The 138,964-nt window shown below is 39.1% G+C and overlaps 4 protein-coding genes across 5 annotated transcripts in view; 3 read left to right on the forward strand and 1 right to left on the reverse strand.

Annotated features, from left to right (window-relative positions):
* The first annotated feature begins 14,009 nt into the window (after positions 1–14,009).
* Positions 14,010–38,745, forward strand: LOC121039013 (olfactory receptor 1440-like). Its single transcript, XM_040489028.1, has 3 exons — positions 14,010–14,935; positions 37,948–38,168; positions 38,306–38,745. Exons 1-3 carry the CDS (start codon positions 14,010–14,012, stop codon positions 38,743–38,745), a joined length of 1,587 nt encoding a protein of 528 aa, XP_040344962.1.
* On the forward strand, positions 38,252–53,961 carry ZNF641 (zinc finger protein 641). The gene is made up of 6 exons (XM_040488302.1): positions 38,252–38,391; positions 41,133–41,341; positions 41,983–42,074; positions 43,229–43,358; positions 44,244–44,357; positions 45,186–53,961. Exons 2-6 carry the CDS (start codon positions 41,158–41,160, stop codon positions 45,938–45,940), a joined length of 1,275 nt encoding a protein of 424 aa, XP_040344236.1. The 5' UTR covers positions 38,252–38,391; positions 41,133–41,157; the 3' UTR covers positions 45,941–53,961.
* Positions 53,962–56,708: 2,747 nt separating this feature from the next.
* H1-7 (H1.7 linker histone) lies at positions 56,709–65,423 on the reverse strand. Its single transcript, XM_040489029.1, has 2 exons — positions 65,362–65,423; positions 56,709–57,510 (listed from the first exon to the last, which is right to left on the reverse strand). The coding sequence occupies exons 1-2, from the start codon at positions 65,421–65,423 to the stop codon at positions 56,709–56,711; spliced, it is 864 nt and encodes a 287-aa protein (XP_040344963.1).
* Positions 65,424–134,297: 68,874 nt separating this feature from the next.
* The window catches only part of LOC121038656 (olfactory receptor 10AD1-like), a 44,731-nt gene continuing 40,064 nt past the window's right edge, over positions 134,298–138,964 (forward strand). The window contains exon 1 of one of the 2 annotated variants that reach the window (XR_005794433.1): positions 134,298–134,652. The gene's annotated coding sequence lies outside the window, so the exon portion shown is untranslated. The remainder of the gene's footprint in view (positions 134,653–138,964) is intronic. The other variant, XM_040488315.1, reaches the window with a different exon arrangement.

Below are 138,964 nucleotides of genomic sequence, written 5' to 3' on the forward strand. Positions count from 1 at the left end.
TTTTGTTAGTTAACATACAGTACAGTATTGATTTCAGAAGTAGAATTCAGTGATTCACACTTACATACAACACCCAGTGCTCATTACAACAAGTGCCCTTTAAAAAAAATTTTTTTTTAAATGTGTATTTATTTTTGAGAGAGACAGAGTGTGAGCAGGGGAGGGGCAAACAGAGACGGGGACACAGGATCTGAAGCAGAGTCCAGGCTCTAGGCTGGCAGCACAGAACCAAGTGCAGGGCTGGAACCCATGGACTGTGAGATCATAACCCGAGCTAAAGTCAGACGCTCAACCTGCTGAATCACCCAGGTGCCCACAAGTGCCCTTTTTAATACCCATCACCCATCTAGCCCATCTCCCACCCACTGCTCTCCATCAACCCTTAGTTTGTTCTCTATAGTTCAAAGTCTTTGTGGTTTGTTTCCTTCTATTCTCTTTATTTCCCCCCTTCTCATATGTTCATCTGTTTTGTTTCTTAAATTCCACATGAGTGAAATCATATGGTATTAGTCTTCCTCTGATTGACTTATTTCAGTTAGCATAATACATTCTAGCTCTATCCACGCCGTTGTAATGGCAAGATTTCATTCTTTTTTGATGGCTTAGTACTATCCCTTTGTGTGTGTGTGTGTGTACACACCATATCTTCTTTATCCAGTCATCAGATGATGGACATTTGGGCTCTCTCAGTAGTTTGGCTATTGTTAATAATGCTGCTATAAACATTTGGGTGCATATAACCCTTCAAATCTGTGTTTTTGTAACTTTTGGGTAAATACCGACTAGTGCAATTCCTGGATCATCAGGTACTTCTATTTCTAGTTTTTTTGTTTTTTTTTTTAATGTTTTTATTTTATTTTTGAGAGAGACAGAAAGCAAATGGGAGAGGGGCAAGGAGACAGGCAGGCACAGAATCTAAAGCAGGCTCCAGGCTCTGAGTTGTCGGCGTAGAGCCTGACGTGGGGCTTGAACTCATGGACTGTGAGATCATGACCTGAGTTGAAGTCAGACATTTAACCAACTGAGCCACCCAGGCACCCTGTATTTCTAGTTTTTTGAAGAACCTCCGTACTCTTCTCCAGAGTGGCTGCTCCAGTTTGCATTCCCACCAACAGTGCAAGAGGGTTCCCCTTTCCTCACCTCCTCCCGACACTGTTGTTTCTTGTGTTGTTAATCTTAGCCATTCTGACAGGTGTGAGGTGGTATCTCATCATGGTTTTGATTTGTATTTCTCTGATGTTGAGTGATACTGAGCATCTTTTCATGTGTCTGTTAGCTATCTGGATGTCTTGTTTGGAAAAGTGTCTATTCATGTCTTCTTCCCATTTCTTCATTGGAGTATTTGTTTTATGGGTGTTGAGTTTGATAAGTTCTTTATAGATTTTGGATACTAATCCTTTATCAGATATGTCATTTGCAAATATCTTCTATTCCATAGGCTGCATTTTAGTTTTGTTGATTGTTTCTTTCACTGTGCAGAACCTTTTTATCTTCATGAAGTTCCAACAGTTCCTGTTTGCTTTTGTTTCCCTTGTGTTTGGTGACATGCCTAGTAAGAAGTTGCTCCAGCCGAGGTCAAAGAGGTTGCTGCCTATGCCCTCCTCTAGGATTTTGATGGTTTCATGTCTTACATTTAGGTCTTTCATCCATTTTGAATTTATTTTTGTGTATGGTGTAAGAAAGTGGTTCAGTTTCATGCTTCTGTATGTCGCTGTCCAGTTTTCCCAGCACCATTTATTGAAGAGACTGTCTTTTTTCCGTTGGATAGTCTTTCCTGCTTGATCAAAGATTATTTGACCATACAGTTGTGGGCCCATTTCTGGGTTTTCTATTCTGTTCCATCGATCTATGTGTCTGTTTTTGTGCCAGTACCATATTGTCTTGATGACTACAACTTTGTAATATAGCTCTTTGGGTGAAAATATACAACTAAAAATTGTCATAAAGAAATACAGACATGTCCACTACACCAGAGAAGAATGCCAGATGTAGGAACTACTGAGGAATACTCCATTTGAAATGGTGATTAAACAAGGTAATCAAACTCTCTTAGCTTGAGAAGACTAAAGATAAGAGAACAGTCAGAGGCTCAAAATTAGAGGGATAATGTCCATGTGAAAAGTGGATGAAGATTGCCTCCAATCTGGAAGTACTCCAATTCCAATCCAACAAGCCCTCTTTTTCTTTCTTAAGCTGATCTGAGCTTCTCCTTGCTCCTAAATAATCCTAATATGATATAAATCCTATTTTTGTCAAAATGGAAGCTGAGTATCCTTCTTTCTCATTCTTGAAACTTTCATTTATTACTCATATCTTTTAACATAAACCAATAATTTCATCATACAAAAGAGTATAGTTTGAGGGGCGCCTGGGTGGCTCAGTTGGTTAAGCATCTGACTTTGGCTCAGGTCATAATCTCATGGTTTGTGAGTTCCAGCCACACATCAGCCTTGCTGCGGTCAGTGTGGAGCCTACTTCGGATCTTCTGTCCCCACTCGCTCTCTGCCCCTCCCCCACCCATGCTCACTCTCTCTCTGTCTCAAAAAATAAATATTTTTTAAAAAGTAATAGTTTTCGCAATCATTCTTGTTTTGTTCCTAATTTTAATAAAAATGAATCTGGCAATTCACTGTTATGACATTACATATCAGTTTATATATACTCCATATTTTTTTCACATTATAGCTATCTGTTTTAGTTTTAAAGAGATACTATCAAAATAGGTATCAAATTTTATAAAGTAGATTTTCAGAATTTATGGAGATTATCATATACATCTTCTTATTGGAACAATTATAAATTTTCCTAATATTAAACGATCATTACATTCATGAGAAAACCCACTCAAGGATACATCTTTTCAAATAACATTAAATTAAATTAACTTGTATTTGGGAAGTGTTCATATGTATTTTATAATTAATAGTGATTGATATTTAGCTTTCAGTATTTAGATTGTGTTATCTTATTGATTATATATTCAAATCTTGTACAATATTGTTGATTGATTCCCCCCATTTCATCTGTCAAAGACTAAAAATAGCTAGCTAGATAGCTAGATAGTTAGATATCAGTTTGCCACCATAATTGTGCTTCTGGCTATATTTCCTTATATTTCCATGTTTTTGCTTTTTGAAATTTTTTCAAAATGTTTTCAAAATTCATTGTGAAATTGTACTATGTAGCATAAAAGATCCAGATAGCTTTGTCTTTATTGTGGATTATACATATTATAAAATGGAATTCTTTTTTGGCTTAATGTTTCTATTTGAATTCACTTTCTGTGATGTTAGTATTTCCACTTGTTCTTTCTGTTTAATTTTTTTTTATTTGGCTATAGTTGACACACAATGTTACATTTGCTTCAGGTGTAGAGCATAATGATTCAACAAGTTTATACATTATGCTATGTTCATTCCAAGTATAGCCATCTGTCCCAATACATAGTTACTGCAATATCATTGACTATATTACTTATGCTGTGCTTTTTATCCCTGTGACTTATGCATTCCATAACTGGAAGCCTGTATCTCCCACTCCCTTTCACCCATTTTGCCTTTCCCCTCACACCCCTCCCCTCTGGCAACCATCTGTTTGTTCTCTGATTCTGCTTTTTCTTTTATTCATTTGTGTTTTTTTTTAAGATTCCGCATATGGTATTTATCTTTCTCAGTCTGACTTATTTCACTTAGCAAATAACAGAAAGCTTGCTAGGGCACGCCCCACCCCACCCCATGCAGAGCACTCAGGAACCTCTCCGCTGACTGCTTCAGATCCAGCCAGCCTGCCAGGGTGCCCCCTGCATGGAGCACCCTGGGAACCCCAGGTCCATGCTTGCATCAGTTTCAGCCACCTTGCAAGGGCACCCCCTGTGCAGAGTACCCTGGAACACTCCCGCTTGTACCACCCTCAGCTCCAGTCAACCTAGCCAAGGCATCCCCTGTGCTGAACACCTTGGGGCACCCTGGCTTGCACCCAATTCAGCTTCAGCTGTCCCTCAAGGTCACCCTTAGTGTGGAGAGCTTCAAGACAAGCTGGCTTGCAAACAGTTGTTTTAAAAACACTAATAGTGTCTTTGTCCATCATTTTAGTTTAAACAGTTCTGTATTATATTGTTACATGTACTTTATCTTTAGGCAGCATATCATTAGATTTTGTTTCTTAAATCTGTACCTTTTTATGAGGATACTTAAAACTTTGTATTAAATATTACTGTGGTTTTTACACTTATGGTCATAAATTATGGCTTACTTTATTTCTAATGTCTTATGAAATAATTTTTGTTGTAAGCTTCCTGTCTCTACTTTAATTTTTGCCATAAAAACAGACATAAGAGCTACCATTTATCAAGCTATTGGCCGGCACTGTTCTTGTATACTTTAAAGCAATCTTATGTATTCATTATAGCAATCTTGTAAGGTAAAAGTTCCCTTTTTATAAATGAAAAAACTGGGGGTTGCCGAGGCCATGGACTTACTTGAGTTTACTTAGCCAGTGAGTGGTGGAGTCAGGATTGACACCCAGGAATTCTGCACTACAGAGTCCAAATTCATGACCATTCTGTTTCTCTCCTTCCCTCTTCCCCCTCCCTCTCTCCCTCTCTCCCTCTCTCCCTCTCTCCCCCTCTCCCCCTCTCCCCCTCTCCTTCCCTCCCTCCCTCCCTCCCACTATTATCTGCACTGAATTGAAAAATAAAAGCTTTGAATTTCTGATGTATGTATGTATCTATGTATGTATGTGTGTTTTAAGTAGGCTGCATGCCCAGTGTGGGGCTTGAACTCATGACACTGGGATCAAAAGTCAGATACTCTACCAACTCAGGCAGCCAGGAACCCCTTGAGGTTTTGATTTTAAAAGGGTATACTGGGCACATGATGCAGCATTTCTTCCAAGAAACAAACTCTGGGAAAAAAAATAAAAGGGATTATTTGTAGTCTCTTTCTACCCCACTTAGAAGGAGTACTCAGAAGTTTCATTATAGAAATACTAATGTACTTGACTATGGGATACAACAGAGGTGTTATATACTATGGAGTATATTCCATATATATCTTTTCTGAAGGGTTGAGGCAATCTTAGAAATGGATTAAAATGTAGATGGGTGAGTAAAATTTTCACTAACTTGTACTTTCCTTGTGTCTCCATTGGAAAGGTATCTAAATCTTAGTGTTTTTACATGTAGAAGCCTTTAAAAGCAATTGACTTGATTACTCATGGAAGGGCTCTAAACTCCATTATATTTTAAGGATATAAAATATATATATATATTTTATATATATATATGGATATAAAATACACACACACATATATAGTTTATTTATAAATAAACAATATATACTCATATATATACACATATATATACATATATATTTATATATATGTGAGTATATATATGTGTATATATATATGAAATTTATTTATTTATTTGTTTATTTATTTTGAGAGAGAGAGAGCACAAGCAGGTAAGGGTCAGAGAGAAGGAGAGACAGAATCCCAAGCAGGCTCTGCACCATCCACACAGAGCCCTATGTGGATCTCAAATTCACAAGCTGTGAGATCACAACCTGAGCTGAGATCAAGAGTGAGTTGCTTAACCAACTAAGCCACCCAGGCGCCCCTTTAAGGCTTCTTATAGAAGAGAGGGTTACTAATTGTTCCTGTTCTATTTTAAATAAATAAACCTAAGCAGTTTCTTTGTATATACTGAGTGGAAAGGCTCCATGGAAGGGAGAGACAATACAAGAGAAAGAGCATGGTTGATTCATGGAGATGTTCAAAGAGAAGGGTCAGGCTAGGATCCACGGCAGAGAGAGGCACTGACCATAGATGAAAGAGGGCCTTCCCCTAAGGCTGAAGGGGAGAAAAGAAGAACTCCATGTGTGGAGATTAGGAAGTTAGAGGTCACCTGTAGCAAGAACAGAACATTTCCTCTGGAAATTATCAGCTGAGAGTTAGGAGTATAGGGTTAAAGGCATACATAGTTTCAGGAGAGTAATGAAACTATTGAACTAGTCACACTGGGAAAGGAAAGTATGTGTGCTTGGGTAGAGAGAGAGAGAGAGAAAGATGGGGTGTTCTCAGAATCCAGGACGAAACAAGTCCTCAGTAGAGTCTCATACACTAGAGTTCATCAGGTCCCCTGTTCCCCTCTTAGCAAAGCAGTTTGTAACCAGGAGCCTTCTGCACTCCTGTGTCTTCCTGAAGCCACAATAGTGGTAGCTTGTCCATCTCCTGTCTCTCCTATGAGCAGTGAACAATTCCTGGCTCCCAGCAGTGCCTACTCAACATCCCTCTTCAGGGCCCACCTGGCACAAGATTAACAACAAAGTGTTGAAGAGAAACATATATAAGTCACATGAACTGGGCATGAGCTCTCCTCAACACCAAGGGAGACAAAAGAAAAGTAAAATAATAGATGGGTACCAGATTCTCTTAGGTGAGACCAAAAGACTCAAAAAAGCATCAACTGGATGTCTGAACACTTTAGCCTTTCCCTAGAAGTGATCTTGAAGTGAGCTGTTTTGAGTTTGAACTTGACTCCAGACCTAGCATTGATCAGGAACTAAGCCTGCTTTGTGATGAATCTATTTGGAACCCTCTGCAGAAGACCCCTACTGCTAAGGTTTCTTTGACATGTTAAAGCCCTACTTTGGAGGCAGTAGACAGCCTGGCTCAAAGTGCAGGGTACATTTTGGACCCAGGACAGGCCTGCTCAATGAGTAGGTTAGTGAATGAGAAATACATCTAGCTAGAAGGATCTGAATGGACACTAGTTCTAAATTTTTATTAGAACTAGAAATTGAACCCAAGATGAGGAAGATTATTCCTCAAGTCACAAAATGAAGTAGTAACTATTCTGCAAGTTTCAGCTCTTTACCTACTTGGCTATTTGGAGTTTTCTGTTCTGTTTCTTCGTGTCTGGAAGATAGATAGATAGATAGATAGATAGATAGATAGATAGATAGATAAAAGCATTTTTAAGAAGGAGGATGGCTAGAGTCATGAATATGGAAACCAAAGAGGAAGTCTTTCTCCTACTTCTGTTCAAAGATTCCCTAATATATATCTCAGATAAATGAAGAGCCCTAGTGATTATAGAACATGTAGGTGGGGATGGGGGAAGGCCCACACACTGAGTAGCCTCTCAGTACCTGTAGTGGCTCCTGTGGCCCTGAGGAAGCTCCATGGAGCCCAAAAAAGACTCCAGAAAACTTGCACTATAGTCTAGAATCTTAGGAATTTCTGAGTTTCACTGAGGCCAGTATCTGGCTCCAGATGGGATCAAAACATAGCAAAAGTAACTTTTGCAAGAGTATAATGAAGAGCATGGAAGTTTTTTGTTTTTTGGGTTTTTTGGGGGGTTCTTTTGGCTGCTATTTTTAGGAAAGAGGATCAGATAATTCCTCTTTGCATGAATAAATCCTAATCTTTCATGTCTACCGTCACTTTTTAATTCCTCGCCACCAGGACTTCTTCAGATGCTTCAGGTAGGGAAACAGGAGAGGGAAAACTAGAAGGGTCATCTCTCATATGCTAATTCCTCCACCTCTGTAGAGTTCTGCTTTCAGCCATTAATTGCTCATAGTGCTCAATTCAGCTTTTCCTTTAGTTTTCTCTTCTTGGAATTTTCCCTGGCCCAAAAGTCCCCATTTCTGTTCCAAGAAATCATATCCCTGATACCTATATCTCTGTGAGCATTCAGACATCCTGGGTAAGGAGAAGTTCCAGACAGAGCCAGTGGCCCCAAATCCCAGGACCACCTAATTCCTGTCTGGGTTCCCAAGTTCCCCCAGGAGAAAGCATAGTTTCCAAACCAGGAAAGACTTACTCATAAGCAAACTTCTGTAGTGCTGCAAAGTAGGGAAAACATGGTAATGGGACTCAGAGAGCCTTGGGAGTGAGTCCCAATTCTACTACTTTGTAAGGTCTATGACTGAGTATGTCACTTAATCTTTCTGACCAACAGAAATGGGGTCAGTAATACCTATGTTACAAGATTTTATAAGGATTAAATGAGATCAAAAGCATATACAGACCTTGTTATGGTGCCTGGCGTAAATTATGCATTAAATAAATAATATTATCTTATAAGTAAAGTTTAAGTAAGGGAGGTTGGGATGGAGAATGTGTAAAATGAGATTTTGGGTAAGGAGGGAAAAAAGGAAGGGAATTAAGATTTTTCTCCATGGGGTACAATATAAAATACAAGTTGTAAGTTAGTGTATCCCAGCAGGAGAGGGAGAACATCTGGGGAGAACAAAAGATGAAAAAGTCTTAGAAATAGGTTGGGAGGGACTGGGAGCCAGGGTGCATGTATCCCTTTGAATTAGTGTTGTATTTTTGGGCAAACAGCTAGTAGTGCAATTACTGGATCACCTTGTACTTCTATTTTTAACTTTTTGAGAAACCTCCATACCATTTTCCACAGTGGCTGCACCAGTTTGTATTCCCACTAACAGTGCAAGAGTGTTCCCCTTTCTCCACCTCCTTGCCAACACCTCTTGTTTCCTATGTTGTTAATGTTAGCCATTCTGACAGGTGTGAGGTGGTATCTCATTGTGGTTTTGATTTGTATTTCCCTGAGGGGGATCTGTGATGTTACACATCTTTTCATGTGTCTGTTGGCCATCTGTATGTCTTCTTTGGAGAAACATCTATTCATGTCTTCTGCCCAATTTTTAATTGGATTACTTGGATTTTGGGTGTTGAGTTGTATAAGTTCTTTATAGATTTATCAGATATGTCATTTGCAATTATCCTCTCCCATTCCATAGATTGCCTTTTTATTTTGTTGTTTCCTTCACTGAGTAGATGCTTTTTATTTTGAAGAAGTCCCAATAGTTTATTTTTGCTTTTTGTTTCCCTCACCTCAGGAGACATATCTAGAAAGAAGTTGCTACAGTCAGTGTTAAAGAGGTTACTGCCTGTGTTCTCCTCTAGCATGTTGATGGTTTCAGGTCTCACTTTTAGGTATTTCATCCATTTTGAATTTATTTTTGTGTGTGGTATAAGAGAGTGGTCCAGTTTCATTCTTTTGCATGTAGCTGTCCAGTTTTCCCAACACCATTTATTGAAAAGACGGTCTTTTTCCCATTGGATAGTCTTTCCTGCTTTGTCAAAGACCAATTGAGCAGATAGTTGTGGGTTCATTTCTGGGTTTTTTATTCTGTTCTATTGGTCTATGTGTCTATTTTTGTGTCAGTACCAAACTATTTTGATCACCACAGCTTTGTAATATAACTTGAAGTCTGGAATTGTGATGCCTTCGGCTTTGCTTTTCTTTTTCAAGGTTGCTTTGGCTATTCAGGGTCTTTTGTGGTTGCACACAAATTTTAGGATTGTTTGTTCTAGCTCTGTGAAAAATGCTGGGGGTGTTTTGATAGGGATTACATTAAATGTGTAAATTGCTTTGTGCAGCGTAGTTATAATGAGTACCAGGTGTTGTATGGAAGTGTTGAATCTCTATATTGTGCACCTGAAACTATTATTATGTTGACTAACTGGAATTTATTTTATTTTTTTTTCAACGTTTATTTATTTTTGGGACAGAGAGAGACAGAGCATGAACGGGGGAGGGGCAGAGAGAGAGGGAGACACAGAATCGGAAACAGGCTCCAGGCTCTGAGCCATCAGCCCAGAGCCCGATGCGGGGCTCGAACTCACGGACCGCGAGATTGTGACCTGGCTGAAGTCGGACGCTTAACCGACTGCGCCACCCAGGCGCCCGACTAACTGGAATTTAAATAAAAACTTTTAAAAAAAGAAAGTGTGACTTAGGTAGTCTTATAAAGATACTGAAACTTAATTCCTCAAGATTTTATCGTTTCTCAGTTGCATTCATTTACTTCTTAAACATTCCATAAATCATATTAAATACAACCACAAAATCCAAAAAATAAAAAATAAAAATAAAGGCTGCTCTATAAGTCTGGGTCTTGAAGTAAAGACTATGTAGTAAAAGAGCCACAGCTATCTTAACAGACATGTAACATGATAAGTGAATTGTTATTGTTGGTAACCACTGAAATTTTGGGTCACTTATTATCACCGCATAATTGACCTAAGCTGACTGATACGTTAAACTTCCCCTTCTGTAGGTCCATTAGCCTCTCTTCATCTCTGAGCTGCCTTCACTCCTCCTTCATCCAGTATAGATCTTACTGTCAACAGTTAATATTTGTGAGATCATTTCCATTTCTGGGCTTATAAACTATCTCTAAGCCTCTTTTCCTAGTCCAGAAACATCCCAGGTATCCAGTCTTCTGGGGGCCAAGGCAAAGCCTTCACCTGAGTCCACAAATGCCTTAACGCCTCTCATGTACATCTGAATATAGTAGGTAAATTGTCCCTGGGGGCAATAGAGGAAACAGAAAGAGAGAGATTACAGTGGACCAAGAAGTGAATGAGGAAGAGACTACAGTATAGAGTATACTCCTTCCCCCTCAAAAAAAATGTGGCTATAAAGAGAAGGAAAGACAAGGAAGTGGTTGGGAAATCCAGCAGCCTGGAGTCTGATATGCTTTCTTATATCCTCCAGTTAGTTAGCTTCTCTCTAGTCCCCTGTTACAGAGGAGTAACTTCTAGTTTGTAGAGGTAGACCAAAGTTTTGGTTTCACTTTTTCTTGTGTCTATACTCACCACATGTTTCCTTTTCAGAATAGGTCCTTTCCTGCCACAGTACTGACCCTAGGAAAACCAGCTCCCTTGGAGGAGGAAGGGCTATTGATTCTGCCCCTACACTTTTAAATGGGAAAAACTTGAGCAACAATCAGTGCTGAGGACCAATAGAGAGCCATACAACAAAATTAGAAAAAGGAACATTTTCTCTGTGAAATAGGAGGCAAGAGCCTGAGCTGAAAGCTAGAGAAGCAAGGGTTGAGAAAGGAGTGTCTTCATAGGAGTAATGACCTCTTAAATTGTGTGGACCTGGCTGTGTGCGTGTGTGTGTGTGCATGTGCATATTCACATTAAAAATCGAAGCGCTACCAGAGACAAGACAGAAACTTTACAGAACCTCCTGAACCCCTTCTTCCTAATTAGTAAAGCAATTTGTGGCCAGGAGCTTTCTGCACTTGTATGCCCTCAGCCAGACCTCTTTTGGCAATAGCCATGTCAGTAGCCACTTTGTCCTAGGACCAGTGGCCCCTTTGGTTCGGGTTAATGCTGCCTCTCCCATGGGCAGTGAACAATTCTTGACTCTCTGGAGCCTCTCCTCCCCATTCCTCCCCAGGGCCCACCTGGCATAAGATCCGAGCGATTTAATGAAAGAAGAAATACAAGTCATACTAACTGGCCAGGAGCTCTCTTCAAGGATTAGGGAGTAAAAGGGGGAAAAAAAGGAGAGAAAAATCCAAGTCATAAGAGAGCCACCTCCAGAAAGACCTTCACCAGAACACTTTGGCTCTTAACTACTGCCTGTCTGTATCTGTCTCTACTCATATAATTGGCTGGAAAACAAAGTCCGCTTTTCATGGGACCTGGCTCTCATTTCCAGCTGTTGGAGCCGCGTCTCCTTCCTGCAGCAGTGTCCTGTGGCAGGCAGCCTGGCTAGAAAACCAGAAGACACATCGGACCAAAAGCAGTCCTGCTCAGTATGGTTGGTGAGAGCCTTAGAGGCACATTGATATATGTAACTGGGAAAGATTTGTAGAGACCTCTGACCCAAGCCCCTCTAGTTTACACTGGACCCAGATTAGAGAAGTAACTTTCTCAAAGTCAGACATTGCTACTTCCAGTCAGATAATAGTCGAGCTGGAAGATTAAGTCTTCTGCCGTTTGTCCATGTGGGGTCTTCCTATTGTTTCTTTTCTTTTTTTAAAAAAATATTTTCTTTAACGTTTATTTATTTTTTGAGAGACAGAGAGAGACAGAGCATGAACAAGGGAGGGACAGAGAGAGAGGGCAAGTCACAGAATCTGAAGCAGGCTCCAGGCTCCAAGCTGTCAGCACAGAACCCGATGCAGGGCTTGAACCCATGATCTGTGAGATCAGACCCGAGCTGGAGTCAGACACTTAACCGACTGAGCCACCCGGGTGCCCCCTTCCTATTGTTTCTTTATGTATCTGGTTCTGGACACACACACAAAAAAGTGAGGCTTTTATTTTAAATGGGAATGTGTTATTGGCCACAAAGCCAGATGAAGCGTAGGAAGGAGATTTCCTGGGGCATTGAAAACGAAAAAGACGAAGTACAGAGAGAGATTCGTAGTCCTTTTGGCAATGGAATCCCTAGTTCACTGGGTTTTAGAAAGTTTTTATTAATGAAACCCTTTGCTTCAATGAAATTCTACCACCAAATCAAGTATGACAAATAGATGTAAGAAGAGCTGAGGCAATTGAGATGGATGTGAGGGCCCAAAGACTCCTCTGACTCCTCACTCCCTCACCATTTAGAGTGGTCCCTAAAGCACTACAGCAGAATATATAAGGTTGCATTCAACACACTTTGAAAACACAGCCCTGGTAGTGTTCTGGAATCCTAGGTATGAGGGATTTCAAAAGGGCACCAGTCTTATGCACCCACATAGAACCAAATTACTGAGATGCCCAATGGTGTTGGGGAAGAGACCACAAAAGAATATTCTTTTTAGGAGTTCAGCTTCCTTTGCCCTGGGGCTTTTCTCTCACTTCAATCCAATTTTCCCTTTGCCTTTCTCTCTGGAGAAAACAAAGCTAGACTGAGAGTTTCCTGAAAGTCTCCAAGTCATTTCTTTATAAAAAAAAAAGGGGGGGGGGGAAGTAATCAATGGAAAAATAATTTTACAACATTAGAGAAATTTTGTTTACAAGAAAAAAATGCCCATAAACCTACTGCCCAATAGAGAAATTATTTCTATTTTCAATATTCTATGTCAATCTTCATACATACAAAAATTTGATTTTTGCACAGCATGTTATGAGCCCTCTGGTTTATAAAAGTATTTGTTTAATTTACCCAATTTTACAGATTAATAAGGTAAGGCTTAAGGAAACTGAGTAACTTTTACCAAATGATACCATTAGAATGTTTGAGCTAAGACTCAAGGTTACTACTGTACTCTAAGACTAGTTCTCTTTCCACTTCAATAGCAGCTGACACAGAACTGTAGATACCACTGGCTAAGTATCAGAGCCAAGGAATATTAAAATACAATTTAAGTGAACTCCCTACTAGCAAAGTTCCTTGTGATGCCAAAACCACACAAAATTCAGCTTCTAATAATCAATTCAAAACCACAAGTGTGGTGCACTAGCATATCAGATGAGTTGGAACATCTGGTTTAGTCCCAACCTCAACATCACTTTGATATGAGAACTTAGGCAATGCGTTATCCTCATTTGTTTTTTTTTTAATTTTTTTTTAATGTTTATTTATTATTGAGAGACAGAGAGAGACAGAGCATGAGCATGGTAGGGGTAGAGAGGAGGAGACACAGAATCCGAAGCAGGCTCCAGGCTCCAAGCTGTCAGGGAGCCCAACACGGGGCTGGAACTCACAAACCACGAGATCATGACCTGAGCCGAAGTCAGATGCCCAACCCACTGAGCCACCCAGGCGCCCCTATCCTTATTTGTAAAATGAAGGGTTTAAAGTCCACTATGACACCACCTTAGTTACTGTGAGTCTATGACCTTACTATTCTGAGAAGGAATCACTTGTGCATGGGCTTCCTAGCCCTTAACCATAAAAGGTTTTCTAGGCTTAGCCACTGGGGCTCTTTTCCCTTCTTTTGATTCCAGGATGTACCTGACTTGCATGTGCATGGTATTTTTATTTAAAAAAAGTCATGCAGGGTGAAGGTATAGAGATCATGACAAGATAGTGCTAGTAGTTAGAAAAGAAGGGCAAGTGAAGAGATTGTATCTGAGAAGACACTTCCTTATCCTGAGTTTCCTGTTTTGGTCTATAGGTAAGGAGATATATTGTCTGCGAGTAGAAAACTCCTGTTCGCTGAGAAAGACTCAGATCAATGTCTTATCAAGTGGAAAAATCATTCATTCCTTTTGAGGGACAGAATCTCTAAGCAACCATGAAAAATGTCAGTATGATTACTGAGTTTGTCCTCCTGGGATTATCCAGTGACCCCCAGATCCAGACCATGCTCTTCGTGCTCTTCCTGGGGATTTACCTCCTGACCCTGGTGGGGAATCTGGTGATGATCCTGGTGATCAGGGTTGATCCCCGCCTCCACACACCCATGTACTTCTTCCTTGGACACCTATCCTTCCTGGATCTCAGTTTCTCCTCAGTCACTGTGCCCAAGATGCTACAGAACTTCTTATCTCAGAATAAAAGCATCTCAATGTGGGGATGCATCACTCAGACCTTCTTTTTCACTCTCTCTGGGGGAACAGAAGCTTGTCTGCTCTCTGCCATGGCCTATGACCGCTATGCTGCTATCTGCCACCCTCTGGTCTACACCATGGTCATAAACAGACCTCTCTGTATTGTGATTGTGAGCATAGCATGGGCAGTGGGATTTCTGATTTCCTTGCTGAATAGTCTCTTCATCCACAAGTTGTATTTCTGCGGGTCCAACATCATCCTCCACTTCAGCTGTGAGCTACCTCCTCTCTTTCCTCTGTCCTGTACCGATCCCATTGTCAATGAGATTCTTCTTGCGGTGTCCTGTGCATTTCTAGGGCTGCTGACGCTTCCCCTGATCCTCTTCTCTTACTCCAGAATAATTTCTGCCATTCTGAACATCCGCTCCTCTGAGCGCCAAGCCAAAGCCTTCTCCACCTGCTCCTCCCACCTCACCGTGGTGCTCTTGTTCTATGGGACGGCTCTATTCAGGTACATCAGCCCTGCCTCAGGCTCAGTGTTGGAGCGCGTGGTCTCCATTCAGTACAGTGTGATCACATCCTTGCTGAACCCCCTCATCTACAGCCTCAAGAACCAGGAGGTGAAGGCTGCTCTGCAGAGGATGCTGAAGCAACAAAAGTATGCCTCATGGTACAATAAAAGCTGCGTGATTCTGCTCAGGAAATAGAAAAAAATTATCTCTAAAGAAGAAAGATTTTTATGGGCATAGAGCACTTGGGGAAATTTCATTTCAATTAAATTCAAGTATTTGGGGGTACCAAGGTGGCTCGGTTGGTTGAGGGTCTGACTCTTGATTTCAGCTCAGGTCGTGATCTCATGGTTCATGAGATGTATCCCCACATCAGGCTCCATACTGACAACGCAGAGCCTGCTTGGGAGTCTCTCTGCCCATCCCCCATTTGTACTCCCTCTCAAAATAAATAAAAACTTTAAAAAAAATTAGAAAATGATAAATGTGAGCTCACCCTGTGTCTTTAAAAAAATTCAAGTATTTGTCTGGACTTCAAAGCAAATAAGCTATCACAAAAATGGAGGGTGGGGAAAAGAGTTTGATATATAGGCTCCTATCTAGCAGCCCTTTGCAAAAATAATCTGAGAGGGATCTTGGCTATATTGAGAAGATAGCAGGCTGACACAGATAAAGCGTATTTGGAGCAGAGCAGGGTGTCTGGCCAAATTGATTATTTCTGGATGTGTCTTTGAGGATGTTTCCAGATGAATTTGAATCAATGAACTGAGTAAAGATTACCCTCACCAAGGTGGGGCATTGTTGAAGGCCCAACCTTCAACAATCGGTTGAGGGCCCAAATAGAACAAAACTGCAGTGGTAGGGAAAATTTGCATTCTCTGAGCTGGAACATCCATCTTCTCCTGACCTCAGACACTAGGGCTCCTTGTTCTTGGGCCTTCAGACTCAGATGGGAATTTACACTACTGTCTCCCCTGGTTCTTAGGCTTTTGAGTTTGGATGGAATTACACCACAGGCTTTTCTGGGACTCCAGCTTGCAGACAGCAATCATGGGATTTCTCAGCCTCCATAATCATGCCAGTCAATCCCTCATAACAGATCTCTTTTCCTACAATTGTCTTAGCCAAAAGGCCAAGAAGCAATGTATATCTCTTTTTCTATTCCATTCTCTTCTGTTCTTTCTATTTTTCTGGAAAAGTGTGACCAATACAGCAGGGAAAAGTAAAAATAATAATCAATTGTCAGATTGAAAATCAGTATATTGTACCTATTTTATTTTTCTTAAACTCTCTCATTTGAGGTCTCACATTTAAAAATACAGAATGGGCATTTGATCTAAATATATATTGTATACCAGTATATGGAGTGGAGAATATAACAGCAGCCTACTGAGAAGAATTAAAGAGGACCTAAATAAATGGAGAGTAATATACCATGCTTATGAATTGGTAGCCTGGTTATTGTAAAGATGCCAGTTGTTCCCAAGTTGATTTATATATTCAGAGTAATGTCAGTCAAAAATCCAGAATACTTTTTTTTTTAATATAAAAAGTTGATTCTAAAATTTATATTGGGATGAGCACTGGGTGTTGTATGGAAACCAATTTGACAATAAATTTTATATTAAAAATAGATAGATGCTGGTTCAACATTCGCAAATCAATCAATGTGATACATCACATTAATAAAAGAAAAGATAAGAACCATATGATCCTGTCAATCGATGCAGAAAAGGCCTTTGACAAAATTCAGCAACCTTTCTTAATAAAAACCCTCGAGAAAGTCAGGATAGAAGGAACATACTTAAACATCATAAAAGCCATTTATGAAAAGCCCACAGCTAACATCATCCTCAATGGGGAAAAACTGAGAGCTTTTTCCCTGAGATTAGGAACACGACAGGGATGTCCACTCGCACCGCTGTTGTTTAACATAGTGTTGGAAGTTCTAGCATCAGCAATCAGACAACAAAAGGAAATCAAAGGCATCAACATTGGCAAAGATGAAGTCAAGCTTTCACTTTTTGCAGATGACATGATATTATACATGGAAAATCCGATAGACTCCACCAGAAGTCTGCTAGAACTGGTACATGAATTTAGCAAAGTTGCAGGATACAAAATCAATGTACAGAAATCAGTTGCATTCTTATACACTAATAATGAAGCAACAGAAAGACAAATAAAGAAACTGATCCCATTCACAATTGCACCAAGAAGCGTAAGATACCTAGGAATAAATCTAACCAAAGATGTACAAGATCTGTATGCTGAAATCTATAGAAAGCTTATGAAGGAAATTGAAGAAGATATAAAGAAATGGAAAAACATTCCGTGCTCAAGGGTTGGAAGAATAAATATTGTCAAAATGTCAATACTACCCAAAGCTATCTACACATTCAATGCAATCCCAATCAAAATTGCACCAGCATTCTTCTTGAAACTAGAACAAGCAATCCTAAAATTCATATGGAACCACAAAAGGCCCCGAATAGCCAAAGTAATTTTGAAGAAGAAGACCAAAGCAGGAGGCATCACAATCCCAGACTTTAGCCTCTACTACAAAGCTGTCATCATCAAGACAGCATGGTATTGGCACAAAAACAGACACATAGACCAATGGAATAGAATAGAAACCCCAGAACTAGACTCACAAACGTATGGCCAACTAATCTTTGACAAAGCAGGAAAGAACATCCAATGGAAAAAAGACAGTCTCTTTAACAAATGGTGCTGGGAGAACTGGACAGCAACATGCAGAAGATTGAAACTAGACCACTTTCTCACACCATTCACAAAAATAAACTCAAAATGGATAAAGGACCTGAATTGGATGTGAGACAGGAAACCATCAAAACCCTAGAGGAGAAAGCAGGAAAAGACCTCTGACCTCAGCCGTAGCAATTTCTTACTTGGCACATCCCCAAAGGCAAGGGAATTAAAAGCAAAAGTGAATTACTGGGACCTTATGAAAATAAAAAGCTTCTGCACAGCAAAGGAAACAATCAACAAAACTAAAAGGCAACCAATGGAATGGGAAAAGATATTTGCAAATGACATCGGACAAAGGGCTACTATCCAAAATCTATAAAGAGCTCACCAAACTCCACACCCGAAAAGCAAATAACCCAGTGAAGAAATGGGCAGAAAACATGAATACACACTTCTCTAAAGAAGACATCCGGATGGCCAACAGGCACATGAAAAGATGTTCAATGTCGCTCCTCATCAGGGAAATACAAATCAAAAACACACTCAGATATCACCTCACGCCAGTCAGAGTGGCCAAAATGAACAAATCAGGAGACTATAGATGCTGGAGAGGGTGTGGAGAAACGGGAACCCTCTTGCACTGTTGGTGGGAATGCAAATTGGTGCAGCCACTCTGGAAAGCAGTGTGGAGGTTCCTCAGAAACTTAAAAATAGACCTACCCTATGACCCAGCAGTAGCACTGCTAGGAATTTACCCAAGGGATACAGGAGTACTGATGCATAGGGGCACCAATGTTTATAGCAGCACTCTCAACAATAGCCAAATTATGGAAAGAGTCTAAATGTCCATCAACTGATGAATGGATAAAAAAATTGTGGTTTATATACACAATGGAGTACTACGTGGCAATGAGAAAGAATGAAATATGGCCCTTTGTAGCAACATGGACGGAACTGGAGAGTGTGATGCTAAGTGAAATAAGCCATACAGAGAAAGACAGATACCATATGTTTTCACTCTTATGTGGATCCTGAGAAACTTAACAGAAACCCATGGGGGAGGGGAAGAAAAAAAAAAAGAGAGTGGAAGAGAGCCAAAGCATAAGAGACTCTTAAAAACAGAACAAACTGAGGGTTGATGGGGGCTGGGAGGGAGGGGAGGGTGGGTGATGGGTATTGAGGAGGGCACCTTTTGGGATGAGCACTGGGTGTTGTATGGAAACCAATTTGACAATAAATTTCATATATTGAAAAAAAAAATAAAATGTATGAGAAAAAAATAAAAAAGAAAAAAAAGGAAAAAATAAATAAAAACTAAAAAAAGATAAAAAATAAAGTAAAATTTATGTAGAAGCAAAATGGTCCAAAAAATGCCAAGCTACCCTTGAAGCTAAAAATAACAAGGTAGGGCCACTTGTGTGGTTGAGTCGGTTAAGCGTCTGACTTTGGCTCAGGTCATGATCTCGCGGTTTGTGGGTTGGAGCCCCACGTCTGGCCTTGTGCTGACAGCTGGACCCTGGAACCTGCTAAGGATTCTGTGTCTCCCTCTCTCTCTGCCCCTTCCCCTGCTCTCTCTCTCTCTCTCTCAAAGTAAATACACATTAAAAAAAGAACAAGGTAAATGATCTTGTTTCACCAGACATCAAGATTTATTATAAAACGGTAACTAAGATTTTCTATTACTAACACAGAGACAAACAAATACACCAATGGACAAGGAAAGAGAACTCAGAAATGGGCCTGAAATACAGAAATGGATACTGAGATCAGAAGACATATCAATTCATTCAGGATAGACTTTTCAGTCAGTAGGGCTGGGATGATTAATTATCCATGTAGAAAATTAATGAAATTTTATCCTCACCCACCATATGTAAAAATCAATTCCCATTAGACTAAACTACTAAATGTGAAAGGCAAAACTATAAATCTTTTATAAAATAGTACAGGACAATGTATTGATCATAGAGAAGGATTTTTAAAAACAAGATATGAAAAGCACTAAGTATAAAAAGTTGATAAATACAATTATATTAAAATTATGAACTTTATCAAAACTCTCTTAGGAATGAAAAGACAAGCCACAAAGTGGGAAAAATATTTGCCACACATATGGATACCAAAAATCCCAATATCCTACATTATAAAAAGAAAAAAAATCATTCTGATAGAAAAATGAGCAAAAAGAACAGGAACTTGATAGAAGAGGAAGTCTAAATCTTTAAGTTTCTCAGCCTTAATAGTAGTCATGCAAATTAAAGCCACAATGAAAAGGACCATTAAACAGGTATCAGAAGGGGAAAAATTAAGGAGTCCAATAAAATGAAGTATTGGCAATAATGTGGAACAATGAGGACTCTCATTTTAGGAAAAGTTTCAGTGACCCATTATATGGTAAAGTTAATTCAGCCCAGAATTCCACTAGGTATTTATCCTAGAGAAACTCATACTCATTGCTCCAAAATAAATGTACAAGAATGTTCATAGTAGCACTGTTTGTAATAACCAAAATCAGAAAATAACTCAAATGGCCATGTATAATAGAAATAGATAAATTTTGATATATCCATACTGTGAAGTGAATATAATCAATGAAAATTAACAAACTATAGTCATATAGAATAGCATGAATGAATCTTGAATATAATATTGAACGAAATTATATGTAATACATTATTCTATTCATATAAAATTCAAGTAAAGGCAGGGGCGCCTGGGTGGCTCAGTTGGTTAAGCGTCTGACTTCAGCTCAGGTCATGATTTCGCGGTCTGTGAGTTCAAGCCCCGTGTCGGGCTCTGGGCTGATGGCTCAGAGCCTGGAGCCTGCTTCCGATTCTGTGTCTCCCTCTCTCTCTGCCCCTCCCCCATTCATGCTCTGTCTCTGTCTTAAAAATAAATAAAATGTTAAAAAAAAATTCAAGTAAAGGCAAACAGGACTATTTTATTTAGAGATGCATTATAAATGGTAATACCATAAAGTAAGCAAGGAAATCAGTAAGAATGTTAGGGCAGCTTGGGTTATCATAAGAGGGGAAGGAACAAGGTTCATATAATGGAGTGGTATACTTTCCCAGTGCTGATAATCTTTAAAAAAATGTTAATTTTTTTCTTATAGTGTTCACCTAGATCTTTGCTTTATAATTATTTGTTAAACTATACAGATATGTTACATGTACTTAAATCTTAAAAAATCTTATATAGTGTTTACATAGATCTTTACTTTGTAATTATTTGCTAAACTATACATATATGTTACATGTACTATTCAGGATGTATGGCATATTTCAAAATTCCTTAAAAACTGTAAACATCAAAATAAATGGTGAAATACTGAAGTAATTACTATTAAAATCAGAAATTGGGCAGAGATGCCTGTCTTCTCCACTATTTCCTAATATTGTTTTGAAGATTATAACTAAGGTAATAAGACATGATGATGAAATACTTAGAATGATCGTAGAAAACCAGTTACTTATTCTTATATGCAGATAATGTGATTATATTCATAGATAATTCAATAGGGTGGGGTGAAAAGTATGAGAAGTAATAAGAGAAACTAAGTTGGCAACACACAAAATAAATACAAAAAAAAATAGCCTTTTACTATCCTGTCAGTAACCAATTTGAACTGGAAATGGAAAAAAAAAATCATTCATTCACATTAGCAACAAAATCACAAAATAACTTATAATAAACTTAACCAAAAAAAAAGTACAAGGGCACCTGGGTGGCTCAGTCGGTTAAGTGGCCAACTTTGGCTCAGGTCATTATCTCGCAGTTCGTGAGTTCAAGCCCTGCATCGGGCTCTGTCTGACAGCTCAGAGCCTGGAGCCCACTTCTGATTTCTGTGTCCTCCTCTCTCTGCCCCTCCCCTGCTTGTGCTCTGTCTCTCTCACTCTCTAAAATAAATAATAAAATGTTAAAAAAAAAAAAAGGTACAGAATTTGTATGAATAAAACTATACTGAGTGACATGAAACAAGCTCTGAATAAATGGAAAGACATACCACATGGCTGTCCTCAGCAAAATATTAATAATAATTAATAATAATAATAATAATAATAGAATATATTTGAAGGAAATTGAGCATCTCAAGAAATCAAAGAGAAAGCTGAAGATCCAAACTTCGGGTAGGTCAGGAGTTAGAGTACCTGTGGAGATCTAAGTCATGGAAATTAATGAATAATCTCTTCAGATTGTCCCCCTATTGGACAACCATAACCTTTGATAATGAAAATGCCTGAGTGAAAGGGTCCAACTGGCCTAGATTAAGTCACCTTGTGCTTGAGAAAGGACATATAATGCCATTTTCCTATCTAACCCAACTTTTTAACCTGCCCTTTAAAAGGATCTACAACTCAGCAGTCACAAAAAAGACAACAGCACTCCTGTTTTAGTGAGCATGTGGTTGGCTCAATATATAAACTTGGTTTGGCACCTGAGTCACAAGGTCAGACAGATATGTCCATAAATTATTAAAGCACAGTCCTATGGTCTATAAGTACTTTTCCTTAGCTTTAAGGCGCATTTCTACATCATTGCTTTGATTCTTATTGGCAATATATATTGACCTATTTTTCTCAGCCTGCCTGGGTAGTCACTTTTCTTGAAGTGATCCTGATGGAAGCCTCCTTGAGTGGCCAGGACAGGCCACCTTCACCTTTCACTGTATCCTGACTTTGAGCTCTGAACCATTCTGAAGGTTCTCTTGGCCTTTCCCCTACTCTCCAGGATTAGGCTTCCTTAGCAGGCCATCCTCCTCACTTCCTACTGGTGCATTTGTTGTGTTAGTGAAGGTCCTACTACTTGCATGGGCTCAGCAATCTTTGAACTCTCGGCACAAAGGCAGTCAATGAGCCAAACTCTGCAGCCTTCTTCTTGACCAAATTCAAGATCACTTCTCTGTCTTGAGACTCATGTGCCTCTAAATGGTATGGTCTGATGACAGAGTTAGCCTTCCCAGCCCAGGTATGACCAAATGTGATGCACCCTATTGCAGCCCAAACTGTGATTTTTTTTGCTTCACCTCTGATCTTTTTCTTTTCTCTAATACCCTGCATCCCTAAGCCATGTGTTCAAATTTGGATTCTTATATCTCCTTTTACCTGATACAGGCTTAAAAGTTCTTTTGTATTTTTCTAGAAATGAAAATACCATTTGCTGGTGAAGCAAACATGAAAAATCAAGCTTGGGTGATTGATTGTGACTGTGATTGTGGTCTACTCTTCCACAAACTATTGCCTTGTATCCAAAGTTTTTGCTAAACAGAGATGAGGTCTGGAAAATTAAGACCTTAACCCATGGACCTTTGGAGCCCTATGAGGGTTAGAAGGCATTAATAGATGAAGAACTTGAACTGAACTGGGCAGCTAGACAGGCTATGCAGGTTGAGTCAGCCCTGGCTACCAATTTTGCTATATAATCACCATACACCATTGAAAAGTGAAGTTAAAAGGTTTCATATAGTATGGGTCAGTTCTAATAGAATTTGGGCCTTGGAATTGGTGAGTTAACTAGATGGTGACTTTGTGAAAGTTATTGAACCCATGTGATCCTATATTCTTATATGTAAAATTAACTTAATAAAGGATAATTTTATTTTTGCTTTCATTCTCTCAACAGTTTTATGTTAAACATCTGCCATTTACAGATGGGAAAACTGAGGCTCAGCGGGGTTATTTAATAGCTTATTCCTACAGAGCAGAACTAGGACTAGGTATTTTGATCTCAATACCTGTGTTTATCCTGACTTCACCACACTTTCATTTCCAAGGCCCTGATCATCCCAAAGCACCTATTGCTTAGATAGAATTCTGGATAATCTTTTTATTTAAAAAATACATCTTCCTATTGTTATTTTGGTGATATTGTTATAAATAAAATTTGGGGGTAGTTGAAAACAAGAAAGGGAAGGAAGGAAGGGAGGAAGGAAGGAATGAAGGGAGGAAGAAAAAGGAAAAACGGAAGGGAGGAAGTAAGGAAGAAGGTGTGGGTGTGGGGAAGGAGGGAGGGAAGGAGGAAGGAAGGAAAGAACTGCCCCTAGAAGAGTAGGTATTATATTTCCCATATTTAAAGAAAATAAATGTTATAAAATAGTATTAATTAACAATATGATAAAATATATTTGAAATTCATATTTTATATTTGTTTTTCATCCCAATTATCAGTACTTATTTTATTAAAAAAACATTTAATGTCTAATGTTTTGGACCAAGAACAGGGAATAAGGAGCAAGATGATTGACATATACCTTAGGGAGATTTCCACTTTCAAGGATCTTCATTCAACATTCAGTGGGCCTGATGTATTAAGTATTCAATACTCGGTGCTTGGTTTCTGGGATAAAGGTTGGGTTGGTTAATATAGTTACTCCCATAAATATTTTACCATCTGCCTTAGTTTTCTAGGGCTACCATTAACAAAGTACCACAAGTTGTGTGGCTTAAAACAACAAAAAGCTATTGTCTCACGATTCTGGAAGTTGTTAATTTTGTCACTCCAAAGTTGGTTCCTTCTGAGTGCTCTAAGAGAGAATTGTTCTAGGCCTCCTCCCATCTTCAGTAGCCTTGGACATTCCTTAGACCCTGTCTTCCCATTGCATCCCTCTAATTCTCTGTCCTCACATGGCATTCTCCCTGTGTCTTCATATTATAATCTTCCTTCTATCCATGTCTGGCTCTGTGTCCAAATTGCCCCTTTTCCTAAGGATACCAGTCATATTAGGTTAGGGACCACCCTAATTATTAACTTGATTGCCTCTGTAAAGACCTTATTTCCAAATAAGATTGTATTCTGAAGTGCAGGATATTAAGACTTCAACATATCTTTTTTTGAGAGACACAATTGCAGTTCCACCCATAACACCTTCTATCTTTCCTTTTTTTCCTGTAAAGTTTGACAAATTAGTTGCAAACCAAATGACTGTGCTCCAGTTTATTCTGATCAATATGATTTTTCATATTGCCATTATGCTATAATGAAAACTCATTTTTTTCTTTTATTATACATTTAAGAAATGCCTAGAAAAGTAAATTCAAGTAGAGGTTATACAAGGATGAAGAAAAATAGAGTATTCCTAGAAATAAAAGTATCAGCTTTGTAAAATATGAAAAAATGAAGACAAGATATTACAAAGAGTTAAGTTGTATCTGCTCTAAGGAAAGTCCTCCAGATGGTGAGATTCCAAAACCATCATCCATGGGCTGCTGGATTGCCATATTGACTGTCATCGTATTCTACTCAGTTTTGCTTCTTTTTTGGGGGGTGGGAGGGGGCAGAGCACAAGCAAGGGAAAGGCAGAGAGAGAGGGAAAGGGACAGAGGATCCAGAGCAAGCTCTGTACTGACAGCATAGAGCCCAATGTGGGTCTCAAACTCATGAACCATGAGATCACAGCCTGAGCCAAAGTTGGACACTCAACTGACTGAGCCACTCAGGTGTCCCTACACAGTCTTGCTTCTGACCAGAGAGTTCATTTACTAGAAAAAAATTATGAGCAATGTGCTCATGCCAATGGAGTTTATTGGTTTTACCATATTCTCCATCACCCTGACGCTGCCATTATAAAATGGAAGAATGGCCTTTTGAAATCTCATTTATCATGGCAGCTGAGTGACAACACTTTGTGGGACTGAAGCAGTGTCCTACTGTAGCAGTTCTCAAATTATTTGGTATCAGAATCCCTGTTACACCATACACAAAAATAAACTCAAAATGGATGAAAGACCTAAATGTGAGACAGGAAAACATCAAAACCCTACAGGAGAAAGCAGGCAACAGCCTCTTTGACCTCAGCTGCAGCAGTTTCTTGCTGACACATCCCCAAGGGCAAGGGAATTGAAAGCAAAATGAACTATTGGGACCTCATCAAGATAAAAAGCTTCTGCACTGCAATGGAAACAATCAACAAAACTTAAAGGCAACTGATGGAATGAGAAAAGATAGTTGCAAATGACATATCAGATAAAGGGTTAATATCCAAAATCTATAAAGAACTTCCCAAACTCAACCCCCAAAAAACAAAAAATCCAGTGAAGAAATGGGCAGAAGACATGAATACACACTTTTCCAATGAAGACATCCAGATGGCCAACAGACACATGAAAAGATGCTCAACGTCACTCATCATCAGGGAAATATAAATCAAAGCCACACTGAGATACCACCTCACACTGGTCTGAGTGGCTAAAATGAACAAGTCAAGCAACAACAGATGCTGGTGAGGATGTGGAGAAATGGGAACCCTCTTGCCCTGTTGGTGGGAATGCAAACTGGTGCAGCCGCTCTGGAAAACAGAGTGGAGGTTCGTCAAAAATAGAACTACCCTATGACCCAGCAATAGCATTACTAGGAATTTATCCAAAGGATACAGGAGTACTGATTCATAGGGGTACATTTACCCCAATGTTTATAGCAGTGCTTTCAACATAGCCGAATTATGGAAAGAGTCTAAATGTCCACCAACTGATGAATGGATAAAGAAGATGTGGTTTGAATATACAATGGAATACTACTTGGCAATGAGAAAGAATGAAATCATGCCATTTGCAGCAATGTGAATGGAACTGGAAGGAATTATGCTGAGTGAAATAAATCAGAGAAAGATACCATATGTTTTCACTCATATGTGGATCTTGAGAAATTGAACAGAAGACCATAGAGGAAGGGAAGGGGAAAAAATAGTTACAGAGAGGGAGGGAGGCAAACCATAAGAGATTCTTAAATACAGAGAACAAACTGAGGGCTAATGGGGGGAGGGGGAGAGAGGAAAATGGGTGATGGGCATTGAGGAGGGCACTTGTTGGGATGAGTACTAGGTGTTGTATGTAAGCGATGAACCACGGGGATCTACCCCAAAAACCAAGAGCACACTTTACACACTATGTTAGCCAATTTGACAATAAATTATATTTTTAAAAAAAGAATCCCTGTTATATTCTTAAAACTTATTGAAGACTCCAAAGGTATCTTTTTAACGTGGGTTATACCTATTGATATTTACTGTTTTATAAATTAAAATGGAGAGGGGCACCTGGATGGCTCAGTAAGTTCAGGGTCCAACTCTTGATTTTGGTTCAGGTCATGATCTCACCATAATGAGATGGAGCCCTGAGTTGGGCTCCATGTTGGGCGTAGAGCCTGCTTAAGATTCTCTCTCTCTCCCTCTGCCCCTCCCCCACTCACACTCTCAAAAAATTTTAATTAAAACTGAGAATTTAAAAAATGTTTTTCAATTCACCTAAAAATAACAATAATAAATCCATTCTGTGTTAACATAAGTAGCATTTGTTAATGTTTTATTTTTATTTATTTTGAGAGAGAGAGAGAGAGAGAGCAAGCACAAGCAGAGGAGGGGCAGAGAGAGAGAAGGAGAGAGAATCCCAAGCAGGCTGCATGCTGTCAGTGCAGAGGCTGACTCGGAGCCTGATCTCATCAACCATGAGATCATGACCTGAACCAAAATCGAGAGTCGGAGGCTTAACCAACTGAGCCACCGAGGTGCCCAACATAAGTATCATTGTCACTAAAATAATTATATTTTCTGAAACAAAAAAATGAGAAGAGTAGCATTGTTATACATTTTTATAAATCTTTTTAATGTCTGACTTAATGAAGATAGCTGAACCTGTTTTTTCTGAAGTATATGAAGAATATCCTGCCTCAGACAGATACATTATTGAAAAAGGAGGAGCATTTTCAGATCTGAAACTATATCAATGATTGTTTCATACTCTGTTAAAATACATTGGTCTATATTGCATTTTGAGTAGAACTTTCATCCAGGCATGATTTTTAAAATACCATGCATTGGTCATATGAGAAATACTGGTTCCCTGATGTTCCAAATATGTATTATACAGATGTTCCAAATATTAACTTAGTTACTTAGATAATATAAAAAATCACATCCAAAAATATCATCACCAATCTCAGAATGTTACCACTAGCAACAAATAATGTCAGTTTTATTTTTCTCTGTCATGCTTATTTATGTTGATTTTAAGAAAAAGTCTGGCAAATATTTTTTTTAATTTAAATTTTAGTTAACATACAGTGCAATATTGGTTTCAGGAGTAGAATTCAGTGATTCATCACTTACATACAACATCCAGTGCTCATCACAACAAGTGTGCCCTTCTTAATAACCATCACCCATCTAGCCAATCCCCCATCCACTTTCCTCCATCAACCTTCAGTTTACTCTTGTGGTTTGTTTCCCTCTCTCATTTTCCCCCCAATTCCCATATGTTCATCTGTTTTGTTTCTTAGATTCTACATATGAGTTAAATCATATGGTATTTGTCTTTCTCTGATTGACTTATTTCACTAGCGTAATACATTCTAGCTCCATCCATGTTATTGCAAATGGTAAGATTGCATTCTTTTTGATGGCTGAGTAACATTTCATTGTATATATGTGCCACATTTTCTTTATCCATTCATCAGTCAGTGGACTTTTGGGCTCTCTCCATAGTTTGACTATTGTTTATAATGCTACCATAAATGTCAGGGTGCATGTACCCCTTTGAATCTGTATTTTTGTATCTTTTGGGTAAATACCAAGTAGTGCAATTGCTAGATCATAGGGTAGTTCTATTTTTACCTTTCTGAGGAACCTCCATGATGTTCTCCAGAGTGGGTGCACCAGTTTGCATTACCACCAACAGTGCAAAAGGGTTCCCCTTTCTCCTCATCCTTGCCAACACCTGTTGTTTCTTGTGTTGTTAATTTTAGCCATTTCTGACAGGTGTGAGGTGGTATCTCATTGTGGCTTTGATTTGTATTTCCTGATGATGAATGATGTTGAGCATTTTTTCATATGTCTGTTAGCCATCTGGATGTCTTCTTTGTAACAGTGTCTGTTCATCTCTTCTGACCTTTTTTAAACTGGTTTATTTGTTTTTTGAGTGTGGAGCTTGATAATTTCTTTAAAGATTTTGAATACTAACCCTTTATCAGATATGCAAATATCTTCTCCCATTCCGTACACTGCCTTTTAGTTTTGTTGATTGTTTCCTTTGCTGTGCAGAAGCTTTCTATCTTGATGAAGTCCCAATAGTTCATTTTTGCTTTTGTTTCTCTTGCCTTCTGCAATGTGTTTAGTAGGAAGTTGCTGCAACTGAGGTCAAAGAGGTTGCTGCCTGTGTTCTCCTCTAAGATTTTAATAGTTTCCTATCTCAATTTAGGTCTTTCATCCATTTTGAATACATTCTCTCAAGCAAAAGTGCTATTCTGTTTTTTTCAAAAAGTAATTACTTCAGTTCACAACTGAAATAAATGTACAGATGCTTTATCTTAAGACAACCATCCTGCTTTGTTTTTCAGTACAAGAGATTTATGCATACTTCCCATTTTGTTACACAGAAAAGTAAAAAGATGTATACTCAAGTGTCAAGATTTAATAAAATTAACATTTTTTATTGTTTCACAAAAATGTTCTCAGTGTTGCAAAGCTATTCTCCTATGTTTTCTTCTAAAGACACTAAGGAACAATTTGGAGATAACATATCTTAATAATAGTGAATCTTTCAATCCATGAACATGGTGTATCTCTCCATGTATTTAAACTTCTTCAACTTCTCTCTGCGGTGTTTTCTGGTTTTCAGTGTACAAATCTTACACATCTTTTGTTAAACTTATCTCTGAGTATATCATATTTTAAATATCATAAATTGAATTGCTTTACTTTTATTTTCCCACTGTTGCTTATTTATAAAAATATAATTGATTTCTGTATTTACCTTGTATCATGTGACCTTCTTGAATTCACTTATAGTCTAGTAACTTCTTTGTAGATTCCTCTAAATTTTCTATGTACATGACAAGGTTACTTTTCTTTTCTAAACTATGTGGATTTAATTTTTTATTTTTGCCCTTTTTTGCACTTATTAGGGCCTCCAGTACAATGTTGAAAAGAAACAGTGAGAGCAGACACCCTTGTCTTGTTTCCAATATTAAAAATTTTTTTTTTAGTATTAGGATAATTATAGCCTCCTTAAATGAGTGAGGAATTGTCCCCTTCTCTCTTTTCTTTGTAGGTATTTTTCTTTGTAGGATTAGTATACTTTTGTTTAAGTTTGATCAGATTCACCAGTAAAACTATGTGGACCTTGAAATTCCTTCTGATTTATGATTACAAATCTAATTTCTTTAGTTGATATATTTAGATTTTTATATTTTCTTATAATTTGATAATTCTTTCAAAGAACTTGTCCAGTTCATCTAATTGTCAAAGTCATTGGCATAAAATTGTTCATAACAGACTTTTATTAGCTTTTATTAACTTTTGAGTCTATGAAGAATCTGTAGTGATGCACTTTTTTTATTCCTGATATTGGTAACTCATTTTTTCTTTTTTCTAGTGGAGGTTTATTAACTTTATTTATTTTTTTAAAAAGTCTTTGCGGCAACTTTTGCAATTTGGCATTATCTAATAAAGATGAATATTCACATGTTCAGCAATTCTAATCCTAGGGAAACTGTTGAACAAGTACACCAGAAGTAATTTACAAGGTGCTCACAGTAGCTTTGTTCAAGGAGGCAAAAAAAAAAAAAAGTAAATAATTCATTTCCATGTACAAGGAAAAAAAATAAATGTAGTGCCTATGCATGCACAATCATAAAAATGAAAAGTGGGATACATAGTGTATTCATTCTCTATTGTTGCATAAAAAATTACCGCAAATTTAGTAGCCAAAAACAACACAAATTTATTATCTCACAGTTTCTGTGGGTCAGAAGTCCAGGCATGGATCACTTTGGTACTCTGCTCAGGGTCTCATCAGGCTAAAATCAAACTGCGAGCCATGCTATGAACTCACCTGAGACTCAGTGGTCTACTTCCAAGATCACATGGTTGTTAGAATCCAATTTCTTGTAGCTGTAGGGCTGAGGTCCCCACTTGCTTGCTAACTGACAGCCAGGGAATACTCTTAGCTCCTATGGGCTGCCTTCAGTTCCTAGCCACATGGCCCCCTCACAGTATGGCAGCTTTCTAACTTTAGGAAGTGCCCACTCCTATGGGCTCACCCCCTTAGATCAGGGATACTCAAGATGATCTCCATTTTGATTAATTCAAAGCCAAATGATCAGTAGATAATCATGGAAATGAAATTCTGTTGCCATGCACAGAACAAGAAGTTCTCAGACACCAGACTGAGTGGACATGCAGGACTGCCTCTGCGAAAGAGCAGTAAAAGCAGGAGACTGCACATAGCCTTTATTTCATATTTTATCAGATATAAGTATCCAAGAGTATCAAAGTATGGAAAGAGAACACAAAGGATTTTCAGACATACATCTGGTGACAACGTGAAGGCATGCAGGGAGTATGTGCAGTTCCAAGGAGTGTCAGGAAATTGCAGTGGGTTCTGTTTCTTAACTGTCCTTGGGGGGGATCATGGGGCTTTGTATCTCATAATGCTAGCACGTTCAACAGCCTGAGACCAGAACATTGCTGACGTTTCAGCTATTGCCCCATTCACCCTCCGGGGCTTACAATACATTCTCTAGAAATAACTCCATAAAAATTCTACCATATTCACAAGTCCCATCCATATTCAAGAGGAATGGACTACAGAGGACATATATGAGGGGGTTAGAATGTTAGGAGACATCTTAAAATTACTTTAGCACAGCCATATGATAGGCAAATAACTCTAATCTGATGGAAAACAACTTTGAGCCTGTATTATACCAGCCATTATATGCTATAGGCATTTGTAATCTCAGAAGAACTTTTAAAGTCTAACTCTTTCTGCCATGGGGTATTAGATGATGCCAGGTATTTCTCTAAAATGATTCAGAAATCTGGCCTACTTAAAATATAAATTAAGAGGTAGAGATAATAGAATTAAAGATTAGGTTTTCAGTAACTTATAAATAAAATGTGTTGTAAATAAACAGCTAAATTAAGAAACTATACTATACCAATGAGAAGTCTGCTTTGAGTAAGCTTTTGTACTATTAAAAAAAAAAAATGACAGTTTGAGATTACACCACTCCAAAGCTGTCCCAGTGTAATATGATATTTCAGAAGTGCCATGTTGACCCAGTCTTGATGTCATGGCTAAAACTCTCAATTCTCCTTCACTGGCAATTTATCAACCCCCACCCCAAACTACTTCCCTTATCAGGCTCTAACACTCCTGGGTTACAATATACACATACCCAACTGCCAGGGCCCCCAGATACCTACACTCAGGAACAGCTACTTCTTTCTTAGGCCCATTGAATTATTTAAAATATCTGATCCCCAGGAAGCCTGCCTGGGAAACCTACCTAACTCTATCCTGTTTGCCATACATAAGCACCTTCCTACAGTTTCAGCTTACTGTTACCCTGTCCTCAGGTGTAACCTGCTATGCATCCCTGCACAACCGACTTCTCTCTTTGGAGCTGTAATTAACAAAGAGTTCTGCCTTTTTATCTATCTGAGTTGTGTCCCACCATCAAAAACCTCTTTAAATCTTATAAAACATCTAGTCTTACCCTAATTGTAACACCAGCTGTCACTAACTGACAGCTGCCTGCACTTGGTCCACTATTTGCACTGACTACAAATTATTTCTGCCAAGTAATACTCATTGCCAACATCTTGCTTTTGAATAGTGCTTTATAAATGTTACACCATATGCCTATATTTTTACTTAATTTATTCCTCACAACAGCTTTTAAGGAAAAGAAGAACAACATTATACTAATTTGATAGATGAGGTTAAGGCTCTGATCTGTCACCCAGAGGCACAGCCAGAATTAAAAAACAAATCTTTTGGTTCTTAATTTAGCACTATTTCTAGGATACCCTTGTGCCCACTATTTAATTTAGCACTGTCTTTTTAATTAACATGTTTCTACTTCAAGAGTACGTGAAACTATTAGCTTCTATTAAGGCCACTCCTTCCCTCCCTCTCAATATCAAGGACAGTAGGATTTGAGTGTAAGCCACAAAACTTCTTAGGCTTTGATACGACTACCACTCATTGCCAAGCGGGGTTTAGAGGATCCTCACAGGCCTGGAACTTCTGGAAAGACAGTCCCTCTAGCCTTAACTCTGTCCAAAACAGAACTGAAAGAGAGTCCACAGAGCCCAGCACACTCCTTGGTGAGACCTCACACACTTCAAGATGAGGCACACACACCTCATCTTACTCAACCCCAACCAATCTTTATACCTCACCCCTCTACTGACAAACTGACTAAGGGACCAGTCCCAAGAAGGAGGCTATAATTAGAACTGATTATCCACCCCTCCTCCCCACCCCCCCCACCCCCCCCCACCCCCGCCCCCCCGCCTGAGAGAACTAATCCCATCATGCCCTATATCTCTGCTTACAACAGTCACCTTAAGTATCCTCAGCCTCCAGATCATCTCTCGAAATAGAGGTTCTCACCCTATTACGGTCCTCTACATTGCCTAATTTGAATCAGACTCCAACTCCCAAAACAACCTCTAAATCCTTCCATTGTGACCTTTGGTATTCAGGGTCTTTCATAAACAAAACCCCCTTTCTATAGACTGAATGTTTGTATCTCCCCAAAGTTCATGTGTTGAAATCTAATCTCCAATGTTATGGTATTTAGACGTGGGGCCTTTGGGAGGTGATTAGGTCATGAGGACAGATGGCTCATGAATGGGGTTAGTGGCCTTATAAAAGAGGCCTCAGAAGAGGGCTCCCTTACCTCTTCCACAGTGAGAAGACATCAGAAAGCAAGTTCTCACTAGACACTGATCTTAGACTCCTCAGCCTCCAGGACTATGAGAAATAAATGTTCAGTGTTTATAAGCTACCCAGTCTACAGTATTTTGTTACAGCAGCCCAAATGGACCAAGACACCCCTATATCCTTCAACGTCTTTGATAGACGTTTCTTTATTTTCTTTATCTAGTCAAAACCTGGCTGTCCCTTAACAAAGCACGCTTCCTATGCAGTCCTCTGGAGAGGTGGCTATTTTTGTGCCTACCACTTACATACCAATACATTTCAAATGATAAACTGCAATCCATTAGTGAGTTGTGAAACTAAGTTAGTGGGTAGTAAATGGAAAACTTTTTAAAATAAAGTAATAGAATAGAAACCAATAGCATACATTGCATGTGGTTAGAGTGAGTATTGTTTCATGAAAGTTTTGTTTCAGCTATATGAATGATGGCTTTACACTATCTACGGCCAGAAGTAAAATGTTCTCTTTGCTTTTCATGCTGCCTCAAGTACCATTTCCCTCCTTCCTTCATAAATAACGTCCTGTATCTTTGAAGCACTTGCCATCAAACCATCTTACACAGCACGCTTCCTTGTTATTATGACCTAACATATCCTGGTCATTCTCCTTTTCTCCTCAAAGCCTCCCTCACCTGGCTTGCTGTCCCATGCTCCATAACACCATCATCATTCCTGGCGACCCCGATATCCATGTGGACAATTCCATCTTATGCCCTGGGTTAGATTGTACAAGTGTGGTTATTAAAATACTGAAATATTTTCATAGTCGCTGGTGCCTCCAGGACCAACACTATAGGCTACATCCATTTTGATGGATCCATGTCCATGCTAGTATTGGTAGTTAAATACTTTGGATACTATCCCTGCTGACACCCTAGCCTCTCAGCTCCTTGGCTTTCTCTTACCTGAAATGACTTTGTCCACCACTTTGGCCATTCACTTTCACAGTCATATCCTATACCTAGTTACTACCAATGACTGCAACCCCTCCCTATCTCCAATTCAAGCTCCCCACTCTACCACCTGCACCTTCAGCTCATTACATTCTAACCAATTTGTCTACTTCACTAAGAATCTGGAATAAAACTGATCTTTCATCTTATGTTTTCCCTGTCCATCACCCTACTAAAGTCCTCTTTTCAATCATTATGCAGCTTCAATTCTTAGGTCTTACCATTTATTGCATTCTTACTATGCATTCAATTGTTTATCTACATCATTTCATCCTTCACAGCAACCCCACCAAGTAGGGGTTCATTTTGGCATTCATAATGGCATTCATTTTATTGATTAGTAAACAGCTTTATATACATAAATCTGCCCAAGATGATAGAAAGTGGAGGTTCTACAGTTTAAATGTCTGAACCACTATTTCCTTAACCATAGACTAGGAATAACTTATCCCTCTGAGTTGTGAAGATCACATATACAAAAAGTACTTTGTAAAATGTAAAGTGTGCTACAAATGTTAGTTGTAATTATTAATTACTGGTTAGGAGACCCTTAACCTTTCTCTACATAGGAGCCCTAATCTGAAACTTCCCTCAACCCTTCTCTCTTGTTTATAGTCATGGACATAGAGGAAGTAAACATCCCCACTGACCTGTTGGTAGAAAATTCATCTCTGACACCAGTCTTCAAAACTTTGAATGGAAGAAAAGCAGTGTCATAAGTGGTGGTTAGGTTCTAGTTAGCAACAGAAGGTAGGGCTTCATAATGGCCGAACAGGTTTTTATAAGCCAAGCTGATAATCCATTACAATCAACTGACTGATAAAAGAACTCTTATAACACAATCTTGAACTGGTAAATACCTGCATTGTACTTTCTTATTCAAACCACAGCAGAACAGGATTTCAGAAGTGAAGAAGCCAAGACTGATAGGCAAGAGACTGAGTCTTTTAAGGTCTTTCAAAGTCTATAGAGAACTTGAAACCGTAAGTGCCTGGGAACTCTCCCTGAGGCTCAGAAAGAACACTGCTGTGTCCTAAGGAACTCTATATTCCACACACTAGAATCTGGCTATGGGCCCACTTCATCCCATTCTGAGGTTCTGAACTCTATCAATAGGGCAGCCACAGGCCGCCACATTTCCTTAGAATGACATGATTAGACCCATCAGGTATATTGCTTTCTTGTAATACTAAATATAATGACTCTTTATTATTTGACATGGCAAATAAAAAACCCCACATTCTCATCTTTCTATCAATTTCCTCATTTCAATTCTCCTTTACTCTAGATAGACACCCCCACATCTGTATTCTTCATCCCACAGCATGCCACAGCAAGTCCATTTGTGTCTTCTGATTCTATCCAAGCTGTTCTTCCTACATTTTGCCATCAAGACTGATCTTGAAACTTTTCCACCAGAACGTTTTTAAAAGATGGAATTATCTACCTGAAACTCACTGCATATTTAATTATTCCACCTTGTAACATTATATAGGCATTTGGATTTGTCCATATATTACTGTGAAAGCTAAGGTCTACTCTGGTGTACCAGGTTAGAAGTCTAAGCCCAGGGCTCAATTTCTAATTTTGCCTTTTGGCTCACTTAATACCCCAAACCCATGCTGAGATGATATCTACACTTCACAGTTTGCTGATTGATAGGTAAAGAGATGGCACATCAAAGCATAATATAGAGGTGTTTTACATTTTTCCCTGTGATGTTTAAGACAAGGTTCTGACATGAAGTATATGTTTACTAATTATTAATGGCCCACTATCATGCCATTGGGCCAGAGCCTATTTTGCCTCCTCCCCCCTTTTTTTTATTTTATTTTTTTTATTTTTTTTTCCTCCCCCCTTTTTTTTTAAAGGATACAATCTTACACTGGTTTGTTTCCCAAAGAAGAGAGGAGAATCTGGGCTGCCTCTCCTATCTATCTATCTATCTATCTATCTATCATCTATCTATCTACTAGCTCTCCCCAAATATCCCTTTTAAGTAAAGTCAGGTCTAGGTGCCTGGTTATGTTCATTTTTGTGTGGCAGAGGCAATATAAGTGTCCATTAAACCCCATTTCCTTTTCTACTAGGCACAAGCATTTTACTTCCCAGCCACCCCTGCAGTCAGGTGGGACCATGTGACTACACACCTGAATTCAGTCTAAGGGAATGGGGTGAAAATGATGTACTTCACTTCCAGGCTGGCCCCGGACCAACAGGTCCACCACAGTTCTCCCTTATCTGAGGCCCATAGATTGGACAATTACAAGGCAACTGGTGATGGTGGAGCCACAAGATACAAGCCATGTCCTTCCATGATTTCAAGGAGCAGATAGCCCACCCACTGGCCCCAACCAACCCACTACACCTGACTTATATGAAACATAAGTCTTTATTATGTTAAATCACTGAGATAGTGGTTTTGTTAGCCTACCCGATTAACACACCTTATATTTATCAACAGTGGTAACATAATGAAAAGAACCCATGGACTTAGTTCCAGAACTCCAAGATACAAATCTTGGCTTGACCACTTCCCCCACATACTCGGTGATTGGCTCTAGAGTATACTCTATACCCTTTCCCAATTGCAGGTCTATCACATTCTCTTCTTCCTCATTATGGAGCCCTCTCTACTCTTCTGTGCCTCAAGACTTCTGTGAGGCATTCTCTGACTTCCCTCCCATACATATTTATTTCTTTGTTCCTAATGTGGAGTATACTCCTCCATTTTAGCATCTATTACATTTAACTGCAAATATTTGTTGACCTATGTTTCCAAAGACTGAGTTCTTGAAACACAGACAATTCCTTTGGGATCGCTGACTGCCAGCAGTTAGTTTTAGTGCCTGGCACATAGCAAAAACTAAATATATATTAAAGGAATGATTGTCACTTATGACATTAAAGTGAGTCATTTATTTTTTAAGTCTATAAAATTGTACAGAATTGTTGTGATAATGAAATAATGTGATTTGTAGATTATAAATAGGTTCTAATGGTAACATAGTTTATTCCTTCTCATCTTTCTCAAATTCATCTTAATGCTTCGAGGTAGCTCTGTCCAATAGAAAAATAAGCAAGCCACATATATAATTTAATAATTTTAGTAGCCATATTTAAAAGTGAAAAAAAGTAGGTGAAATTAATTTTAATAATGTATTTAACCCTATAGGGTTACCTGGGTGGCTCTGTCAGTTAAGCCACCGACTTCACCTCAGATCATGGTCTTCTGGTTTGTGAGTTTGAGCCCCCATCGGGCTCTGCACTGACAATTCGGAGCCTGGAGCCTGCTTCAGATTGTGTCTCCTTCTCTCAGTCCTTCCTCCGCTCACAGTCTCTCTCTCTCTCTCAAAAATAAAAACATTAAAAAAAAATTTAAGAACAAAGTAATGTATTTAGTCCTATATATACCAAATGCTGCTTATTAGCTATTTGACATTTTGTTAATTCAGTCTTCCAAACCTGGTGTGTGTGTGTGTGTGTGTGTGTGTGTGTGTGTGTGTGTGTGTGTGTGTGTGTTACAACACATCTCTATTTGGACTAGCCACATACAGAGAGTTCAGCAGCCACATATGGCTAGTGGCTCCCGCAAATTGGACAATGCGGCTGCAAGGCCTACTTCAGATAGCACCTTGTCCTTGAAGTCAACCTGACGATCTCTCAAGCAGCATTAGTGACTCCTCCTCAATGCCCTCTCAAACCCCCTATCCATGCTACCTTGAAACCTACAAGTCAAGCTCCTTAACGAATTCCAGATTGTTGCCTGAGAATTTGCTCTCACAGCGATTGTCTGGCATACAACGATCGGTTATTAAATGTCGGGGTAATTAATGAACCCGTGTGCAAAGAACCCCGTGGGAAGCCGAGGGCCGGGACCGAAAATGGTCAGTCAGGGAGCCGGCGCGGGTGGGCAGCCACGGTAGGCGGGATCCGGCGTCCCGGGGCGGCGGGCGCGGAGGTCCCCGGCTCTACCGGCCTGAGCGATGGGGGGCGTGGGGGCCACGGTCCACCCCCGCCCCCGCCCCCGCCCCCTCCCCCTTGCCGCCGCCGCCGCCGAGCCCCGGAAGCGGGCGGGGATTTCCTGTGCCCGCCCCACCCGCGCCCGCCCGGCCGCGGTCTCCGCCCGTCGCTGGCTCAGCAGCCGGCGGCTCGACGAAGCGGAGGGCGGAGGGGAGGGGCCGGCGGCGCCCAGGAGGGAGGCACGGGCGGCAGGCCAAGCCGACCGGGGTGAGTGGGGCCGAGCAGCAGTTAGTCGCGGCTGGAGGGAGGGACGCCCGGCTTCCCGGGAAGGCGGGTGGGGGCCCAGTCACCCACGGGGCGGGGAGGAGGATCGACGCGGCCTCCGGTCGCTGCCTTAACCGGGGGGTTGGCCCCACTGACATTCTGTGTCCGGCCTTCGCCCAGGCTTCCCCGTCCCCAGCGTCGCTGTCAGGCCCCGCGGTTCCCACCGCTGTCACTCGGGCACAGGTTACCCCGTGGCTCCTTTCTCTTGACTTGCTCTTGCCCCAGTTCACGGGAAACCTGTTTTCTGACCTCACTTCCCCTGCCCCGGCTCAGCCTCTCGGATTCTCTGAAATCTGACCCTCTCCAGGGGCACTGTGACAAGAAGAAGGGAAGAAGCAACCTTACTCCGGAGCAGGCGCCCGTCCCGCCCATGCCCCACCCGGGGCGGAGGGCAGGGTTCTCTGACAGAACGGGAGAGACACGTCCTCGTGCCCTTGGGCCACTCATTTTGATACACCGCCTTTTCCCTATTCAACAGCGCCGGCTGCAAAAACTTCTGCAGGTGGCTTGAGCCCCGGATATGTGAGGAAAAGTGAGAAATGCAAGCCCTAGAACCCAGACTCCAGTAGGCCTGGGAACATCCTGGAGCCAGGAGAAACCTGGTTAGGGCTGACACCTTAACTGCCCAGGTGCTGTCTCTGAGAGAGTGAAGATGTAGGAAATGCAGTGTGAGGATAAGTAGCCACCCCCTTGCTGCTGAGATTTTTGCCAGCACTTACACAGGTTTTCTGTGGAAAGTAGTCTCCAGTAGTCTGGAGAGGCTCACAGCTAGCCCAGTAAGCTCTGCAGAAGGAGGCTTCCCGTCAAGGGACTGTGCTGCTGGGGGGATGGAGAAAGGAGTTTGAGACAGGTGTTCAGATAGTAGCCGTAGGTAAAGCCCTGAGGGAGGATGTTCAAAAGGAGCTTGAGAAACAAGGAAGACCTCCAGTGAAGGGAGGGAATTGGCACCTTATATGTTAAAAACGAGGCAAATACAGGGGCTGGATTCAGAAGAGAAAGCTAAAATGGAAGTTTCCCTTTAATTGCTTTATGGGGAATTTTCCTTTCTCATGAGAAGTCTCTGAAAAGGAAACCTCCTAAGCTGGGAATCAGTCCAGGATGCTCCCATGAGGCCCTGAGACTCCTTTGGACTTCTGAGATGAAAGGATAATTTGTTCCCTTCCTGTGCATTGGGCTTAGGGTTGTCACCTACCTCTTCTGTCAAAGACAGGCAAGAAAATAAATGACTTGACATCTGTCATTACCTATCCTGGGCTTCTGGGTTCTTGCAAATGTCATTGAATGGGTATGAGTGAGCCAGGATAGTTCACCAAGGTTCTGACCTGTTTTTGGAAGCCTTTCATTGGCTCTGACGGCTTCGGTACTGAATAAAAATCACACCACACACACACACACACACTGATGTTGCCAAGTAGAAGGGCTCTCTGTGCCATCTCATAGACTGTTTGTCTGCGAGGAGGCAGGGAATCCCTTGTCAACAACACGTGAGACCTGCCCTGACCCCTAAGATGTCCAGAGAGGAGAAAAGCCCACAGCCTGGTCCTATGCACCACAGGATTATTATTAAGAATTTTTGTTATCTAACCCAAATCTCTTCTCTTGGCAATCAAGAGAATAGACCTGTACACAGAGATAGAAACCACTTCTGTTTTCTCCTAGACAGGAGAAAACTATATCTGTTGCTTTTAACTTTTTCCCAATGGCCATATTTCCCATCTCTTTCTCCACTTTTGTTTCTTCTGATGGAACATACTCTGGCTTCTTCACACCCTTCTTTAAAATTGAATATATTTTGCTAATGAGATCTGACTGGATCTTTCCTGTCTCAGGTTCTTTCTTATGTTTCAACTCATAGGACTTTGAATTCACCGTGAGGTCATATTAGCAGCAACTATTTCCCCTTTATCCACTTTTGGTTCAAACACTTTCTCTTCTTTTTTACTTTTCTCCATCAGACATCGACTCCTCGTTGACTAACAATTTCTCCTATCTGTCAGGGTTGCTTGGGAGTTTTACCTCTGCTTTCTGAGTTATTGGTCTTTGTACCACATTTATTACCAGTTCTCATTTTCTGCATCAGAGTGAGAGGTTGTGTCCCTTTGTTGAGGCTTAAGTGAGGTGTCATTTGGTTTAGTCTCATAAGGGAGGTGTGTGCTCCTGACACACACATACCTTTGCCTGGGACTGCCACCTATAGTAGTCATTTCATTCTGAACCAATTGATGAGAATGGATTTGTGGCAGAAAATCTTACATGTGATTATATCCATTTTTGTTGAGTGGAAGTCAGTGCATATTCTTTCCTGCATGTGTCCAGATTGCTTACTTTATTGTATTTTCAGTGGTTGAAATGAAATGAATAGCTTTTGAATTTCCAGGATTGTTTTTTTTTTTTTTTCAAATGAAGTTCTTACAGCCATCAGGGATATTCTGTATCTACCATGAGGTCCCCAAAATAACTGTTAGTGACTTTGCTATTTAGCACCTGCTCATTTCTTAATTTCTCCAAGAAGCCTGGCCCAGGCTTAGTTGATTGGAACACACCAAGCTTTTAAAATTCATCTTCCATCAAGCTTCTCGTACCCAGTTTCATCTTTTATCCCTAGGGCTGTTTTCCATAACTCCCTTAGGAGTATTACCCCTTTACATTTTTAATGGGCACAGCTGATAATGAATTTGTTTCAGGTCACAATTTGGGTTTGCAGCAAAGATGCTTTCAGAACAAACAGCAGTCCTGGGGACAGGATGGGAGTCAATGAATGTCCAGCTGGATGGAACAGAGCCTCAGGTGGAAAGGGGAAGTCAAGAAGAGGGGCCATGGAGAACAGCACCAGGGCCACTGGAGCACCTGTGCTGTGACCTTGAAGAGGAGCCACAGTCCCTTCAGGAGAAGGGTAAGAGCCTGGAGGGTGTGTGTGTGTGTGTGTGTGGGTTTGGGTAGCGGGGAGGGGAGAGCACAGTACAAAGAGTAGTCTCTTAATCTATGTTGAAAGCAGAGTTAAAACCCCCAAATTGCCATGGACTGAACACCATAACCAGTACCAGGACTAGTCCATTCTTCCTGCGCCCTGGTCACAGAGTATAAGGAGCTCCTGGGTTCTGTAAACCATGAAACTGGGTTTCTCCCGTTTCTTGCATAATCATTCCCTCCACATGCTGCAAGTGCATGGTTAGTGGTATTGTATGTGGGAGACAAAGGAAGTGACAACAGCTCTGATTACTGTTGAGAACATACCCAGTGAGATGCACTTTACTAGGTGAAAATTACATTCAAATAATACAAATTCAAACCACAGCTAGTCCAGTAGAGATGGCTGACATATAAGTTCTACTAAAACCCACTCCATCCTCCTGCAATAAACTTGCAGAATATTTTGAGTAAAGGTCTCTTCCACTAGGTGTATGCATTTGAATTTTATCAGTGGGCAAAAATACAGGACAGTGTGACCCTTAAGCTCCTTTAACATGGGGCCCAGTCTCTTATTGGGAAAGGGTGGATGGTCCATCTCTAGTGGTTCCTCTTTCCTCTCTTCAGCTCAGTCGGCCCCCTGGGTTCCTGCCATTCCCCAGGAGGGGAGCACCGGAGATTGGGAGATGGCAGCTGCACTTCTTGCGGCAGGATCACAGGTGGGCCGTGTGCTTCCCTTAGCCTCTCCCAGGGTCTCATCACGACTGCCTTTCTGTAGCCTCAGCATCACCCTATTGATTTGTTATTTCGCATGATCACTAATAGTATCCCCATCTTATAACTGAGCAGATTCTTTCCTTTCCAAGGGGCTCATCACACCCTTGAAAAAATGAGTGGAGGCTTGACAAGAAGAGGGTGAATTCCTAGAGGTTAATTTGTTTTTAATGGATGGTTGTGCTATGGTTAATTTGTTTTTAATGGATGGTTGTGTATTGTTTTAAGAACAATTTATTAATGTCTTTTAAGAAAAAAAATCTGGAAAGATTAGGAAAATACTTGAAGGAAGTTTGGAAGAACATAAAATAGGCAGGACTGGGTGGACAGTGGAGCATTTATGGAAAAAAAGAGAAAACAGAAAGATGTAAAGAGGGGCAGAGCCAGAGAGATTTAGATTCAGAAGGCAATGGAAGAACCACAGAAGAACTACACTCCCAGAATGCTTACCATGCTGTGGTTCTCTAAACGCTTTACATATATTAACCCATTTAACCCTGAGAGAAACTCAATTATGCCCATTGTACAGATGAGAAAATAGGGTAGGATAAGATTGAAGCACTTGTGTATGGCCAAACTGCTAATAAGTGGCAGAGCCAGGAGTCATTTGGCTCAAGAATCTGGGCTTCTAGCCACCATACTATGCTACCTCAAAAGATAGGGATATGGCATGATGGGTGGAGGGCGAGAAAGAATGTTTCATCTATATGATTTTGTGCTGATAGAAAAGGAAAGGTCAAGTGGAGGAAGGAGATGTTAGTACCCAATTTCTGCAATGAAAAAAATAAGGCAAGTGGGAAGCACTGGGCAGACACCATAATTAAACAGAGGGAGCAATGAGCAGTGAGGGAGCGTGCCTCCAACTTGCCATGGTCCCAGTGGGAAACTCCTCAAGAGACATTATCCTTACTCACTCACTGACCATTACTTTTACACCTCTGTTCATTTACCCTTCACCAAAACTGTATGCCCTATCTCTGGGAAATTCTCTTTCTAGATGCTCCTGTTCCTCTCTCCTCTACTGTCTCAGCATTTTATACTGAGATCACATTTTCCTTAACGAACAATTACTAACAGATGATGCTACATTTTGTTTCAGGGCCTGGTAACCATCAAGGATGTATCACTGTGCTTCTCTCAGGAGGAGTGGCGGAGCCTGGATCCTTCTCAGACAGACTTTTATGGAGAATATGTCATGCAGGAAAACTGTGGGATAGTGGTCTCTCTAAGTAAGCATAATCTTCCCTAGCCACTTTTATAAGATTATACTCTGGGAGGATGGAGCCATCTGCTCTAGAGCTGATGCTCTAGAGCGTCTGTCTAGGGTACTTTCCCTGGCTGGCAATATGTGTAAGCTTTCACCAGAGAAAGAGCATGAAGCCTAATTCAAGGAAAATGGAAGTGAGGTGTCATTTTTTATTTTTATTTTTTAATTTTTTTTAACGTTTATTTATTTTTGAGACAGAGAGAGACAGAGCATGAACAGGGGAGGGGCAGAGAGAGAGGGAGACACAGAATCTGAAACAGGCTCCAGGCTCTGAGCTGTCAGCACAGAGCCTGACGCGGGGCTCGAACTCACGGACCGTGAGATCATGACCTGAGCCGAAGTCGGACGCTTAACCGACCAAGCCACCCAGGCACCCCGAGGTGTCATTTTTTAAAAACAACAGCAAAATAATGCTGAATTGTGGAGAAGAGAACTTTAGGCTCACCTTGGTTGGGTATTGGGAGATTCTTAGAAAGCAGAGAGGACATTTAAGTGATAGAACTGAGTCCTTGGAAACTCAGCGGCCATCTAGGGTAAGATGGGAGTCTGGGGGTAGGACAGCTCTAGTAGGGCTAATTAAGTGAAGTTAAACACAGTTGTGCTAGTATTTGAAATTCGAGTGGAATTTGAGTAGAAGAGAACAGACACACTAGGGAAGAGAATGTGATTTTCTAAAAGAAAGAAGAGGGACTTAAGAGAAATCACATGGGGGCTTGGGGAGAGAGGCCTATATCTGGCCTTCTTTTGTCTTCAGTTCCAAGGAGTAATCTAGGAAATAGCTTTTTGTCAGAAATAGATAATTACAGTTGAACTCATTGACATCTCTGTTTTCCTTTCCCATGGGCAGGATTTCCAATTCCCAAACTGGACATGCTTTCTCAACTAGAAGGAGGGGAAGAACAATGGGTCCCTGACCCCCAAGACTTAGAGGAGAGGGACATCCTGAGGGTCACATATACAGGTAAGCACCTACAATAGACTTTCAGCCACTTCCTTCACCCCTCTTGGAGTGTCATCATTACATGTCCGTCTAATCCCTCCTCTGCTCAGCGAGTTACGGAGTCAAAAAGTATAGAGATATTTTTCTTCAACAGCAAGACAGTGTAGCAGAAAGGTTTAGAAGGTAGGGTCTAGAGCCAAACTTTGTGGATTGTAATCTAGGACCACACCTGGGGGACCTTGGCAAAGAAATTCACCCCTCTTTGGGTTCCTCATCCATATATTACTGTGAGATTTAAATATGTTAACATAGTAGAACAGTACCAGGCACATAATAAGCACTCAATAAATGTTAGTTGTTGTTGTTGTTATTGTTGATGTTATGGTAAATGCTTTCCAAAATGTCTCTTGTATTGCTGACAGGTGGTCACTCAGCCGGTGAGGATTGCAGCACATTTCTTAACTCTCTCCACCTATGCTCATAATAATAAATAAATAGCAACAATAGCATAGACCATTTACTAAGTGCTCACTATGTGCAGGTACTCTACTATCTATCTTATAACATTTATCTTATAATTATTCCCATTTTACAGAAGAGAAAATGAAGGCTTACAGAAGTTAAGTGGGAAAGCTGAGATTCAAAATTGGGTAATCTGCTTCCTAAGTCTAGGCTTTTAACCTCTGCACCTCTTGCACTGTCTTATACAACATTAGAGCCTGTTCTCTCAGCCCTTGTGGGGTAAGGTTTAGGCCCTAACAGGAATCATACTACCTCACCTATGACTTGGGTCCTGGGGTACTCTCTTGTGACTCCCCTCTTGGGGTTGGTATTTTCCCTTCTCCACAGGAGATGGCAGTGAGCACGAGGGTGATACCCCTGAACTAGAAGCAGAACCTCCCAGAATGTTATCTAGTGTGTCTGAAGATACTGTTCTCTGGAACCCAGAGCAGGATGAGAGCTGGGATTCCATGCCCAGGAGCTCCAGAGGAATGCTCCTGGGTCCACCTTTTCTTCAGGAAGATAGCTTCTCAACCCTTCTATGTAGCACAGAGATGGATTCCCTGTTAAGACCGCACACATGCCCCCAATGTGGGAAACAGTTTGTGTGGGGCTCCCACCTTGCCAGGCACCAGCAAACACACACTGGGGAGCGGCCCTACAGCTGCCTCAAGTGTGAAAAGAGCTTCGGGCGAAGACATCACCTGATCCGGCACCAGAAAACCCACCTACATGACAAGCCCAGCAGGTGCTCTGAGTGTGGCAAGAATTTCCGATGCAACTCCCATCTAGCCAGCCACCAGAGAGTGCATGCGGAAGGCAAATCCTGCAAGGGCCAAGAGGTTGGAGAGAGCCCTGGGGCTAGGAAACGGCAGCGGGCCCCACCAGTGCCAAAGTGCCATGTGTGCACTGAGTGTGGGAAGAGCTTTGGCCGACGGCACCACCTGGTGAGACACTGGCTGACCCATACTGGGGAGAAGCCCTTCCAGTGCCCTCGCTGTGAAAAGAGCTTTGGCCGTAAACATCACCTGGACAGGCACCTGCTGACCCACCAGGGACAAAGTCCCCGGAGCAGCTGGGACAGAGGGACATCTGTCTTTTGAGATCTGTTTCTGCTGCAGCTGTGTCACATCTATCAGCAGCTGGTGCTACCAGGAGTCTCTCCCAGAGCTGCCCCTCTCCTGCACCCCAATGGCCAGAATCATGAGCCCTGGCTCCATGCCTGGAAAGATGAGGTTCCAACATTGGCCAGACATTTCTCACCAGTTCTGTGAGATACCACACAAGATGAGTCCTTTGGGCAAAACTTTAGGAAACAGTGCTTACTACATGGGCTGATATTCAGCCTGAGCCCATTCTCAAGGGAGTTTATTACTGAGGTCCAAGCCGAGTGGTTGGAGCCTATGCTATCCCAGTTAAATATTTGAGTACCACCTTTGTATACTGTAACTATTATATCCTCTCTCTATATATAGAGAAAGACCATATTAGCATATTAAAGGCTCTGAGAACTTTCTGGGTACAGGGAATTGTTAAGCCTCTTTTAATGCAGTGTTTCCTAAATTTATTTGACCTCAGTATCCTTTCTATCTTACATCCCACAGAACTGGTGACTCCATGAAACACACTGGTGAACACTGGGTTAGAGAGTAATGAGGAAACAGGAAAGAAATAGTGATCAGGTACCCAGAGTCCCCCTTTTTTTTATCCAAATGAAAGCTGAGGGGCAGACCTCATTCCTGTGTGGGTCCATCACCCTTAACCAGATCATCGAAATACACATCCACACCTCTTACCCCTACCTCCTGAAAAATAGAAACAAGAACCTTTTCACCCCCTATTCCTACTCTCTTCATCCTCTTCATACATATATCCAGCTGAGAGATCACCCTACATACAATGCTAAGAGATGGACTTATACCCTCAAGTAACCCAGGCCCACACGGAAGAAAAAACTTTATCCCCTTGAACAGACCCCTCTTCTCTTATCTGTGTCTTTATGTGTCTATGTGTATCTGTGTGCAGGGTCTTTGAATTCAGAGAGCATGCAAAGTGCAAACTGTACAAGCTAGATTTTCTAGGGGCTGTTTTCTGGGGATGAGGGTAGTAGGGATTGTATGGGAGTTTTTGTTTTGTTTCAAGATAGGAAGTAAGCTGAGCAATTAAGAGAGCCCTCATGGAAAGGGTTAAGTGATGGGTTAAGTTGTGGGAGTTGAGATATAATGTCTTCTCCAGTATTAGTGAGATCAAGACAAACGTGGATATATATGTCTAGGTCTGACTCTCCTGGCCACAGATTCTTTTGGCCTGGGAGGAGAGAGAAAGACCCATCCTCAGTGAGGTGAGCTGTTTCTTGTTGATTTCAAGTAAGTTGCATATAGAAGCTTAGTGCTTAGTGGGTTTCTTTGTCTTGTTTTAGTGCTGGGAAATTAGGGCAGGAATCACAGTGCTTGCAGGTTGTTGTCATCATTCTTATTTGACCTTGATTGCCTCATCAAGGAGACAGTTTTTCTTGGGGATCTCATTCTCCCAGAAACAGAACTTGAGGGAAACTTGAGGGAAACTTGGTTTAGCTTTTCAGCTGATGCAGGGTAATGCATTGGGTTTTCTTCCCAATTCTGGACAGGTATCCACACTAAGACTCTTAACTCCAGGACTTACATAAGTATTCTAACATCTGTTGGTTGATAAGTTGGTCATTGTTTTGCTTTATTGATAATGTGTTAATACCAAGCTTATAATTTAAAAATGATCTTGTATGTAAGAGCAGTTTGGGGTTAGGGAGAGAAAGGAGCAAAGTGGATGAAAGTGGGGTAGTTTCTCTTTAATGCTTAGACTCTGGTTTGTCCTTAACTTATTTCTCAACCACAATTGGTGGAATTATCTAGAGAGGCAAGAGGAAGTAAGCTGCAACGGTCTAGTTTAATGACTGTCCCATTTGCTTAGGAAAAACTGGGTGAATCACAGCTCTTCAGAGTTCTGGACCCAGATGGAGCTGAAAATAGGGCCATTTTGTTGACTTGGCTTCTTAGAGTGTATATGAGTTGAGCAGCCGAGCCCCTGCCTCCCTTCTGGTGCTCAGAGCAGCCTTCCTTCTTTGCTTGGAATGTACTGTTCTTGCTTACGTTCCTAGTAATAGAGCAAAATGGCCAGCCCTTTATAAGGTCCTCAGAGAAAGGAACATTTGAGGATTAGTATTAGGAGATACCCCAGGGACTAGGAGAGTATTGGATTCCAGTGGTAAAACTGGGCTATACCATTTCTTTTACCCTCCCACTACACCTCATTCATTAATGCAGATCAGCTCTATGTAAGCAATGGTTCAGAACCTATTTTAGATCATAGACCCTTTTGGGAATCTGATAAAAACCAGAAACTCACTTTTTGAGAATAACAGACATTAGCAATTCACTCTGCTTTATATATACATTTAGCAGGTTCAGAGCCTATCCATGGAATCACTAATCTGGGATCATAGGGAGTTACCCTGACCCAGTATGGTCATTATATATTTGTGTCAAGAATTACAGGGCAAGGATCGCTAAGTATTTTAAGGACTAAGATATCAGAGGCAATAGGGGATAAAGACAGAGTCTAGTCTTTAATGACTACAAGAGTATTGCTTACATTCTACTTATATTTTTTAAAACGATGACATGCTAACAAATCCAGCTCCTCACAAACTTTGTTTTAAAGACCTGTGGGAGGTGACTCCCTGTACTATCAGATTACACCTCTTAATAACCAAATGTTAACCTCCAGCCTTTGATCTGTTTTAGTAAATGTAAGGAGAGTAAGCGAAGCCCCCAAAGTGTGGGGGCAGTCGTAATACCCAAATGAAAGGCATCATGGAGTCTAAGGGCCTTCTGCAGAAAGGACATCTTAGGGCATTTCTGGTATACCACTGTCTTCTCTACCTCGGTCCAACACCACTTCCCTTGGATGAAAAATAAAATAAGCAACAGCCATCAGATGGGTGAATAGATTTGAATGATTTGTCCCATAGGGAATCAGTCTCAAACTCCCATCTTTCTCCCAACTTGCTTTGCCACGTGTCCACCCATCCCCTTTAAATAAAAAAAACTGTCTCTGTGTTCTCTCTGGGCAAATGTAAAATGGGGAAGTCCATCTTCAGAAACCTGTCACCTTTTCTTTCTGTGGTGCCTCTACCCTGTTCAGGGCCCAAGTGTCCTCCCTTTCTATTCCATCAAAGTATGTCTTCAAAGAATCCCTTACACTGGAGGAGATAACTCAAAGTATTAGCTTTTCCCAGAGTCATTTACATTTTAAGCCTTAGCTCTGATAGTAGAAGTGGAAAGAAAAAGTTTTCCCTTGTTTAGCTCCTTCCGGGAGCTAAAGGGGTGATAATTTGTGACAAAGTCCTTTTCTTTCCAGCACTTCTGCACTCAAACCACTGTTTCCTTATTTCCATCAAGGGCAAGGTGAGCCCTGACTCAGAACCAGAGATGCCAGAAGATATGTTCTTTCCATTCCTATTCAGATGAATGCACTGGATGGGGGTGAGTGAGGCTGGGCAGTAACAGAAAAGTGAAATCTATTCCCATATACCCCTTAGAGATCCTGAGCTGGCAAAATTTCCTTCTATTCCTGGAGTGCTATATTAGGCCTTGGGTCTCAAAAGGTGGTCTCTGAACCAGCAACATGGACATCGCCTGGGAACTTGTTTTAGAAATGCAAATTCTCAGGCTCCATCCCAAACAAACTGAATCAGACACTCTGGGAGTGGAGCCCAGCAATCAGTCTTCACTTGCCTTCAAGAATATCTGATGTATACTAAAGTTTGAGAATCACTGGCTAGGAGATTCAAGTTCCACTTCAATCAGTGGTACCTCACCCTCTTCAAATGGGGAGAGAGGGAGGGAAATCTTTAAACCCCTGCTGCCACATTTATTTTCTGCAACCTCTCCAGGCTAGTTTCTCTTCATTTCTGGTTCCCTTGAGTCCCAAGGTCTTTCCGCACCCTTAAATCGGTGAAAGGACTGGGTTAGGCAACAATTTTAGAAATTGTGTGTTTGGGGGTGGGGGGCAACTACCAATGTGCCGTGACTTACTGGGGCTAGAGCTTCTAAAATGGGCCCTGAGGATTCACGGGTCCAGAAATCTGAAAGGATAAAAAGGAGAAGATACCTCAAAGAAAGGAAATCCAATGTAAAACTGAAAAACCAACATCCAAGGAAATGGTCCTCCTTTGCTAGTTAGTGGTCCTTCTCCAGGCCTAATAAGTTGCCCTGGAGGCTTGCAAGGTGGATATTTAGCACAGGATAGAGGGTAAGGCCAGCTCTCCCAAGCCCTTAAGGAACCAAGTTTTCCAACCTCACAATTGCATTGGAGACCAATGAGGTACCATGCAAGGGATTTCTAACCATGAATTGGCATACCCTATGGACAAGGGCAACAGAAGTACTGGAGAGTCCCCAGGACACAAGAAAGAACCAGGCTCATTTAGTAATATGTGACAGAAGTGAGATTTGAACCCAGACTCCATTTACCAGGTAGAGTTGTAATCAATTAAGCCATGGCACCTGTGTCAAAAATGCATTTCCTGCTTGAAGATTCGGTCCAATTCAGGCTGCAAGAAGGGGCCTGTCTTGCAGGCCCTGGTCCTGTTACCTCTAGATCCTCTCCTAACCAAACTCATGAGGACAGACTGAACTAAAATGACCACTCCTGTGGGGCTCTCCAAGGTCAAAAGGTTGGAGTGAACCTAAGTCTCTTTGGAGGTGATCAGCTCCTCTCTCCAAGGTGGAGAAGCTTAGCTACAGTTTTCTTCAACTCCAGTCTTCAGGGTCTCTCTCTCTTGCTTTTCCAGTTACTGCCTTCATTTTCCCAATAAATGGAGCTCCTCCTCCATTCTTCACTCCCATTTCTCTTTTTCAGTTGGTTTGGTTTAGTAGCTTTTCGTTTTGTTTTGCCTGGGGAATGCTTCACCTTCCTAAGGATATATGTTCTTCCTAATCCCTATCCTTCTCTTTCCATCATAGTTATTGTCTTTAGGCTTCTAGCTAGTTCCGTTCCACCATGAGCCCCTCCATCCCTCTGCCTGTTGTCCAGTTTGTCAGCTGTAAGCCTACAAAGCAGGGTCAAGTACTCATACTTCCCACTTTCTTCCCTCCAGTCCTTGGCTTGGCTCTAGCAGCTTAGCTGCCATCTTACCACCCTGCATCTCTTTCTCTCTCTCACCCTTCCCCACATCCTAGCCTGGCTAAGAGGTTGTCCATACTGCCAAGTCCAGGCCCTACACTCCATTCCCTACAGGCTCTTCTTCCCTAGATTTAGCTTCCAAAGTGGGTTTCTACTTTTTGCTACTTTAATTTACTCAATCTCTTCCTGTCTTTTGTGGCTCCTGAGAATCCCTCTCAATTTTATAAGCCATTTTTGGCAATCTCACTATGTGCCAGGCACTGGCTCTTCCAGGCCTGGGAAATCAAGTGTGACCATGGTCCCTGTACTCAGCATGTTCCTCAACTGAGCCCTCCCTGGCACCACTTTCCTGCCATGTCTCATGATACTGCACACCAAGGCACACTCTTCCAGGAAGTTTTGGGAGTGTATGCCCACTTGCCATCCAACCCAACTGCTCTGTGCCTGCTGGATTTCTAGCTCTTGTCTGACTTGATTCCCTCTGATGGACTGTGAATTTCCCATGGGTTACCCACTGGGGACCTTTGTCTGTATCCTTAGGGGTCTCTAATATGCTCCCCATGGTCCCTGTCAGTTGAATAAAGGTCTTATTGGCTGTGTCACTGATTTCCTCTCTCAGTCCTCTCCTCTCCTCTTCCCTCCATTCTCAGCTCTTCTCTCATGATCAAAAGACTGCAACAGAGTGGGAGATACCAGACAGCTCTGGGAGGAGTCACACAGTCATGCGTGAGCCCCTTCACTGCTTCTCCCAAAAACATAAACCTTGAGATGCCACAAATTAGGCCTCCCCATCTCTCTCTTGGTGTCCTGGCTTCCAGATGTCCCTCCCCTGGTCTTCACCCAACCTGGAGCTGGGAAAAGGAGATTGCTGAGCAGGACTGGGCCTAGGGTAAGGCAGGTAAGGGTCTAGGGAGCAAATATAAGAAGGCCCTCCATCTCGGGGTCATTCAAGTGCTGACCCTGCTCTTGGGAGACCCTTAAAGTGCTGAACCCAAGTCTGGAAACTGAGGTGATGATGGTGACTATGAATTGACCCCCTAGGCAAATTTACAGTAATTGGAGATTTGGTGGGGGGAGCCAGAGGAGGCATGCATAGATGGGGTTAGGCAGGAACTGGGTCCACCAGACATACTCACCCTTGTGGATAAAGAGGATGAGCATATGGCAAAGGGGATCAAGAGAATAAGGTAAAAGAATAAAATTCGTGTGGGAGTAAACATGGGAAGCTGTCATGGACACCACTAGCCTCTGATCCACTGACACAACCTCCCACCTATGGAGCTTCATGGGACATGGGGAAGAGGGGAAGGAGCCATTCCCCAGGCCTTGAGTGCATCCCAAAGGCTTTGCTCTTCCTCCGTGGGAGTTGCCTTAATGGAGCTTCAAGCCTACTGTTTAGGGGACAATCTGCCTCTGCAGCTTTCTGAACACCAGCCAGACTGTTTTGGCACCTACCTCGGTGCTTCAGGTTTCCCTATTTTCTTATGTTCACTCTTAACTTCCCACTGTCACTTGGAGTAATACTCTTGACAAGTCTGGTCTTTCTCCTAACCAGAAAAGGAGGAAGGAAGGAATTGACAACAGGGGGAGGAGAAACCCAGCCATGATTGTTCACTGAGGGCCCTGTTCTTTCTGCCAGCTCCAGTGGTCTATTGGAATCCTGACTTCCTCTCCTTACTCCCCTCTATCAGTGCCTTTCCCAGCCCCATCCACGGGCCTCATGCTGAACCTCCCCCCCCCCAGTCTTCAGTTCCTCTCTTCCAAATCCTTTGGCTTTTCTCTTTTTCAAACTCCCTTTCTGACATGGTGCCTCTACATTAATTTCCCAGAATGTCTTCTTGTCCTTGCTAGGCATTTCTAGCCCAACCACACTGCCTTGCCATTTCAGAGCTCCCCAGAGGAGCAGGGACAGGAGAGAGCTACTGCTTTGAGACCACTGACAAATGGAGATGCTTGCATGTTCTGAAAACCCCACAATGTGTTTAAGAACACCCTCCCCCACAAAAATCCTCTAAGTTACCAAAACACTCAATGTAGAAGTGAATCCTAACTTCTGATCTTTACCTACATCGAAAAGATATCTTGGAGAGTTACTGAGTAGATGATGAGACCCCAACTGACATCAATAATTGTAGACAAGAGAGCACTGGATTCACAGTTAAAAGTCAATTTCTAAAGTGCACATTTTCTAAACATTAGCTTTTTCACTTAAGATCTAAGAGACTGAGGTGAAAATGAAATGAAATAATGCATGCAAAAGTACAAACCATCTTATAAATGAAAAAACTATAACAACTACATGGAATTTTCTACTTTATTTTTGAACAAGTTACAATTCACTTGATTCTGAAAACAAATACAAAAAAAAAAAAGATATAGTAAAGAGTCTCATTTCTACGTATCCTCTGCCATTCCCATCATGTTCCCCTTACAGTAGAGAAGCAGTTTTTTTGTGTGTATCTTGCCAGAATTTTATACAATTACAAAGAGGTATATTTTCCTCCATTTTACACAAAGGGTAGTATGGTATACTCAATGTCCCAAATTGTTTTTTCACTTAACATATCTTTGGGAGCTTGTCATAATACATAGAGAATCCCCCCTTTTTACAGCTGCATGCTATTTCACTTTATGGAAGCTTCAGTTTAACCAGGCCCCTGGTAAAATTTAGATTATTTCCTTTTCTGTTACTGCAGTGCTGTACTGAATACGTTGGACATAAGTCTTTTCACAAATGCATTTACATCTAAGAGATAAAGTGGTTCTGCTGGGTCAAAGGATATTTGTAATTGTAAAAGGGAAATACCCTCCATTTACACTCTCACTAGTGTTGTGAGTGCCTGTTCCCCCACAGCCTTACCAATGGAGTAGGTTCTCAAAACCTTTGAATTGATTAAAAATGTTATCTTATTGTTTTAATGTGCATCTCTCTTATGAGTAAAATTGTATCTTTTTCACATTTCTAAAGGCCATTTGTATTTTTTGTTAACTGTTTTATCAACAACCATTGAATAGTTGATGCAAAAGGGCATCTAAGCTTTGTTACAACTCTAAAGTCCAACAATTTTCTGATCATCATCATCGACTAGGCAGTTGAAAGCAAAGAATTGAGGTCAGGGATGTTCCATTTGCTCTGACTAAAGTTAAATACCCAAATATGGCACTAGAGTGTGAGCAGTGAGAAGTGGGGATTATGCTTTATCCATCTTTATTCAGCAAAGCACCCAGAATCTTGTAGGCATTTAGTTATTAGTGAACACTTGGGATGAGATTACCTATTCTTGGGAATTCCTTTCACAGAAGTACCCAGCTATTATTATAATCTAGATAATCTGGATAGCTTGCCAATGAGTAAAGTCATTTCTTATATTTCATTGGAGTACAGCCACCCAAAAGCTTATGAATGAAAAATAATCTGTAGTGACCATTGATAGCTATTATAGTCAGGATCTGACACTTAATAAATTCAATAAATGTACTGACTGAATGGATGGAAATTTGCTTAAATGAAATCATCACAACACAAACAGAACTGTGATGGTTCTTAGGAAATCTAGAAAAATGTTTGCCCCTGTTTTGCATCCCATCTTAGGAGAAAAGGCATCTAGTTCTAGATCATCTGATTCTTTAGGTAAAAACTTTCCAGAACTATAAGGGCATCTGGGTGGCTCAGTCAGTTAAGCACTCAACTTCGGCTCAGGTTATGATCTCATGATTTGTGGGTTCGAGCCCCGCATCAAGCTCCACACTGACAGTGTGGAGCCTCCTTGGGATTCTCTCCCCCTCTCTCTGCCTCTCCCTGATTCACACTTTCTCTAAAATAAAAATGAAATAATAAAACCTCTCAGGACTATAAAGGGGCAATACATCTGGCTATCACAAGGACATCTGATTAACTTTGTTCCAATTGTGTTCAATAGACAATGTTTTTCACAGCCTCTTTTCAGATGGCTCCCTATTCTCTGATTCCGTTTGCTTCATTCTGCTACTCACAGACAATTCAAGAACACAATGAACCTAATTACAGCAGGGGGAAATTTCAAAGTTCAAATCATCTATAGATGAGATATACTTCAAGCATTTTACTATTAGCTTTGCATAGGTTTAAAGTGGTAATTCTTATTTAAGGGTGTGAGGGGGTGATCATTAGCATCACGTAAGCTTTCTTTTCTTCTTGTGTGGTTGTTTTGTTTTGTTTTGTTTTTTGTAAATACACATACTCTGTTCCCCCTTGTAGGTGATATCAGACTCTTGGCAAAAGCTTGGTCAGGTACACTCTGAAAAAGCTCCCCAGGTTGTCCCAACACCTTCCCACCTCCAACGATCACTCTCACCTCTTTTCAAGAATAAAAAGCACCTTCCCAGTTGTTCCCTTTCCCCTATTTGTTTGGCTTCAGTTGGAAACAGTGTCATTTCCCTGAACCAGCAACTTTGATGTTTACTTCCCTAGGGACCACTTCCGTGTCCTGTCATGACCTATGGCATGAGAACTACTCCCATGCTGCTCTTAACCTTTGCTTTCAGAACTAAAAGAAATCATACATTTGCTCCATATTTGATATATAGTGTTCAATGCCTGTTGTTTTTTAAGAAAAGCAAAAGACTTAGCTATTCATTAGCCTTCCCCATCTTATATTTCTGATAAGCATTCTATAAATCTTTGTTGTTTGTTTTGCATTCATAAATCTTGATAATATCCTCTCTTATAGTTAGTGCTTTCCCAGTTGATAACTCCTTTACTGAATTTTGGCAAGAAAAGCCTATGTCATGATATTTTAAGCACTTCTTATTTTACTAACACTTAAATCATCCTAGCCCAATTCCAATTCTTTTTTTACAGAGAAGGAAAACCAAGCTATGAACAGGTAAGTAACAACTCAGCCAAGGTCAGAGTGGCAGAACTTTGACTAGAATCCTGGTCTCATTAAGTACTGATCCTGTATAGTTTTCTGCTATAGTCATTATTACATAATCACAAATTATTTATACTCATTAAAATCTCAGTAATGAGCACCTACCCTGTGCCAAGCTCTGTGCTAGATGCTTTCACACTCTCCTTTAAGTGAAGATTAACATATAAGACAAAGTTTTAAAGTTAAGATTATCAAGTCAAGCAAAAACTATAAACCCATTACAATTTTGGGAGAAGGGCCTTTTTCCTAAAAGGAATTTCAGTTAAGAACACTTTGGATCAGTGAGACCACTCAACTTAAAGGTTGTCTATTTTCTTGTCCCAACGATGCCCCCCACTTTGCTCTCTACATGCCCTTCTCCCCAAAACTCAATTTGGATTTGATAGGGTGTCTAACGTTAATTCAGTACTTCTATCTAATCTCATCAAGTTGCCGCTTTTCTACTACCTATTTTCTTTTTTCCTTCTGAAAGGCATTTTCCCAGGTCCTGAAGCAGGAATAGAATCCCAACATCTCCTTGTCTCTTCACCCCATATGCCTCTGCTATAGGTCTCACCTCACCACCCACCCTTACCCTTTCTTCCTGGTACAGCAAAGATGAAACAGACACAATGTAGTGGAAAGGTCTTGTGTATAGTTTTGTCCACTTCAGTGTGTGAGAGCTGCTCTCATTAGAGCCTAAGGGGAAAGGCATTTGTGCCTGGAGGAAGGGAAATTGCTCCCACACTACAGGCATCCGGCTGCATACGGAGGACTTTAAGCTTTAGTAGAAGTCTTTGTGCGAACAGCCCTTGGGTCATGCATGGGTCTTCCCCTGACCGCTAAAATTTAGGTCACTTTTAACCAAGGATGTCTTCTGGATGGTGCGTTTTACCAACGTCTCCTGGTCCTGCTGCTTCTCTTCCCTGGGCTTCGAGCTTGGCCGCTTCTCTCGGGTCCTAGGCCTGATGTCTTCCTTCATGGTCCGACCTCTCCCCTGGTTCATCACCTTGGCCCTTGCTCCCTCCTTGGCTTTGGAACGCACCGAGTCCTTGGCTCTTGGCCTGACCTTCCTCATCCTCGTGTTTCCCTTCGTGCTCCGTCTCCATAATTCCCTGGCCTTCTTGGCTGCCCTGCGATGCGTGCTGCGCCTCCGTGGGCTCCGTGTCCTAGGAGGAGTCCTCCTCGAAGAGCGCACGCCCCCCTCCAACCTCGGGCATCCCGGCTTTCTCTTTGGCTTTGGACTCTTCCAAACCCTGAAGTAGCCGGAGGCATCGCTACCGCTGACTCGGAGAAGCGTGCCCTTAACATCAGATCTGGGTGCTTCGCCTGAGTGGCGGCACTTCCGGCGCACTTCATAGCCAGCATTTCCGAGCTCCTTCTTGAGAGTGGCCAGAGTCAGCCCTTTGTGTGCTGTGATGGCTCGGAGCAACAACTGGGACACTTTGAGCACCGAGGGCGGACCCCGCCTTGGCGGTGCCCTGAGAGTTTTTTCCGTGGCCTGCTGGGTTTTAACTTCAGTGCCTTTGGATTCGCCAGTGGGCCCAGGCACCTCAGCCATGGCCCCGCTCCCGCCTCCGCGGGGCCACTGATCTGGGCCTCCCCAGCCAAGGCTGGACCTAAAGCTGAGACTGGCTGGACCACGTCACAATGGCAAGGCCCCACAGAGATGTTCAGGTCCTGGTTAGGGAGCTGCCAGATCCCACCCAGGTAGGATGTCCAATCAGACTTAACTTTCTTCTAGGTCTAAACCAATCCAGAACTTCAGTGCCTCTGCACCCATAAGAATCACCCTTAGGATCCCAGGGTGTGTTCGCCCCGCCCCTTATTGTGCTACCACTTCTTGACCTTGATCTCAACCATTTACTTAAGTTCACTATTTTTCCGTGGTCCTGAATACCATTGACCCACATTTCCCTAAGGTGAAAGAAGCTGCCCCCAACTATCTAAAACAAGTCATATGATGCCTTTAAAAAAAAAAAAAATGTGGTAGTCTAGCAAACAACCCCCGACCTAGAAACTCCCACCTTTTCCGCCCACCAGTTAGAGATCTATGGTCATGCCTCCCTGATGTGTCTCATGACACGGTGGATTCTATGCAAGAATATGAAGGAAAGAAGGAACCACTAAACCACTACCCTAAACAATGATTCCTACATCTGAAATTCAGATGCCTCATTCGGTTGGATTGGAACAGTCCAGTTTACAAATAGCCTAAGAACTCTGGTGTAATAATTATTCTTCGAGCAGACTTTGCTTTTCTGCCTCTTATCCTTCTTCTTGGATTGCCCACCCCTTTTCTCTGCCCAGTATAGCCTGTTCATCTTTCAGAGTCCTGCAAAATACCTTTTTCACTGAAGCCCCCTCATATTCTTTTGGTCAAATGATTTCTCTCAACTACCACATTAAAATTTTGCAATGCTATACTGCATTTTCTTTATTTTAAATTAATTCGGTACTAGAGGATACAATGAGGCACAATAGTTTTAACAAGAAAACAGCCTAGACTCAGAGCTGTAAGACATAGACACATACCCCAGCTCTTGAACAGCCACGTGGCATTGCTAAATCCCTCCATATCTTTGGATCTGACTTTTTTATCTTAAAAAAAAAAAAGCCAATAATACGTTCCTACCAACATCACAGAATTATTGCGAAAATTCAGAAGAGGTGATGGTAGATGACAAAGGACTACCCAAATATAAGGCATAACATTAACTTTACCCTGAATGTTTATATCTTTCCAACTAAATTAAAAGGTCCCTGACAGCCAAATAGCCTTTGAATTTCTATGGTCCATGCTGCACTCAACATCATTCTTTATTAAACACAGCAGGCATTTAATTGAGTCTGTGTAAGCTCCTCTCTGGTGAGGAGACTTTCTCTGGATTCAAAGGAAACTCCCAGAAAATCAGGAGAAAGGAGCAGGATGAATCTCAAAGGGTTGAAAAGGAAGCTAGTTGCTCAAGGACTTACTATTTTGGACACAGTTTAGCTGGGAATTATTCAGAGAACACTTCAAATTGCAAAGCATATCCTACTTCTCCAAAGGACATTCACATATACCCAACAGTCACAGGCTAGACTGTGACATGGTTTCTCCCAGGAATAAAAGTGCTAGGAAGTAGCTTAGACCAGTGCTTCTTAAACTTTAATGTGTACTTCAAAAAGTACAGATTCCAGTACATTAGGTCTGGAATGAGGCCAGAGGTTTTATCTTTCCAACAAGCTCCTAGGTAGTTCCATCTGGTTATAAAACAACCCTTAGAGGGAGTGGGGAGGAGACAGAACGGGAGAGGCAAGAGATTAGATTGGAAAGGTAGGTTAGGGCCAAGGTGTGAAGGACATAACATAAAAATGACACAGCTATAAGTAGTCACACAGCAGTAAGTGGTAGAGTGTGGATTCATGCCTGAGTCTACTGAATTCTAAGGCCTGAGTTACTAACTACTGAGCTAGGTTTCCTTTTCTCCAAGGTTGACCCTCCCCACACCTTTATGTATCTCCACCACAGAGCAAGAGGAAGTTTGTCTCCACAATTACAGCTCAGAATCAAAAGGATCTACCAGCACTCATTGTACCTTCTCCCAGTCTTTAAATTAGAGCAGGGTACTGTGGATCTCTAAGAACAGGAGAGTAACACATCAGCACAGGGACAATGCATGAATGAAGAGCTGCCAGATAGAGAGGCAGAGCCACATGGAGCAGGATTTCTCTCATTCGTGTAGTCTCTTGGTCTGGCTGTACTTCCTGTTTACAGAGGTCAGTGGCCATAGGATGGGGTAACCACTAGAGATAAAAGGGCAAAACTGTTTGCTTTGAGAATAAGAGGAAGGTAAACAAAGTCTGACCTTCATATCAACTGGCTCCAGGTAAAAATAGGTTGGCTGCACACAATGGTATCATCATGAGAGAAAGACAAGAACCAGATCAACCATGTTTATTGATACCCCAGTGATGAGAAAAGAGGCCAAATAGAAACCTTTGGGAGAGGGTGAAATTAAAGGAAAAGAAATATATGAAAGCAAAATAAAATAAAATAAAACATTTTCACTTACATATAACCATTCATTTATACATAGATTTCTGTATGAATATACTCTAAGTAATAGAGGAAAAACAAAAATGAGAGGTAGGAAACAAATGCCCTACTACCACTCAGCTGGTTCAGAGGTTAAGAAAGCCAGCTAGCTGACAGAAACTTTCTATAGCACCAATCCCTTGGAGTTACTTTGTTCCTCTTTGGAATAAATCTACTTGCCAGCCCTCTTATTCTGATGCCCCAAAACAAAAAGACATTTCAAAAAAAAAAAAAAGATTGCATTAGGAAAAAGATTTCATTAGGAAAAGATTCACTACAAACCAGCATCATACCTTTAATTAGGAGACACCAACTCCAGCTCCAGAAAGACAAAACTCAACCATCTTTTCCAATTGTAATGGTCTATGATTACAAACCAGAAGTTACCACCTAGCACCACCCTGTTGTGAAAAAGATCAATAGCTCTTAATTTCTGGAAACTTTGGAGTTAAGGGGGTGGGGGCAGAGGAGAAAAAAGGATACTTGGGAATAATGTTTAGCCTAAATCCTTCTGCTTCAAGTTCCAGAGCAAGATCATATTGTTCTCTGTTGGTAACAAGACTCTTCTAAGATGGTCATGATTCTGTGAGGTCTCCAGAGGAACTTGGTTGCCTTAGACAGGGCTACCTTTAATAACTTACAAAATTCTAGAACATCAGATTTCATTAATCTCACTCCCTCACATAGAGTTATGCAGCTCTAACTTCATTAAGGATAACTCCATGTAAGGGTACAGCAAAATTTAGTAGCACACTCTGATCTAACTTCAATCTATACCTCACTGTCCCTCCTTGATCCACAGGCCTGTGGCCCCAAGGTTCTAGGTCTCACTCAATTATCTTGGATTGACTCAATTTATCTCTCCCAAAACCAAATGACATTAACCTGTTCAATAATCTATTATAACTCCCCCACTGACCTTAAACTGTTAGTTGTTTTTCCCCAAATGACTCCTTTTCTTTCCTGAACTACTACTATGTGCCTGGCACAACAGTCATTTCAGCAAATAAACCCACCAGTCCACTCATGGCTTTTGGGAGGACTAAAGTACTTCACACAAACGAATGCGAAAATAAAATATCAAGATTCCATAAAAGCATGGAAACAGACTAGCAATTGGGCATTCATCCTTCTAATCCTCAGCATAATTGTTCATAAGAGAGTCTAGACAATCTAGATCCAGGTGATCTTACTGGAGGACCAGGAAAATCTCTCAGCAATTATATAAAAAATAAGATCTGGTCTCCCTGACTCCTCCCAGGAAGCTCTAAACACCTAGTGTAACACACCCCTCCCCACAAATATAAAATCTATACTCACCCCTCCAAAAATGACAAAAGAGAAATAAGGGCTTTGGTATTAGCAAAATCCTACCCAAGTTATTTTTCTCACCCAAAGGTGTGCTATATAAGTTAAATCTCTCATAAATTACATCAAGCATCATTAATAGTTAAGTCTTTCCATGATCCCACAATGTGGGACCTCTAAGAACCATTCTGCTATAGTCAGTTAAATCTCAAAACTGAAAACCCATTTCTCTAAGGATTTTTACTTTCAATATGAGGCTTAGGTCATCCCTAGACACAGATAAGCTGCAGTCCCAGAATAACACTACATGCTGGGCATCATTCATTTCTGTTATAGTAACTCCCAGCCATCAAACCCCTTTGTCAATTCCCAAATTACAGTATAAATGAAGCCAAAGCAGAAACACAAAAAAATGGCAGGGTAAGAAATCAGTTACCATAGATATGTAACTCTTGTAGTCTGAAAATTGAAATATCGCAGACCTATAACCACTACAAGGAACCTTATTTCTATCCTAATCTTTGCAAATCTAAAATTCCAGGAAATCCAAATTCACTAACTAAAAATTTATTTCCTCCAAATTAAATGGTGTAAATAAATGCCCATGCTCAGGAATACAACCAAGAGCAAGACTGATTTGCATTCGCAATTCACAATACACTTCCTGGAATTATCCTGAATAATTTCCCCCATTTTTTCCTTCAAACCTGCAGTTCTAAATATTTCATTTCAAAAACACTTACCTCTCCATTTCCTGGGAATAATTACATCTAATTTTCTATTTTAATCCTACTCTTCTTCCTGGATTTTTCTCAGCTTTTGATCCATCTAGGGAAGAAGAGCTACTTTTTATTGAAGGCCTATGGATCAGGTATTATGTAGCAGTTATCACTAATTCTTTCAACAGCACTGAAAACTGGATAATATTATTCACATTTACAGATGACAAGGTAAGTGGTGTACTGAAGGAAAAGTTTGGAATAAGAATTCTCTACACCTCACAATTAAGCCTACCAAGGATTCCTATTTTTCATTTTCCATTTAGAAAAAAAGAAATCGCCACACCAGCTCTTATATCATTTCACTAATCAAAGCTTTGGGCAAGCAATTCAGATTCCCCTTTCCTCCCTATACCTTCTACCATACTAGTTATGCCAGTTGCCAAATTATTGCTTTTGTTACCTGAATGTGAAAATGGATCTGGGCCTTTTAAATATTTTTCCTTTTCCAGCTGACATGATGTTAAGCTTTACAAGTAAAGGGTACTGCAGAGACTTTGCAGGAGGAAAGTATTTTCCCTTTCAGTTTGGTTCTCTGGTCCTTCACCAGGTTGCTAGAGCAGAGGTTGGAAAACTGTGGCCCATGGGCCAAAACCAGCCTGCTGCCTATTTTTGTATGGTGTGTAGGCACAACTCATGTGGACTAGCACTTTGAGCTGCAGAGAACAAGACATAATGTCCCCACCTCATTTCACAGTCCACTCCCAACATATGCTTCCCTGGCCTGGGCCGTGCCTCACCACTCTCTAGGGCCAGTGCTGGCCCCATACACAGTCCCCATTCTCCACTGGTGGCAAATGAAAAACAAATTTATATCTTTTTTTTTTAATGTTTTTTTAAAAAATTATTATTTATTTTGAGAGAGCACACAAGCTGGGGAGAGGCAGAGAGAGAGGAGAAAGAGAGAGAATCCCAAGCAGACTCTGCACTGTCAGTACAGAGCCCAGTGTGGCGCTCGACCTCACGAACTGCAAGATCATGACCTGAGCTGAAATCAAGAGTTGGACACTTAACCAACTGAGCCACCCAGGTGGCTAAAAGACCTACCTTTACCTTTAACAAGGTAGGAGTAACTTTTCATGAGAAAAACGCATAGAATACCATAGTTAATAACTTGAAAAATTTTAAGCACAATACTCATGTTTAACAACACACTGATAAAACTGAGATGGATCAAAGAGTTAAACATATAAAATGAAAGCAGGAAGAAGCTTATGTGTTTATCTGATTTTAGGAAGAAGAAATATTTTCTAAGTATAAAATTAATGGAAGATACCACAGAGGAAATACTGACATGATTATATAAAAGCTAAAAGTTTTGTGCATTAAAGGATTAAGACAAGAGTGAAAAAGCAAACTGAGGAAAAATCTGCCAAAACAGTCTAAGAGTTATTTCAAAATTAAGAGTAACCCCCCAAATTAAGCAATATATAAATGAAAATAATGGTTACTATGTGAAAAAACAAGCTCTTCCCTTGACTATAATAACATTACAAAGGAAGTAATAATTTTTGACCTATCAAAGTAACAAAGATTATTTTTTAATAAAAACAGAGATAAGAGACTTCTATTCCCTGATAAGATAATCACTTCCACTCAACCTCTCCTATAAATAAAAACCTTGGACTAAAATATATAAAACTACCAGAAGCCTCTAAAAAGCAGATAAAAGCAGGCAGACTGGCTCAGGGTCTCAGGACTTAGGGAACACGGTAGCTGCAAGTTCCTTGAGTTTTCTTTTTTGCCTCATATATATTCTGGACGCTAGAGCAGCCTAAAAACCAGAACTTCCAATGGCCCAGACAGGAAGAAAAAAAAAAGGGGGAGAAAATTCTATTCTGTCTAGCTATAGGACTGGCAAATAAGAAAGGGAGGACCATGGGATGGAATCTTTCCAATTTTTACCTATCCTATTCCAGGTGGTTATCCTCAAACTAGCAGCACTCCTTCCCCTCCTCACAACCAGTGAGGTAGCTCCTGAAAGGCAAACCCTATTTCAGCCTTCTACTCTATTCCAGGGAAGTGCCAATAAAGAGGCAGAGCAACTCCTCCTCCCCACTGTGCAGCAGTAGCAGATTCCGCATAACATAATCCTACAGCAACACTGTAGGGACTCAGCAGAATGGAGATGACAGAAGAAAGAGTCACTGAGCTTGAAGATAAAAAAAAAAAAAGTATTCAATATAAACAAGGAAAAAAAATGAAATGAGTTGAAAATAGTCTTAGAGACCTGTAGGACAATATTAAATGGAACAATATTCATGTCACAGAAGTTTCAGAGGGAGAAGAGAAAGAGACTGGAGCAGAAAAAATACATAATCATACATACATATAAGATAGTTGAAAATTACCCAAATTTAGTGAAAGGTATAAATTCACAGATCCAAAAAGCACAGCAAAACCCAAACAGATGAACTTAAAATTATAGTCAGACACATCATAATCAAACTACTTAAAAAACTGGAAGAAAAAAACCTGAAAAGCAGACAAAGAAATACAAGACATTACATTAAGGGGAACAAAGACTCAAATCATGGCATTCAGGCCATTAGTTAGTGGAACATTTTTAAATGACCAATTATTGGTCCAGATGGCTTCTAAAATCCCTTCTGTGGGTTGCAAATTGAATATGGTGTTTGCATGTAATTGAATGGACAGCTGTACACACACATGAAAAGGAGATACTGAATAATTCGCTAAAGTGTACTACCTTCTCTGCATGAGAAGGATTAGAGAGAAAAAGAAAAGGCTTTACTGTTCCCTAGGGCACTGATTCTCAAAATGTAGTCCTTATACCCCTGGGAAAGTCAAGACTTTCAGGGGAGTATCACGAGGTCAAAACTTTTCATAATAATCCTTAGAAACTATTTACCTGTGTTGACTTTGACTCCAATAGTGCAAAACCAGTAGTGGGTAAAACTGCTGGTGTTTAAGCATGAATCAAGGCAGTGGCACCAAACTGTACTAGAAGACACTATATTCTTTACCACTACACACTTCTAGAAAAGAAAGGGAAGAAAAGTTTTACTTTAAATATCGTTGATGAAGCAATAAAAACTAATTTTATTAAATCCAAACCCTTGACTACCCTTTTTAAAATATTCTGTGTAGCAAAATATTTATTTTATATTTATTTTTATCTTTACTTTTTATCTTATTTATTTAAAACTTTATATTATTTTTATTTATATTTATGACTGTATACCTAAACCAATTCTACTATGTACTGTCCCAAAGAAAACAGGGTGAGCAACATTTCCCCTGCTTATTCTACCTTCGTCCTGTTCACGTCCTATACTGACCACGTAATGAGTCTCCTGCCTCTTCCCTTGCTGTAGAATATTTGTGTTCGGAAAGCCTCCATTTCTGGATCTGCTAAAATCGTTCTTCAAAAATTCGCAAACTTCCCCACTTCCAAAAGTGAAGGTTCACAAACAGACCTGGCAGGGAAGCAGGCATAAGACTCGCCAGGGAGGTGGAGGGGCCCTCAGAAGACCAGAGGAATCCAAATTAAAATGATGGTTCACAGATAACCTAATTCAGAGAGAGGGCACAGCCTCCCCAGGCTGCCCCGCCCTCTGACCTAGAAAACCCAGAACTCAGGAGCTCAATAGTGGCCAAGCCCAGGAATTATAGTGAGCGGTGCTTCGCTGCAAGAACAAAACAAAAAACAAAACAAAACAAAACAAAACAAAACAAAACACCTCAAACCTCCTCCCAGGAGCCTCCGCGCGGTGAGAAAAGCAAATGTTAGCCAATGAGAGCAGCTGTTCCGTGGCTTTCCCGCCCTATACCCCAAAGGCTGAAGGAAGGCGGCTCTTTAGAGCCAGCGGGGAGTTATAAAGGACCTCGGTAGCTGCTGCCAGAGAGCACCTGCCCCGCGTGGGATAAGAGGAACAAAAAAAGCTAAATAATAGTTAAAGGAGGAAATGCGACCATTATTAGGTAAGGCCTGGGAGCGAAAGGAACACTGAGAATGAAGGTTATTTTGTGAGGCTGGGGAGAGGAAAATGCTGGCCAAATGGATGGAGGAAGAGACTCTTGGAGGTGGGAAAGAGTTGCTTGTGAAAGGTTTAGACCGGGCAGAGAACAGGTAACAAGGCATTTAGTCAGAAAGAATGGCATGGGCAGGGCCACAAGACGTCCTTTCTCCTGTGCCTAGACCAGGTATTTCTGAATAGTCCACAAAATATATCCTTTCCCTTCCTGTGTTCACCTGCAAGTGTTTCCTTGTCCTCTGAAGAGCTTTCCTACTACAGGTGATGGTGTTTCGGAGTGATGGTGGGGCTCCAGAGCTGATGGCCAAGAAAGAATTCTTGAAAAGTCTTTTGTGCAAAAAGATGATTTTATTAAAGCACAAGGACAGGACCCGTGGGCAGAGAGAGCTGCACTGGGGTTGTGATGGGTAACTGGTTATATACCTGCAGGTTGGGAGGGGTTTAGGGATAGAGTAAGTGTCTAACATATTTTGGAAGCAAGGTTTCCAGGACCTTAACAGGCTAGTGTTGTGAGGAAAACGCTATTTATTGCTGTTTAGTAAAACCTCAGTCACGAGACCGTTTAGATGTATATCAGAGGGCCATAAGCTTGGAGTGTGATTGCCAGCATATATCTTGGGGCAGTTGAGATAAAGGAAGTAGGCTTATAGGATGCTGGGGGGTAAGGATAATGTTAAGCCAAGATTCCCTTTTGCCCGTAGCAAAGCTCATCCAGGCAGCTGAGCTCCTAGAGGAAGATCACTCTGCCTGTTTCAAGGACTTGTCTACGGACTGTAGGCAATAAGGGAATTTAATTTGTCATTTGGCCTTAGTTTCCCACATCGCCATGGCAGGCACTTAAACTCCTTTCCTTTGTTCTTGGGTAGCCAGGAGTGTCCGAGGAATATCACATGTATCCCACCTGGGGTTGGAGACTGGGGCGGGGGTGGGGGTGGGGGTTGCCGTTAGCCTGTACTTTGCCAAGGGAGCTTGCCCCGTTTTCCCTCATCAGTCACTGTGCTGTACATTACATACCCATGACTTATTTTATAACTGGAAATTTATTTCACCCATTTCACTGATCTATCCCACCCCCCCCCCCACCTCTGGCAACCACCAATCTGTTCTTTATCTATGAGTTGGGTTTTTTCTTGTTTTTGTTGTTTCGTTCTGTTTTTTTTAATTTATTTTTTAATATAATTTATTGTCAAATTGGTTTCCATACAACACCAGTGCTCATCCCAACAAGTGCCCTCCTCCATGCCTATCACCCACTTTCCCCTCTCCCCCACCCTCCATCAACCCTGTTTGTTCTCAGTCTTTAAGAATCTGTTACGGTTTGCCTCCCTCCCTCTCTGTTTGTAACTATTTTTTCCCCTTTCCCTCCCCAATGGTCTTCTGTTCAGTTTCTCAAGATCCACATATGAGTGAAAACATATGGTATCTGTCCTTCTCTGACTGACTTATTTCACTCAGCATAATACCCTCCAGTTCCATCCACATTGCTGCAAATGGCCAGATTTCATTCTTTCTCATTGCCAGGTAGTACTCCATTGTAAATATAAACCACATCTTCTTTATCCATTTGTCAGTTGATGGACATTTAGGCCTTTTCCATAATTTGCTATTGTTGAAAGTGCTGCTATAAACATTGGGGTACAAGTGCCCCTATGCATCAGTATTCCTGTATCCCTTGGGTAAATTCCTAGCAGTGCTATTGCTGGGTCATAGGGTAGATCTATTTTTAATTTTTTGAGGAACCTCCACACCATTTTCCAGAGTGGCTGCACCAGTTTGCATTCCCACCAGCAGTGCAGGAGGGTTCCCGTTTCTCCACATCCTCTCCAGCATCTATAGTCTCCTGATTTGTTCATTTTAGCCACTCTGACTGGCATGAGGTGGTATCTCTGTGGTTTTGATTTGTATTTCCCTGATGAGGAGTGACGTTGAGCATCTTTTCATGTGTCTGTGGGCCATCTGGATGTCTTCTTTGCAAAAGTGTGTGTATTCATGCCTTCTGTCCATTTCCTAACTGGCTTGTTTTTCAGGTGTGGAGTTTGGTGAGTTCTTTGTAGATTTTAGATACTAGCCCTTTATCTGATATGTCATTTGCAAATATCTTTTCCCATTCCGTCAGTTGCCTTTTAGTTTTGTTGATTGTTTCCTTTGCTGTGCAGAAGCCTTTTATCTTGATGAGGTCCCAATAGTTCATTTTTGCTTTTAATTCCCTTGCCTTTGGAGATGTGTTGAGTAAGAAATTGCTGCGGCTGAGGTCAAAGAGGTTTTTGCCTGCTTTCTCCTTTAGGGTTTTGATGGTTTCCTGTCTCAAATTCAGGTCCTTCATCCATTTGAGATTATTTTTGTGTATGATGTAAAAAAGTTGTCTAGTTTCATTCTTCTGCATGTTGCTGTCCAGTTCTCCCAAAACCATTTGTTGAAGAGACTTTTTTTTCCAGTGGATACTCTTTCCTGTTTTGTCAAAGGTTAGTTGGCCATACATTTGTGGGTCCAGTTCTGGGTTCTCTATTCTATTCCATTGGTCTATGTGTCTGTTTTTGTGCCAATACCATACTGTCTTGATGATTACAGCTCTGTAGTAGAGGCTAAAGTCTGGGATTGTGATGCCTCCCGCTTTGGTTTTCTTCTTCAATATTACTTTTGCTATTTGGGATCTTATGTGATTCCATACAAATTTTAGGATTGTTTATTCTAGCTTTGAGAAGAATGCTTGTCAATTTTGATTGGGATTGCATTGAATGTGTAGATTGCTTTGGGTAGTATTGACATTTCAACAATATTTATTCTTCCAATCCATGAGCATGGAATGTTTTTCCATTTCTTTGTGTCTTCTTCAATTTCCTTCATGAGCTTTCAATAGTTTTCAGCTTACATGTCTTTTACATCTTTGGCTAGGTGTATTCCTAGGTATTTTATGGTTCTTGGTGCAATTGTAAATTTCTTGATTTCTTTTTCTGTTGCTTCATTATTGGTGTGTAGAAATGCAGCCGCTTTCTGTACATTGATTTTGTACCCTGCAACTTTGCTGAATTCATGTATCAGTTCTAGGAGTCTTTTGGTGGAGCCTTTTGGGTTTTCCATGTAGAATATCGTGTCGTCTGCAAAAGGAAAGTTTTTTCTTTGCCAATTTTGATGCCTTTTATTTCATTTTGTTGTCTAATTGCTGATGCTAGGACTTCCAATACTGTGTTAACTAACAGTGGTGAGAGTGGACTTCCCTATTGTGTTCCTTATCTCAGGGGGAGCTCTCAGTTTTTCTCCATTGAGGATGATATTAGCTGTGGGCTTTTCATATATGGCTTTTATGATGTTTAAGTATGTTCCTTCTATCCCAACTTTCTTGAGGGTTTTTATTAAGAAAAAAAATGCTGTATTTTGTCAAATGCTTTTTTTACATCTATTGACAGGATCATATGGTTCTTATCCTTTCTTTTATTAATGTGATGTATCACATTGATTTATTTGCGGGTATTGAACCAGCCCTGCAGCCCAGGAATGTTTCCCACTTGCTCATGGTGAATAATTCTTTTTATATGCTGTTGAATTTGATTTGCTAGTATCTTGTTGAGAATTTTTGCATCCATGTTCATCAGGGATGTTGGCCTGTAATGCTCCTTTTTTGTGGGGTGTCTGTCTGGTTTGGGAATCAAGGTAATGAGGGCTTCATAGAATGAATCCAGAAGTTTTCCTTCCATTTCTATTTTTGGAACAGCTTGAGAAGGATAGGTTTATCTCTGCTTTAAATGTCTGGTAGAATTCCCCTGGGAAGCCATCTGGCCCAAGACTCTTTTTTGTTGGGAGACTTTTGATAACTGATTCAATTTCTTCACTAGTTATGGGTCTGTTCAAATTTTCTATATCTTCCTGTTTGAGTTTTGGTAGTGTGTGCGTGTCTAGGAATTTGTCCATTTCTTCCAGGTTGTCCAGTTTGTTAGCATATAATTTTTCATGCATTCTCTGATAATTGCTTGTATTTCTGAGGGATTGGTTGTGGATAAATCCATTTTCATTCATAATTTTATCTATTTGGGTCCTCTCTCTTTTCTTTTTGAGAAGTCTGGCTTTGGGTTTATCAGTCTTGTTTATTTTTTCAAAAAAACATCTCTTACTTTCATTGATCTGTTTTGCTGGTTTTTTTTTTTTTGGATTCCATATTGTTTATTTCTGCTCTGATCTTTATTATTTCTCTTCTTCTACTGAGTTTGGGGTTTCTTTGTTGTTCTGCTTCTAGTTCCTTTAAGTGTGCTGTTAGATTTTGTATTTGGGATTTTTCTTGTTTCTTGAGATAGGCCTGGATTGCAATGTATTTTCCTCTTAGGACTACCTTTGCTGCATCCCAAAGGGTTTGGACTGTTGTGTTTTCATTTTCATTTGTTTCCATATATTTTTTAGTTTATTCTTTAATAGCCTCGTTGACCCATTCGTTCTTTAGTATGATGTTCTTTAACCTCCATGCATTTGGAGGTTTTCCAAACTTTTTCCTGGGGGGGATTTCAAGTTTCATAGCATTGTGATCTGAAAGTGTGATCTCAATTCTTTTGTATTTATTGAGGGCTATTTTGTGAACCAGTATGTGATCTATCTTGAGGAATGTTCCACATGCACTCAAGAAGAATGTATTTTCTGCTGCTTTTGGACGAAAAGTTCTAAATATATCTGTCAAGTCTATCTGGTCTAGTGTATCATTCAGGGCCATTGTTTCTTTATTGGTTTTCCATCTAGATGATATGTCCATTGTTGTAAGTGGAGTATTAAAGTCCCCTGCAATTACCACATTCTTACCAATGAGATTGCTTAGATTTGTGATTAATTGTTTTATATATTTGGATGCCTTGAATTTGGTGCATAAGCTCTTAAAATTGTTAGGCCCTGTAATTATTATATAATGCTCTTCTTCATCTCTTGTTACAGTCTTTAGTTTAAAATCTAGTTTGTCTAATATAATTATGGTTCCAGCTTTCTTTTGACTTCCAGTAGCACATCAAACATTTTTTAATGGACAAGACTAAACTATCATAACTATGGATGCATATTTGTGTGATAAAACTGTATTTTAAAAAAGCAAGGAGTGATTACTTTAAAAGTCATGAGAGCATTTACATATGGGGGAAGAGAGAGGATTATTACTGGGACAAGGTTAATAGAATTTCTGGAGTGAGGTGCACAGTTCTATTTCTTCACCTGGGTTTCTCCTACTGGAGTCCATGAGGTACCAGTTTATTGTCTTCTACACTTGCCTAGTTATAGTTAGTCATATAATTAATGCTAATTGAATTAATGTAATTAATAATACAGTCTCAAGACATCTCACACTAAGGACAGAAAATCCTTACAAGATGGAGAGACGCTGAATTTTCCTGTCACCTATTGCACCCCTCGTGTTAGTGGGTTTTAATGTCTGAGGGCACTTATATGTGTGTTTATTAGGGAGGGGTAGTACTCATAGTGACTTGTGTCTTAATTTTTAATAGTAAAGTTATAAACTTTATATTCAACTTGGATTTTTTGTAAACGTTTATGTTTACTTCTTTTGAGATTTAGTGCTCATTTAGTTTATAAATTTAACAAATTAAATTTCCTTAAATATTGAACACCATTTACCAGCATTAAACCCTGTTATACACTGAAAGAATTCTGAACCATTTATTTGTCCTGAAATTACACCATCTTTCTCTTTCATAATTCTTATGTGTGTCATGGCTACCATTTTGTAGTCCTATTGATATTTACTACCTTCAGAAGTAAATTGTTCCCCTGACTGCCATCCGTCAGGGTCCTTTCCTCCTATGTAGGGCCCCTCCAATCAGAGTAAACATTAATTATCACTAGGTCACCTGTGATGGACCTTTAGCTGGTCAGTGTAAATTCAGTAGAATAATTTGCCTTAAAAAATACTGTGCTTACTGATATACTCAAATGCCTAGATATTGCAATAACAATATTCTTATCCACAGTGACCAATTATTTTTTTTCTTCCTTTTCTTCAAACCTTTTTTTGGCTCACTTTCTTCCTTTTAACATCATTGACTGAGTCCAGTGGCTTAAATTGTAGCTGTAACTTCAACACTGGGGGACATTGAGGCAGGGTTGCCATTACTTACAAAGCCTGGCTTGCTCTGTTGTAGTGGTTAAGATTTATGGACTCTGAAGTCTGGCAAACTTGGGTTTGAATCACAGCACTAACACTTATTTGCTGTGTGATCTTGGGCAAGTGATTTCACTTCTCTCAATTTCATCCATAAAATGTAGATGTTATGAGGAATAAATAAGGCTGATATTTCTAGAGCATTTAGTGCTTTATTGATAATGTTGTTGTAGCTTAAAGCAAAATATAGTACTTACCTTAATATCCTTTCTTATTTCCACATGTAGAAATCAGGAATCCTCCTCTACTTTGAGATGAATATCAAAATACACCTCTTCATGAAGTTGTCCTAATTCCCTCAATATAATATAACCTTTGCTTCTTCTTAAAATCCATGCACTTTGTGCCTCATTAGTGTACTTATCTTGTATCCTCAATGGATTATAAGCTCCTTTGCACAAATACTCCCTAAAACCTAAAATATCACTTTGCATATAGCATAGGCGATAATTGGTGAAATAAACCAGCAGTTACTTATCATTAATGCTACTGTCAGTGTTCTTCAGCCAAAGGCTACAGAAACACCTGCAGTTAAACAAGTTGGGTCTTTTACTCACTCATAGCAAGAAAGAACATGTACCACAAGGAGCTGTGGAGTGTCTCAGTAAGAGGATGTTAGAATTTATTTTGGGATTTGGGCTTTGGTTTGGTAATTTGGGGGAGAGTCTGAGGAAGTGGAGGTTTTAGACTTGGTGGTTCTAAAAATCAAGGCAACACTATGATTGGGTATTAATAAATTTTATCTATGAGGAGCATAAACTAGGGCAGAGGCAAAGATGTAATTGGTAAAGAAGTAGCATTAATTCATTTAGTTGAAAGGGAAATGTTTGGCATTGTGGGTTGTACAAGGTGTCTGAAGTGGATATCCTTGTGAGATTATGTCCAAATAGAAGACACCATAGCTTATCTGTGAGTGTCAAAGCAGTTCCTGGATATTAGGGGTAGTTATTTATTTCTTTCTCACTATATTCCTTTTGTGGAAATCCCACACATTTGTTGTTTCTCAGTCAAGAATTACAAAAGGTAATTTTGCTTTGCTCTTGGTGTTGAACTCTAAGATTCAGGCTATCACAAATGTTTCTAATTGGTCTTGGGCCTAAGAAGAAGTTTTCCTTTTGAGTGGTGATTGGGACCTTTCTTTTCCCCTCAGAATTTAAGAACTCCTTGATACACACATAGAAATATATTATTGCCCTTGAAAAATTAACCATGATCATAATATAAAGGCTTTGAAGTGACTTTGAAGTCAGACCATCTGGGTTCATTTTCCAACTCTGACACCTTTCTACACTTGTGATTTTTAGAAAGTTATTTAATTTTTCTGCTCCTTAGGTTTCCTTATTTTAAAAATAGGTTTAATACTACCTATGATACATTGTTGAAATCATTATATAACTTATTAAATCCACTAGAAAATAAGTCCAATGACTGCAAGGATGGTTCCATATTCACAGATCAATCAACATGATACACCACATTAATAAAAGAAAGGATAAGAACCATATGATGATTTCAATAGATGCAGTAAAAGCATTTGACAAAGTACAACATCCATTCATCATAAAAACCCTCAACAAAGTAGGGATAGAGGGAACATACCTCAACATCATAAAGGCCACATATGAAAGACCCACAGCTAATAATCATCCTCTATGGGGAAAAACTGAGAGTTTTTCCTCCACAGTCAGGAAAAAGACAGGGATGTCCACTCTCACCACTGTTATTTAACATTAGTGCTAGAAGTTCTAGCTTCAGCAATTAGACAACAAAAAGAAATAAAAGGCATCCAAATGGGTAAAGAAGTCAAACTTTCACTATTTGCAGATGACATGATACTCTATGTAGAAAATCCAAAAGACCACACATACAAAAAAAAAAACCTTACTAGAACTGATACACAAATTCAGTAAAGTCATAGGATACAAAATCAATGTACAGAAATCTGTTGCGTCTCTATACACCAATAATGAAGCAGCAGAATGATAAATTGAAAAATCAATCCCATTTACAAGTGTACCAAAAACCATAAGATACTTAGAAATCTAACCAAAGAGGTAAAATATCTGTACTCCAAAAACTATAAAATACTTATGAAATAAAGTGAAGATGACACAGAGAAATGGAAAAACATTCCATGCTCATGGACTGGGTGAACAAATATTGTTAAAATGTCTATATTATTCAAATTAATCTACACATTTAATACAATCCATATAAAAATACCACCAGATTTTTCACAGAGCTAGAATTTGTTAGCCAAAGCAATCTTGAAAAGCAAAGCTGGAGGCATCATAATTCCAGAGTTCAAGTTATATTACAAAGCTCTAGTAATTCAGCCAGTATGGTACTGGCACAAAAACAGACACAGAGATCAATGAAAAAGAATAGAAAACCCAGAAATGAACCCACAAATATATGGTTAACTGATCTTCAACAAAGCAGGAAAGAATACCCAATGGGAAAAAATCTCTTCAAAAATGGTGTTAGGAAAACTGGACAGCAACATGCAGAAGAATGAAACTGGACCACTTTCCTACACCATACACAAACGTAAATTCAAAATGGATGAAAGATCTAAAATGTGAGACCTGAAACAATGAAAATCCTAGAGGATAACACAGGCAGTAACCTCTTTGACATAGGCTATAGCAATTTTCTTACTGACATGTCTCTGGCAGCAAGGTAAACAAAATAAAAAACTATTGGAACGTCATCAAGATAAAAAGCTTCTGCACAGTGAGGGAAACAATCCACAGAACTAAAAGGCAGCCTATGGAATGGGAGAAGGTATTTGCAAATGACATATCTGATAAAGGATTAGTATCCAAAATCTATAAACAACTTACCCAAATTCAAAACCGAAAAAGTAAATAATGCAGTTAGGAAATGAGCAGAAGACATGAATAGACATTTTTCCAAAGAAGACATCCAAATGGCTAACAGACATATGAAAAGATGCTCAACATCACCTGTCATCAGGGAAAGGCAAATCAAGAGTGAAGTGAGCTATCACCTCACACCAGTTAGAATGGCTAAAATTAACACAGGAAACAACACATGTTGGCAAGGATGCAGAGAAAGGGGAACCCTCTTGCACTGTGGGTAGGAATACAAACTGGTGCAACCACTCTGGAAAACAATATGGAGGTTCCTCAAAAAGTTAAAAATAGAACTACCCTAGGACTCAGCAATTGTACTACTAGGTATTTACCCAAAAATACTGATTTGAAGGGATACATACACCTGAATGTTTATAGCAGTATCGTCAACTATAGCCAAATTATGGAAAGAGCCCAAATGTCCATTGACTAATGAATGGATAATGTGGTATGTATACACAATGGAATATTACTCAGCCATCAAAAAGAAAGAAATCTTGCCATTTGCAATGATGTCGATGGAGCTAGAGAGTACTATGCTAAGTAAGTCTGTCAGAAAAAGACAAATACCATATAATTTCACTCATGTGGAATTTAAGAAACAAAACAGATGAACATAGGGGGAAAGAAAGAAAAAGGCAAACCAGAAAAAAGTCTCTTAACTATAGAGAACAAACTGAGAGTTAGTGGAGGGGAGGTGATCAGGGAGATAGGTTAGATGGGTGGTGGGTACTAAGGAGGGCACTTGTGATGAGCACTGGGAGTTGTATTTAAGTGGTGAATCACTAAATGCTACACCTGAAACAAACAAAAAAAACCCAATAAGACAAGAATCTTCTCTGACTTGTTAACCACCCTATTCTCAACTAGTATTGTGCTGAGAAGCACATACTAGGTGTTCAATAAATATTGGTTAAATGAATGATTATAAAGTACTTACAGCCTTACAACATATTAGGCATGTAAAAAGTTTGGCTATAATATATATTATTATCATCACTATTATTATTCTCCTAACAGTGTTACCTCCTAACACTCTCAAGAGCTGTAACATTAACCTAGTTGTAATACTGTTTGGATCCAGTCATATTACAGCAACTGTGCTTTTCTTGTATCTTCTAATTGGTTCTAAACTCTTGAGTATATTCATAGGCTTTCTACCATCAAGTTTACCTGTCATCATAGTGTTATACAGTGAACTCCTTCAGCCAACCTACTGAAGCCCTTATTCTTATCTCTCTCTACAAAATCACTTCAAAGTCTATGTGGCAATTTCATTTGGAGCCTAATGCTTACCACACTGTAACCTTGAGATATGCCCGAGTCCTGTTGTCCTCAGTTGTCTTTAGCACTTGATCCTTCTTGAACTTGCTCCTTTGTTACATTTTTCATTCTCTTCTTTATGGTGGAGTTACTTGGATAAGGTCAGATGAGATCTGCAACTGTGGAATACACTTTCGTCAAAATTTAAGAAGGGCTTGTTAGGCTTTGGTCTTTTTGCAGTGAGAACAGGATAGGCCTAGAGTTTGATCCTCTGAAAGTTCTGTGTTAATTATTAAATAATGGCTCATTGTGAGAGGAAGTGATATATTTGGTTTTGGGCACTCTACATTTGAGTAAATAAAAGGAGATATTCCAGAAGAAAGTGGAAATATTAAAATTAACCTTCAGTGAAAGTTAAGTCAATAGAAACAGTTTAAATATTTTATTGAATAGATTATACATCCTATGAATTTATTATACATTCCTCCCTGACCTTATTCTTCTTCAAACCTTGCCCAAACCTTGACCCTCTCTGGCAAAGTCCAGAATTGTAAGAAAGCTCAGGAATGGAGTAAGGCTCAGGAATAAAATAAAAGGGCCTGATGCTCACATTACTCGGTAATTAAAAATAACAAGAGCTTTTTAAAGCAGTATTAACATGTCACCAAGGTCACTAAATCAGTTTAGAAGGCTGGCAGCACTTGTACATAAGAGTAACCAGACTCCCCCTTGCAAGCCCTCATATAATTTTAAAATAAGTCAGAGAGTCTGGGTACTTTTGGAAAATCTTGCATTCCCATATGAGCTCTTTTCTGTATAGGTACTGTATTTTGACAATCATTTGGCCAAGTCAGCTAGTCTGGATTAGTGCCTGCTAATATACCTATTACAATATTCCAGAGTTTATTTAATTATGCCCCTTTGACAGTTTTTACTATTACAAACATGCTACAGTAAGTGTCTCTTTATATTCCTCTTTGTGTACATGTGCATATAATTCATTAGGAGAGATCTCTAGAAATGGAATTCCTGGTTGAAGGGTGTATGCATACAATGTCTTGGTAGATATTGTCAAATTGCTCTCTGAAAGGGCTGAACTGATTTAAATTAATGCCAATAGTGTTTTACTGTTTTAATTTGCATTTTCCCATTGGTGCAGTTGAACATCCTTTCATGTGTTTAATTTTTCATTTGTATTTCTCTTGTGAATTGTTTCTGTTTTTCTGTAATGTTTTATATTGTTTTATTATTGACTTGTAGAAGGTCTTTATACATTCTACAAGAAAGAAAATGACAGAATGTCAGATAGAAGCTAGCCTATAACTAGAACCTAGGCCCAGAAGTTCCCTACTTAATAGAAACAATTTCAGAGAACACCTACATCAAACAAGGCTATTTGTGACTCTGTTGGAGCAAGACAAAAATACTACCACTCTGTAATCATGTCTGAGCACAGATAAAAATAACACTGTGCAAAGTACAAAAAAATGACCAAACATCCCCTTCTCCCAGCTAATACAAGGGCCTGCTACTGCTTTATCAATTACAGTTTCAGCTCTATTCAAGTCCTCCCACCTCTGGATAATTAAATTATCCAATCATGGAATTGCCCCACGTTCTGGCAGACTCTCCCCAAACTTAACACAAGCCCAAATCACAAGCCAATTCCTCTTAATCCCCTCTTAACCCCCCACAGGTTCCCCATGGTGCATAGTCTCTCTTGCTGCAGCATGTAAAAATCCGACTCTGCTTACCTACAGGTTTCCTGGCACTTTTGGCTGGTGGACACAGACCTCTAGATATTGATTGCTCTCATTCATGATACAGATACTTTCCCCTTGTCTTTCTGTTATCTCTTAACCTTGTTTATGGTATCTTCTATTATTGATAAATTGCTAATTTTATGTTGTCTGTTTTATCAGTCTTCTCCTTTATGGCTTCTTAGTTTTGTGACTTGTTTCCCTGCCTTAGGTCATAAAAATAGTATCCTACATATTTTTAAAGTTGTTTTTATTGTTTCATTCTTTAATCCATCTGGGCTTTAACTTTGTGTGTAGATAATGAAGGCTGAAGTTCTTTCCAAATCTAGGGACACTTTAGGACTTTATTCACACCCATCACTTCTCTGGGTCGCTTTCCTTGACTCTTTCTACCTCTCCATTTCAACAGTATGGGTTAGGAGTCATTGTGTTTTGTTCCCATAGCACACATCACAACAATCATCACTTGTCTTAGACTAGTTTGCTTGAAAGCAAGGGCAGCATTTATTTGTTTTACTTCCATGTCTAGTATGTTGCCTACACAGTAGAAGTTTAATATTTATCAACTGACCGCCTATTCTCCTTACTTCATCTCCTGGAGAGCAAAGGCCAGATCTTATTTGGTGGGCTTTTATCGGTGTATTTGAGATTTGATTTGAGAATGAAAGAAACCAGAAATTGTAGTCCTTGGGCTGTTGCCGTGGCAATAGGGCGGGTTTTTCAGGTCTGCACCCTCAGTTATGCCTTCCAATGGCCAAGAAACGGACTGCTTACCTCACTCCCTTTCATAATTTTCACCCCACCTATTTACACTTAAAACTAAAATTATGCAAACTGCATAAATAATTTCCGGGCAGTTTTGCAAAATCCCTTTCCTGGGAGATCTGGCTCCCTCTTGAATTAAGGCTGAGGGTACATAACGTAGTGGACTCCTGTCCTCCAGGTACCACAGGCATCAGGACCAAGGGACCATGCAAGGTCCCGAGGCTACCGCAAGAGGTGCTGTAGAAAGATTAGGTGCCAAGAGTGGATAAAAGCCCGAAGTACCTATCTTTTGAGTACTTTCCCATATTCTGAAACCTGGGTGAGTCTAATCTGAACCATCCAATGGGTCAGAGCATGCGCGCCGCCCCCTTGGTGGGGAGGGGGAATCTGCAAACGGAAGTGGAGCCGTAGCTTGTGGGGAATGTAGTCTCAGGGCTTCTTAAATGGGACTAGGAGGCCACTCAGCCCCAGGACTGTCTCAGTCATTTGCCTCAGAAGGAAGAGTCTGTTGTGCTCCTTATTAATGAGACATAGAATAAGAAATGGGTGAGATGATGGCTACAGACAATCTGGGGTAGAATTTGACAGATTCCTAAATTTCACCCTCCTGAAGATCAGGGTCTGCTCTCCTTCAGTTTCTTTCTTTGAAACTGCTGAGGGTTCCAGAAACCGACTAGGAGTTTTATTTTGCTCACCTAAGCATTGGAGTGAGGGAGTGAGGTTGTGTTTGGTTTCTGTTTCTTTTTCTGCGGAGAGTGCTAATGGGAAAACTCAAGTCTGTGAAGATGCTTAGCACAGTGCTTGGCACAAAGAAGCCAGTAGGTTTGTGGCCTTTGTGGAACCTAATATGGTAAAGGCCTCTGAGGGTAAAAGTGATTACCCATTATGGGGTACCGACTTGAAGGGAAGAAATATATGGTTTGGGTCAGAGGATCTATGGGTCTGTCCTTTCCCATTGCTTGACTCCCCATAGTAGCTCTTGAACACTCCCTCATTTCACTGAAGAAAAAAACCGAGAGATAATGAGCTCAATCAAGGTCCTACCATGACATAGCAACAGCATTGAAACTAGTACCCAGGGCTCATTCTCCAATGATTTACCTACAGGCAAGCCAATGAGGTGTGGAGATCAGCTTCTCACACTTCTGAGAGTGAATAAAGGCTAGGTAGTGTCAGGGAAAAGTGTCGTCAGAATTCTGGCTTTCTGCCTAGACAAATGGATGTCTCTACATCTGGGGAGTTTCTTATGTAAGTTGGCTATACAAAGTAAGTTTACCTTTCCCATGAGCTTTGGGTTGTGAGGAATAACTGAATCTCCAGTGATAAGGAGCCTGGGACCCATGAAATTGGTAAAGTAGACATATTCAAATGTGTCCTGTGTTCTAACCTAAGCTGTATTGTCCCTTCTATTTTATGTCCCCTCTTCCTTGTAGTGATTATTATTATTATAAGTTGTAAGCTAACCTATGAGAGGCGCCTGGGTGGCTCAGTTGGTTGGGTGTCCGACTTCGGCTCGGGTCATGATCTAGCGGTTCGTGGGTTTGGGCCCCGCTTCAGGCTCTGTGCTGACAGCTCAGAGCCTGGAGCCGGCTTCTGATTCTGTGTCTCCCTCTCTTTCTGCCCCTCTGCCACTCATGCCCTATCTCACTTTCTCAAAAATAAATAAACATTAAGCTAACCTATGAAATGATAGAGTTAGAGGATTTTATTATTTTCTTCTTAGATACCTTCAGAAATTGAATTCCTAATTCAATGATAATCAGCAGCATGGGATTTGGAAAAAGCAGAGGTCTTAGCCTTCGGAAAGCCTAGATTCAAGTCCCAACTTGATCATTAAATCTGACATAAATTACTTCTCTGAGTTTTCTTATCTATTAAATGGGAGTACTGATACTTTATCAGGCTGGGGTCGAATACACATGAGATTTTTACCAGAGTAAAGCACTTAACACATGGTGAAGGGTACATGGGTTCAAGAATTTTGAGCTTCAGGTCCCCAAACATCCCTGAGTTGTGTTTGAAAAAGTAAGAAGTAAGTAAAAAGTAAGAAGTAAGTAAAAAGTAAGAAGTAAAAAGTAAGAAACACAAAAAGAAGTGTTTAGAGGAAGTTCTGGGGAAAATCTCTTTTCTGAGGGAATGGTTAGCAGGAGGTATGTAGTCAGAATTTGGAATGCCAGCATGTAAATTAAGATGGTGTTTAATTTCCATAGAGTTCCTGTATATGCCAGGCTGGACTTCTGAGAGTCCATATCTATTTTCTTAAAAGATGGCTTTTCCCCTGGCCTACAGTTGTCCTCCAAGCTAGATAATGGCCAAGCATTGGAGACAGAAGAGTAACCTGTGTTGAAACTCAGGAACATCCTCCCTGGAATCAGGAGTTCAGCATAAATGGGGGCTCTTTTGGCCCAAATATTTCTTTCCATAGCTTCTTTGAATTAGCTCTGACTCAATTCTGGCAGTTATGCCTTGAGGGGTTGAAGTCAAAATTACACCAAGGAACACATACTGGAAGGACAGGAGCAGATTCTTAATGTTCTGCCCAAGGATATCTAGTTCTGTGTTCAGTAGCAGAATCCAAAAATTGATGAGGATTTGTGACCATGACATAAGAGAAAACTTGCAGAAAGAGTCCTGGAAGTTCACATAGTAGGTGAGATAGGGCACTTGGGTTATCCAGGAGATAACCCAATCTAGAAGGACAGAGTTGAAGAGAAGGAATAGAGCTCATTGGCTCTTTGTTTCCCATAAGGACACACACAAATTAAGTATGTGGAATACTGGAAAATATTCTTGAGGATTTTCTTCCAAAAAGGAAAAAAACAAGCAGCAGTGAGGAAGAGATTTATGTATCTTTGGGCCAGTATCCTTGCTGTGTGTTACAAGATTTGTATTTCTCTTGGGCCTCTAATCTTTTTAGAGAAGTTTGTGATTCTTTCCTAAGGCCCTATACCTCTAATATTAATTTGTCTCTTTGCTTATAGTTATCAACTACTGTAGCATAGCAGAGGTCATGATGGGAGAACATGAAACTAGAAGGCATGAATACAGGGCAACAAAGTTGAAAAGAGATTGGAAGGTCCTTCTTCTAACTCTCAGTATGCTATATCTCAGGAGATCCTAGCTTTAGGTTTAGGCCAAAGTCTTTTGGAAATTTGTTTAATATCCCTAATAACCCCTGAAAACAGGACTCTATTTTCTCTTTCCCCTTCTCTTTTCCTCAGGTATATGCATCTCAAGCCAGTTTTCCAAGAAGTCTTAACCCTGAATTCTATAGCAACAAGGAATGGTCTTCAAGTCTAAATACAGAAATAGGACCAGAAACTCAATGGAATTGGCATTACTGACTTCCCCAGTACAGAAAACTAAACCATAATTTGAAGAACTTTCCTAAGAAGAGGAGTCACAATATCTGTATCCCAGATTGGAGGAATAGGGAAAGTCCAGGTAAGTGAGTAGAAATGTCTGTTATTTAAGCCCAATATAGACAGAAAACAGGTTATGACCTTTCTCCTTCTCCTCTCAACCCAAACTTCTTACTCTCACTTTCTGAGCAGCAAATTCAGTTTGGGACCATCCTGGGGCCAAGCAGCAGATGGTCTTGAAGGCAAACTATCTTTCTAGAATCAATTTTATGGAGAACAGATCTAGATTTCAAATCAAGGATGAAAAACACATAAAAAATACATTTCAGTTTTCATTTTCCTAGTAATATTACCTTTGGGAAGATAGACCCTCTTGTAATGAAGAAAATAAGAATATTCCTTATTTCTAATTACTTTCTTCTTCTCTAGATCACTCACTTTCCTAGTTTCCTTCTCTTCCTGATGATAGTAATTCTAGAGACCGAAAGATGGTATACCCAATTTTCTTACAGTCAGGTCCTAAGTAAGTTTTTCTTTTTTTTTCCTTTTTTTCAAATAACATCTTTTATTTTTTTCTTCCAAGATTTTATTTAAATTCAAGTTATTCAACATATTGTGTAGTATTTGTTTCAGAAGTAGAATTCAGTGATTCATCACTTACATATAACAACCAGTGCTCATCACAAGTGCCCTCCTTAGGGTTCCTGGATGGCTCAATTGGTTAAGGGTCTTGATTTTGGCTCAGGTAATGACATCACAATTGTGAGATCAAGCCCATGTTGAGCTCTGTGCTCGGCATGGAGGCTGCCTGCTTGAGATTCTCTCCCTCCCTCTGCCCCTTTCCCGCTTGCACGCATGTGTACGCGCTCTCTCTCTCTCTCTCTCTCAAAAAAAAAAAAAAAAATGGTAGCAACAAGTGCCCTCTTTAATGCCCATCACCCACTTAGCCCATTCCCCCACCCTCCTCCTCTCCAGCAATCCTCAGTTTGTTCTCTGTAGTTAAGAGTCTCTTGTGGTTTGCTTCCTTCTCTGTTTTTATTTCATTTTTATTTTTCCTTCCCTTCCTCTATGGTCATCCACATATGAGTAAAGTCAAATGGTATTTGCCTTTCTCTGATTTATTTCACCTACCATAATACACTCTAGTTCCAGCCACATTGTTGAAAATAGCAAGATTTCATTCTTTTTGATGGCTGAGCAATATTCCACTGTACATATATACCACATCTTCTTTATCCATACATCAGTCAATGGACATTGGCTGTCTCCATAATTTGGCTATTATTGTTAGTGCTTCTATAAACATTAGGGTGCATGTACCCCTTTGAATCAGTATTTTTGTATCCTTTGGATAAATACCTAGTAGTGCAATTGCTGGGTCTTAGGGTAGTTCTGTATTTAACTTTCTGAGGAACCTCCATGCTATTTTCCAGAGTGGCTGCACCAGTTTGCATTCCCTCCAACAGTGCAAGAGGGTTCCCCTTTCTCTGCATCCTCGCCCACATTTGTTTCCTGAGTTGTTAATGTTAGCCATTCAGACAGGTGTGAAGTGGTATCTCCTTGTGGTTTTGACTTGTATATCTCAAATGATTAGTGATGTTGAGCATTTTTTCATGTGTCTGTTATCCATTTTTATGCCTTCTTTGGAGAAGTGTCTGTTCATGTCTTCTGCCCATTTCTTTTTTTTTTTTTTTAATTTTTTTTTTACATTCATTTATTTTTGAGAGACAGAGACAGAACACAAGTCAGGGAGGGACAGAGAGAGGAGACACAGAATCCAAAGCAGGCTCCAGGCTCCAAGCTGTCAGCACAGAGCCCGACGTGGGGCTCAAACTCACAAACTGTGAGATCATGACCTGAGCTGAAGTCGGACACTTAACCGACTAAGCCACCTAGGTGCCCTGTCCTCTGCCCATTTCTTAACTGGATTATTTATTTTTGGGGTGTTGAATTTGGTAAGTTCTTTATGTATTTCAGATACTAGTCCTTTATCACATATGTCATCTGCAAATATCTTCTCCTATTCCATAGGCTGCCTTTTAGTTTTGTTGATGGTGTCTTTGATGTGCAGAAGCTTTTTTATCTTGATGAAGTTCTAGTAGTTCATTTTTGCTTTTGTTTCCCTTGCCTCAGGAGACATGTCTAGTAAGAAGTTGCTATGGCTGATGTCAAAGAGGTTGCTGCTTATGTTCTTTTTTAAGATTTTTATGGTTTCCTGTCTCACATTTAGATCCTTTACCCATTTTGAATTTATTTTTGTGTATGGTGTAAGAAAGTGGTCCAATTTCATTCTTCTGCGTGTTGCAGTCTAGTTTTCCCAACATCATTTGTTGAAAAGACTGTCTTTTTTCCATTGGATACTCTTTTTTTTAATGTTTATTTATTTTTTGAGAGAAAGAGAGCGCACATAAGCAGGGGAAGGGCAGAGGGAGTGGACAGAGGATCTGAAGTGAGTTCTGGGCTGAGAGCAGAGAGCCTGATGTGGGGCTCGAACCTGCGAATGGTGAGATCATGACCTGAGCTGACGTTGGACACTTAACCAACTGAGCTATCCAGGTATCCATCCATTGGATAGTCTTTCCTGCTTTGTCGAAGATTAGTTTACCATATAGTTGTGGGTCCATTTCTGGGTTTTCTATTCTTTTCCATTGATCTATGTGTCTGTTTTTGTGCCAGTACCATACTGCTTAATGATTACAGCTTTGTAATATAGCTTGATGTCTAGAATTGTGATGCCTTCCACTTTGCCTTTCTTATTCAACATTACTTTGGCTATTCGGGGTCTTTCCTGGTTCCACACAAATTTTAGAATTGTTTGTTCTAGCTCTGTGAAAAATGATGGTGTTATTTTGATTATGATGGGGATGTCCACTCTCACTACTGTTAGTTAAAATAGTACTGGAAGTCCTAGCCTCAGCAATGAGACAACAAAAAGAAATAAAAGGCATCCAAATCAGCAAGGAAGAAGTCAAATATTCACTCTTCACAGATGACATGATTCTCCACATGGAAAACCCAAAGACTCCACTATAAAATTGCTAGAACTGATACATGAATTCAGCAAAGTCACAGGACATAAAATCAACATACAGAATTCTGTTGCATTTATATACACCAAAAACGAAGCAGCAGAAAGAGAAATCAGGAAATCAATCCCATTTACAGTTGCATCAAAAAACATAAGATACATAGGAATAAACCTAACCAAAGTGGTAAAAGATCTGTACTCTGAAAACTATAGAACACTTATGAGAGAAATTGAAGAAGACACAAAGAAATGGAAAAACATTACATGCTCATGGAATGGGTGAACAGATATTGTTAAAATGTCTATACTAGCCAAAGAAATCTACACATTAAATGTAATCCCTAAGTAAGTTTTTCTTTGTTTCTTATTGAGAAGATGACAGGCCATGCGTTAATTCAGAAATCATAATGCTGGGAAGTGGGGACTGCCAGGGAATTGCTATGATGAAATCTGACAAAAAGCTTTAATGGTGAACCTAGGGAAGATGATTTTCTGATAGTTTGTAGTGTGTATTTGTTCATATGTGTGTGTATTTCTGAAATGTGATTTCAGGATAGTGCTAATAGAGGATAGATGGTCCTACATATACCTATCCTGTCTTACTAAGCTTCTAAGTCATGAGTTGGCAAACATTTTCTATAAAGGACCAGATAGTAAATATTGTTTACTTTGCTATCCATAGTCACTATCACAGCTACTCAACTGTGCCACTGTAGCATAAAAGCAGCCATAGACAAAATGTAAACAAATAAGCATGCACATTGAAATATGAATTTCATATAATTTTATGTGTCACAAAATATTATTCTTCTTCTGATTTTTTTTCAACCATTTAAAATTGGAAAATCCACTTTTATTCACAGTTCATATAAAAACAGGTGGCAGGCCAATTTTTCCTGAGGGCTGTAGTTTGCTCATTCCTATTCTATGTTCATAAGATTTCATTGTGCATTTGGGAAGTACAGAGTGGGGTGTAAACTGTGGGCATTTAAAAGGGGATATCAAGCTGGATATTCAGAGTGAATATCCAATTAAATATAGGCCAAAATCAGGCATTATGATCTCTCTTGGAACCCAGGAATTTTATTTTATTTTTTTTCAAGGGTGACAATATTTAATATTTATTTATTTATTTATTTTTTCAATATATGAAGTTTATTGTCAAATTGCTTTCCATACAACACCCAGTGCTCATCCCAAAAGGTGCCCTCCTCAATACCCATCACCCACCCTCTCCTCCCTCCCACCCCCCATCAACCCTCAGTTTGTTCTCAGTTTTTAAGAATCTCTTATGCTTTGGCTCTCTTCCACTCTAACCTCTTTTTTTTTTTCTTCCCCTCCCCCATGGGTTTTTATTAAGTTTCTCAGGATCCACATAAGAGTGAAACCATATGGTATCTGTCTTTCTCTGTATGGCTTATTTCACTTAGCATAACACTCTCCAGTTCCATCCATGGTGCTACAAAGGGCCATATTTCATTCTTTCTCATTGCCACGTAGTACTCCATTGTGTATATAAACCACAATTTTTTATCCATTCATCAGTCGATGGACATTTAGGCTCTTTCCATAATTTGGCTATTGTTGAGAGTGCTGCTATAAACATTGGGGTACAAGTGCCCCTATGCATCAGTACTCCTGTATCCCTTGGGAACCCAGGGATTTTAAATACTACTTTAAATTTTGATTAACGTAATGCGTGCAATAAGAACGAAGTCAAGTAACATTGAAAGACTTACTGTAAATATAATGGCTTTCTACCCCACTCCTTCTTACTTCTTCAAGTCTTCCTGCCCAGAGACAACAACTTTGGACTCCTTTTCTAGCTGTGTCTTCTGGCTTTCATATATCTCTGTTTGCCTATCTACAAATTTCCAAATATCTTTTCCATTCATTTATTTTTGACATTGTCCTTTGACTTCCAATTGTGATAGATAGGAATGGTAGAGAAAATATAGCTTTGCTGTGCTTCCATAACTCTCTACTTTTCTTTCCCCATCTTCCCAGTAGAGTTATATACAGTTTTTGGTTAAGTCAGCATTCAGTATTTACATTATTATTGTCTGTCCAGATATTCTATTAGATTATTGTAATGTACTGTGATTACGTTCTTACCTCTTCACTAACATTGGTAATTGCTTTATATTTTCACAGTTTTTACATAAATTTTCCTTTACCAATTGCTATTTCTTCTGACATCTTGTCTTCCAAAAACTTTTCATTACAGATTCCCACAAGGGCAACTTCATCAGCTAATCTATCAGTTCCAGTGTGTGTGTGTGTCTGTGTGTGTGTGTGTGTGTGTGTGTGTGTGTGTGTGTGTGTGTGTAAATGAGAGAGAGAGAGAGAGAGAGAGAGAGAGAGAGAGAGAGAGAGAGGCTCTCCCTAGAGGTTTATTCTACTCCTTTGATCCTGCTGTGCAGCTGTGATTCTGAGACTTCCCTTTACTGCTATCTTAAGAATTCCCCTTGGCTTTATCCTGATTTGAATTACCAATTTCTTGGATCTCATGCCTTCCTTTTTTTCTGATGGAATATACTTACTAGTAGCTTTGTCAAGATTTTAAAAATGGCATAATGACAGAGGGAATTGGGATAGCAGCATTTAATATGTATGACTTTTGAATCACACTGCTCTAGTCTGGTATGTAATTCTCATTTTAGGATATCTCTTCATCATTGGGATTCTTTCACCTCTCTCTTGTGGGATCTCCTATGTTCTGCATCCCATATGTTACTCCTTTCTTAGTCTACTCCCTTTTTTTGGAGTAAAGTATCCTGTAGTATCTTCTGAGAAAAAGTGCATGGGAGGTAAAAGTAAGAACTTGCATGTCAGAAATGTCTTTATTCTACCCTCACACTTGATTGGTAGTTTCACTGGGTTTAGTATTCTAGGTTGGATATATTCTTTTTCTGTGGTATTTACCCATTATTTTGTAGATTCTGGAGTTGCTTTTGAGAAGCATTTCTGTTTCTGATTCTTTTTTTCTTACCTATTTTATCTTTCTATTTTTCTATATTTCTATCTATCTGGAAGCTTACAAAATCTTCTCTTTGTCCCAGTGTACTGTAGTTTTACAGTGATATACTGTAGTGTATTTCTATTTTCTTTATTACACTGAGCATTTTGTGGACCCTTCAATCTGGAAATTCATGAAATTCTAAGAAATTGTTTGGTTCTAAGAAAAAAATTTTAAATGATTTTGATGATGATTTCCTCCCATATGATAATCTCTTTGGCTCTTTGCCTCACTTCCTGAGAGATACTCTTTTCCAACTCTTGTATTGTGTTTCTATATCATATTTAATTCTAAGAGCCCTTCATTTGTCTTCTAAATATTCCTTTTCTTAGCATCCTATACTTGCTTCATGGATGCATTTCATCCTCTGAGTGTCTGTGAATTTTGACTTTTGTTTTTCTTTTCTATGCACATTCTCTGTTTCCTCCAAGTTGCCTCCCCGCCCACCTTTGTAACTATTAGTTTGATTTGGCCTTTATTTCTCATATTGGAAGTTTTCTCATTTGCCTGGTAATACTTCATTGTCTGTTCATATGTAGAGTAGAAGGCTAAAGTATAGATTGAAATTCCAAAATGCTTTAGTGGGGACTTGTTAACTACGAGCTTTTTTATTGGTTACACTGGTTGGGTCTTTGGTTAGGAAGTCCTGATATCAATATGTTTAGGTCCTTCCTCTCTGGTTGCTCTGATTCATCAGAGAAGACTCTTCTGGTCTTCTGCTTGGAGGCTAAAGATGTGGCTGCCAGCACTCTGGGAGTTAAATGGTAGAGGAGATCTGAGAATCTTAACATCTAGGAAACATATCTTTCTTTAATCCCCCTATTTTTGGGGTAATATTAATTCCTTCAAATAGAACTATTGTAGCTGAGACAAAATCACTCTGTTTACTTCCTCCAAAGAATAAATGTCCAATTTTCTGCTAGGATGGGTAAGAGATGGTCTCAGAGCTATTGCAGTGAGGGAAAGGATGAAGGATTAAAAAAAAATTTTTAAGTAACGTTCAACTAGTTCTTCCCATTTTAGCCTTCACTCCACACTTTTCATTCTCAGTTCCAGAGGATTTTGCACATCACAATTTGTTCTTAGCCCCATGCCCCTGCCTAGCTGGTGGCCTGGAATTTATCTTTCTTAGTTCTGCAAAATCAGATACCATGCATCTATCAGCCTTCAGTTTCTAAAATATATTGTGCTGATGTTTTATCTTTTGTTTACTCTGTAGGTTTGTATCTTTCAAAAAAATCCTTCTGCTAAATTAGATGTTTGTATTCAAACTACAATATTCTGGCTTCCATGAACTTTGACCTCTCTTATTAGCCCTCAATTAATTCATTAACAATATATAGGATGCCAGTGCAACAAAAGCAAATGACCAGTTTGCTGCATTGTCATGAAATCATCATTTTGACAAATTTACCTCTTAAAAGTTTTTTTTAATCTTTATTTATTTTTGAGAGGCAGAGACACAGAGCATGAGCAGGGGAGGGGGAAGAAAGAGAGGGAGACACAGAATCTGAAGCTGGGTCCAGGCTCCAAGCTGTCAGCACAGAGCCTAACGCGGGCAGCAGCTCTCGAACCGTGAGATCATGACCTGAGCTGAAGTCGGACGTTTAACTGACTGAGGCACCCAGGCACTCCAACAAATTTACCTCTTTATTTTAGCTATTTACTATTATTTAAAGTTTTTAAAAAATCATTTGTTGGGGCGCCTGGGTGGCTCAGTCCGTTGAGCGACCGACTTCGGCTCAGGTCATGATCTCACTGGAGCCCGCTTCAGATTCTGTATCTCCCTCTCTCTCTGCCCCTCCCCCACTCATGCTCTGTCTCTCTGTGTCTCCGAAATAATAAACATATAAAAAAAAATCATTTGTTGCCTAATAGCATTTTAAATAATGTTCTGTTTTCTTGGTACCATAGCTAGATACTGAGGAGCAGAGAGAGGAGATGAAAGATTATAAAAACAAAAAATAATAAGAACATGTTCTAGAATATGAAGAATTCTTATGATTTTATTTAAGAATGTATTCTTCATGAATGTATTTTAGTAATTACCTAAGTAGATTCTATTTGTAAGAATAAATGTATTTGTTTTTGAAAAGCTCTTATTAATTGAATATTCATGTTTAACTGTCAGTGAAGTTCTTCCTTAGCCAGAAATCCTTATTTTTTAATGAAGTTTTTTATTCTTAAGAAGTTTTTCCAAAAAGGTGACATCATACAAGGTATGTAATAAGTTATCCTGAAAGCAAAAAGAAATGTTCAATCAAAAAGGAATAACTCTGCCAATGACTGCAGTTCTTAATTTACCGTACTCTGTGATGAAGTTCTTATGAATCCTACTCTAGAGAATTCTGTTCCCTATACATGTAAAATGAAACTCAGACACTTTTTCTGATCTACATGATCTGTCCTCTGGCCACCCTGCCACTTCTCTGCCCTTTGCACTCTGCTCTAGTCACTCTAGTCTTTCTGTTTCTTGAACTCACCAAGCTTATTCCCACCTTAGCACTTTGACACTTTGTATTCTCTCTGCCTGGAACCCTCTGTTCCAAAATCTTCACATTTGCTCCTTCACATCATTCTTGTCTCAGGTCATTTTCCCTGACCACCCGATCTAAGGTAGTGTAACATTTGTTATTATCTGAATGATGTCCTGCTTGTTTACCTACTGATTTGTTAATCGACTTCCCCTTCCTCCAGAATCTATGATCTGTAAGAATGTCTTCTTCATTGCTGCAATTCTTGCATCTAAAAGAGTGTCTGGAGCATAGTAGATGCTCAATAAATATAAGGTTGAATGCCATATATTTAAAGGTGTAGAGAATACAGTGGTGTAGAAGCCTGTTCTTCACTGCCCCTTATGAATGGGTAAAGGAGGAAGCCCACAAATATGACTGTGTGAGGACTTGGGTATGACTTTCTTCCAGGAAGCATGGAAGAGCAAAATTTCTCTTTAAAGAACTAAAAGGGCCTCATGCAAGAGACATTGAGATATTGTTTCACTGGATAATGATCTGGGCTTGCTTAGTTTTATGAAGCAAGAATTGACCTTAGTTTGATATAAATTAGAGTGAATGGCCCATGAGTAGGAAGAGAATTACATGAGTTTCCTAGAAATACTTGAACAGTGATACATCATTAAGGGAAAGACTGCCAACAGGAAGTCCTTGCCCCTTCTGCTTATTCCTATCTTTCCTTAAACAAACTTCTTACCTTCCTTTTGACTTCCACCTCTTTTACTTATTGCCTGCTCTTTTCCTTTTAACTAGACCCCTTTTCATCACTTACATAATAACTACTTGGATTATAGAGAGATTTGGTTTTTGTGTCAAATAGCACAGGAGTCAGGAAATACACGACCACATTCTTCAAATATTAAATCTCATGTTTACTTATATTTGTGTATTTTTATGTTTATGTAGCTATTTGTCTTTCTACTATCTGAGAATAACATCAAGCTAAGAAAATAAAAAGTAACAAATTTTAAAATAGGGTACTACCTAGATTGTGGACACATTTCATGTGAGGGAATTAGTGACAAATCTTGTGGATAGTACTAGACTTCAGCCTTATCTAATATTGATCTTCTGAAATTTCATTGGCCCTGTCCATCACTGACCTTATCCTAGACCCAGAAGTAAAGAGAATTGACAGAATGAGAATCATTAATTGGTTGAGTCAGTGTCTAAAAACTCCTAGTGTAAGACTTTCTAGTAAATTCTGTGTTTGCAAGTGTTGCTTAGGCTCAAGGCTTATGTGGGAGCTCTCACTTTCCCCTGATCCCCAAATCTAAATTTTGGATCATATACTCCCAGGTATGCCTACAAAGAGGAAAAAGTAACATCCTTTTCCAAGGGGAGTCCTAACTCCACCTATGGAGTTAGCTCTGTGTTGAGGAGGAGGATTAATAAAGGGGGCTGGCATGCTCCCTAGGGACTAACGTCAGCTAAGGCGTGAAGGCAAGGAGTGCATGATGTCTTTAAAGATTATATAATTTCCATGGCTTCTAACGTGTCATGTATAAACATGAAAACATAGGCTTTTTTTTTCCACTTGACTATCATGATGAAGACATTGCTAAGAAAATCCTTACTATCATTATAAAACAATTGTTTCAATCCAAGGAAAAAAGAAAATTTCAAACTTTCAGTAACAACATCTATATAACAGACCACTGTGATATATTATGGAAGGAAAAGGTGATCAAGATCCGTGTGAACTAAATTATGACATAGGGTTGGAGAGTTGATATATCTCTGAGGTAAGACTGTGAAGGTGTATTGCTGGCATTGTCAGCTGAAAGCAACATTCATTCCTAATCATTCACTCCTTCTTATGATCTTTACTAGGAGATATCAAGAAAAAGCATTTGCTAGGTCAATAGCTGCATATCAGGAACCAAGGAATGGCTTAACCTGGTTAAGGTTTTTTTGTTTTGTTTTGTTTTACATTTATTTATTTATTTTTGAGAGACAGGGAGAGAGCACAAGTAGGGGAGGGGCAGAGAGAGAGAGGGAGACACAGAATCCGAAGCAGTCTCCAGGCTCTGAGCTGTCAGCACAGAGCGCGATGCAGGGCTCGAACTCACAAACCCTGAGATCATGACCTGAGCCAAAGTCGAAGTCAGATGCTTAACCAACAGAGCCACCCAGGCGCCCCACACCTGGTTATGTTTTTGGTGATCCATTTTCATTTTCGAGATCTATCACACAGGCCACAAAAGACAGTTGAATGGGGATGTGGTGGGAATCACCACCCCTGCATCTTTAAAGTTCTTGGTGGTGGCACTAATCTTTGTATTCCTTCCAGGAGTGTGACATTGCCTTTGATTTACTGTTTTCCTAGTGGCTTCCATTTTGCCTTTCCCAGAAAAATAGCCTTCACTCCACAGGTCAGGGAACCAGTGTGAGGATTCTGCCAGCTGCTGACTGTGCATTTTAGAAATGGAGTAATAACCACGGGATAGTTTTTGGTGACCCATTGCACCCTCTGAGAATAGAATCTGAGCTAAAACTCCATTGATTACCTAACCTCTATAAGCCCCTTTTCTGACTGGTGGACCATAGTGACATTTTGAGTCTCCTGGAAGTTGTGTCAGTTCAGGGTTAGTGTCCGGTAGTCTCTGAAAGATCTAATTATTTCCTTTTCCCTAGTGCACAGTTACTCTGATAAAAGGCCATAGTTACCTTTGGGGAAGGCTGGGATAAGGATTAATAGTATAGTATATATTTTAAGACATTTTTGAGGATTGGCTCATAGGATTATCAAGGCTGAGAAGTCTCACAATCTGCTACCTGCAAACTGGAGACACGGGCAAGGTGGTGTATAATTCCAGTCTGAATCCGAAAGCCTGAGAACTGGAGCACCAATGATAGAAGTTGCAATCCGAAGGCAGGAGAAAACCGATGCCACAGCTCAAGCGGACAGAGTGAATTCTCCTTTCTTCTACATTTTTATTCTTTTTAGGCCCTCAACAAATTGATACACACCCACGTTGGGAAGAGTAGTCTTCTTTACTCAGTCCAGCTATTCTAATGTTAATCCCTTCTAGAGACACTCTCACAGATACACCTAGAAATACAAACATTTGGGCATCCTGTGACCCCATCAAATTGACACATAAAATCAACCATCATATTTCCATTGCCCCTTATTGCCCTACTGGCTCAGGTTACTCCAGCAAGCCTCTCACATCCAGATATTTCAAGGCAAATGGTAGGCATACTTCTTTAGGAACATATAAATATGACAAGCTCCCCACAAAAGTTACGACGGTAGCATCATCAGTTCCACCATCTGTGAGCATCTGATCAGGGATGTATCCACTTGCCTCCCCCCTTCTAAATACACTCCCCAAAACCTACTGGGAATTTTCTTGGGACCTCCCTCCTTACTCTTCTTGGTGTGATGGTGGAGGAAGCTGCCCTGTCTTCTATGAGAAGGGAGGGGAAAGCCACAAATCTTTTCTAAGCCATCACAACTCTGATAATTTTTTCTTCTCCCCTCCCCAGTCTTTTGCTTTTTGAACTGGGAAACGTGGAGTAGATAGTCAAGTGTGGGAAAACTAGTTTGTCTGCATCTTATTGAACCTGGAGGGAGTATCTGACTCCCAAATGTGGCTAGCTCTTTGGTGTTATCTCTTTTGAACATGAGGATTTCAGTACCTCTCTGCCTCACTAAAGGCCCTAGGCATCAATTCTTGAGCAACAGAGATAGCTCCACTCAATATTAGTTACATTTACATTTGTTTTCCTGAAATGATACACAAATAGGTGGAAACACTGGTTACCTCTGGAAAAGGAAATTTAGAGGCTGGAGACATAATTACCTGTCTATATTACCTATTTAAAAATAAAGTAATCTTAAAAGGGGAGAATGGGAGACTTGCTTCTAAATTTGCTGTGCCTAAATAGTTTCTGGACAGTGGTTAAGGCTAACAGCCTAATGGAAGTGGACTGAGGTATGCATTTTCCTGGGGCAGGTCATCATGCAGGTAAAAAAGTTAAGCTTGGAGTAGTGGATCTAAGGATCTGTGAGATTAGAGCAAGAGTATGAGGGCCAAATATTTTGGACATTTCTGGGGACTAGGGTGAGGCCAGAGAGAATTTCTGGAATGCAGTAGAAGTGACTTTCTGAATATATTAGTATTCATGGTTGACATAATGAATCTGCATATTGGCATGTCCTGTGTAGTCATTCACTCAATAACAAGAATAGAGTGTCACAAGGACAGGGAGTTTTGGCTCTTGCTTACTGATGCATCCCTGGCATTTAGAACATTGCCTGGCAAATTACAGACATTCTAAGTCTATTTGTGGAATGAATAAATGAATGGGGATAAGACAGATAACACTAACATCCAGAATCATAATGTCGTCCATGAATACTAATTCTGAAAAATGCCGTGCACTTCCTGTCAGTGGAAGAGCTCCCTTCAGCCACTCTACATCCCTGCCTTCCAATAAGGTATGGGAAGGTCTGGAGGAAAGAAAAGGGGAAAGAAGCTGCTAAGCTGCTTAGGGTGAGAGTAACTGGAGTAGGGACTAGAGCGAGCAGCCCCAAGGCTGGGATGCACTATTATGAATTCCCCTCCAGTTTTTGGTTTCATACTCTTGCTCTAATCTCAAGGTACTACTGAACAGAGTCCTAAATTTGTAAGAATAGGGGTGGGGGCTGGGAGTACAGATCTGCTCCTAATTTGCATGTCTACATCCAATTTAGAAAATACACAAAGATCTCTCTCCTCTCCAGCTCAGATGTCTTGCTCTAGACCATGTTAAAAAGTTTCTATTAATTTCTGATTTTTGCTCGTCTGGTTATGTAAGGCATTGTTGGATATGAAGAAACAGACCCTCTTCCACTTTTAGGAATTTATCATACAGAAATCATTGTTCAGCTATGTCAAGGATATGTGTACAAGATGTTCACTTACTTATAACAATGAAAATTTAGAAACCCAATTATCCAACAACAGGAGAATGGTTCAATAAATTATGATCCATCTGTGGCAATATGTAGAATGGTGGTTAAAAACATTGGCTCTGGAGTTAGAATGTCTGGATTCAAATCCTGGCTCTGCTGTTTACTAGTTGAGTGGCTAAATCTCAATTTCCATATCTATAAAATGGAGATATTCTAGTCTCTACCTAATATAGTCATTCTGTGACTTTGAATAAATTATTTAATCTGCTTGATCTCACTTTGCCACCAGTAAAATAAAAGTGGTAATATCTGTCTCCCTGGAAATAAACTAATCACCATGTAAATTGCTGAGTTTAATGTCTGACATAAGTAATAATAATAATACCTCACATTTATTGCACCATTGTAATGTGTCAGGCATTGTTCACTTTATTTATTATTTTTTAAACTACATTTTCTTGTCTTTTTTTTAATGTTTATTTATTTTTGAGAAAGAGAGAAATACAGAACATAAGTAGGGGAGGGGCAGAGAGAGAAGGAGACACAGAATCCAAAGCAGGCTCTAGGCTCTGAGCTGTCAGCACAGAGCCCGACGATGCGGGGCTCAAACTCACGAACTATGAGATCATGACCTGAGCCCAAATCAAGAGTCCAAAGCTCAACTGGCTGATCCACCCAGGTGCCCCCAATGAATACATTGTTAAATCACATAATAAGGACTACAGAGAAGGATGATCCAGAGTTGGTTAATTCAACAACTCATTAACTTCATTAGAAGCTTAGGTGTCTTCTAAATCTTTCTGCTCTGCCATCCTCACTTGGTGTTGGTTTATCTTTTTAGTCTGGATGCTCCATGCTTCCAAGATGGCTGACAAAATCCTGAACATCACACATTCAGAGGAGCAGGAAATGTCCCTGTGCTTATGTCCCTTGAAAGAGTGAGGACAGGGGTGCCTGGGTGGCTCAGTTGGTTGAGCATCCGACTTCAGCTCGGGTCATGAACTCCCATTCACAAGTTTGAGCCCTGCATCAGACTCTGTACTGACAGTTTTGAGCCTGGAGCCTGCTTTGGATTCTGTCTCCCTCTCTCTCTGCCCCTTTCTGCTTGCCCTCTGTCTCTCTCTTTCTCTCAAAAATAAATAAACATTTAAAAAAATTTTTTTAAAAAGAGTGAGGATAATCTTCCCAGAAGCCTACCAGGAGATTAGCCTCCCAAATATTTTACTGGATTTTCATCATACTCTTATACTTAAAGTAATGCTTGGCAAGGGAAATAGGATCACCATGATAGGTATGGACTAATTAAGACTGACCCCCTGTAGCTACCCAGCTACCCTTGGGGCATTTGAAAAGGGGAAACAAAATTAGGAATCTATTAGAATAAAGGGGAGAAATGTTGTTTACATTTTTGTTTGATTCTTTCCCTTTGAGTGTGGACTGGACCTATTGACCTTTTCCTAATGAATATAATACAGGAAAAATGATTGGATGTCACTTGCATGATTAGGTTATAAGAGACTTCACCTTCCATGTGGCTGGCATTTTCTCTGTCTGGCTTTTCTTGTGTGCTTCAATGAAGCAAAGTGGAAAGGCTCATGTGGCAAGGAATAGAGGTCAGCCTTTTGCATTACTAGGGAGGAACCAAGGCCTCAGTCCAAACATATAAACATTCATGACACTAAATAAATATCCAGTATGCTGGATGGCTTCCTTTTGCCCTTAAAAATCCATTCTCCACCCTGCTCTGTGCTCCCAGGGAATAATCTGTAAGTTCTCCACCATGGGCTTCCTTGCCATCTTACTTCCATTTGGATTCTACCAAGAGGGCCACTGTCTGAAGATGAGAGGTAGAACAGAGGATGAGGCCTGGGTACTTATTCTCCCAGCAACTTCTCTGTGAATGTGACCTTATTGGAAACAGGGTCTTTGCAGATGTAATCAAGTTAAGATGAAGCCATACTGGACTAGGGTGTGCACTTATCCAATGACTGGTGTCTTTTTGTAAGAAGAGGGGAATTTGGACACAGACATATAGGGAGATGGGCAGGTGATAATGAAATATTGTGTCTATAAGCTAAGGAATGCCAGGGATTGCCAGTAACCACCACCAGAAGGAGAGAAGCATGGAACAGATTCTCCCTCAGAGCCTCCAGGAGTAATCAATCCTGCTGATACCTTGATTTTGGACTTCTAGCATTCGAAACTGAGAGAGAATAGATTTCTGTTGTTTTAAACTACCCAGTTTGTGAAGGTGGTGGTACTTTGTTATGGCAACCCTAAAAAACAAATACATTAATCAGTCTTTTTTTTTTTTTTGGCATAATGTTAGAAAACCATAACTCTGTGCTGAATGGCTGTTACCATTTTAATGTTTTTTTTCCTGATTATGATAGTAATACATGCTATTAAAAAATAGAAAGATTCAAAGAAAAATAACGATTAGGAAATCACATCCATAATACTTTCGCGGTTATCATTTTGGTATTTTCCATTTATCCCTTGCCAAAATGTGGCTTTATGTAGCTTTTTATATGATATATAGAATTCTTCATCCTGATTTTTCACTTAAAATTATAGGTAAATGGGTATTCATGGAGTGAGCAACATAAAATGCCATTATATAGGTGTTCCATGTTTTACTTAACAGTTTGTTTTTTTGAATAATTGTTTTGTTTAGGTTCTTTTTGTTTTGTTATTGGAAACAATCTGTGATGCAGGGTATGATGAGATGAAAGTCTTATTTCCAGAAGGGGACTTAATCTAGCTATTGATGATTGGTGTAGATTAGAGAAGTGCTTGTTAACAAAGATGTCCCAAAGTCAGAGACCAGCCTCTCCTCACTAATCCAGAAATGACAGCAAAACAAAGATTTAGGGTAGGAGTGGAGTGGGTCTTCCAGGAACAGTCCGTAAGTTACATACCAGGGAGAGCTGACCCTGAAGTTGCCAGGTTACTCAGGATGCTTGGAACAAGATCTGTAGGGACACTTCCTGGACATGTGCCCTTTGTTCACTCTTTTAATAAATCCCAGCTGCTTCTGATCCTCTTTGAGCTGTCACTTGGGGAGTTACTGTAGGCATCTTTCTAACTAACCTCTTGAGACTTATTTAGAGTAAAAGCAAACCTGAGACTGACCTTAAATTGATCTAAAGTAAAGCTTCCTATGGGGATTTCCACACTGGGAACTACAGGGAATCTCTAAGTAGCAAATGCTAATGAGGCCCTGACAGTCTCAGCTCAACTCTACTTTCTTCTCCCCTAAGGCCTATTACCACAGACACCAGAGAAGAAGGGAGAATGAGGGGTTCAGCCTGGGCAGAGACTGGCTGGAACCCAAGTGCCTCCTCAGAGTATGCTCAACACTATTACCAGGCTTCCCCAGGTAGCAAAAGTTTGGAAGTTCAAAGTCATTTCTATTGGCCTAACTGGGATGTGCTGGGAAATGCTCTGTGTTATAATTACTGCTGCCTACTATAATAGTAGGCTTTTGCTTGAGATTACTAAATCTGGAAGAATATCCATTATTTGTATCTTTCTTTGATTTACTTCAGAAAGTGAAGCATGGCAAAGTCATGCCCTGAACAAAGAACCTTTGTAATGAGATTGGAAAACTTTCAAGCAGAATGGGCTCCTCCCTGAAAGGCTGAGTCACAGGGAAGTTACCCAGGTACCCAATCTATGGAAACCCCTTCTTCTTACCCTAGAACTAGAAAATGTTCAGATCATTTCCTCATTCTTTCATTCAAAACATATATTCAGTCTACTGTGTGCCAATGCTGTGCATTATGGGAGACAGATGAATAAAATACAGTTTTGCATTAAGATAGGTAAAAGTCTGGCAGGAAAGAGAAGTCATTAAAAACAATCACTATAAGAGTACCACATATTAAGTACCACAAGTGAGGCACAAACAGAAATTAGAAGATGTTCAGCCATGAGACATTATACTCAATTTCTGACTAGAGAAATAAGGAGAGGCTTCAGAGAGGACTGGGCATTTAACTTGAAACTTAAATTTTTCAAATATTCTATCCTTTCTTTACCCATGGCAACTGTCCTGGCTCAGATCTTTATTATATCATTTATTTATCCATTCACTCACTCATTTTTGTTTAAAATCTACAAAGTACCAGGGTTAAGGCCAGGTATTGGGATACAACAGTGAACAACAGAAATGGCTCTTGCCTTCATGGAGCTTACACTCTACTTGAGGAGATAAGTAAACAGAAAAATAAGAATTATGACAGAATTCAACAAAGGGCTAGTTAGGGAATAGCAAGGGGACCAGCTTTAAAGAGGAGGGTCAGAGAAGGCTAATCTGAGAAAATGATACATAAACAAAGACATAAGGGATGGGAATGAGCTAGTCATGGAAGAAATTAAGGCAAGAGCATTCTAGAGATGTAATAACATATGGAGAGGCGTGAAATAGGGAAGAGCTTGGAAAGTTTAAGTTTCTGAAATAAGACTCATGTGGCTGGAATATAGTGAAAGAAGAAGAAACCAGAGTGAAATGAGATTGGAGAGATCAGAGGGCAGAGGGAGGGTAATACGTAGCCTTGAATGGTATTATTAGGAATTCAAATTTTATTCTAAATGCAATATAAAGTCATTGTTAAGTGAATAGCCAATGCAAATTGATTTATATTATAAGATGGCTCTTGCTGCAGTGAAGAAAACTGATAGGAAGATAAGAGTAAAAGGGAGAAGACCAATTAAGAGACTCCTGGAGCCTGGGCAAGAAGTGATGGTATCTTGGACAAGGTGGCAGAGAGAAAATGTATGAATTCTGTATGTACTTTGACAACAGATTCAATAGGATTTCCCAATGGATTAGATGTTGAGAGTGAGGAAAATGGAGGCATCACAGATGACTCCTAGGTTTCTAGAATGAGCAATTGCATACACTAGTTTAATAGACTTATTACTCTCTCCTTGAAATAGGATAATAATTCCTATCCATTGTTCATATGACTATACAGTTTTACCCATTGAATCTGGACTTGATCGTGTGACTTTCTTTGACCAATAGAATTTAGGCAGAAGTGGGGCACCTGGGTGGCTCAGTCAGTTAAGTGTCCAACTTCAGCTCAGATCATGATCTCACAGTCTGTGAGTTCGAGCCCCGCGTCAGGCTCTGTGCTGATAGCTTGGAACCTGGAGCCTGCTTCAGATTCTGTGTCTCCCTCTCTCTCTGCCCCTCCCCTGCTCATGCTCTGTCTCTCTGTTTCAAAAATAAATAAAAACATTTAAAAAAATAATTTAGGCAGAAGTGAGAGTATTCTAGTTACCCTCAAGGTCATCTCATACTTGCAGAAGAGCTTCTGGCTCCCAATGACAGTGTCTTCATTCTAAGCCAAAAGTAGGGAGAGGAGAGAAAACAAGGGGAAAAATGCAGCAGAGTTAGTCCCTACCCCTTTTAAAGGAAGTTCCACCCAGAAACATCTGCTTATATTTATCTCACAGGCCAGGACTTAGTCAAATGACCATCTATATGCAGGGAAGCCTTAAAAAATTTTGGGTTTTTTTCAGCTGAGTAAATTGCTACACTAAATGAAACTAGGATTTTCTTAAAAATAATAAGGGTGAGGGGCTCCTGGGTGGCTCAGTCAGTTAAGTGTCCAACTTTGGCTCAGGTCATGATCTCTCAGTTCATGAGTTCAAACCCAGCGTCGTGCTCTGTGCTGACAGCTCAGAGCCTGGAGCCTGCTTCAAATTCTGTATCTCCCTATCTGCTCTGCCCCTGCTCACACTCTCTCTCACACACACAAAAATAAATAAACGTTAAAAAAAATAAAACATAATAACAAGGGTGAGAATGAATATGGGTAGGTGTCTGGCTCTGTCACAAGAAGATCATGAGAAAGAATTAGCAGCTTGTTGGTTGCAACCTCCTTGAGAGCTTCCTGGATGTAATCTGAGACCAGCTCCTAAGCTGAGGACAAGGGGAAACTGAAAAAGAGGCAGGCCACTCAAGATTGTTAGGTGGCAGGCTTAAAAAAGCAAAGCAGTTTACACATGAGGCTTGTCTTGGGTGGCCACAAGATGAGTAGATCTCCATTAACACCTGCCAAATCTTAAAAGTTTATATAGAAGCCTTAACTGGGTTCAGTCACATTTACCATCCAAATGGCCTCAACACCACATCACTATCTCGAGGCTATGTCCTTGGAGCAGCTTCTGGGATCAGGGAAGGCAAGCAAAATACACACTCTAAGACTAGAGGAGGGGGTAAGGAGCTTCTGATTACCAGAGTCTAGCTCATGGGTCAGCTAGAAGTTATGTCCTCTTGATGACCTCCCCCAACAGAGCTGAGAGACTGAATAAAAATTAGGATAAATAAGAGACCATCTGCATTGTTGGAGGCTTTCATGAGAACATTTTCAGAGGAATTGAGATAGAAGCCAGATTGCAATGGACTAAAGAAAGAAACACGCAAGTAGAGACAACTTATACAGACAACTTTTCTTATAAGGGAAATTCCTTTGCAAACTGAAAGGAATCACTGGAGGAAATTGAGGTAGTAATAACTGGAAGGAAAGTGAGGTCAATTGAGAACTTTTCCAAAATTATAGATACTAGATCATGGCCATTTCTAGGCATAATACTATATTCTTCAGTTTCTTCTGTCCTATCCACAATGTCTAACTTTCAACCAAAAATTAGGAGTCATTTAAAAAAAAAAAAGACAAAAACAAAAAAAGTTAACCAGATGTTTACCTTATCAAAAAGGGAATTTAAAATAATTCTGATTAATATGTGAAAGGCTATGATAGAAAATATGGCTAATATACATCAAAAGTTGGGTAATTTCAGTTGGCAGCAATGGGAACTATGGGAAAAAGACAAATGAAATACTAAAAATAAAAACAACTTATAGTAACAGTAATGAAGAATGCCTCCAATAGGCTCGTAAGTAGATTCCACATAGCCAAGGGGAGGAAATCAGTGAACTGGAAGATAGGTCAATAGAAATTACACAACTATAACACAAAAACTAATAAGAATGAAAAAACTCCAAATAGTCAAGAGATATGTGAAAATTTCAAACAGCCTAACATACATGTAAATAGAAATTTAGAAGATGAGAGAGCAAGGTAGGAAAAATGTGAACAAACAATAGGTGAGAACTTTCAAAGAAATAATGAAAGATGTCAAATCACAGATCCAAAATGCTCAGAGAATCACAGCAGAATAAATTCCAACACCCACACACACACACAATTAGACATATCATATTTAAATGTGAAAATAAAAGATTATCTTGAAGGCAGCTAGAGAAAAAGAAAAAGACACATTTTATGCAGAGGAACAAAAGATTAAAATCACAGCATACTTCTCATCAGAAACTAAGACAACAGAGTAACATACTTAAAGTGCTGAAAGAAAAAAAACTGTTAATACAGAATTCTATATAAAGTGAAAATATCCTTCAAAACAAACTAGAAATACAAATCTTTCTTAGTGTAGGATGGGGTTACTTCCCAATAAACCTATTGTAAGTTGAATATATCATAAGTTGAAAACCCACTTAATACATCTAATCCGCGAAACATCATATTTTAGCCTAGCCTACCTTAAAGGTGTTCAGAACACTTACATTAGCCTATCATTGGGCAAAATCTTTTTATTTATTTATTTATTTTTTTAATATTTTTATTTATTCATTTTAAAATTTCCATCCAAGTTAGCATATAGTGCAATAATGATTCCAGGAGTAGATTCCAGTGATTCATCCCCTGTGTATAACACCCAGTGCTCATCCCCACAAGTGTCTTCCTTAATGCCGCTTATCCATTTAGCCCATCCCCCACCCTCAAGCCCTCCATCAATCCTCAGTTTGTAGTCTGTATTTAAGAGTCTCTTATGTTTTGTTCCCCTCCTTGTTTTATATTATTTTTGCTTCCCTTCCCTTCTGTTAATGTATTTTGTATCTTAAATTCTTCATATGAATGAAGTCATATGATATTTGTCTTTCTCTAATTTCACTTAGCATAACACCCTCCAGTTCCATCCACATAGTTGCAAATGGCAAGATTTCATTCTTTTTGATTGCTGGGTAATACTTCATTGTGTGTGTGTGTGTGTGTGTGTGTGTGTGTGTGTGTGTGTGTCTCACATCTTCTTTATCCATTCATCTGTCAATGGACATTTGGGCTCTCTCCATACTTTGGCTATTGTCTATAGCGCTGCTATAAACATTGGGGTGCATGTGCTCCTTTGAAACAGCACACCTGTGTCCTTTGGATAAATACCTAGTAGTGCAATTGCTGGGTCATAGGGTAGTTCTATTTTTAATTTTTTGAGGAACCTCCATACTGTTTTCCAGAGTGGCTGCTCTAGCTTGCATTCCCAACAACAGTCAAAAGGGATCCTCTTTCTCCACATCTTCACCAACATCTCTTGTTGCCTGAGTTTTTAATTTTAGCCGTTCTGACTGGTGTGAGGTAGTACCTCATTGTGGTTTTAATTTGTATTTCCCTGATGATGAGTGATGTAGAGCATTTTTTCATGTGTCAGTTGGCCATCTGGATGTCTTCTTTGGAGATGTGTCTATTCATGTGTTTTGCCCATTTCTTCAATGGATTATTTGTTTTTTGGGTGTTGAGTTGGATAAGGTCTTTATAGCTTTTGGATGGTAACTCTTTATCTGATATGTCGTTTGCAAATATCTTCTCCCATTCCGTTGGTTGCCTTTTAATTTTGCTGATTGTTTCCTTCGTTGTGCAGGAGGTTTTTATTTTGATGAGGTCCCAATAGTTCATTTTTGCTTTTGTTTCCTTGCCTCCAGAGACATGTTGAGTAAGAAGTTGCTGCAGCCAAGGTCAAAGAGGTTTTTGTCTGCTTTATCCTCGAGGATTTTGATGGTGCCCTGTCTTATGCTTAGGTCTTTCATCCATTTTGAGTTAATTTTTGTGTATGGTGTAAGAAAGTGGTCCAGGTTCATTTTTCTGCATGTTGCTGTCCAGTTTTCCCAGCCCCGTTTGCTGAAAAGACTGTTCGATTGGGTATTCTTTCCTGCTTGTCAAAGATGAGTTGACCATATAGTTGTGGGTCCATTTCTGAGTTCTCTATTCTGTTCCAGTGATCTGAGTGTCTATTTTTGTGCCAGTACCGTACCATCTTGATGATTAAAGCTTTGTAATACATCTTGAAATCTGGGATTGTGATGCCTCCAGCTTTGGTTTTCTTTTTTAGGATTACTTTGGCTACTCAGCCAATCCGTTCCATACAAATTTTAGGATTGTTTGCTCTAGCTCTGTGAAGAATGCTGGTGTTATTTTGATAGGGATTGCATTGAATATGTAGATTGCTTTGGGTAGTGTCAACATTTTAACAATATTGTTCTTCCAATCCAGGAGCATGGGATATTTTTCAATTTTTTTGTGTCTTCTTCAATTTCTTTCATAAGTTTTCTATAGTTTTCAGTGTGTAGATTTTTCACTTCTTTGGTTAGGTTCATTTCTAGGTATTTTATGGGTTTTGGTGCAATTGTAAATGGGATCGATTCCTTGATTTCTCTTTCTGCTGCTTCATTATTGGTGTCTAGAAATGCAACAAATTTCTGTGCATTGATTTTATATCCTGCGACTTTGCTGAGTTCATGGATCAGTTTTAGCAGGGTTTTTTTTTTTGTTTTGTTTTTGTTTTTGTTTTCCATATAGAATATCATGTTGTCTGTGAAGAGTGAAAGTTTTACTTCCTCCTTGTTGATTTGGATGCCTTTTATTCCTTTGTGTTGTCTGCTTACTGAGGCTAGAACTTCCAATACTATGTTAAATAACAGTGGCAAGAGTGGACATCCCTGTCATGTTCCTTACCTTCGGGGGAAAGTTCTCAGTTTTTCCCCATTGAGGATGATATTACCGGTGGGTCTTTCATATTTGGCTTTTATGATCTTGAGGTATGATCCTTCTATCCCTACTTTCTTGAGGGTTTTCATCAAGAAAGGATGTTGTATTTTGTCAAATGCTTTCTCTGCATCTATTGAGAGGATCATGTGGTTCTTGTCCTTTCTTTTGATGTGATGTATCACATTGATTTTTTTGCAGATATTGAACCAGCCCTGCATCCCAGGTATAAATCCCACTTGGTTGTGGTGAATAGCTCTTCTAATGCATTGTTGGATCTAGTTGGCTAGTATCTTGTTGAGGATTTTTGCATCCATGTTCATCAGGGAAATTGCTCTATGGTTCTCCTTTTTAGTGGGGTCTTTGGTTTTGGAATCAAGGTAATGCTGACTTCATAGAATGAGTTTGGAACTTTTCCTTCCATTTCTATTTTTTGGAACAGCTTCAAAAAATAGGTGTTAACTCTTCTTTAAATGTTTCATAGAATTCCCCTGGAAGGCCATCCAGCCCTGGACTCTTGGTTTTTGGGAGATTTTTTTTACTACTAATTCAATTTCTTTAGTGGTTATGGGTGTGTTCAAATTTTCTATTTCTTCTTGTTTCATTTTTGTTAGTTTATATGTTTCTAGGAATTTGTCCATTTCTTCCAGATTGCCCAATTTATTGGTGTATAATTGTTCATAGTATTCTCTTATTATTGTTTGTATTTCTGCAGTGTTGGTTGTGATCTCTCCTCTTTCATTCTTGATTTTATTAATTTTGGTCCTTTTTCTTTTTGATCAAACTGGCCAAGGTTTATCAATTTTGTTAATTCTTTCAAAGAACCATCTTCTGGTTTCATTGATCTGTTCTACTGGTTTTGTGTGTGTGTGTGTGTGTGTGTGTGTGTGTGTGTGTGTGTGTGTATGTTGTTTTATTTTGGTTTGTTTGTTTTTGGTTTCAATAGCATTGATTTCTGCTCTAATCTTTATTTCCCATCTTCTTCTATCTTTGGGTTTTATTTGCTGGTTTTTTTCCAGCTCTTTAAGGTGTAGGTTGGGTTGTATATCTGAGATCTTTCTTCCTTCTTTAGGAAGGCCTGGATTGCTATATACTTCCTTCTTTTGACCATCTTTGCTATATCCCAGAGGTTTGGGGCTGTGGTGTTATCATTTTCATTGACTTCCATATACTTTTTAAGTTCCTCTTTAACTTCTTGGTTAGCCCATTCATTCTTTAGTCACCTAGGATGTTCTTTAGTCTCCAAGTATTTGTTGTCTTTCCAAATTTTTTCTTGTGGCTGATTTTGAGTTTCATAGTGTTGTGGTCTGAAAATATGCACGGTATGATCTCAATCTTTTTGTGCTTTTGAGGGCTGATTTGTGTCCCAGTATGTGATCTATTCTGGAGAATGTTCCATGTGCACTTGAGAAGAATGTATATTCTGCTGCTTTAGGATGAAATGTTCTGAATATATCTGTTAAGTCCATCTGGTCTAGTGTGTTTCAAATCCATTGTTTCCTTACTGATTTTATGTTTAGATTATCTGCCCATTGTTGTAAGTGGGTGTTGAAGTCTCCTACTATTAAGGTATTATTATCAATGAGTTTCTGTATGTTTGTGATTAATTGATTTATATATTTGGGTGCTATCACATTTGGAGCATAAATGTTTACAATTGTTAGATATTCTTGATGAATAGACCCCTTAATTATGATATAATGCCCTTCTTCATCTCTTGTTAGTCTTTATCTTAAAATCTAGATTGTCTGATACAAGTATGACTACTCTGGCTTTCTTTTGGCAACCATTAGCATGATTGATTGTTCCCCTTACTTTCGGTCTGAAGGTGTCTTTAGGTCTCAAATGGGTCTCTTGTAAACAGAATAGATGAATCTTGTTTTCTTATCCATTCTGTTACCCTGTGTCTTTTGATTGGAGTGTTTAGTCCATTGACATTTAGAATGAGCACTGAAAGATATGAATTTATTGCCATTGTGTTGCCTGTAGAATTGAAATTTCTGGTGTTGTTCTCTGGTCCTTTCTAGTCTTTGTTGCTTTTGGTCTTTTTTTTTTTTTTTTTTTTTTTTTTTTTCATCTTTCCTCCTCTCATACAATCTCCCTTAAAATTTCTTGCAGGGTTGGTTTAGTGGACACATACTCCTTTAGTTTTTGTTTGGGAAACTTTTTGTCTCTCCTTCTAGTTTGAATGACAGCCTTACTGGATAAAGAATTCTTGGCTGCATATTTTTCTGATTTAGCAGATTGAGTATAACCTGCCACTCCTTTCTGGCCTGCCACGTTTCTATAGATAGGTCTGCTGTGATCCTGATCTGTCTTCCCTTGTAGGTTAAGGACTTTTTTTCCCCTTGCTGCTTATATCATTCTTTCCTTGCCTGAGTATTTTGTGAATTTGACTATGATATGCCTTGTTGATGTTCGGTTTTTGTTGAATCTAAAAGGAGTTCCCTGTGCTTCCTGGATTTTGGTGTCTGTGTCTTTCCCCAGGTTATGAAAGTTTTCTGCTATGATTTGCTCACATAACCCTTCTACCCCTTTTTCTCTCTCTTCATCTTCTGGGACCCCTATGATTCGGATGTTATTCCTTTTTAATGAGTCACTGAGTTCTCTAATTCTTATATCATGCTCTTTGCCTGAGTTTCCCTCCTTTTTTCTGTTTCATTTTTCTCCAGAAGTTTGTCCTCTGTATCACTGATTCACTGCTCTGTTTCATCCATACTTGCTGCTGTGGCATCTGTTTGAGATTTCATCTCAGTTATAGCATTTTTAACTTCATCTTGACTATATTTTACTTCTTTTATCTCCTCAGAAAGGGATTATATGCTTTTTTCAACACCAGCTAGTATTTTTTTTATTGTGATTCTAAATTCTGGTTCAGACATTTTGCTTGTATATGTCTTTATTAAGTCCCTAGCTGTCATTTCTACCTGTTCTTTCTTTTCGGGTGAATTCCTTCATTTTGTCATTTGAAGGAAGAAAAAGTATTAATAAAATTTAAAAAGTAAAAATTTAAAAATTTAAAATAACACACAAAAAATCAAATAAAGGATGCTAGATCCTAAGTGTTTTTTGGTCTGGTTGTTGAAAGAAGCTTCATAGAATAGAGAAAAAAGGTAAATAAAAGGAAAACATTTGAAAATTTTAAAAAATAAATACAATAAAATAAAATAAAATAAAATGATGAAAGTAAAATAGAATTTTAAAAATTTACAAAAAAGTAGTGGCGCCTGGGTTCCTCAGTCAGTTAAGCATCCACCTTGGGCTCAGGTCATGATCTCACAGTCTGTGCGTTCAAGCTCCACATCTGACTCTATGCTGACAGCTCAGAACCTGGAACCTGCTTCGGATTCTGTGTCTCCCTCTCTTTCTACCCCTCCCCCACTCACACTCTGTCTCTCTCTCTCAAAGATAAACATTAATTTTTTTTAATTTACAAAAAAATAAAATATATAGTAGAAAAATTAAAGAAAAATCTTTTTTTAAAAATGGAAAATAAAAATGGAACAGAATGAAATACAATTGAAATTACATCCAGTTTCTGCTATAAGTCAAACTGTGAAACACTTTATAGTCCATAAACTAAGCAGACGGAGAGACTTGTGGTGTTCCTCCAGAGGGTGGTTGGCCCAGTTGGGCGGGGTTCAGTGTAACAGCTCTGTTCTCCACTAGATGACGCTGCTTAGTTTACTGGGGTAGACCATTGTGGCACATGTAGGCACCTATGAGCATGCACAGGAGGGGTGAAAATGGCTTTACCCAGCTACCCAGTCTCTAGTATCAGAACTGTGCTTTTGCAGTCTGGCAATCAAGAACCCCTCCTTTGTCCCTGGCTTCCATCACTCCCTGATTCTAAACTTTTTTTTTTTTTTTTTTTTTTTTTACTTTATTTTTGGGACAGAGAGAGACAGAGCATGAACGGGGGAGGGGCAGAGAGAGAGGGAGACACAGAATCGGAAACAGGCTCCAGGCTCCGAGCCATCAGCCCAGAGCCTGACGCGGGGCTCGAACTCACGGACCGCGAGATCGTGACCTGGCTGAAGTCGGATGCTTAACCGACTGCGCCACCCAGGCGCCCCTCTAAACTGTCTTTGACCAAGTCGTCAGCCTGCCAGGCTGAGTTTTATCTCAGATGGAGTTATGTTTGCAAACCCCTCACTTCTGAGGGCCCTGTGGTTTTGACCTGCTCAAACCCTCTGGGGGAGGGTCTTGCTGAGCAACCCAGGAATATTCGTGCAACTGTGCTACTGCAGATGCCCAGAGACTGCAGCCTGGTGCCAACCTACTGCAGAAAAAGTTCATGCAATCATGTAGCAGCAGTGTTTCAGGGGTTACGGTAAATCACAACACATATCTGGCACCAGGCTTCACCCTTAACATCCTTATTCCAACACCAGTGAATGTGGCTGTTCTCCAGTGTCCACTGGGACCTTTGCCTGTGGGGAGGCCACACAGCCTCTACCAAATGTCCTCCCATTTGGGAGGGGAACCACCCCAAGCAGGGGAACCACCTCTTCCTGTGTGGCCTGAGGGCCCCTCAGACTTCACTGTCTGCTCCTGGGGATTTGTCCTTCCCACCAGAGCTCTGCCAGTTATTGAGCTTCAGACCCTACACTCCCCTGTTTATAAAGTCTTAATGGAATTTAAACCCCCTACTTTTTCCTTTCTCTCTTTTTTGTTCAGTCCTTTGTGGCTGTTTTCACTCTTTCTCTTTCTGACCAGCTGCTTTTGGTGGGGGAGTGCTTTTCCTGTACTCTCCTCCCGCTGTCTCTGTCCTCTCTCTGCAAGTAAAAACAGCTCCCTACCCCCTGCAGCTTCTGTCTCTCCCAGTTAACCCCTCCACACTGGGTACCTGCCAAGTTCTGTGGTTCAAGTTGTGCATATTGTTGTGTTAATCCTCAAATCAAGATGTACAAGATGGTTTGGTGTTGATCTATCTGCATTTCAGGGACAATAGAGGCAAAAACAACTTCCATGCTGCTCCACCATCTTGGCCCCTCCCCTCTCATTGGGCAAAATCATCTAACACAAAGCCAATTTTATAATCAAGTGTTGAATATATCGTGTAATTTATTGCATACTACACTGAAAGTGAAAAATAATGGTTGTCTGGGTATAGAATGGTTGTAAGTGTATCAGTTGTTTACCCTCATGATTGTATGGCTGACTAGGAGCTGCAGTTCACTGTCACACAAGAGTGTATCTTACTACATATGGCTAGCCTGGGAAAGGATCAAAATTCAAAGTATGATTTCTACTGAATGCATATCCTTTGCACACCATTTTTTTAGTGTTTATTTTTGAGAGAGAGAGAGAGAGAGAGAGAAAGAGAGAGAGAAAGAGCATGAGCATGGGAGGGGCAGAGACAGAGAGAGACATGGAATCCAAAGCAGGCTCCAGGCTCCAAGCTGTCAGCAAAGAACCTACAGGCTCGAATTCATGAACCACAAGATTATTATGTGAGCCCAAGTCAGATTCTTAACCAACTGAGCCACCCAGGTGCCCCTTCACACCATTCTTAAGTCAAAAAATCCTAAGTTGAACCATTTAAGTCAGGGACCACCTGTAAATATATTTTTCACAAAAACTAAAACAGAAATTGCCAGCTGACCTGCAGAACAAGAACTGTTAAAAGAAGTTCTTTAAGAGGCAGGGGGTACAATTCTGGAAAGATACTTGGATCCACAAAAATATGTTTGGAAATTATGAAGAGAAAAGTAAATATACACTTTTTCTGGTTTTTAATTATTTTATAAAATAATTTACTGTCTAAAGCAAAAATAGTAGCAATGTACTATGGGTTTAGAACATATGTAAAATTAAAATACAGAACAATAGCACAAAGAATAGGAAATTGGAATTAGGAGTAGATTGTTATAAAGCATGCATGAAGTGGCACAATACTATTTGAAGATGGACTGTAAATAACTAAATGTGCCTATTAAAAATCAAAATGTGGGGCATCTGGGTGACTCAGTTGGTTGAGTACAAGACTCTTGAGTTCAGCTCAGGTCATAATCCCAGTGTCATGGAATTGAGCCCTACCTCAGGCTCCACACTGAGCCTGCTTAAGATTCTCTGTCTCTGTCTCTGTCTCTCTTTCTGCCCCTCTCCCCAACTCATGCACTCTCTATCTCTCTCTCAAAAAGTAAACTAAAATAAAAATTATAAGGCAATCACTAAAAAAATTTTGTTATAAATGATAAGCCAATGGTGAAGATATAGAATTATAAAAAATATTCAATTAATCTATAATGAACAGAAAAAAAGGTAAAAACGTAAAAGTAATTAGTGATATGGTAGGTAGATTTTGATTCAATCATATCATTAATTAGGTGAAAATGGCCCAAATATACCTGTAGAAAGACAGATTGTTGGATGTAAAAGGATATATCATACAAACATTAATCAAAGACAGATGGAATAATATTATAATCAAATAAAGATCAATAAAAGGACAATTCACTAAAAGGACATAATAATCCTAAATGTGTATGTACCTAAGAAGTAGATTTCAGAATACATAAGGCAAAAATTATAAAACTAGAAGGAGAAAAGGACAAAGAGCTAGAATTGGAGAGATCTCAGTAATCAATTCAACAAGTAGATACCACAAAACATAACAGACCTGAGAGTGAAGCCTGGGAAGATGGCAGAGTAGGATCCTAAACTCATCTCATCCCATGGACACACCTAGATAATAGCCACATCAGTGTAAATAATCCAGAAAATGGACCAAAGACTGGCATAACATACTTTCCACAATTAATTGTAGTGAGGAGACCACAGAAAAAACTGTAAGAAAGGATAGTCCTAGTCAATCAGGAACCAAATTAAATGAGACTACCCACAAATGGGAAGGACACCACAAGAATGGAGAAACGAGAAGAACAAACCCTACACTAGACACCCCAGACATGGGGACCTGCACTGGGATGACAAGTCCCCGTAACATTTGATTTTGAAAAGCAGATGAACTTAACTTCATGAATTTTTACCTTCAGTGGGACTTAACACTGGGAACTTTAAAAATCAGTAGACTTGGGGGCGCCTGTGTAGCTCAGTCAGTTGAGAGTCCAACTATTGAATTTGGCTCCAGTCATGATTCCAGGGTCATGGAATCAAGCCCCACATCAGGCTTCATGCTGAGCATGGGATCCTGCTTGAGATTCTCTCCCTCTCTCTCTCTTTCTCCTCTCTTTACCTCTGCCCCTCTCCCCTGCTCACTTGCTCTCACACTCTCTCAGAAAGAAAGAAAGAAAGAAAGAAAGAAAGAAAGAAAGAAAGAAAGAAAAAGAAGAAATTATAAAAATCAGGAGACTTGGCTCTGAGAGAGCTGGAAGGCAATAAGAAACAGCCCCCACGCTTAATGAGATACCAAAACAAACTACCCCACTGAGATACAGCATAGAAGCAACATTTTGAAAAGCATCTGGGGTATACAGCAAAGACATTTACTTACATTTTTCAAAATATTCACTAAAGGGGCAGTGATATTTAGGAGACTTCTCCAAGAACAAAAGAGCTGGGAGGCATCATTTCTTTCCCCCATCTCATAGCCTAGATACCCAGTCACCTGTGGGAACCAGCATGAACACCTAATACCCCATTCCCAAGTTCTCCTGTGGATTTGTCCCACTCAACCCACCCCACATGATAGGAGTCCCTCCAAAGTGATGCTTGATATATCTATTCTGCAAGCAGCCCCCACAGTGACCAGAACCACTCCAAAGTGACTCTTGCACTGTGGAGAGGGGAAGATAACCACATACACTGGTTCAAATGCAGCCCCAGCAGTGGGCTAGGGGCAAACATCTGATCTGACTTCCAGCCCTGCCCACCAACAAAAACCTCATAGGAGACAGCACAAATAGAGAGCCCTATGGCTCAGGGTTGCTGCAAAAACCAATAGACAGACTGGGGCCAGACATCTGGTCTAGCTGCAGGTCCAGGCCACCAATCAAAGTCTCTCAAAGGACAGTGCAAGTAGAGCACCCTGCAGTTCAGTGGGGATGCAATTCTGGTAAATGGGCTGAGGGTAGGCTTCTGGTTTGACCCAACTACAAGCTTTGGGTGGCCCCAGATTGTCCCCTTAATAGTGTAGGGACCAAACACTGCCCACAACAGGCAAAGATGGCCATTACAACTCTGAAGGCGAAGTTGGCTCAACCATAACAGTAGGGTGCATGCAACACACATAGGAAACACTCCTGAACTGCCAGGTTCTGGTGAACAGGGAAATTTTGCTACAGGGTACTACAGGACCTCTTCTTCAAAAGGCCTCCACCTTCAAGATCAGAAGACATAGCTGACTTTCCTAATAGAAACAAACACAGAGAGTTAGAAAAAATGAGAAGACAGAGGAATATGTACCAAATGAAAGTAGAGAACAAAGTCACAGCAAAAGAACTAGATGAAACAGACATAAGCAATATGCTGGAGAGAATTCAAAATAATAGTCATAAAGATACTGGACTTGAGAAAATGGTGGAAGATCTCAATGAAACCTTCAACAAAAAGATAGAAAATATAAAAAGAACCAATTAGAGGTGAAGAACTCAATAACTGAAGTTACAAATACACTAAGGGAATAAATAGTTGATTAGAGGAAGCAGAAGAATAGATAAGCAAGCTGGAAGACAAAGTAATGGAAAGCAACCAAGCTGAACAGGAAAAAGGAAAAACAATAAAGATGAGAATAGGTTAAGGGAACTCAGTGACATCATCAAACGTAATAGCATTTGCATCATATGGATCCCAGAAGAAGAGGAGAGAGGGGGAAGAGAATTTATTTGAAGAAATAATAGCTGAAAACTTCCTGTATCTGGGGAAGGAAATAAACATACAGATCTAGGAGGCACAGAGAAGCCCTAATAAAGTGAACCAAAGGAGGTCCACACCAAAACACATAATAATTAAAATGGCAGGAAATAGAAATGAGGAGAAAGTTTTTTTTTTTAATTTTTTTTTCAACGTTTATTTATTTTTGGGACAGAGAGAGACAGAGCATGAACGGGGGAGGAGCAGAGAGAGAGGGAGACACAGAATCAGAAACAGGCTCCAGGCTCCGAGCCATCAGCCCAGAGCCTGACGCGGGGCTGGAACTCACGGACCGCGAGATCGTGACCTGGCTGAAGTCGGACGCTTAACCGACTGCGCCACCCAGGCGCCCCGAGGAGAAAGTTTTAAAAGCAGCCAGAGAAAATAGTTAAGAGTATCTACTGATTTTTCAGCAGACACTTTGCATGTCAGAAGGGAGTGGCATGAAATACTCAAAGTTCTGATAGGAAAAAACCTGCAACCAAGAATACTCTATCCAGGAAAGATATCATTCAGAACAGAATGAGAAATCAAGAGTTTCCATGTAAATAAAAGTTAAAGGAATTAAATACCACTGAACCAGCCTTACAAGGAACATTAAAGGCAATTCTTTGAGTGGACAGAAAAGACCACAATTAGGAGTAGGAAAATTAGGAAAGGAAAAAATTTCAGACACATACAAGCATAAAAACGTAGTAGATTAATCCCTTATAAAACCAGTACAGAGGTCGGGGCTCCTGGGTGGCTCAGTTGGTTGAGTGTCTGACGTCAGCTCAGGTCATGATCTCAGTTTGTGAGTTCGAGCCCTGCGTCGGGCTCTGTGCTGACAGCTCAGAGCCTGGAGCCTGCTTAAATTCTGTGTCTCCCTCTCTCTCTGCCCCGCCCCTGCTCACACTCTGTCTCGCTCTCTCTCAAAAATAAATAAACATTAAAAATTTTTAAAAACCAGTACAGAGGTTAAAGAACAAAAGCGGTAAAATCATTATATCTATAAATATCAGCCGAGGTTTTCACAAAATAAAAGGATGTAAAGTATGACAAAATACACATTAAACATAAGGAGGGTAAAATTTAGTGCTTTTAGAGTGGATACCTACTTAAGCGAATATCAACCTAATATAGACTGCTATATGCATAGGATGTTATATATAAACCTAATGTTAACCACAAATCAAAAACTATAATATATATGCAAAAAATAAAGAGTAAGAAATCCAAGCATATCACTAAAGAAAGCCATCAAACCGTAAGGGAAGAGAAGAAAGGAACAGAGAACTACAAAAACAACTGTAAAGCAAGTAACAAAATGGCAATAAGTACATACCTATCAATAATTACTTTGAATGTAAATGGAATGAATGCTCCAATCAAAAGACATATGGTGACTAAATGAATAAAAAAGCAAGACCCTTCTATATTCTGCCTACAAGAGACTCATTTCAGATGTAAAGACACATGGAAATTGAAAGTAAAGGGATAGAAAACATTATGCAAATGGAAGCAAAAAGCTGAGGTAGCAATACTTATATTGGACAAAATAGGCTTTAAAGCAGTCTATAACGAGAAACAAAGAAGGATACGATATAATCATAAATGGCACAATCCAACAAGGATAACAATTGTAAATATATATGCACCCAACATGGAAGTACCCAAATACATAAAGCAACTACTAACAAACATAAAGGGAGAAATCAATAGTGATACAATCATAGTGGGGGCTTTAACACCCCACTTCAATAGGTAGATCTTTCAGACAGAAAATCAACAAAGTTACAGTGGCTTTGAATGATGCATTGGACCAGATGGATCTAACAGATATATTCAGAATATTCCATCTAAAAACAGAATACACATTCTTTCAAGTGCACACAGAATATTCTCCAAAATAGACCCTGTGTTAGGCCACAGAACAAGTCTCAACAAATTCAAAAAGATTGAATTTGGTGCCTGGGTGGCTCAGTCGATTAAGCGTCCAACTTCAGCTCTGTTCATGATCTCACAGCTTGTGAATTATAGCACACGCAGCTGTGTGTGCCAACAGCTCAGAGCCTGGAGCCTACTTTGGATTCTGTGTCCCTCTCTTGCTCTGCCCCTCCCCCGCTCATTCTCATTCTATCTCTCTCTCTCTCAAGAATAAATATTAAAAAAAAAAAAAGAAGATTGAGATCATGTCATGCATCTTTTCTGACCACAATAATATGAAACTAGAAATCAACCACAAGAAAAATTTTGGAAAAAAAAATACATGCAGGTTAAATAACATGCTGCTGAACATTGAATGTGTCAGGCAAGAAATCAAAGAGGAAATAAAAAGATACATGGAGGCAAATGAAAATGAAAACACAGTGGTCCAAAATCTTTGGGATGCAGCAAAATTGTTCTAAGAGGAGATCCATTTTGAATTATTTTTTTAAAGATGTAAGATCTATATGTAGACTCTGGGCAATAGATAAGGAATTTTAAAGAATTGAAATTATTCAAGTTATGTTATCTGATCATAACAAAATTATATTATAAATCAATAACAGGGGTGCCTGAGTGGCTCAGCCAGTTGAGTGTCTGACTCTTGATTTTGGCTGAGGTCATGATCCCAGGGTTGTGGGATTGAGTCCCGCATCTGGCTCTGTGCTGAGCATGGAGCCCACTTAAGATTGTCTCTGTCTCTGCCCCTCTCCCCTGCTCACACATGCTCACTCTCTCTCTAAAAAGAAAAAAAGAAAGAGCAGAAATATATCCAGAAAATCCCCAAATATCTAAACATTTTTAAACACAATTCTAGATAATCCCTGAGTTGTAGAAGAGATCACCAGACAGAAACTTTTAAATTGAACAAAAATTTAAAATCAACATATCAAAATTTGTGAGATATAAGCAGTGCTTAATGTGAGTCAAGCAATGCTTTTAGGTAAAGTTATAACAATAAATGTTTATATTAGAAAAGAAGAAAGGTCTAACTTAGTACTCCAAACTTTCATCTTAAGAAACTGGAAAAGATGGGGTGCCTAGGTGGCTTAGTCGGCTAAGTGTCCAACTTCAGCTCAGGTCATGATCTCATGGCCTGTGAGTTCAAGCCTGGCGTAGGGAGGGCTCTGTGCTGACAGCTCAGAGCCTGGAGCCTGCTTCAGATTCTGTGTCTCCCTCTCTCTCTGCTCCTCCCCTCCTTGCTCTCTGTCTCTCTCTCAAAAATAATAAACATTAAAAAAAATTAACTCAAAAGAAACTGGAAAAGAAGAGAAAATTAAATTCAAAGCAAGCAGAAGAAAGAAAAATAAGGATGATGAAGGAATAATATAATGAAATTGAAAATAAAGACAGAATAAAATCAATGAAATAAAAACCTGGTTCTTTCAAAATATCAACAAAATTAATAAGTCTCTAGTCAGACAAAGAAAAACAAAGACACAAATTTCCAATATCAGGAATGAAATAGGAAATTTGACTATGGATGCTACAATATTTCCTGCAAAATATACTACAAAAATTAAAAGGACAATAAAAGGGTTGATTTCTGTGGTATTGAGGATAATTTGATAGTTATCTAGTTCTGTTTGTGGGGCCAGGCAAGTCTAGGGTCCTCCTACTCTGCCACTGTCTTTCTCTCTCACACTACCCAAAGCAATCTACATATTTAATACAATCTCTGTCAAAATGCCAACATCACTTTTCACAGAGCTAGGACAAATATTCTAAAATTTTTATGAAACCACAAGACCATGAATAGCCAAAGCCACCTTGAAAAAGAAAAGCAAAGCTAGCAGTATCAAAATTCCAGACTTCAAGTTATATTACAAAGCTGTAGTAATCAAAACAGTATGGTACTGGTACAAAAATAGACACATATATCCACGGAACAGAATAGAAAACCCAGAAATGTCAATTAATCTTTGACAAAGCAGGAAAGATTATCCAATGGGAGAAAAAAACAGTCTTTTCAACAAATGGTGTTGGGAAAACTGGATAGCAACAAGCAAAAGAATGAAACTGACCACTTTCTTATGCCATACACAAAAATAAATTCAAAATGGATGAAATATCTAAATGTGAAATCTAAAACCATAAAAATTCTAGAAGAGAACACAAGCAGTAACTTTGACATTGACCATAGCATTTATTTCCAGATATGTCTCCTGAGACAAGGGGAAAAAAAAGTAAAAAATAAACTATTGGGACTTGATCAAAATAAAAAGCTTCTGGGGGCACCTGGGTTGCTCAGTCAGTTAAGCGTCCGAATTCGGCTCAGGTCAAGGTATCATGGTTTGTGAGTTCAAGCCCTGCTTTGGGCTCTGTGTTGACAGCCTGGAGCCTGCTTCAGATTCTCTCTCTCTCTCTCTCTCTCTCTCTCTCTCTCTCTCTCTCTCTCTTTGTCCCTGACTCTCTCTGTCTCTGTCTCTTTCTCAAAAATAAACATTAAATTTTTTTTTTAAGAAAAGCTTCTGGACATTGAAGGAAAATGGTTGACAAAACTACAAGACAATGTATCAGGATTGGAGAAGATATTTGCAAATGACATATCTGATGAAGGATTAGTATCCAAAACATATAAAGAACTTTAAAAAGTCAACACTCAAAAAATGAATTAAAAAATAAGCAGAAGACATAAATAGACATTTTTCCAAAGAAGACATACAGATGGCTAACAGACACATGAAAAGGTGCTCAACATCACTCATCATCAGGGAAATGCAAATCAAATCACACCGAGATATCACCTCACACCTGTCAGAATGGCTAACATCAAGAACACAAGAAACAACAGATGTTGGCAAGGATGTGGAGAAGGGGGAACCCTCTTGCACTGTTGGCAAGAATGGAGATTGGTGCAGCCACTCTAAAAAACATTTTGGAATTCTCTCACAAATTAAAAATAGAACTGCTGTATGATCCAGCAAAAGCACTACTATGTATTCACCCAAAGAAAACAAAAATGCTAATTTAAAGGGATACATGCACTCCAATGTTTATAATAGTGAAAATATGGAAACAGCCCAAGTATCCATCGACTGATGAATGGATAAAGAAGAGGTGATTATATAAATATATAGGTATACATATACATACGCATGTATATATATATATACATACACACACACACAATGGAGTATTACTCAGCCATAAAAAATAAGGAAATCTTGGCATTTGCAATGACATGGATGAAGCTAGAGAGATAATGCTAAGTGAAATAAGTCAGTCAGAGAAAGACAAATACCATATGATTTCACTCATATATGGAATTTAAGAAACAAAACAAATGAGCAAAGGCAGAAAAAAGAAACCAAGAAACAGACTCCTAGCTATAGAGAACAAACATGGTTACCAGAAAAAAGGTGGGTGAGAGTATGAGTTAAATAGGTGATGGGGATTAAGGAATGCACTTGTTGTGACAAACACCAGGTGTTGTATGGAAGTGCTGAATCACTATATTGTATACCTGAAACTAATATTACACTATATGTTAACTAGCTAATTTAAATAAAAACTTAAAATTTTAAATTTAAATTTAAAAAAAGGATAATAAGGAAATATTACAATTTTATGCTCACAAATTCAACTTAAATGAAATAGACAAATCCCTTGGGAAACACAAACTACCTAATATTACTGAAAAAGAAATCAATAACATGAAGTTGTATATATTACATTAATTCATAGCTGAAAATATTCCACCAAAAAAACATGGGGCCTAGAGGTGGTTACTGATGAGTTCTACCAAATATTTAAGGGGAAAAATAATGCCAATTCTTCACAAACTCTTCCAGAAAACTGAAAATAAAGGAATTATTTTCAACTTTTTTGAGACCAGAATATCAAAATGAGACAAAGACTTTACAAAAAAAGAAAACTACAGACCAATACCCCTTGTTAACATAAATGGAAAAATCTTTAAGAAAAAATATTAGCAAATAGAATCCAGCATTATATAATAAAGACAGTACATCACAACTAAAGTTATCCCAGGAATACAGATTGGTTCAACACCCATCAATCAAAAAATTAATGAAATTCACCATGTAATGGATTTTAGAAATAAAACTATATGGTTATAACAGATGAGAAAAGGCATTTGACAAAATTCAGCACCTATTCACTATAAAACCTCTTAGCAACTATGAGTAGAAGGGAACTTTTCCAAACTGATAAAGAACATCTGAAAATAAAAATTTTTAACCCATAATGGTGAAAGACCAATTCTTTTCACACTAAGAGTAAGAAAAGGCATAAATAACTGGTATTACCACTCTTATTCAACATCATACAGAAAGTTCTAGAAAGTGAAATAATACTAAAGAAAAAGGCATAAAAAGAAAAAAAATAGAGGAGGGAGGGTACAGATTTTGTTAGCTCTACAGATTATAATGCAATCAATGTAAACTGTGTATTCACAAATGACATGGTTGTTGACAGAAAATCTCAAAGAATCTGCAAAATAAGTGAGTTTAGTAAGATCGATACAAAATCCATTGTATCTCTATATACTAGTTATGAATAACTAAGATTGAAACTTAAAAAGTTCCTTCTATAATAGCACCAAAAGACATGAAATACTAAATTATATATAGGACCTTTATGATAAAAACTATAAAATGCTGAGGAAAGAAGTAAAAGAAAACAAAAATGGGAAGATATATTGTGTTCAGGGGTGCTTGGGTGGCTCAGTCAGTTAAATGTCTGACTTCGGCTCAGGTCATGATCTCCATGGTTTGTGGGTTCAAGTCCTGCATCAGGGTCTGTGCTGACAGCTCAGAGCCTGGAGCCTGCTTTGGATTCTGTGTGTCCCTCTCTCTCTGCCCCTCCCCGGCTTGTGCTCTCTGTCTCACTGTCTCTCTCAAAAATAAAAAATAAAAAAACATTAAAAACTTTTTTTAAAAAATATATATTGTGTTCAGAATTAGAAACTAAACATTGTTATGATGCCATTTCTCCCAAGATTGATCTATAGATTTAATATAATCTCAAAAAACTAGAAGAATTTTTGTAGAAATCGGAAATCTGTTTCTAAAATGTACATGGAAATGCAAAGGAACTAAAGTATCCAAAACAACTTTGAAAAGAACCCAGCAAGTTATTTTGTGAGTATGGAAAACTGATTCTAAAGTTTACATGGAAAGACAAAAAACACAGAACAGCCAACACAATTTGGATGAGAAGAACAAAGTTGGAGGACTGACAAAACCCAACTTTAAGACTTAATATACATCTATATTAATCAAGGCAGTGTACTATTGGCAAAAGACAAATAGATCAATAGAACATAATAGAGAGCCTAGATAGAGATCCACAGAAATATAGTCAATTGATAGTGAAAGGTGCAAAAGCAACTCAATTGAGAAAGGATGGTCTTTTCAAAAAAATGGTAGTGAAAAAACTGGACATACACATGCAAAAAAAAAAATCTACATACATATCTTACATCTTTCACAAAAATTAATTCAAAATGGATCATGACCTGAATGAAAAATGCCAAACAATTAAACTCCTAGAAAATAACAGAGGAGAAAATCTATGTGAACTTGGGCTTGACAATGATTTTTTAGATACAACACCAACATTATAATGAATGAAATTAAAAATGATAAATTGGATTTCATTAAAATTAAAAATTTTTGCTATGCAAAACGCAATAGCCAGAGAATGAAACAAGCCACACACAGGGAGAAAATGTTAGCAAAACACCTGTCTGATAAAGACTGGTATCTAAAATATACAAAGAACTCTTAAACCTCAACTGTAAAAAAATAACCTGATTTTAAAATATAGGCAAAAGATCTGAGGAGATACTTCATCAGAGAAGAGATACAGATGACAAGAAGTAAGCAAATGAAAGATGCTCAATATCATATGTCATTAGGGCACTACAAATTAAAACAATGAGATACCACTACACACCCATTAAAACAGCTAAAATCCAGAACACTGATAACATTAAATGTTGGGAAGATATCGAGCAACAGGAACTCTAAGTTCATTGCTAGTGGGAATGCAAAATGATATAGTCATTTTGAAAGACAGTATGGCAATTTCTAACAAAACTAAACATGCTCTTTATTTTATTTCCAAGATTTTATTTAAATTCAGGTTAGTTAACATACAGTGTAGTATTGGTTTCAGGAGTAGAACTTAGTGATTTATTACTTACATATAACACCCAACAGAGTATGGTACATCCATACAATGGAATATTACTCAATGATAAAAATAAATGAACTATCAAGCCACAAAAAGACATGGAAGATATTTATAGGAGCTTTATTTATAATCACAAAAACTGACATTCTGAGTGGTAATGAATACCTTCAAATGGTAAATGGGTAAACAAACTGTGCTACATCTGTACAGTGAAATACTCAGAAATAAAAAGGAGCAAACTATTGATATACACAACATGGATGAATCTCAAATACATTATGCTAAATACAGGAAGGCAGACTCAAAAGACTACGTACTATATAATTCAATTTTAATTACATTTTGGAGAGGACAAAACTATAGGTACAGAAAACAGTTCAGTGACTGTTGGGGGTTGATGGAAGAGTTGACTAAATTAACTACATAGGGCCATGAGGGAGTTTTTTGAAATGATAGATGATGAATCTGGGGACATGTGTCCTGAGTGTAGTGATGATTACATGACTATATGACTATATATATATAGTCATATATATCAAATATAACTGTACCAAAAAGGGTAAATTTTACTGAATATAAACTATATATCAATATATAAGAAGATTTGGAGAAGGATTTCCATTTCTCAACCACTTTTCCATCCCTTCCCACATACACAACTATAAAATCCTAACAATGATATATAAAATATGTTTTAAATCCTATCAAATTATTGCTGAGCCTTCAAGAAAATAAGGAAAACACTCAGTGGGCAAAAACAGAAAAAACTGAAAATCAGAATGACAGTAACACCATGTTTTGGGGGGAATATTTGAAGATCTCAATACATAAGAGGCTTCAGAAGACTATACTGGAACAAGAGACAAACCCTTGGCTCTACATAATGTGGGAAGTTGGAAATGAAATCATGTCTCAAGCTGTCTCCTCAAAGGCCTACACACTTAGTAAAAGAATGCTCAAGAAAATAATCTTCCCGTTGGCAGAGGAAAGCAACATGGATATCTGTCTATATTAGTTCTGGAGGCGGGGGGAATCTCCCTTGAAAATTTGACCACAAACCTTTGCTAATTTACACTTTGTGCATGGTGGAACACAGAATAATAATTCTAAGCCAAATAATTATAAGATGGCTCTGAGTTAGTATCTTTCTGGAGCACTTGACAGAAGCAAACATAAATCCTCTCATAAAATAGACTGCACAGGATTTCCATATGTGAAATCCAGCTAAACACGAACTGATGATCCAAAATTACAAAGCAACTACTCTGAGCAACAGTTAACAGAAACAAAAAATATCACACTGGACACCTCAGTATTTTCAGATAATGGAATTTTGGGCTTAATAATACAATGTAAGTATGCTTAAGATGTTCAAAGAAATAAAATCTGAGGTTGGAAACATGAGAAAGGAACAAGATACTATCAGTGAAGGCAGATATATTGGAAGAAACAAATAAGATATATAAGTCAAAACATTTTTTGAAATAAAAAACTTAGACATTTAAATAGTACCTTACACATAATAGAAGAAATAATTAGAAAGCTTATTAGCTATGGAACTGAAGAATTACCCAGGGGGTGGCTGGGTGGCTTAGTCGGTTAAGCAACCAATTCTTGATTTCAGCTCAGGCCATGATCTCATAGTTTGTGGGATTGAGCCCTGTGTCTGGCTCTTTACTGACAGCATGGAGCCTGCTTGGGATTCTCTCTCCCTCTCTCTCTGCTCCTCTCCCACTCTCTCTCTCAAAATAAATAAATATTAAACAAAATTTTGGAAGGACAACAAATCTCAAATAGGATAGATAAAAAAGGTAAGAGCATCTTGGTGGCTCAGTCGGTTAAGCATCTGACTCTAGATTTTGGCTCAAGTCATGATCTCACATCGTTTGCTCTGAGCACTGAGTATGAAGCCTGCTTAAAATTCTCTCTCTCCTTCTCCCTCTGACCCTCCCCTGTTACATACTCTCTCTCCCTCTTTCAAAATAATAATAGTAAAAAAAGATAGTGAAATTTCAAAATACCAAACACAAAGAAAGTCTTAAGAATAGCCAGAGGGAAAAGATACTATTGACAAAGAAGAGATATTAGGCCAAAGGAAGACTTTAGTTGCAAAAATAGAAACCAAAGTGGCTGGAATCTGGCTAGTCAAGGATAATGATAGCTACCTAAAACTGAATCTCTCCACAAATACTTCAAAAGCAATATAGGTCAAAAAGAAGAAATAAAATTCAACAAAAGACATGCCTCACCACAATTAGAAGACAGAGGGTGCTACAAACTTCAAACCAGTATAAGTAGAAAAGCATACACCAAATCCAAACAGATCCACTCTTCATACTCTCTTGGTAAGCTTTAGAGAGTAAGGGCCATTCAGGAAAAAAGGATGGAAGAAAGAAGAGGGGAATGAGTAAAGTGCCTAAGATTTACCTAAAATCACTTCCACAAAAAGAAAGTCTACCCAACATTAGAAAAGACTGAAAAGGAGTTCTGGGGTTCTAGAAAATGTAGTTGGGAGACCCCATCCTCTTTAAAATGCCTGTAATGGCTGCTTCCTGGAAGGTGGTATCATGTGGAATCTCTTAGCTTCAGTATCTGGTACTCCTGGAAGGGAGTATTTCAAGCCAGATTTCAAGCCAAATAAATATTACATATTTATTTTCTCATTATCAGCCCTGTAGTCTCTGGCTGAGCTCACAGCAGAGATTGAAATGTTGCTCTTATAGCTTCGGCCCTGTGCAATTGCTAAGCCCAACTGAACAAGGCAAGGGGGGAAATTATAACCTCTCCTCCACTAGGAGAGGTATGCAGAATTAGTCTTGTTGATATGGACCCACTCTTTCCTGTGCTGCTTGTAAATTTTGGGTCTTGTTTGAATTCTCATTGTAAGAAAGCAACTGTAAGAAAAAAGCCTATGAGACAAACAGGAAATTTTGAAGATGACTGGATAACTGATTCAGTTCAGGAACTATCCTGAATAAACATTTTTCCAAAGAAAACTTACTATCCATTTCATTTCCTGGGGTCCTATGTTGGATTATATCTTCCTGAATCCCTTGGGTTGGAGTGTCAGAGTGGTAGGTAGGTAGGTTCTACCTTTGAGGATGAGGGTTCTTTGTCTGGCATAAGGGAGCAGGAACCATGAAGATAACCTGACCCTTAGTTCTTCCAAATAGCAATCTTGGGTGGGGAAAAGATTCTTCCTAGAAAAAAATGAAGCTAACTCAAAAATTCCAGGGCCCTTTGCCAATGGACAAGTCTCCCTGAGGATCCTAGGACTGGTCTAATCTGCTTAAACTCTTGAGACCTGGTCAGACTAAGGCAGACTGAAAGAATAGATTGTTCATCTGTTAGTTTCCTGTCAGTGACCAGTAAGAAGTAGCCTCTACCTAATGTTGAGAGCCTATTGGATATCCTGGTAAACCTGTGAGGGGGTGGGGTGAGAGAGACATCATGGAGAGTACTATAGAGTCAGAGGGAGTAGAGAATCAGGAACTCACACTATAAATGAGCAGCTGGCTTACAACTGAATTCACTGCATCCTCACTCTGGGCCTGACATCAGTACAGCCAGTGTCCTCGCCTGCAGATGCTGAAGCCCATGGAGAAGGTCAGTGAATATGTTCAGTTCTCCCATGCTGAAAGTTGACATCCTCTCTTGGTATCATCAGAGATGAACACTCACTGGCTCCCTCAGCAATCACCTGTGTTCAGATCACACCAGGGCTCTACACACAATGACCATTGATGACATTACAGATCTTAACTCAGTTTACCTCTGCCTTGCTCTGTTTATTCTTTAGATGTCTAGCTGTATCTCTTCTTGCCTAACTCTCTCCAGTTAGTTGCTTCTTTCTCTGTGTCCTCCATGTTTCTATCAGGCTCTGAGTCTTCCCACCAGCCCTTCTGGCTCTGGCTGAGGGGCAGATGACTTGGATGAGCAGTTTGGTCTGGTTTTGAGGTGACCTGTATACAAGGCAGATAGAACCCAGAGCCCAGACTAATTATTCTCAGAGTCACCTGGTTGAAGTGAGAGGATTCTAAACCTCTAGATTGGGGGATTGGTTCCACATCATCCACGGACGTATGCCATTATGCTTATGTGAGCCTTTCAGTCTGTTTCCTATTTGGCTTTTCATCTTTCTGGGGATTTTTTTCTCTCATTTTCTAGCTCTTTCTTCACTATGTCCTTCCCCTCCTTTTCTCTAGATCCCTCCTTTCACCATTTTTCCATCCTCTTTCAGCATGAATTGAAGAAAGGCACCATCCCAGAAGCCAGAAAATTTATTTTGGTTTTAATACTTTATTTATAAGTGGCCTTGATCCACAGAGGTGTGAGGACAGTAAAAGACCACATAATTAAAAAAAAAAATTAATTAATGTTTTTTATTTATTTTTGAGAGAAAGAGAGACAGAGTGTGAGCAGGGGAAGGGCAGAGAGAGAGGGAGACACAGAATCTGAAGCAGGCTCCAGGTTCCAAGCTGACAGCACAGAGCCCAATGCGGGGCTCGAACTCACACACCGTGAGATCATGCATGACCTGAGCCAAAGTTGATGCTTAACTGACTGAGCCACCCAGGAGCCCCTAAAAGACCACATAATTAGTCTTGCCTCTCTCCCCATCTAGCTACTTGATAAGTCAGCTTGTTTATTCTTTCCTGAAACTCCATTTCCCCATTTTAAAGTCCTGTTAGTGGCACCTTTTAAGAGCACAAAATTCCTCACTGGTTGTTGTGAGGAGCAAATGAGAGAATCTAAGCCATGGAGAATCACAGAAATGGGAGGGATTGTTGCAATTACATTTTTCACAATCTATTCTTGTTTCCTTTTATTTGTAACTTTCACTTTATTTCCTTATTTGACTTTACATTGTTTTCTGCTCATCTACTTTATTTTCTTCTATCTGCCTCATGATTTATTTTTCTTCCTCCCTTCTCATTTGTGTTTTTCTCCCAATCCATTTGCCTGCATAGTTTTCCTGTATATCTGTGCATTTTTCTTTCCTGTACCTTTGAGAAAAGATGGGTTAGGATTCTTAAAGAGGTTTGCAAATATATTACAAAATAAGGTAAATAACATGAAGATTCAGTTTTTCTCATTTCCTCTAAGATCTACAGAATAAATAAAATTACAAGGAAGTAAGCCAAGGAGCCAGAGATGGGACAGGAGTTTAATCTGCTATCCAAAAGAATTTCCTGATCTGGAAAAGTGATTTTTTTTTAAACCATAGTTTCTACCTAGAAATTTTCCATGGCAGCGGAACATTGGTTCAAGACCTTAAAAGATCTCTTCCGACATATAGGTGCAAATAAGAAAAGGTGGGAGAAAAGTAAAGGAGAAGGTAATGAACATGTACTAAGCAATTACTGTTTGTAGGTCACTTTAAGTGTATTATTTCCATTATCAATTAATCTTTACACTATTTGACAAGCCAGAGATGATATCCCAAAATACTATTAGTAAGTGATTAAAGCTGAGATGTAAGTACTGATTTATCTAATTCCAAACCCTAAGCTTTTTCTACACGTCTACCATATATATGTGAGTTTCACATGTAGATGTTGGATCTCAAAAAGTGATTATTTCACTTCTTAATACCATCTATATAATTAACCAACTAACTCTAGTTCTTTCCAAGACTTTTTCATATGTGTCTATCTCATGTCCCTATCTTTGTGTTTCTGGTTATTTTTACAATCAGTACAATTTTTCAAGACAACATAAATGACACATAGTCCACATTAACCATGACTGCTAATACTGCTGAAAAGAGCCAGTCTAATGTTCAGTTTTGCCTTCATCAATCACAAAGTCCTTCGGTATAATTTCCTACAAATCCATCTTGTACAAATAGCCAAATTCTTAATATTTAAGGATTAATCATGCTATGTATGGATTAATTTGTCACCTTTTCATTTTGTTTTCCCTCTACATTTTAGGGTATTTGGAGTCAGGAGGAGGTTTTGGGGGTTATTTAGGACTTTTTCCACAAATTATTTAAATCCCCTTCTAAGAGGAGGGAAATGTCAGGAGGAGGAATGTATTCTTGGCTTTATTTGATTTTTGCTTTGTATATAGCTTAGATTGTTATTCTGGAGGGGAAACTCTGAACAACTATTAAGTATTTTAGCAGAAAGGATAAGTGGATTTGAGATCCATCAAGAATTAAGAAAATCAATTGAAATAAAGTTCTCAAATAAGGTTACCTGTGCTGTCTCTCACTCATGTGAATGCCAGAGAAATTTCATTGTAAATAGAGCTTGTTCTTCTGTCTTGTGCATAGTTGTAAAGATCTGTTATGCTAAGCAAGGGCCCTCTCACTGTCAGTCAGTCCATCATTAGATGTGAAGTGTGGTTCAGAGTCTCTCAATTTCAGAAATATGGAGACTTTGCAGTGGATCCAAGTATTAGAGGGCAGAGAAAGGGAAAGAAACTACATTTACCTTGGAAAATGTCTAGATAACATAATAGAAAATATTATTCTAATTTAACAAATTTGTTAAGGTTGTCTATCACATAGTAAAGAAAAGTTTCAACATAAATCTTAATTTTTTCTGAGGTTAGGATAACATAAATTGTTCCATAATAGATGTAGGTTAGACATATCCAGGCATTTGATAGCAGTACCCCTTTTAATTACCACTAAAAAAGTCCCAAAAGCTATTTAGTTATTAATTCTACCATAGCCCAAAGAGAGAAAACTAAGTATCCTAAAACCAATTCTCCTGTGAGCCTAATGGTTAGTTTTCACAATGATAGGTTAACATTTATTGAATTTGTAACATCTTGTATGTAATTAAATGACTTCAGGTATTTTCTATTTTTGCATTTGTTTAGGGGTCTGTCTTTATTTTTCTTAATTTTAACATCTAAGGAAATCATCTCAGAGTATGGTCATCTGAGGTCAATATGCCTAAGAATTAAATTTGTTGGACTTTGGTTAATTATACCATGAATCTAACCCTTCTAAATCCTTTGAGAAGTAAATTTGTAGACATCTCAAGATTCTTTTAGCCAAAGCCATTCCCACTTTATTTTCATAATTCCAGTGGAATGGAAGCATCATGAGGACAATGATTTTGATCACTTTTTCAAGTGTCTAAAACAGGGCCTGGCCCATAAGAGGCTCTTAATAAATATTGGTTGAGTGAATGAATAAATTAAGTATTAAGTTGAATTATCCCTTTTTAATATTTTCAATAAACTTTAATTGCATACATATGTAACTATTTATCAAACTAGTACTACACAATGTTCAGTTTAAGAGGAGTATTTAAACACTAAGAGTAAGAAGATGTAATGGGTAAATGAGAAGTGTGTTATCTTTGGTGTACTTTATAACAGCTAAATCATAGAATAATAACATCACTTTCTACCTTGAAAATGTGTGTAAAGAAATACATAAAAGTAGAGGAATGCTGAGTTTTAAATAAATGGAAAGTAGAGAAAAGCGTTAAACAATAAATATTTTATAGTTCTTTCATCTATAAGCAGCCATTCAACATTTTGGTGAACTTCCTTCCAATCTTTTATCAATACAAAGCAAATTTCTTTTTAATTAATGTAGTGAGAATACCAAATATACTGACTTGTATCTTGCTTTTTGTTTTGCTTAAATTTATAATGTAAGTATTTCAACATTATTACACAGAGTTCATAAACATAATTTTAACGACTGCATATTTCTTTAATTTTCAATGATATAACCATTCCTCTACTGTAGCTTTTTTTTTTTGCTATTATAAATAGTGATAATTTATAATTTTGTATATAAAGCTTTTTCTCAACTGGTAATTAATTTCTTGGAGTCAGTTTTTTTTGTTTTTTTTTTTTTTCCCAACGTTTATTTATTTTTGGGACAGAGAGAGACAGAGCATGAACGGGGGAGGGGCAGAGAGAGAGGGAGACACAGAATCGGAAACAGGCTCCAGGCTCCGAGCCATCAGCCCAGAGCCCGACGCGGGGCTCGAACTCACGGACCGCGAGATCGTGACCTGGCTGAAGTCGGACGCCCAACCGACTGCGCCACCCAGGCGCCCCTTGGAGTCAGTTTTTAAAATAGTTGAATCTATTCACATTTAGCAAACTTATATAGCACAATGTGCCAGGCACTATTCCAGAAAATTCACAAGTATTGATTCATTTAATCCTCATAATCCAATAAAGTAGGTACTATCAGTATTATTCTCATCTTAGAAAGGAAGAAACTGAGGCATGTTAATTTAAGTCGCCCCAGTTTACGCAGTTGGTAAGTGGAGAAGCCAGGATTTAAATCCAGATGTTTGGACTCCAAGGTCTGTATTTTTAAAGGGACCTTACATTAAAAGGAATTAACATTCTTAAAGTTTTTGGTACCTATTGCCAAACTGCTTTCCAACCAAGAATGGAGTACAATTTCACCAGCATTGATGTTGTAATTAAAATTTTTTAATTTATGGATCAGAAATGGTATCTGATTGTTTTAAAACTGTTGTTTGATTACTAATAAGTTTGAATGCTTTTGGATGGTTTTTCCACTTCTGAGTTACGAGTTCTTATTCTTTTATTTTTCTCTCTTTTTTCTCTTTCTCTAGACTTATCATGATGCTTTATTCTTTTTATCTCTTGACATTAGGTGTTTTGGATGGGCTTTTTACATAATAAATTTAATATATTGTTGCCCCTTGTATTTGTGTTCTTTTTGAATCAGTTATTTGTTAAAAATACATAAGGTAGTTTTTTGTTGTTGTTGTTGTACCAAAGTTTCCCATTTGATGTAAAAATCTATCAAATCTATCTTTCTCTTCATGATTTCTTGTATGACTGAGAGAAAGACCTCAAGCACAAATTCCTTAAGTGGTCAAATAGACATTGCAATGGCATGACAATGGCGTGTCTTGGGACTGACCTTCCAGTCCCACTAGCCTGGAACAGAGACCAGCACTAAACTCCAATGAGTTGATGATGAGAACAGGCACAGTGCAGCAAGACCTTCTGATTGTTCTTCCCTGGGAAGCAGAATCTAGATTTTTATGTGAGGTATCCTTTACAGAAGACTGTAGTTTAATAAAACACATCTCTGTAGGCCAGAGGGGTGATGATTTATCACCTCTGGTTCAGAAGTTCTCCTTCATTCAAAATTCAATACTATTTTCTTCCAGTTTTTCTGTGAGTTTTTGAAATATATGCAAAATTTTATACAATTGTAATTAGGTTGTGGTGTGAAGTGTCTAGTTGCTTTCTTAAACTAAAGCATTAATTTATATTTCTTTTCTCTTGTCCTCAAGTTTCTCTTTCTCTTTTGGAAAGCAGAAGAATCAATGAAATAATGAAATATTAAATGTTATGATGGTGATTTCTCTAACTGTAAAAGAATAATTGTTACTTTTTTCTCTATGATGGACTTATACTGAATACTCTCATTTCCTAATAGAATATAATATGTTCATTGGAAATTAAGGCAGAAAGGTCAATATATAAATTAGAATTTAAAACTCCTTGAAATGTTCAAAAGAAAGCTATATAGAAAGGGAGAAGCACACAGAGTAATGCAACATTTTCAAAGAGGATTAAAATAATATAATCATATATTAAATATTGCAAATTTGGTAAATATGAATTTAAAACAGATTTCAGTTAGTGGGTTACATAATTAGAAAGTGATCAACAAAATTACACTGTTAAATATTCATTTCCTTGTTCAAAAATCATTAATCAAAAGTTTACTCTATGTTGGATAACAGGTAGATACTTTTGTTCCACAACTATCACCTTGTAGTTATGTTTTCCCTCACTATTTTGGCCCTGAAGTTGATTCTATGTTAATGAATACAAACATTTAAATTGGAATTATACCAACACCGAATCCATATAAATTCTTGATATGAAATTACTCTTAATAATTCTATTAACCCAAATTAATTCCTTAACCAACTTTCTAGTATAGTACTTAAGATATTTCCAATTTCTGTCAATACTAAATCATTTTCACCCAAACTAATTCCTTTATGTTTAATATACCAACACGGTTCTGTTATCAGCCTTCATACAAATCAAGTTTACATAATAGCTTCTGCTACCGTAGGTTTTCTTTTGCAGACATATTTTTTCCTGTTCCATTTTCCCAGGTCAAAATTTGTAGATCTAAATCTTAGCATATCCAGTTTTACCTATGTTCAGTTTTATTTTTGTATGGATTATTTCTATCAATTATATTTAGTATTTATTTCTTAGCTAATCCATTATATAGTTGTAAATATTTCAGTATTGGTCTCTTCCTGAGAATTGATCTAATTTAATTTAATTCTTCTGATTATTTTGGGGGCCTTGTTTAAACTTTATACAGCACTTGTGGCTCAAAGAGCAAATAGTGTTGCGTCATGACAGATGGTAGCTACACCTGTGATAAACATAGCGCAGCATGTAGAGGTGTTGAATCACTATGTTGTATACCTGAAACTAATGTAACATCGTGTGTCAACTATACTCAAAAAGAAAAAGAGCAAATAATGGAATTTTAAAAAGCTACTTCTAAAGAAATTAAGCTATTTTCCGTAAAAGAAAGCCGGGGGGAATGATAGGCTATTGGGGAAGGCTTTGTTGAGGAGGTGGCATATGATCTGCGTCACAAAAAAATAAGAAAGAATTCACCAGGTGCCAATAGAGGTAAAGGGCATTACACACCAAACAACCAGCATGTGTGAAAGCATGGAGGCAAGTAGGAGTGGAGTGTGTACATAGTAGGCACCAAGTGATGAGTGAATGAACAGATGGGTGGGTTTGTGTATGGTAAATAGTAACTGGAGTGTAGGGTGCATAAAGGGAGTGGAGGAGGTTAAAATGAGAGAATGAAAGGCTAATTGGATGTGGAGATGAGTGAGGAAGAAGCAGAGAGGTCACCCAGTCTCCTACTTAAATGAGTGGTTGTGTCTTGATGCTGTTAAACAAGAAAGCAAACAGAAGGAAGTGAAGGCTCCAGTCCACTCTTTGCTTTTGGACCATTTTGAGCTGAAACAAGACCCGATGCACTGGAATCTGTCCTATTTCCAAAGACCACCAAAAAGACTTTTTATCACTCCTTAGTCACTATGATGCTTTCAAATCCCTCATTAAAATCAGTAAAGTATTCCTTTTCTCTAATTTAATACTCTTGTTGCACTTACCTTCATTCCTATAGCTCTGTCTTGTGAGAGGTGGAGAACATTTGGTTGCATATTTGAATAGGGATATTTCCCAGATTGTTCTTTCTTAACATCTTAAATGTCTCTTTCCAGTGTTCTTCTGATTCAGTCCCCTCCTTAGCATGTAATTGTTTGTTTCAGGGATGATCTGATCAGCCCATCAGCCAAAGGCATTATACACATTGAATTTTTAAAAATGCAAAATGTGCTTATTTAGTTCTTATTATACTTTCCTCCGTGTCTCCAATCAATTTTTTCTTTAGTTGTTTCTTTTCTTATTTCTGGAAACTTTAAAGGTAATAAAGAAATAAGGATAGCATGGCATGGTAAAAGGTCTCATGAATATTCAGCTTGACGGAAAAGGTTAATGAATGTATTCAAACTTCAAAGGGACTTTACCCCCACTCTCAATAAGTTGTTCTTTACCATGATTAAATTCAAAGAATGAGGAATGTAACTACAAGGAAAGGAGGGTTATAACATATGTGTGTGTGTATTCCTGAATAAATGAGGCATTCATTAATGGTATAACCTGAAAGAGGTAGTAACACCTCTGCCTGAGGCACCTTGGTGTGGTGAAAAAGGTATTCTAAGGACTTTAACGCTGTAGTTTCCCATTGCTTTCATTTAATAGCTATATAATCTTGAGCAGATTACTTTAGCTCTCTGAGCCTCAGTTTCCTGATCTGTAAAATGGAGGTAGCATCTACTTCACAAGATTTTTGTAAGAGTTAAATGGGATTATATATGTGAATGTGCTTTTGTAAACTATAAATTACTATAAATGAGTAAAGAAGTTTTATCTGAATAGACATTCATTTGGAATGATTTGAGAGGTTATATATGAGGGATTATGTAAACTTTTAGGGGCACCATCTTTTCCGGAGAGGATTCCAACATCAGATGTTCTTCCTGGGCTAGCTCATCCTCGGAGTCCACGAGACTGTTTTTTTTACCTGTTGCAGTGATTTGGTGACAAAAAGGCCATTTCCGCCTCATAGAGTGAGGTAAGACACAATTTCCAAAAGATTGTCCCATTTTATGTATGTATCATAATATATGTAACCAGTGCCTGAGGGGTATTTATTTGTAGAGTGAAGATGAACAGTGGGGTCAAAGTGTTTCCTGTAACATTATTCCCTCCTGATGGGAGAAATTTAGGTAGAAATTCTGGCCTCCCTATAAGTTGAGGCAGAAACATAGAGAGGAGAAATTCACCCCAATCCTAGAAATATCTTCTACAAATAATGACAGTTTTGCCCTTTCCTTTTTTTCATTCCAGTGGTGTACTAGAGCCAATTAGTACCAGCTCTCAAGGGTCAATTATTAAATTTTCAGGAATTTTAAGAACTTGTTAAACAGAGCTATTATAAACAAATTATATAAACTTAAAACCAAATAAATTATATTAAAAAACAAAGGTAATACTAAAATTCATTACTTCCAAAGTTTTTTCATTTATATTTTACTAATATCTATGTTCTCAAGGTTATTTACATCTATTGTATCTATATGGTTGTAAAAATTATATGATAGTAACCTAAGGTGTATCCATTCCTAAAACGTGTTTAGTGGTTTCAATCATTTCTAGCTTGAAATAGGTCATGGTGGGAGGATTTACACTTTGGAAATTGGCAAATGCTATAGATCAGAGCCCCTCCCAGAGCCATCTGTTAAACACTTACCAACACCCTACTCCTTTAATTCATTTGTCATATGCTTTGGCTGGTACTTGTAGGGCATTCAAACCCCTGTAGGTTTGGGGGTAGTTGACAGTGAAGCTTTGGAATCAGACTTCCCAGATTTGAATCCATGCTTCACTATTTACTGTGTGATGTTGGGCAAATTACTGATCCTTTCTGTGAAGTTAGAAGAAAGATTACCTACCCCATGCATGATTTTGAAGTTAGAGCACTTATTACCTAAAACGCATGTAGAACAAACAATACCTAACACATAATATACATAATTATTTTAATTTAGATACATTTTTTATTTCAAGTTTTTATTTAAATTCTAGTTAGTTAACATATATGGTAAAATTGGTTTCAGATGTGGAATTTAGTATTTCATCACTTACATATAACACCCAAGTGCTCATCACAAGTGCCCTTTTTAAATTATGCCATGAAGCCTCTTTCTAGTCCTATTTTACTAAGGATTTTTAAAATCAGGTATCACTGATGAATTTTATCAAATGTTTTTACATCTCATTGACTAGACACTTTTGATCTTTGGCATATTAATATGGTGAGTTTTATTAGAATTCTTCATATAAGAAAAACCTTAAATCCCTGGAATAAATTTCAGTTAGTCATGGCGCACTGTTCTTTGAACACACTAGTGAATTCCATTTGCTAATAATTTGTTTTGCCTATTTCCTTATTAATATAAATTATCTTGGTCAAAATTTTCTTTTGTGTACTTTTTAGGTTTTGGTATCAGTGGTTTTATGACTTTCTAAAAGTAATCAGGAAGCTTTTATTTTTTCTGTTCTTGTAAACAGATTTGGTAGCCTTCAAAAATATCTGATTGCTGCAATATTAGAAAGAACTCACCTAAGGAACTATCAGAGCCTGGCCCTATTTTGTCATAGCTCTTTGTCTTCTCTATTTTAATAATTCTCAAATTTGGCTGCACATTGGACTTACTGGGGAACTTTTAAAAATATTGATGACTGAGCCCTCTCAATACATTCTGTTTTAATTGGTCTGATATGCAGCTAGGGCATGGGGACATTTTATTTTATTTATTTTAATTCCAGCATCATTAACATACAGCATTACATTAGTTTAAGGTGTATAACATAGTGATTCAAAAATTCTATACATTACTCAGTTCTCATCATGATAGTGTATTCTTAATCTCCTTCACCTAATTCACTCATTCACCCATCTACCTCCTCTCTGGTAACCATCACTTTGTTCTCTATATTTAAGAGTCTGCTTTTTCGTTTGTCTCTTTTTTCTTTGTTTTGTTTCTTCAATTCCACATATGAGTGAAACCATAGGTATTTGTCTTTGTCTGACTGACTTATTTCACTTAGCATTATACCCTCTAGATCCATCTATGTTGTTGCAAATGGCAATATTTCATTCTTTATATGGCTGAATAATATTAATTGTACATATATGCCACATATATACACATCTATACCACATATTTTTTTAAAGTTTAATTTTAATTCCAGTATAGTTAACATACAGTGTTATATTAGTCTTATGTGTACAATATAGTGATTCAACAACTCTATACATTACTTGGTGCTCATCATGATAAGTGTGCTCTTTAATCCCCATCACCTAATCCACCCATCCCTCCACCCACCTCCCATCTGGTAACCATCAGTTCATTCTCTATAGTTAAGAGTCTGTTTCCTGTCTTCTCTCTCTCTCTCTCTCTCTCTCTCTCTCTCTCTTTTTCCCTTTGTTCATTTGTTTTGTTTTTAAATTCCACATATGAGTGAAATCATTGGTATTTGTCTTTCTGTGACTTATTTCACTTAGCATAATACATTCTAGCTCCCTCTACATTGTTGCAAATGGCAAGATTTCATTCTTTTTGATTGCTGAGTAAATATGCCTGTGTGTGTGTGTGTGTGTGTGTGTGTGTGTGTGTGTATCCCACATCTTCATTTTTTTAATTATTTTTAAAGTTTATTTATTTGAGAGACAAAGAGAGCATGAGTGGGGTAGGGGCAGAGATAGAGGGAGAGAGAGAATCCAAGCAGGCTTTGCACTGTCAGTTCAGAGCCCAATGTGGGGCTTGAACTCACAAACCATGAGATCATGACTTGAGCCAAAATCAAGAGTTGGATGCTCAACCACCTGAGCCACCCAGGTACCCCCACATCTTCTTTATCCATTCATCAGTTGATGGCGATTTGGTCTCTTTCCATAATTTGACTAGTGTTGATAATGCTGCTGTAAACATAGGGGTGCATGTGCCCCTTTGAATCTGTATTTTTGTATCCTTTAGGTAAATACCTAGTAGTGCAATTGCTAGGTCATAAGACAATACTATTTTTAATTTTTTGAAGAGCCTCCATACTATTTCCAGAGTGGTTGCACCAGTTTGCATTCCCACCAATAGTGCAAGAGGGATCCTTTTTCTCCACAACCTTGTCAACACTTGTTACTTCTTGTGTTTTTGATTTTAGCCATTCTGACAGGTTTGAGGTGATCCTCAGTGTGATTTTGAATTGCATTTCCTTGGTGATGAATGATGTTGAGCATCTTTTCATGTGTCTGTTGGCCATCTGTATGTCTTCTTTGGAGAAATGTCTGTTCATGTCTTTTGCCATGGGAACATTTAAAAACTCTTCAAGTTGGGGCACCTGGGTGGCTCCGTCAGTTAATCGTCCAACTCTTGATTTCGGCTCAGGTCATGATCTTACAGTTTGTGAGTTTGAGCCCTGCATCGGGCTCTGAGCTGACAGTGTAGAGCCTGCTTGGGATTCTCTCTCTCTGCACCCCCCCCCACCCCCGTGCACTCTCTCTCTCTCAAAAAATAAATAAATAAACTAAAAAACAAAACAAAACCAAAAAACCCCACAAAAATCTTATAAAAACTCAAGTGACTATAATGTGAAGCTAAGGTTTAGAACAACTGCATTTCATTCCTTTCACTCAGAATATTAGCTTATCTTGATTTCTGTCTTTTCTTTAATAAGTTTTAGTGATTTATATTTACCTAGAAAATTATCTTTTCCTCCAGTACATATTTCCCCCTCTGGTCTTCCTTAAGTTAATTTTGTTTATCTGCTTCTAACCTCTACATCAATTTTATCTTGTCTTATTTCATTTATGTTTATTCCTTTTTGTTAAATAATAAAACTATTTCAGGCTATTAACTTTCTCTAACAAAAATCTGTGTATAGTACTTATTAATATATGCTACTTTTATTATCAGTACTTTTTAGATAATCTGTAATTACTGTTTGATTTCCTTTTTTTGATCTAAGGATTGTTTGTTTTTTTTTTTTTATTTTTTTTTCAACGTTTATTTATTTTTGGGACAGAGAGAGACAGAGGATGAACGGGCGAGGGGCAGAGAGAGAGGGAGACACAGAATCGGAAACAGGCTCCAGGCTCTGAGCCATCAGCCCAGAGCCCGACGCGGGGCTGGAACTCACGGACCGCGAGATCGTGACCTGGCTGAAGTCGGACGCTTAACCGACTGCGCCACCCAGGCGCCCTAAGGATTGTTTTCAAAGGGCTTTTTTTCCCTCCATTTTCAAGTAGCTGGGGTTATTTTCATAATCATGTCTAGTTTTTTTTGGTTTTTTTTTTAATTTTTTTTTCAACGTTTTTATTTATT

Source organism: Herpailurus yagouaroundi, unplaced genomic scaffold (assembly GCF_014898765.1).
Source record: "Herpailurus yagouaroundi ecotype Mexico unplaced genomic scaffold, PumYag 166, whole genome shotgun sequence".
In the NCBI taxonomy this organism is placed as follows: domain Eukaryota; kingdom Metazoa; phylum Chordata; class Mammalia; order Carnivora; family Felidae; genus Herpailurus; species Herpailurus yagouaroundi.

What these genes read in the sequence shown, in the direction of transcription:
- ZNF641 (XM_040488302.1), top strand. Translation starts at nt 41,158, where the DNA reads ATGCTTTCAGAACAAACAGCAGTCCTGGGGACAGGATGGGAGTCAATG. An exon ending in ACAGTCCCTTCAGGAGAAGG is followed by an intron (nt 41,342 to 41,982) that starts GTAAGAGCCTGG and finishes TCCTCTCTTCAG; the next exon opens with CTCAGTCGGCCCCCTGGGTT. An exon ending in TTCTTGCGGCAGGATCACAG is followed by an intron (nt 42,075 to 43,228) that starts GTGGGCCGTGTG and finishes ATTTTGTTTCAG; the next exon opens with GGCCTGGTAACCATCAAGGA.
- LOC121039013 (XM_040489028.1), top strand. Translation starts at nt 14,010, where the DNA reads ATGAAAAATGTCAGTATGATTACTGAGTTTGTCCTCCTGGGATTATCC. An exon ending in CAACAAAAGTATGCCTCATG is followed by an intron (nt 14,936 to 37,947) that starts GTACAATAAAAG and finishes TTGCTCTCACAG; the next exon opens with CGATTGTCTGGCATACAACG. An exon ending in TGGGGGGCGTGGGGGCCACG is followed by an intron (nt 38,169 to 38,305) that starts GTCCACCCCCGC and finishes CTGGCTCAGCAG; the next exon opens with CCGGCGGCTCGACGAAGCGG.
- H1-7 (XM_040489029.1), bottom strand. Translation starts at nt 65,423, where the DNA reads ATGGAGGCTTTCCGAACACAAATATTCTACAGCAAGGGAAGAGGCAGG. An exon ending in GGCAGGAGACTCATTACGTG is followed by an intron (nt 57,511 to 65,361) that starts GTCAGTATAGGA and finishes TCTCAGCTTTAG; the next exon opens with GTCCAGCCTTGGCTGGGGAG.